The sequence below is a fragment of the Globicephala melas genome, chromosome 8 (assembly GCF_963455315.2).
Source record: "Globicephala melas chromosome 8, mGloMel1.2, whole genome shotgun sequence".
Classification (NCBI taxonomy): Eukaryota; Metazoa; Chordata; class Mammalia; order Artiodactyla; family Delphinidae; genus Globicephala; species Globicephala melas.
In genome coordinates, this window is record NC_083321.1 from 58,720,688 (window position 1) to 58,864,866 (window position 144,179).

At 36.1% G+C, this 144,179-nt stretch overlaps 1 long non-coding RNA gene across 1 annotated transcript; it reads right to left on the minus strand.

The window, feature by feature from the left end:
- Positions 1-18,900: 18,900 nt before the first annotated feature.
- On the minus strand, positions 18,901-115,038 carry LOC132597765 (uncharacterized). The gene is made up of 4 exons (XR_009565048.1): positions 114,972-115,038; positions 27,594-27,685; positions 20,013-20,194; positions 18,901-19,232 (listed from the first exon to the last, which is right to left on the minus strand). It is a non-coding gene; the product is annotated as an uncharacterized lncRNA (long non-coding RNA).
- Between the last annotated feature and the right edge of the window lie 29,141 nt (positions 115,039-144,179).

A 144,179-nucleotide genomic window follows, 5' to 3' on the forward strand; every position in this document is an offset into this window, starting at 1 on the left:
TGGGTAGGTCAAGTTTACTGTTAAATATTGATGAAGATATGTTTGATAGTATTGAGCAGTCCTTTGAAGAATGTAAGGGAGATTATATATATATATATATATATATATACACTTTCTTAAATAAGAATACAAATGCTTATGAAGACCAAACTATTGTGTCTAACCAAATAACAAATCAAGTAAACTGAGAGGCTGTAAGACATAACCTCAGTAGGTTTTCGACATTGCTGGTTTGTAACAAAATTACTTGTGGAGCTTGGGGAAAATGCAGAAACCATACCCCATAGAAGCTGAGAACAACTAATGCATTCAAAAACTTTAGACACTGGATTCAGATGAGTCTGAATTCCAACCTTGCCTGTGATTAAATATATGGCTTTGGACCAATTTCTTAAAATCTCTGAACTTTATTTGTCAAAAGAACAAAGTTCTTGGCTTCCTTTGGAGCTACTGTGAGGGTTAAATAAAATTATATAAATGTATACTATAACACAGTACTTAGCACTTAATACATGTTTAATTTTTTTTTTTTACTTCCCCTTCCATGAACTAGAACCTATTTCCACCTACCTTTAGCCCTATTATTATTTTAGTGAACCCTAGCAGAAGTCTTGAATTGGTCAAGTCCCTGAATTAGCCACACAATTGGAAGCATAATGGAACGTCACAAAATGGATCTCAGATGCTAAAAAGAAAATTTCTGGGTTTGGACTCATCCAGGATGAAAAAAGACTCAGGACACAAGGGTACTCAAATGTACACAAATGTACTCAAAATTAGGGCCAAGACAAGACCAGCACCTTGGTTCATAAGTTCTAAAAGTCTGAATAGCTGCCTGGGGGAACCAGAGTAATTGGAAGTAAATTTGACAGGGAGCTTGTGAAACAAGCTTTTTTTAGACAGCTGTGTTAAAGAATCCCCTGTGAGAAGCAACTACCTCTATACTTACAGATTTCAGAATTTAACCAACACCTCTGACAGGTTCTGTGACTTGCAAAATCTATCCAGACCAAGAAAAGTTGCTGGACTTTTTCCTTTTCTTAATTGTACATTCTCATATTTTTACTCTTAAATGATAGCAATATTTTTATAAAATTCAACCAAATAGCCTATAGCTCTAGGAAAATTATGGAAGACAAAAAAGATCATAAAATAAAATATAAAAATACAATGTATTATTATTTGTGCAGAGAAATAATTCACAAAGCACTTTGCATATTTAGAATCTATCTCTTGGAAAGTATACAATAGACCCATCATTGTCATAATTTATATTTTAAGTAAGGAGACAAACATAGAGAAGTTGAGGAAATTGACAAACTAGTAAGTGACAACTAGAATTCAAATAAAATCTAATTAATTCAGACTTTGGGCTCTTTGTCCATTTAACAATTAATTCAAGAAATTTTTATTGATATTTTACTATGTGCCAGGTTTTATGCTGGGTGCTTGGTATATACAAATAAAAAAGACATAGTCCTGCTTTTCAAAGAATTCATATTTCAATATGGGGATAGAGTTGAAAACAAAGAATTCCAATAATGTATGACAGTTTAAATGAAAGATTAGATAATTGAGAAATGATATAAATTAAATGAAAAAAAGATTAACTTTACTTAGAATATCAGGCAAAAGCAAGAATATTTTTTATAAAGGATGTTTAATATGGTATAGAGTTCTTCATAGGTATTATCGCATGTAATCCTAATTATATCCTACAAATTAGAGACTCTTATCCTATTTTTATAAATGATCAAACTAAGGTTCAGAGCAGTGATAGCAAGCCCATGTTTATACAGCTAGTAAGTAATAGGGACCAAATCTGTTGGTCTCCAAGCTCCATCTCATAACCATTATATACATTATCTCTGAGATAGCCTCCCAGGAAGAGATGTTTCATCTTGGTGCTCAAGACTATAGGTGTTCATCCATTAGACAACTTGGGGAAGGTATTTCTGAAGAAGAGAGTAGCAAAGCCTAAAGAGACAAGATGTTGAGCCTGGAGAACCATGTGTAATTCAGTGTTAGTGATGCAGTGCCAGCTTTGGAGAGGGCTAAGCTGTGAGGCTGGAGAGAGAGCCACTGAGCAGAGCCCAGTCTATCCTAGGTACCCTGCTAGGGAGGATGGGAGTGATTCATAATCACTAAAGAAGGTTCAGCCACAAAACTGCATAGTAAGATTACCATTTTGGAAGAATGAAATTATAACACTGTGATCCATTTTGCCATTCTGTAGCTAACCAGTAATTCATCTAATTAAGTATGCCCTCCTACCTTTCTTAAAACATGTCCTTGGGGAGTACAGAGATGAGCAGAACAGGAATTTAGTGTAAAGAGGAGAAGCCAGGCTTGGATTTCAGATAGGTAAGCCTTTTTACCTCCTCTAATCTGTTTCCTCCAGTGTGCAACCTGGGTAATGAATACAACCTGCACTGCTTACAATCAACTGTGAGGATCGCATACGGCTTCATTTTTTTATGACAACTTTATTGAAATATAGTTCACATACAATATAATTTGCCCATTTAAAGTATACAATTCAGTGGATTTTAGTATATTCACAGAGTAGTGCAACCATCACTATAATCAATTTTAGAATATTTTCATCACCCCAAAAAGAAACTCCACACCCTTTGGCCTTCAGTCCCCATTACCCTCCCCCTCCCTGGGCCCTGGCAACCACTAATCCATTTTCTGTCTCTATGGATTAGCCTATTCTGAACATTTCATGTAAATGGAATCATACTGCACGTAGCCTTTGTGACTTAGCTTGTTTTATTAAATGAAATCAGCCATTATCTGAACTACTACCCTGGCCATTAGGCAATATAGATACTATCACTAATAATAATAGCATAATAAAATAATACAATAAATCCCTCCAATGAAAGTGTATGTGTTCTAATAACCTCTATGTCCTCAGAGTTTAGCCCTATTCTGGGAATATACTAATTAGTCACTCATTTGTTGACTACTGAATGAGTATTAATAAAAAATAATCACACATTTGCACAATACTTTGTTTTCAAAGCTGTTTTATTTGATTCTCACAAAATGCTTGGAAAAATGAGTACTATTATTATAATTACTTTACCAAGCAAGCAGAGTCCAGAGAAGTTAAATGACTTACATAAGAACAGAAGCCATTCAGTAGTAGAGCCAGAATTTAATTATAGATTTTCACGTCTCAAAGCTTTGTCTTGTGGACCACAAATTCTGAATATGATTGATTTGGAGACTCATAAGAGTGATACTATCTTAAAATCTTGCCCAAACTGGTTTTCAAAGGGGTATATCATTCATACCATTTATAGCCACTTATTATGGCCTATCAGTTTTATCATACATGGAGCTCCTGTTGACTGGTGAATCCTTGAGCCCTGGGTTGCAGTGGATTCAGAGGCTCTATCTGGGTATGGCAGAAATGAGTGTCAGAATTAGTGATGTCTGCGGGTGTGAGAGTAAGAAGTGAGTGTAGGCTCTGACATGTACTTGTCACCCCTGTGATAAGACACTGTCCCTGGAAGAAGACATAAAAATATATTGTAGTTTTTAACTTACCTATAGTACATTATCACCCATGCCCATATGACTGTGGCATTTGATGAATGATTAAAAGATCACAGAATAATTGTTGTTGGCTTTTTAGGGAGATATGGAGTACACACTAAAACAATCCACAAAGAGGAATTTTCTGTCCTATAAAACCTTACTCAGAAAAATATTGATTGAGCACAGATGATCCAATAATGTTATTTTTCTAATTTCAATGATTATAAATAATATTTTATTGAACATTTTTGTATATAAAACCTTTTTGGCATTTTAGAATTTTTCCTTTTGGATAAATTATTGTCTAGTAGCAACCTGATGCATAGGAAAATGCTTTCCAAAAGCTTTTATGTTAAACTAGAGACATCATTAGAAGATGATAATATAATTGAAAGAACTAATTTAACAGAAAAAAGTAAAAAGTATAAAGCTTCTTTGTGGCAGAAATATGGAAATGTATCTGTATAGAGAGTGCTGTAAAAAGTAGGAAGCAGTGCTATATGCTCTTTTTAAAAATTTATTTATTGAGGTATAGTCGATGTACAATATTATGTTTCAGGTGTACAACACAGTGATTAACAATTTTTAAGGTTATACTCAATTTATAGTTATTATAAGCTATTGGCTGTATTCCCTGTGTTGTACAACATATCCTGTTAGCTTCTTTTTTTATTGAAGTGTGGTTGATTTACAGTGTTTTAGGTATAATGAAAAGTCATTCAGATATATATATAGATATATATGTATTTTTTTCAGATTGTTTTCCATTATAGGTTATTACAAGATACTGAATATAGTTCCTGCTGCTATACAGTAGGTCCTTGTTGTTTATCTATTTTATGTATAGTAGTGTGTATCTGTTAATCCCAAACCCCTAATTTATCCCTACCCCCTTTTCCTCTTTGGTAATGATAAGTTTCATTTCTAGATGTGTGTCTCTATTTTGTAAATAAGTTCATTTGTCTCATTTTTTTAGATTCCACATATGAGTAATTTCATATGATATTTCTCTTTGACCCATTTCATTTAGTATGATAATCTCTAGGTCCATCCATGTTGCTGCAAATGTCATCGTTTCATTCTTTTTTATGGCTGAGTAGTATTCCATTGTGTATATATAACACATCGTTATCCATTCATCTGTTGATGGACATTTAGCTTGCATCCATGTCTTGGCTATTGTAAATAGTGCTGCTATGAAGACTAGGGTGTATGTACCTTTTCAAATCAGGGTTTTCAACTTTCTGGATATATGCCCAGGAGTGGGATTGCCATATCATATGGTAACTCTATTTTGCTTTTTTTAAGGAAACTTCATACTGTTTTCCATAGTGGCTGCACCAATTTACATTCCCACCAACAGTGTAGGAGGGTTCCCTTTTCTCCACACTTTATTATTTGTAGACTTTTTTTTAGCATCTTCATTGGAATATAATTGTTTACAATGGTGTGTTAGTTTCTGTTGTATAACAAGGTGAATCAGCTATACCTATACATATATCCCCATATCTCCTCCCTCTTGCATCTCCCTCATACCCTCCCTACCCCACTCCTCTAGGTGAACACAAAAACACTGAGCTGATCCCCCTGTGCTTCACAGCTGCTTCCCACTAGCTATCTCTTCTACATTTGGTATTGTATATATGTCCATATCACTCTCTCACTTCTTCCAGCTTACCCTTCCCCCTCCCTGTGTACTCAAGTCCATTCTCTACGTCTGCATTTTTATTCCTGTCCTGCCCCTAGGTTCCTCAGAACCTTTTTCTTTTTTTTAGATCCATATATATGTGTGTGTGTGTGTGTGTGTGTGTGTGTGTGTGTTAGCATATGGTATTTGTTTTTATCGTTCTGACTTACTTCACTCTGTATGACACCCCCTAGGTCCATCCACCTCACTACAAATAACTCAATTTTGTTTCCTTTTATGGTCGAGTAATATTCCATTGTATATATGTGCCACATCTTCTTTATCCATTCATCTGTCGATGGACACTCAGGTTGCTTCCATGTCCTGGCTATTGTAAATAGTGCTGCAATGAATATTGTGGTACATGACTCTTTTTGAATTATGGTTTTCTCAGGGTATATGCTGAGTAGTAGGATTGCTGGATCATATGGTAGTTCTATTTTTAGTTTTTTAAGGAAACTCCATACTGTTCTCCATAGTGGCTGTATCAATTTACATTCCCACCAACAGTGCAAGAAGGTTCCCTTTTCTCCAGACCCTCTCCAGCATTTATTTTTTGTAGATTTTTTGATGATGGCCATTCTGACCAGTGTGGGGTGATACCTCATTGTAGTTTTGATTTGCATTTCTCTAATGATTAGTGATGTTGAGCATCCTTTCATGTGCTTGTTGCCAATCTATATATCTTCTTTGGAGAAATGTCTAATTAGATCTTCTGCCCATTCTTGAATTGGGGTGTTTGTGTTTTTGATATTGAGCTGCATGAGCTGCTTGTATATACTGGCGATTAACCCTTTGCCAGTTGCTTCGCTTGCAAATATTTTCTCTGATTCTGAGGGTTGTCTTTTCATCTTGCTTATGGTTTCCTTTGCTGTGCAAAAGCTTTGAAGTTTCATTAGGTCCCATTTGTTTATTTTTGGTTTTATTTCCATTTGTCTAGGAGGAGGGTCAAAAAGGATCTTGCTGTGATTTATGTCATAAATAAATAAATAGAGTGTTCTGCCTATATTTTCCTCTAAGAGTTATATAGTATGTGGCCTTATATTTAGATCTTTAATCCATTTTGAGTTTATATTTGTGTATGGTGTTAGGGAGTGTTCTAATTTTATTCATTTACATGTAGCTGTCCAGTTTTCCCAGCACCACTTATTGAAGAGGCTGTCTTTTCCCCATTGTATATTCTTGCCTCCTTTATCAAAGATAAGGTGACCATACGTGCATGGGTTTATCTCTGAGCTTTCTATCCTGTTCCATTGATTTATATTTCTGTTTTTGTGCCAGTACCGTACTGTCTTGATGACTGTCGCCTTGTGGTAAAGTCTGAAGTCCGGAAGCCTGATTCTTCCAGCTCTGTTTTTCCTTCTCAAGATTGCTTTGGCTATTCGGGGTCTTCTGTGTTTCCATAAAAATTGTGAAATTTTTTGTTCTAATTCTGTGAAAAATGCCAATAGTAGTTTGATAGGGATTGCATTGAATCTGTAGATTGCTTTGGGGTGTATAGTCACTTTCACAATATTGATTCTTCCAATCCAAGGACATAGTATTTTTATCCATGTTTGTATCATCTTTAATTTTTTTCACCAGTGTCTTATAGTTTTCTGCATATAGGTCTTTTGTCTCCTTAGGTAGGTTTATTCCTAGGTATTTTATTATTTCTGTTGCAATGGTAAATGGGAGTGTTTCCTTAATTTCAGTTTCAGACTTTTCATCATTAGTGTATAGGAATGCATGAGATATCTGTGCATTAATTTTGTATCCTGCTACTTTACCAAATTCATTGATTAGCTCCAAAAGTTTTCTGGTGGCATCTTTAGGATTCTCTATGTATAGTATCATGTCATCTGCAAACAGTGACAGCTTTACTTCTTCTTTTACGATTTGGATTCCTTTTATTTCTTTTTCTTCTCTGATTGCTGTTGCTAAAACTTCCAAAACTATGTTGAATAATAGTGGTGAGCATGGGCAACCTTGTTTTGTTCCTGATCTCAGTGGAAATGCTTTCAGTTTTTCACCATTGAGAACGATGTTGGCTGTGGGTTTGTTATATACGGCCTTTATTATGTTGAGGTAAGTTCCCTCTATGCCTACTTTCTGGAGAGTTTTTATCTTAAATGGGTTTTGAAATATATCAAAAGCTTTTTCTGGGGCTTCCCTGGTGGTGCAGTGGTTGGGGGTCTGCCTGCTGATGCAGGGGACATGGGTTCGTGCCCCGGTCCGGGAAGATCCCACATGCCGCAGAGCAGCTGGGCCCGTGGGCCATGGCCACTGAGCCTGCACGTCCGGAGCCTATGCTCTGCAGCGGGAGAGGGCACGGGCAGTGAGATGCCCGCGTACCACAAAAAAAAAAAAAAAAAAAAGCTTTTTCTGCATGTACTGAGATGATCATATGATTTTTACCCTTTAATTTGTTAATATGGTGTATCAAATTGATTGATTTGCATATATTGAAGAATCCTTGCATTCTTTGGATAAACCCATCTTGATCATGGTGTGTGATCCTTTTAATGTGCCGTTGGATTCTGTTTGCTAGTATTTTGTTGAGGAGTATTGCATCTATGTTCATCAGTGATATTGGCCTGTAGTTTTCTTTTTTTGTGACATCTTAGTCTGGTTTTGGTATCAGAGTGATGGTGGCCTCACAGAATGAGTTTGGGAGTGTTTCTCCCTCTGCTATATTTTGGAAGAGTTTGAGGATAGGTGTTAGCTCTTCTGTAAATGTTTGCTAGAATGCGCCTTTTAAGCCATCTGGTCCTGGGCTTTTGTGTGTTGGAAGATTTTTAATCAGTGTTTCAATTTCAGTCCTTGTGATTGGTCTGTTTATGTTTTCTATTGCTTCCTGATTCAGTCTCGGGAGGTGGTGCTTTTCTAAGAATTTGTCCATTTCTTTCAGGTTGTCCATTTTATTGGCATATAGTTGCTTGTAGAAGTCTCTCATGATCATTTGTATTTCTGCAGTGTCCATTGTTACTTCTCCTTTTTCATTTCTAATTCTGTTGATTTCAGTCATTTCCCTTTTTTTCTTGATGAGTCTGGCTAATAATTTATTAATTTTGTTTATCTCCTCAAAGAAGCAACTTCTTTTTATTGATCTTTGCTATTGTTTCCTTCATTTTTTTCATTTATTTATGATCTGATTTTTATGATTTCTTTCCTTCTGCTAACATTGTTTTTTTTTTTTTTTTTTTTTCCCAGTATGTGGGCCTCTCACTGTTGTGGCCTCTCCTGTTGCGGAGCACAGGCTCCGGAAGCGCAGGCGCAGCAGCCACGGCTCATGGGCCCAGCCGCTCCGCGGCATGTGGGATCCTCCTGGACTGGAGCACGAACCTGTGTGCCCTGCATTGGCAGGCGGACTCTCAACCACTGCGCCACCAGGGAGGCCCAACATTGGTTTTTTATTTGTTCTACTTTCTCTAATTGCTTTAGGTGTAAGGTTAGGTTGTTTATTTGAGATTTTTCTTGTTTCTTGAGATAGGACTGAATTGCTATAAACTTCCCTCTTAGAACTTCTTTTGGTGCATTCCATAGGTTTTGGGTCATCGTGTTTTCATTGTCATTTGTTTCTAGGTATTTTTTGATTTCCCCTTGGATTTCTTCAGTGATCTCTTGGTTATTTAGTAGTGTATTGTTTAGCCTCCATGTGTTTGTATTTTTTACAGTTTTTCTTCCTGTAATTGATACCTAGTCTCATAGTGTTGTGGTCATAAAAGATATATGATCTGATTTCAATTTCCTTAAATTTACTAAGGCTTGATTTCTGACCCAAGATATGATCTATCCTGGAGAATGTTCCATGAGCACTTGAGAAGAAAGTATATTCTGTTGTTTTTGGATGGAATTTCCTATAAATATCAATTAAGTCTATCTTGCTAATGTGTCATTTAAAGCTTGCGTGTCCTTATTTTCATTTTGGATGATCTGTGCATTGGTGAAAGTGGGGTGTTAACGTCCCCTACTATGATTGTGTTACTGTCAATTTCCTCTTTTATGGCTGTTAACATTTGCCTTATATATTGAGGTGCTCCTATGCTGGGTGCATAAATATTTACAATTGTTGTATCTTCTTCTTGGATTGATCCCTTAGTCATTATGTAGTGTCCTTCTGTCTCTTGTAATAGTCTTTCTTTTAAAGTCTACTTTGTCTGCTATGAGAATTGCTACTCCAGCTTTCTTTTGATTCCCATTTGCATGAAATATCTTCTTCAATCCCCTCACTTACAGTCTGTATGTGTCCCTAGGTCTGAAATGGGTCTCTTGTAGCCAGTATATATATGAGTCTTGTTTTTGTATCCATTCAGTCTGTGTTTTTGGTTGGAGCATTTAATCCATTTACATTTAAGGTAATTATTGATATGTACCTGTTACTATTTTCTTAATTGTTTTGTCTTTTTAGAGGTTTTCCTTCTCACGTTTTTCCCGCCTAGAGAAGTTTCTTTTGCATTTGTTGTAAAGCCAGTTTGGTGGTGCTGAATTCTCTTAGCTTTTGCTTGTCTGTAAAGGTTTTAATTTCTCCATCAAATCTGAATGAAATCCTTACTGGGTAGAGTAATCTTGGTTGTAGGTTTTTTCCTTTCATCACTTTAAATATGTCCTGCCACACCCTTCAGGCTTGCAGAGTTTCTGCTGTGAAATCAGGTGTTAACCTTATGGGGATTCCCTTGTATGTTATTTGTTGCTTTTCCCTTGCTGCTTTTAATATTTTTTCTTTGTATTTATTTTTTGATAGTTTAAAATATTTCATGGCGTGTATCTCCTGGATTTATACTGTATGGGACTCTCTGTGCTTCCTGGACTTGATTAACTATTTCCTTTCTCATATTAGGGAAGTTTTCAACTATAATCTCTTCAAATATTTTCTCAGTCCCTTTCTCTCTCTTCTTCTTCTGGAACCCCTGTAATTTGAATATTGGTGTGTTTATTGTTTTCCCAGAGGTCTCTGAGACTGTCCTCAATTCTTTTCATTCTTTTTTCTTTATTCTGCTCTATGGTAGTTATTTCCACTATTTTATCTTCCAGGTCACTTATCCGTTCTTCTGCCTCAGTTATTCTGCTATTGATTCCTTCTAGAGAAATTTTAATTTCATTTATTGTGTTGTTCATCATTGTGTGTTCGCTCTTTAATTCTTCTAGGTCCTTGTTAAGCATTTCTTGTGTTTTCTCCATTCTGCTTCCAAGATTTTGGATCATCTTTACTATCATTACTCTGAATTCTTTTTCAGGAAAACTGCCTATTTCCTCTTCGTTTGGTCTCGTGGGTTTTTACCTTGCGCCTTCATCTGCTGTGTATTTCTCTGTCTTCTCATTTTAGTTAACTTACTGCATTTGAGGTCTCCTGTTCTCAGGCTGCACGTTCATAGTTCCCGTTGCTTTTGGTGTCTGCCCCCAGTGGGTAAGGTTGGTTCAGTGGGTTGTGTAGGCTTCTTGGTGGAGTGGACTGGTGCCTGTGTTCTGGTGGATGAGTTTGGATCTTGTCTTTCTGATGGGCAGGACCACGTCTGGTGGTGTGTTTGGCTTATCTTTGAATATATTATGATTTTTGGCAGCCTCTCTGCTAATGGGTGGGATTGTGTTCCTGTCTTGCTAGTTGTTTGGCATGTGGTGTCCAGCAGTGTAGTTTGCTGGTCGTTGAGTGGAGCTGGGTCTTAGCATTGAGATGGAGATCTCTGGGAGAGTTTTCGCCAATTAATATTACGTGGGGGTGGGAGATCTCTGGTGGACCAATGTCCTGGACTGGCTCTCCCATCTAACAGGCTCAGTCCTGACAACCAGCCAGAGCCCCAAGACCCTATCAGCCACACAGCTCAGAAGAAAAAGGAGAAAAAAGAAAGGAAGAAAAAGAAATAAAGTTATTAAAATAACAAGTTAAAAAATTATTATTAAAAATAAAAAATAATTAAAAAAAGGAAGAAAGAGAGAGCAACAAAACCAATAAACAAATCTACCAATGATAACAAGCACTAAAAACTATACTAAAAAAAAAAAAAAAGGACAGACAGAACCCTAGGATAAAAGGTAAAGCAAAGCTATACAGACAAAAGCACACAAAGAAGCATGCACATCCACACTCACAAAAAGAGATAAAGGGAAAAAATATATATATATATATATATAAAAAGGAAGAGAGCAACCAAATCAATAAACAAATCTACCAATGATAATAAGCTCTAAATAATAAGATAAACATATAACCAGAAACAAAGTAGATGTAGAAAGCAAACCCCAAGTCTATAGTTGCTCCCAAAGTCCACCACCTCAATTTTGGGATGATTTGTTGTCTATTTAGGTATTCCACAGATGCAGGGTACATCAAGTTGATTGTGGAGATTTAATCTGCTGTTCCTGAGGCTGCTGGGAGGAATTTCAATTTCTGTTCTTTGTTCACACAGCTCCTGTGGTTCAGCTTTGGAATTGGCCTCGCCTCTGAGTGTAGGTTGCCTGAGGGCATCTGTTCCCTACCCAGACAGGACGGGGTTAAAGTAGCATCTGATTAGGGGCTATGGCTCACTCACGTAGGCGTATGGAAAACGGGGCGAGCTGAGGGAGCAGAAACGGGGATGACATTGCAACAGCTTGAGGCACGCTCTGTGTTCTCCCAGGGAAGTTGTCCCTGGATCCTGGCACCCTGGCCATGGCGGGCTGCACAGCCTCCCAGGAGGGGAGGTGTGGATAGTGACCTGTGCTTGCACACAGGCTTCTTGGTGGCTGCAGCAGCAGCCTTAGCATTTCATGCCCATCTCTGGTGTCTGCGCTGATAGCTTCACTCACGCCTATCTCTGGAGCTTGTTTAGGCCATGCTCTGAATCCCCTTTCCTCATGCACCCCGAAACAATGGTCTCTTGCCTCTTTGGCAGTTCCAGAATTTTTCCCGGATTCCCTCCTAGCTAGCTGTGGCACACTAGCCCCCTTCAGTCTGTCTCCACGCAGCCAACCCCAATCCTCTCCCTGGGATCTGAACTCCAACGCCTGAGTCTCAGCTCCCAGCCCCCACCTGCCAGGCGTGTGTGCAGACAAGCGTCTCAGGCTGGTGAGTGCTGGTCGACACCGATCTTCTGTGCGGGAATCTCTCTGCTTTGCCCTGTGCACCCCTGTTGCTGCGCTGTCTTCTGTGGCTCCGAAGCTTCCACCCCACCCAACCCCTGTCTCCACCAGTGAAGGGGCTTCCTAGTGTGTGGAAACTTTTCCTACTTCACAGCTCCCTCCCAGAGGTGCAGGTCCCATCTCTATTCTTTTGTCTCTGTTTTTCATTTTTTCTTTTGCCCTACCCAGGTACATGGGGAGTTTCTTGCCTTTTGGGAAGTCTCAGGTCTTCTACCAGCATTCGGTAGGTGTTCTTTAGGAGTTGTTCCACACGTAGATGTATTTTTGATGTATCTGTGGGGAGGAAGGTGATCTCCACGTCTTACTGCTCTGCCATCTTGAAGGTCCTCCTGTAGACTTTTTAAATGATGGCAATTCTGACTGGTGCTGTGAGGTGGTACCTCATTGTAGTTTTGATCTACATTTTTCTAATAATTAGCATTCTTGAGCATCTTTTCATGTGTTTATTAGCCATATTTAAGTCTTCTTTGGAGAAATGTCTGTTTAGGTCTTCTGCCCATTTTTTGATTGGGTTTTTTTTTTTTTTCGCGGTACGCGGGCCTCTTACTGTTGTGGCCTCTCCCGCTGCGGAGCACAGGCTCTGGACACGCAGGCTCAGCGGCCATGGCTCACGGGCCCCGCCGCTCTGCGGCACGTGGGATCTTCCCGGACCGGGGCACGAACCCATGTCCCCTGCATTGGCAGGCGGACTCTCAACCACTGTGCCACCAGGGAAGCCCCTGGGTTGTTGTTTATAATGGTTGTTGTTTTGAGCTGTATAACCTGTTTGTAAATTTTTGGAAACTAATTGCTGTTGGTAGCATTGTTCCCAAGTAGTTTGTCCAATTCCATAGGTTATCTTTTCTTTGTGTTGATTTCCTTTGCTGTGCAAAAACTGTTAAGTTTAATTAGGTCACATTTTTTTATTTTTGCTTTTGTTTCCATTACTCTAGGAGGTAGAATTTTGTATATTAATTTTGTATCCTGCAACTTTACTGAATTCACTGATGAACTCTAGTAGTTTTCTTTTGGCCTCTTTAGGGTTTTCTATGTATAGTATCATGTCATCTGCAAATGGTGACAGTTATACTTCTTCATTTCCAATTCTGATTCCTTTTATATTCTTTTCTTCTCTGATTGCTGTAGCTAGGACTTCCAAAACTGTGATGAATAAAAGCGGCAAGAGTGGGCATCTTTTTGTTCCTGATCTTAGAGGGAATGCTTTCAGCTTTTCACCACTGAGTATGAAGTTAGCTGTCATATATGGCCTTTTATGTTGAGATATGTTCCTTCTTTGCCCATTTTCTGTAGAGTTTTTAATCATAAATCCACATTGAATTTTATCAAATGCTTTTTCTGCATCTATTGAGTTGATCATATGGTTTTTATTCTTCAATTTGTTAATGTGGTGTCTCACATTGATTGGTTTGCAGATATTGAAAAATCCTTGCATCCCTGGGATAAATCCCACTTGATCATGGTGTATGATCCTTTTAATGTATTGTTGGAGTTTGCTAGTATTTTGTTGAGGATTTTTGCATCTATAATCATCAGTGATACTGACCTGTAAGTTTCTTGTTATGTGCTATCTTTGTTTGGTTTTAGTAACAAAGTTACTGTGCCCTCGTAGAATGATTTTAAAAGTATTCCTTTCTCTTGAATTTTTTTGCATATTTTGAGTAGGATAGGTGTTAACTCTTCTCTAAATGTTTGGTAGAATTTAACCTGTGAAGCCATCTGATCCTGGACTTTTGTTTGTAGGGTGTTTTTTAACTACTGATTCAATTTTGGTACTGGTAATGTGTCTGTTCATATTTCCTTCTGGTTCAGTCTTAGTAGATTGTAGCTTTCTAAGAATTTGTCCATTTATTCTTAGCTGTTTGTTATATTGGTGTATATTTGGTGTGTAGTTCTCATAGTAGTCTTTTATTTTCCTTTGTGTTTCTATGGTGTTAATTGTAACTTCTCCTTTTTCATTTCTGATTTTATTGATTTGGGCACTCTCCCTTTTTTTCTTAATGAGTCTGACTAAAGGTTTTTCAATGTTGTTTACCTTTTCAAAGAACCAGCTTTTAGTTTTATCAACCTTTTCTATTTTTTTTCTGTCTCTGTTTCATTTATTTCTGCTCTGATCTTTATGATTACTTTCCTTCTACTAACTTTGGATTTTGTTTGTTCTTCTTTCTCTAGTTGCTTTAGGTGTATGGTTAGTTTGTTTATTTGAGATTTTTCTTGTTTCCTGATGTAGTCTTGTATCATTATAAACTTCCCTGTTGGGACCGCTTTTGCTACATCCCATAGGCTTTGGATCATTGTGTTTTTGTTTTCATTTGTCTCTAGGTATTTTTTTATTTCCCCTTAGATTTCTTCAGTGATCCACTGGTTGTTTAGTAGCATGTTTAGCCTCCATGTGTTTGTGTTTTTTGCATTTTTTTCTTGTAATTGATAGACTCATAGCATTGTGGTCAGAAAAGATGCTTGATATGATTTCAATTTTCTTAAATTTACCAAGGTGTGGTTTTTGGCCTAGCATGTGATCTGTCCTAGAGAATGTTCCATGTGCACTTGGAAAGAATGTGGATTCTGCTGCTTTTGGGTGGAATGCTCTATAAATATCAATGAAGTCCATTTGTTTTAATGTGTTGTTTAAGACCTGTGTTTCCTTATTGGTTTTCTGTCTGGATTATCTGTCCATTGATGTAAGTGGGGTGTTAAAGTCCACTACCATTATTGTGTTACTGTTGACTTCTCCTTTTATGTCTGTTTATATTTGCCTTATATATTGAGTTGCTCTTATGTAGGGTGGATATATATTTACAACTGCTATATATTTTTCTTGGATTGATTCCTTGACCATGACACAGTATCCTTCTTCTCTTGTAACAGTCTTTATTTTAAAGTCTGTTTTGTCTGATATAAGTATTGCTCTTCTGGCTTTCTTTTGATTTCCATTTGGTGAAATATCTTTTTCCATCCCCTCACTTTCAGTCTGTATTTGTCTCTAGATCTGAAGTGAGTCTCTTATAGGCAGCATATATATGGGTCATGTTTTGTATCCATTCAGCTAGTCTGTGTCTTTTGGTTGAAGCATTTAGTCCATAAATATTTAAGGTAGTTGTCAATATGTATGTTCTTATTGGCATTTGTTAATTGTTTTGGATTTGTTTTTGTATGTCTTTTTCTTTTTTCCATTTCTTCTTTTGTTCTCTTGTGATTTGATGACTATCTTTAGTGTTATGTTTGGATTCCTTTTTTGTGTGTGTATATATATTATAGATTTTTGGTTTGTGGTTACCTTGAGGTTTTTGTATAGCAGTCTACATATATATATGATTGTTTTAAGTTGCTGATCCCTTCATTTCAAATACATTTTAAATACCCTGCATTGGTACTCTTCTTACCTCACAATTACTGTTTTTTGATGTCATATTTTACAACTGTTTTCTGTATCCCTTAACTGCTTATTGTGGATACAGACGATTTTACTCCTTTTTTCTTTTAACCTCCCTACCAGCTTTGTGTGTGGATAATTTCCTACCATTTCTGTATGGTTGCCTTTACCAGTGAGCTTTTTCATTCTGTAATTTTCTTGTCTCTAGTTGTGGCCTTTTCTTTTTTATCCAGAGAAGTTCCTTTAATATTTGGTGTTAACGCTGGTTTGGTGGTTTGAAGTCTTTTAGCTTTTGCGTGTCTGTAAAGCTTTTGATTTCGCCATCAAATCTGAATGAGCGACTTGCTGGGTAGAGTATTCTTGGTTGTAGGTTTTTCCCTTTCATTTCTTTAAATATATCATGCCACTCACTTCTGGACTAGAGTTTTTGCTGAAAAATCAACTGATAGTCTTTATAAGGGAGTTCCCTTGTATGCTATTTGTTGATTTTCCCTTGATGCTTTTAGTATCTTTATCTTTAATTTTTGTCATTTTGATTACAGTGTGTCCCTCTTTGGGTTAATCCTGTATGGGACTCTGTACTTCCTGAACCTGGGTGACTCTTTCCTTTTCCAGGTTAGGGAAATTTTCAGCTATGATCTCTTCAAATATTTTCTTAGGCCCTTTTTCTCTTCTCCTTCTGTGCCACCTCTAATGCAAATATTAGTGTGCTTGATGTTGTCCCAGAGGCCTCCAGAGTTGTGAGAAATAAGTTCTGTTGTTTATAAGCTACCCAGTCTATGGTACTGCTATGTTATAGCAGCCTGATGGACTAAGACACCATATGTGCCAAAGTTACCCATTGGGACATAGGTGACATAAATATGGTCTAACTAAATATTCAGCCAAATATGAGACACTCAAATCCACTTTCTCAGTTTCCTTGCTGCTTCCAGCTGTGCCAGCTTAGTCAGAAGGTTTAAGTATCTAAGATGACAAAAAAGACATGTTTTGCAGATTCCTGAGTTACCTGTGAGAAACGATGAAATGAAGCTTACCAAAGGTCCATTTCTAAGCTACACTTGTACTGTTGTAAAGCTATGTCATAGACACACACACGTAAACAATAAACAACTAGTTGTTTGATGAGTTACAGGTAACTCAAATAGACAATAACTGCTGTACATGCAGAAGGGCAAGTCAGAGAGAGGCTTAATCCTGGAATGTTACAACCAGATGGCTGATTGTACTAAAAGAAAATGGGGAGCAATAAGGGTAAAATTCACACCTAAATCAGCAAAATTTAAGCTCTAAAATAAACTTTTTATTATTTTTAAAAAAATTTTATTGGAGTATAGTTGATTCACAATGTTGTGTTAGTTTCAGGTGTACAGCAAAGTGATTCAGTTATACATATATGTATTATTTTTTAGATTCTTTTCCATTATAGGTTACTACAAGATATTGAGTGAAGTTCCCTGTGCTCTACAGTAGGTCCTTGATGGTTATCTATCTTATATATAGTAGTGTGTGTGTGTTAATCCCAAGCTTCTGATTTATCCCTCCTCCCACCCACACATTTCCCCTTTGGTAACCATAAGTTTGTTTTTGATATCTGTAAGTCTGTTTCTGTTTTGTAAATAAGTTCATTTGTCTCATTTTAAAGAAAATTAGATTCCACATATGAGTGCTATCATATGATATTTGTCTTTCTCTGACTTGCTTCATTTAGTATGATAATCTCTAGGTCCATCCATGTTGCTGTAAATGGCATTATTTCATTCTTTTTTATGGCTGAGTGGTATTCCATTGTATGTATGTACCACATCTTTATCCATTCCTCTGTTGATGTACATTTTAGGTTGCTTCCATGTCTTGGCTATTGTAAACAGCGCTGCAATGAACACTGAGGTGCATGCGTCTTTTCAAATTATGTTTTTCTCTTGATATATACCCAGGGGTGGGATTGCTGGATCATATGGTAGCTCTATTTTTAGTTTAAGGAAGCTCCATACTGTTCTCCATAGTGGCTGTATCAATTTACATTCCCACCAGCAGTGTAGCAGGGTTCCCTTTTCTCCACACCCTCTCCAGCATTTATTGTTTGTAGGCTTTTTGATGATGGCTTTTCTGACTGGTGTGAGCTGATTACCTCATTGTGGTTTTGATTTGCCTTTCTCTAATAACTAGCTATGTTGAGCATCTTTTCATGTGCCTATTGGCCAGCTGCATGTTTTCTTTGGAAAAATATCTATTTAGATCTTCTGCCCACTTTTTGATTGGGTTGTTTGTTTGTTTTTGATACAGAGCTGCATGAGCAGTTTGTATATTTTGGAGATTACTCCCTTGTTGGTCACTTCATTTGCAAATATTCTATCCCATTCTGTGGGTTGTAGTTTTTCTTTTTCAGGACTGCTTTGGCTATTTGAGGTCTTTTGTGTTTCCGTACAAATTTTTAAATTTTTAGTTCTAATTCTGTAAAAAATGCCATTGGTAATTTGATAGGGATTGCAAGGCAATCTACAGATTCTGTGCAATCCCTACCAAATTATCAATGGCATTTTTCAAAGAACTAGAACCAAAAATTTAAAAAATTTTATGTTTCCACACAAATTTTAAAATTCTCAAGAGCCTACAGATGGTGGTAGTGGGTATACTAAAGTGGTGGCAGTACTAGGATCTATTGTCAGATGATCTAAACAATTTTCATGGGTCACCCTCTCACCACATGAAGTTGAATACCTCACTTGAATCTGGGCAACAATCGCTTCATCTAACAGATTAAACAATTCTCTACCTTCCCCCAAGTCATGACATTTTATTAGGAACTTAAATTATGTTAAAGCTCTCTGTCAACTATGAGGTGAACATTGTGTAAATATTTAGGATTGTTGTCTTTTCTCTACCTATCTAATCACTGGAAAGTTTAGAAGTTTGGATAATTTTTATTTTAACTGTTGATCATCAGTACACTTTGCTAAGTCTTCAAACCCTTACTTCTGTCTTCCTCTGCAGCTTCCTCTCCCTCTTGTCCTTTCTGTACACAGAACTACCCATTCAAATCACAACTTACATACACTCAACCATGCCATAGTTTGTTTCCATACCTGGAATTCCCCTTGCTTTTTGCTATATTGGCTAACTCCTAATTTTCTTTCAAGTTACAATTCAAATATCCACTATTCCGTGAAACCTGCTCTGACTCATTTTACCAATTTTAGTAATTTCTTCTTTGTGCCTCTCTCCTACCTTGTAAAAACATATACCTATTATCCAACCTATGATGGAGCATTCATCATTGAATAGATTATTCATGCTTCCTAGCTTGTGAGCTCATTAAAGAAATGCCCCATGACTTATTTATACAAGTGAATAAATGCCAACAAACAAATGAAGAAGTGATAATACTTTAGTTAATTATTGAATAAATAAGTAAAAATCATATTCAGCTGGCCTGTCTACTTTCTTGGTCACAGGTTAGCAAGCACCCTTCATACCTTCCAGTTATCCACTATATGTTAATTTTACTGTTGTGATAACCTCATGCATCTGAAATGAAAAAAAAAAAAAAAAACCATTAACAATGGGACGTTGTAACAAATGAGACTTGTCCAGAAAATTCCTGTTTTTATTCTCTCTGGATTTTTAAAGTGGGTTGCATGCTTTCAGCCAAATATGATAAACTCCAAGATCTTTAAGCTTCCATTCACATATATCCCATAACCAGAAGATTTCTTCTTGATCATGCAATCAATATTGCAGACTCATTTAAGGATCCTTTCCCTAAGTGCTAAGATAAGGAAGTTTCTTGTGTTGGGGCCAGGTTGTAGAAGAATTGTTGAATCACATTTTTGTTTTCCTGTCGATCTCTTCCTTTTTCTTAAGTGAAGTATAGGTGAGATTGTGATAGTTTCAGGTGTACAGCAAAGTGATTCAGGTATACAAACATATATATGTATTTTTTGGGTATTCTTTTCCCTTATTGGTTGTTACAAAATATTGAGTATAGTCCCCTGTGCTATATAGTAGGTCCTTGTTGGTTATCTGTCTTTCTTTTTGAGTTATACTATTTTACTTTTTTTTCTTTTTGCACATTTGTCATTATTGACATTATCAAGTATATTATCAGTTCCTCTTGGCTATTGATTCTTGATCCCTCTGCTAATTTTGGCAGTGGCCATTCTAGATATGTCTAAAAGTTTGTAGTCTTTCTTTTATCTATGGTCCTTCTATTGGCAAGAACAACTCTGCTGTGGGCCTAGATTAATGAATATGTCATCCTGAAATATCTAACAGAACTAATTATGCTCATTTTGATTCCATACTCACCAAACAGATTGCTGGTTTTGACCTGGCTTCCGTTCTATGTCTGTCTGCGTGGGCAAGTGCCCATCCATATTGACCTCTTTATATTAGAATTTTTTTATTAGCATTATGAGCTTAGTGACTGGGAATCAGTCCCAGTGAGATGGCTTTGTTCACACTGTGCTGGCAAAAGAAGGGTTCTGAGCCTAGAAGATAATGGAGAGAACACAGTGACTTTTCACCTAGGTATGTTGAAGTGTATATTCATGTTAGAATAAGTTTTTGAAAAATAACACTAATTTTGTGGTTAAACTAGAAAATCAATATGAACTCATGACCTTAATGATCATTATTTTCTAGATCTCTCAATAATGTCTGGCATATGTAGAACAGTATGGTAACTTTTCATAGTATCCTGAAGTTGGTCTTTAAAAATATTTTCCTTTCAAAGGAATTGAGACTTTCTGGAGACGATCTCATGCATTGAAATAGGAAAAAAATCAAGATGAAATAGCTTGCTGCTGCCAGAAATCAAAGATGTTTTTAAAATTTTCTGAGTGGTATCTTAAAAGGCAAAGTTTTTAACTAAATGAGGTTTCCAATATATGTTGTAATAATTTAATTTATGCATCCAAAAGATAATTATAATAATAAAATTGAGTTGAATATGTGAAAAAAACATGAAATTGTACTTATATCAAATATGTAAAATTTTAAATAAAATTTAGTATGAAAATTTTAAAGTAGGGCAAGTACATCAAACCATGGTAAGTAATTAGTTTTAATAATTCAGGAATGCTGATTTCATTTAAATACACGTAATATTTAAAAATTGTAGTATGTATTTTTTATATGTTTTAACAAAAAGGGTGATTTCAGAGAACAGTAAGTCATATAGAATCCAACAACCTGTGACGAAATGATAAGATTATCTGCATAACCTTAATAGAAAATTGTCTATATAAACTCATTCCTTAATCTCCTGAGGCATGAAACTTCTGGATATCCTACTAATTATGCAGTGATAATAGGGCACAGTCAAGTAAACCGTGAACTGAGGTGGATCACTCTGTAACCAATATATCAGTGACTTGGAGGAAAAGCTGGGTCAGCACCACATTCTAACGCATAGTCTTGGAACATACCACTTATTTAACAAAGTTTTGTTTGAGAAGAGTCCCAACCCAATAAACACTGACTCAGGTCTCAATCTACTTAGAAGATGTAACCAAATCCCTTGACAAATGAGGAATGAATAGGTTAATAAAATCTGCAATACCAGCTAGTTTATATTGCTTGACTTTCAGATTGATAAAATTATTGTCCATAAATGAATAAAACCATAACCAGGAATATATCAAGTAAGTTTATATCAAATAAATTTGTATAGAGATAATAATGTGACAAAACCATGGGATTGATGTTTTGAGGTAGGTTCGCTAATTTTTTATTTTTTTAAAAGAAACAGAGCTCAACACAGACTCCAGCCTGTGACTTTTTTTTTTTTTTTTTTTTTTTTTTTTTTGCAGTACACGGGCCTCTCACTGTTGTGGCCTCTCCCGTTGCGGAGCACAGGCTCCAGATGCGCAGGCTCAGTGGCCATGGCTCACGGGCCCAGCCACTCCGCGGCATGTGGGATACTCCCGGACCGGGGCACGAACCCGTGTCCCCTGCATCGGCAGGCGGACTTTCTACCACCGTGCCACCAGGGAAGCCCCTAATAAATTTTAATAACTATAATGTTTTGTGTATATAAGGCATTTGGAGCATTTAAAATAATTTTTTATGCTAGATTTATGACTTTATTGAACTGTTATGAAATGACTAATTTTATATTTACTATCTAAATGTTTAAGGGATTTTGATTTATGCAGTTTATATTTAAATTTATGAATTATATGAGCAATGACAACAATGTTCACTAGATATACTATCTATCTTAAAAAAGGATGTACCAAAGAGTGACCTTCTTAAGCCACAGAGCCCCTTAAGCTTCTAAGATTCTACCCTGAGGTCACTGACCCTGATAAACCAAGCATGAGAGATCTTTATAACACATGGAGCTGCTTTTAGACCATCCAGCCTCTCTGGATGATGAGGTAGCTGGGATGAGGAATTGTAATTTGGTCTGACTATTAAATAATGGAAATTTACCTCTCAAACATAAAGATTTCCCCCATGTAGTCCTTTCAATGAACTTTTTGTTTGGATTTTTATCCAACTCACTCAAAGTGATAATCAATCATTTATTTCCAGGCTTCCCTGGTGGCGCAGTGGTTGAGGATCTGCCTGCTAATGCAGGGGACACGGGTTTGAGCCCTGATCTGGGAGGATCCCACATGCCACGGAGCAGCTAGGCCCATGAGCAACAACTGCTGAGCCTGCACTTTTGGAGCCTGAGCTCCGCAACAAGAGGCCACGATAGTGAGAGGCCCACGCACCGTGATGAAGAGTGGCCCCCACTTGCCATAACTAGAGAAAGCCCTTGCACAGAAACGAAGACCCAACACAGCAAAAATAAATTAATAAACTCCTACCCCCAACATCTTCTAAAAAAATAAATAAAATAAAAATTAAATCATTTATTTCCTAGCCAAAAGGAGACTACTAAATTATGAAACTTTATACTTGTGTCCTCAGTGACTCAGATAAAAGATAAAGCAAAATTTGAAATCCCCTAAACCTGAATTTCTTGTGACACACTACAGGTGCTTCCCAGAGAATGGCAAATCTAGTCTTTTGTACAGCTCATCAAAACAATTTCCTGTGACCCTGTGTCCACTTGAACCAAACTGATTAGTTAAGTCCATAAATCCAGTAAAAATAGGCCATGTAAGTTATCTAGAACAAGCATATTCCCGCTTTGATATCTCCTGTAGTCCATGGACCCCAGGATGTGAAAGATATTGGGGTTTCCAAACCTTCCCTAGTTTGTTTCCGCTCAGTTAACTCAATCTCATTTCAGTCATCTCCATTTCTTCTACTTCCATCTCCGTCACATCATGCTCACTCTGAGTCCCATGGTTTTGCTGTCATTTGTCCTTTCACTTGTCCACCCTTGTTTCTTTCTTTATGTTTCCCCACTTGAAGTTCTTCCTCCTTTGTGAAATTTTCCATGCCTGCCCCAACTCTTGCTCTTGTTTAACTTTCTAAAAAGTAACACAGGAGTTTTCACAAAATAATTCTATCGAGGGTAAGCAGGCTATTTTCAAATCCTTAAAGACCAATGACTAGGAAGCACTGCCTCCTCAGAAATATGTGTCATAAGCTTTTAAGTCCCAATAATCCTAAACTTTTCCCATTGTTTCACAAGCCTTAGAGCTGGTAGTTGCCTCATTCAGTGATTACCTCTATGTTATCTCTATGAAAAGGCATTTAGAAAAAGAGAAAAGTGGAAGCTGATTCAAAAAGGTAATGGATATAGGCTGAGATTTATGACCTGTACAAAGTAAGAGGTATTCATGTGTGGACTCCCCTGAACATAAATAAAGGTTTCAGAGACTTAATACACAGGGGGCCAATGAGCAGCCTTCCAGCCTGGCAGCCCTCCAATGGGCACACAGTAGCTGTTACTATTTTCTTTTCAAAGATGAGAAAACTGGGGCTTGGAGAGACCTCAGTTTTCCCTAGTCAGTGTTTCATTTTTGCCTTTTCAGTTTTCCATACTTGTTTATCCAATTGTCTATGTTAAATTCTCTCTGCTAAAATAACCTGTATGGTTTCTATAACCTGCCTGGACCCTAACTAATATACACAGTATTTGGAATATTGGATGAAACCAATATACATGTTGTCCCTATCTTGTAACTTCAAGGGCTTCATGTTTGTGGAATCAACTTTCAACTTAATTCTGGAGACTTTAACCATACAAAGTCCTGAGGAAGAATAAAAGCTTACCAGGAATTGTTTTCATCAGGAATTTACGTGCATCTAAGGAAGATGTTTTTAAAGTTTCAAAATTCAAGCTTAACTCTTCAGTACAAGACTGAAATAACACATGTCAAATGCATGCTCAGTAGTATAAATGACCAGGACATAGCCATGATCATCTTGTCCATGAGCCAAGCAGCAGTCTTACGTGTAGCCATCCAAAGTTCTTGCAGGACCAAGTGACTCAATTGTGGGAGCAAATAATTCAAATCCCACAATTTTTTTATGCTTAAACAAGGGCATGTTCTCACACCTCGGTGTGTTCCCATTTGGGCACATTTCCACCATCACTAATATGTATTTTTATATATATGTGCAGGCTAGACAATTTATGTACATTAACTCATTTAATATTGGTGAAAACTCTTGCAAGCTAAATACTGTCAGAAGTTTATAGAAAAGAAAACTGCCTATCAGATTGATTGAGCCAGGTGACCCCAAAATTCACAATTAGTAAGTACCAGAACCAGAAGTCCAACTGAGGTCTGTCTTATTGCTAGTATTTTACACTATATCATTCTGATGAACCACAGGCTTGGGAGTAGGAATAAAGAAGGAATGGTTCATTCGGATCTAGAGAAGAGACTAGCAGTCTAGTTGATTATACCCTGAGGAATAAAAGAGTATAAAGCCATAAGCAGTAAAGGTTATAATTACAAAAGATCATGAAATTGCCATTCCCACTGGGCAAAATGGTATAATATAATACACACGGTCTTTGTCTTCAGAAAAACTTGAATTCAGATTCCATCTTTCCACTGTATATGTCTTACTTTAGACAAGTCACCTAACTCTTAGTCCTCTGTTTTTCCAAAACCATCTCATAGAATTACTGTAAAGAGTAAAAGGAGGTACAAATACAGTAGACGCTCAATAAATATCAAATCTCTTCTGACTTTATAAACTCTTTCATATTTACTATTTCCTTCATTTATCACCCCTTGTACCTCTGTCATAACTAATAACAGAATATCTTTAAAATTAAATGAACCTATCTAAACTAAGACTAAAGAGACAGGCTTCGAGCATTCTTTGGAACACTTTCTGAACAATTATGGATAAAGAAACACTCAAAAGGATAGAAAGTTAAAAGCAGATTCAAAATTATAATAAATATAGGCTACGTACTTAGTCCTATCCAAAGGAAGAAGTATTCTTAGGCTTCCTTGAGCCTAAAGACTGTTTTCAGAGTCTTGATACAAAAGAATCAATGAGCAGTGATGTAGCAATTCTTCCATTGGGTAAAAGGTGACTCTTACTTTTTTTTTTCCCCATAGGTGAGAAAACAGGCTCAGGCAGGCCAGAATTTCCCATAGCTAATAAAGGTTAGAAAGCTAATCTGAACCCAGTTTTTCTAATTCCAAGCCAATACTGTTTCCCATATGGTGCAACATTATAAATCAATCTAATTCCCTATATTTCTATTCCTGCTTGTGGAGTTGTAAGTTTTCCCATTTTAATAAAAGAAAAATAGCCATCTTTTATTAGGGAAATTAAGAAGCAGTAAGGAGACATGTACACTACCTCTATATCTCTTCCACATAATCTCTTCTAGAGGTTTGCCAGTTAGAAAAAAAAGAAAAAAGAAATCAAATGGTCAGAGCATCATTGCTTGCCTAGAGTACAAGTGATCTCCAAATGCAAACGCCATCTAATAGGCATTTTAGATGCTCTTTGTCAAGCAGTCTTATTTTCCGGAACATAATTGCTTTATTCAATCAAAGTGTCTCCAACTGCTGTGGACTAGAGACCTCATGATTTAGTTCTATCAAAATAATCCTGCCCCAAGTGGAGAAACTTGCCTGATTTAAATGAATATCAACAAAAATGATGATTTTACACTTTTCAGAGAAACAACAGTCCCTAAAGTTCTTGTGTATTTCCAGGGACCTTAACGGAGGCTAACAGATTTATGGTTTCATTATTGCCTGAAGCAATGTCTCCCAATAGGTAATTTTTATGCTGTGGGACAGCAGAACATATAAGAATAAATGTTCTTGAATAAAGGAACTGGCTGTCAGGGTTTTCAAATACAGCCGTTACTAAAACAATAGATTTTTCACAAAGAAATGAGCTTCTTTTCTCCTTAGCGTCTCACCTGTGTTTCACCATTAATCCCATCAGAAACACTTGTCTCTTTAAATAGTGGAAAATATCATTTAAAGAATTGGGAAACAATAATAAAAACCTGTAATACTATATCCAATTAGTATTTTAATAACATTATATAATATTTTGTATTCATAATATAGTATAAATTCTAATAATGTGTATTAATAATCTATCCTACTTCAATTAATGATTCTAATCCATATTATGCCTATCCTATTCCCATTCTCAAACAAGACACAATGGACTGAATAGAAGTTATAAGAAATGTGTTTTCTCTTATCAGTGAATATATTAAAACAGAGATTGAATGGCCATGAGTAAGCATGGCTTTGGAATTGAAATAAATGGAAGATTTTAGAATGGATTCGTGTATTAGATAGGAGATGGCACTATATATCATAGAATGTTAGGGACCCGTGAAAACTAAGGAATAAAAAAATTTAGGGACCCATGAAATTTAAGGACATAAAATGAAGGAAACAAACCTTTGTCAAATATTGGTTTCATGCTAGGCATTTTGCAAGTTAAAGTTTTCCCAAATGTATAAATAAAAAATCTGAGAGTTTGAATAGGAATAGAACAGAACTGGGAATGAGACTACCTAATTTTAAAGAATTTTTTAAAGTGCACTTTCCTAATCCTGCATAAGAAATATCAAAAAACAACCAAATTAAAAAGAAAATTACACTATGCCTACATTCAATTTTAATAAATGAAAGGGAATAAAAGTTTTAGTTTACAACAACGAAAACTTATCCAAAAATTAACTTCAGGTTACACTACACGGTTATCAATATCTCAGGGTAGTATTCTAACTCTTCTTCCTTCTAGGCCCTCTCTGTCACATCACCCTGTTGCAATGACCTCATAGCACTTATCACTACATGAAATTATCTTTTTCTTTATTTTGCTACACATTCAGTGTTGTTTCTTCACCTCTACTTTGTTGCTTCAAGTGTTAAAGATAACTGGCCCAATATGGAGTTACTTATGCTAAAACCCATGTCACCAAACCAAGACTTGACTTAATTAGTTTCAGCTATCCCGCAAATGGAATCTTAAACTAGTCAGCCAGGAATCTCTTGATTAGCATTAGTTAGGTAATCTGCCTGATAAATCTGCCCCATTCCCTATAAGGAAAGTTACTGTACAATAACCAATCTGCTTTTCACCCTAGTACTCTTCCTTGTTCCTGCTCCCTTCTGCCTGTAAAATGTCTTGCCTTGTACAGCTCTTTTGGGCTCCTTTCTATCAGCTAGATTGTATGCTGCCTAATTCATGAATCACTGAATAAAGCCAATATGATCTTTAAAATTTACTCAGTTGAAATTTGTTTTTTAACAGAAGCAAAGCAAACTTTTCTGTTTGTTCACTACTATATCCCCAACACCTAAATTAGCACCTGGCACAGAACAGGGCCCCAGTGAATATTTGCTGAATCAAAGGTAGTTTTACCACAATAGCGTTAATACAGGCTTCCCACATAAAAATGTGATAATCTATGAAAGAGGCAGGACTGCACAGTGGAAGGAAGGCATGTTTGAAGTCACACAGTTCACTCACCAACACCAGTCCATTGCCTGATTTAATCTTCACAACTTCAGTGTGAGGTGGACAGAGTTGTCATTCTGAATGTATGGACGATGATAAGACACCTAGAGAATCAGAGTGAATTTTACAAAAATAGGTAAAAAGCAGAAATGAAACTAAGACACCTATCCTAAGTTTGAGGGTCAGGACATTTTCTTTTACTGTTTTCCTGTATTAAACCAAACAAAATTGCATAGGAAGGGGATTAAAAATATAACAAGCAAACACAAAAATTAGAAAGGAAATCATGAGAGTGGTCAGGCTATAGTGGAGAGGAGGTTTCAAGAAACATTAAAAAGTGAGGATAAGTGGAAAAGCAGTGGTGGCTACTGGAGAACTACATATGTTATGTATATAGGGATAAAATAATTACATTTGATATTATACAAATATATAAATAGCCATGTTTACATATGGCTAATAAGAGTTTTCGAGTTGGAAATCTTGGCCTCTGTCTTACCTTGAACCTTTATAGGGCAAATTTAATCTGCTAAAAAATGGGAACTGAGACAATCAACTTTTTTTCTGCTTTATTAAACTTGGTATGGTGTGGTATATTGTGTGTGTGTTGTACATGTGTGTGTGCACGTGCATATGTTGAAAAGCACTGACTGATTTTGTACCTTCTGCTCAAGCTTCAAATTCCCAAATATAGGACATACTTCTGAAAGTCCTCCCTACAGTACTTAGCAAAAAAAGAGCTTATGATCAAATAAAATATGAAGGAAAGAAATGGAGAAGAAAAATAACGAATACAAGAAGGAAATTGGGCAAAATGAAAAAAATGGGAAAATATAGAGAATTATTTGCAATCAAGAAGGAAATACTGTCTTTCTTTAGTGTATATATATATATATATATATATATATATATATATATAAAATGTGGACATAAAGTGTGCTATGGTTAAACATAATGTGATAAACATGAGCTAAACCACCATAAAGGATGTGGCAGACTCCTAATGGGAAACTGGCATGTAAAATTAGAAATGAAATAAAGTGTTGAAGTTTCCATAACAAAAGACTGTACAAACACAGTAGGGGCACAAAAGCAAGAGTGATTTATTTTGTCTATTTTGTCAATATGTAAATTGCCAGTTAGAACTATCATTATATCAGCTTTGAGGAGGACAATTATACTTTTAAAAAAATGTTATAGTGGTCCAATGCACATAACAAAAAATTCACTGATTCTAAGTATATAATTCAGTGAGTTTTGACAAACGTATAGAGTGTATAGTGTTATAACCACCAATACAATCATGATAGAGAATATTTCTATTGCCCCATAACATACCCTCATGCTCTCCCATTTTTTATTGCGATATAATTGATATATATTAGTTTCAGGTGTACGACATAATAATTCAATAGGACAATTATACTTTGATATTGGATGTTTAAAATATACGTTTGAATGTGGTCCAGATCAGAGTTTATCAGCTCTCTGACAGTACAGAATGTGGTGTTCTCCATCAAACAGAGCAATTCAAGCAACAGAGCTTGCAAACCTGTGTTATTAGTAACTTTCTGGAAGCAAAATTCAAATTACAATGCTGATAGAATCTATGAGGAAGCCAATTGCTAAAAATTAATTCCAAAACACACACACACACACACACACACACACACACACACACACACACATTCAAAATTGCATCACTGTAATCTAATTATTTTAATAGAAGCTAAACCAATTACACATACTTACAACCTTGAGGTTAACAATATTGATGAAAAAGCTCTGCAGTTATGTAAATGTACTAATATAATGTTTTAATTATATCCACATCTATTTAAATCAGCTAATTCCATTTTATACACAAAGCAGTTAGTTATCTTTGTATTTGAGCCCCCCAAGTCACATGGCCTCGTTTATTGAAAAATTTTTAAATAAGAGCATCTATTGACAAAATAAGGTTGTGAATGAAAACCACTCCAATGTATTCAAATTTATTTAAATTCAACTTATTCAATTCAATGGGGGAAAAAAGTCCAGCTGGTTATTTGATATAATAGAGAAAAACAAAAACAAACCTTTAGATTGACAGAATTTTTTTGAGATAAAAATAGCTATATTCTGGTGAAAATTTGTAAAGATTCTGACTTTTACATCTAATGCCTACCTTAGTATAGAGGAAGAGCATTGATTATATTAGGTATCTAGGTTCAAAGTCAACAATTATACTAGACTTTTCTGAAAATACGAATATTTATCTAATTCCAGCATTTGACAACTTATTGAAAAATAGTAGTTACTAGATGGTAGGCATGGGTCTAGGTAGAAGACATGTCCATTAATTTTCCAGATTCATAGGATTATAAACAGATCCCGCTCTGTATATTGTAAAGCACTTCAAACAATGTATTATTGCAATATTTTGCTACTGCCATGTGTCAGTCTCTGGAGTGACACATACCATCTCCAAATTTTTCCCCCTTCAATGTGCTGAGCCTTGATTTCCTCACCTAAATGATCAGGCATTCCAGAGACTTTTCCACAAATCTCCCAAGGACTTAGCACCTGTTAGATTCACCAAGGAGATTGTGTTAGGAGAGTACCGGGGATTCCAGGATGTACCCTCAGCCTTCCAATTTCATGATCTTTCCTTGTCAGGGTCTCAAAAATCCTTCCACCCGCTCACCCCAAATTAGGAATGACTCCAAACATTTGAAAACAGGATTGACCCAAGGACAGGAGCCAGTTGCCAAAAACAATATATCCAAATCTCATTCCTGTGCAATAGCATATTACAGTACTGGGTGTGTTATTGTTTGAAATAGAATGCCATCTTCTCCCTGTCCCTTTGATTTCTATCAACAAGTCCTATAATAAGATTAGAGGACATATAAACAAGGTCCTACTTTATAGCACAGGGAACTATTGATATATTCAATATCTTATAATAACCTATAATGGAAAAGAGTCTGAACAAGAATATATATATATATATAACTGAATCACTTTGCTGTATACCTGAAACTAACACAACATTGTAAAATCAACTATACTTCAATGTAAAAAAAAGATTAGAGGACAGATTCCATATGAGATAATTGTAGGTTTATTGAAAAATTGTTCCAACCTCGACTATCTAAATTGTGAGAACAACAAATGTTTAGTGAGAAATGAGGAAGATTTCTATAAATATAAGTGAAATATTTTTAAAAAACATATTTTAGCCTCAGTGAAAAAATCCCCAAATTTTCAGAAAGTGTGAAATTTTCACTTCAAATTACATGAAGCTATCATAAAATATCCCAGAATATGCTGAAATCTTTGCCTCAATTCCTAAGCACATTCTGTTTCCTACATGTAGCATAACCCTGTAATCTACCTCCCAAACCAAGATATTTTTTAAGAGGTGTGATACAATTTCATATTCGATTTATAACCTATTTTCATAACTAACTTTTTCTAAAAAATAAATAATAAATTCATATAAATTAAAGCAAATATATATTTTAAACACCTATATACTGCTTATCTAAATAATAGTAATAGCAGAGGAATAATTATTTTGGTATATATTCATATACTTTAATCATTTTCATAATCATATCTATTTCTAATACTCTGCAGTAGATATGCTTCTGGGGTAAAATAGAACACTTTTTAATAAGACAGTCTTATTAATTGATCATCTGTCATAAGCTTTCCTACAATCTTCTTTAACACTGCATTTTATAGTTATAATCTTTCCACTTATTTATATTAAGATTTTTGTTTAAACATTAATATAACATGTTTATTTATCATTTATATAGTTATATAATATGAATATAACAATTTTCATTGAAAAATATTTTCTGTGGGTGCTGAGTTACACAGTCAACTGAAAGAAAATTCTGCTAAACAGATGTTCTAGTTTTAAAATTTTGCTAATTGGAAGGTATTAATATATTTGCTCAAATATATTAACAGCTATTGTCTTTTTGCCTTCACTTAAAAACTCTTTGTACTATCATATTTACAAGAAAAACATCATCATATAAGTATTTGTTTATAATTGTTTTTAATGTTTTGTCAAATTTAAAGCATTAATATTGTAGGCTTTTTTATCTTTCTTACATTCTGGCCAAAGTATAAGCATACACAATTAAAATATAATATCCAATTAAAAAAAAAACTTCCTCTCAAGTTCATATATTCCCAACTTAATATAAAATTATCATTGTTGATTTATAATTGTTCAACAACTAGTTCAAATTTTCAGTCCCTCTCTTGTTTTTGTACAGATCAACTTCATGTTTTCCCCTTTTCAAATTTTGTCTTCAATAAATGCAATTCCACAAAAGGTTAAAAAGTGGAAAACTTAGAATCTCTACTCACTGAATATTTTGATTAAAGATCCCCAACCGATTTTGTTCAAAATACAAGCAAAATTAAGACCTCTAATTTATTTTATTTATTTATTTATTAAACATCTTTATTGGAGTATAATTCCTTTACAATATTTTGTTAGTTTCTGCTGTACAACAAAGTGAATCAGCCGTATACATACATATATCCCCAATTCCTCTCTCTCTTGTGTCTCCCTCCCACCCTCCCTATCCCACCCCTCTAGGCAGTCACAAAGCACCGAGCTGATCTCCCTGTGCTATACAGCTGCTTCCCACTAGCTATCTATTTTACATTTGGTAGTGTACATATGTCAGTGCTACTCTCTCACTTCGTCCCAGCTTACCCGTCCCCCTCCCCACATCCTTAAGTCTGTGTGTCTTTATTCCTGTCCTGCCCCTAGGTTCATCAGAACCATATAATTTTTTTTTTTAGATTCTATATATATGTGTTAGCATACGGTATTTGTTTTTCACTTTCTGACTTACTTCACTCTGTATGACAGACTCTAGGTCCATCCGCCTCACTACAAGTAACTCAATTTTGTTTCCTTTTATGGTTGAGTAATATTCCATTGCATATATGTGCTACATCTCCTTTATCCATTCATCTGTTGATGGACACTTAGGTTGCTTCCATGTCCTGGCTATTGTAAATAGTGCTGCAATGAATATTGTGGTACATGACTCTTTTTGAATTATGGTTTTCTCAGGGTATATGCCCACTAGTGGGATTGCTGGGTTGTATGGTAGTTCTATTTTTAGTTTTTTAAGGAACCTCCATACTGTTCTCCATAGTGGCTATATCAATTTACATTCCCACCAACAGTGCAAGAGGGTTCCCTTTTCTCCTCACCCTCTTTAGCACTTATTTTTTGTAGAATTTTGATGATGGCCATTCTGACTGGTGTGAGGTGATACCTCATTGTAGTTTTGATTTGCATTTCTCTAATGATTAGTGATGTTGAGCATCCTTTCACGTGTTTGTTGCCAATCTGTATGTCTTATTTGGAGAAATGTGTATTTAGGTCTTCTGCCCATTTTTGGATTGGGTTGTTTGTTTTTTTGATATTGAGCTGCATGAACTACTTGTATATTTTTGAGATTAATCCTTTGTCAGTTGCTTCGTTTGCAAATATTTTCTCCCATTCTGAGGGTTGTTTTTTTGTCTTGTTTATGGTTTCCTGTGCTGTGCAAAAGCTTTGAAGTTTCATTAGGTCCCATTTGTTTGTTTTTGTTTTTATTTCCATTTCTCTAGGAGGTGGGTCAAAAAGGATCTTCCTGTGATTTATGTCATAGAGTGGTGTTCTGCCTATGTTTTCCTCTAAGAGTTTCATAGTGTCTGGCCTTACATTTAGAACACCTCTAATTTAAAAAATACTTTGTATTTGTTGATAAATATCAGGAAAGAGAAATTATGTACATCACAATCAACGTTGAAGCTTTTTTTAGTCAATATAAGTTTGTCATTAAAATTTTGAAGTTACTGTTTATATGTAAACATATTTTAAGTTTTGACATCCCCAGTTTATGCTTTTGTAAATATGGCAGCTTGATTGGATAAATTAATAAATTATTTGTGCACCAACACCAGTGATAAGTACATATCTCTTCCTTAAGTTTTTAAATTTAATAGTTTAGTGACCTATGGAATCTAGTGCCCAGGTTTTCAAACTTAGTAGTTTAGTGATGTTCAAAGGAATTTTTATACGAAATATCAATGCAGAAACAATTTTATCTTCATGTTTAACTTTTTAACCGAATTTACAGAAGAATTCAAAATAGTATCAGTTACTTCCCTTTTAACAGAATGAATTTCCAAAACTTTGTGTTAATTCTATAACTGGATAAAAACCATGATTGGAAACAAATTCATTGATTTTCTATTTGAAGCTTTGGACACAAGTGATATAAAACTGACATCACATTTAATTATGTATGAGGTTCTTCTGCACGTAGAACCAATGGATTACTAGCTCTTACTACACTTTATATAAATCTACAAGAATACTGAAAAGTGAGCAAAATTTAGAAAAACAATTGTCTGAGGTCATCGATAGTTATGCTTCATATTGTGATGTATAAAGGCACCTTCTGCCATTGTGTGTATTAAACTGATGTTATCAAGCTTAATCTTCTAAAATAAAAACAAACTGCTAAAGTAAATGCTGATGCTTCTTCAGCAGTGCTATTGTCTTCTGGCTTTTATGTGGCCATTGGTATTATTACAACCCCCATGACAGTTATTTAGGGCCTCAAAATATTTTGTCCTAATTATATTTCATTATCAGCTTTTTTGAGAAATTATAAATTCTTACACAAATTATTTTGCCTTCTTAAGCTCATTACTGCTGAAAAGATTTATTTAAAATTGTGATGTTATCAAGTAATAAAATGGTTATAAATGTATGTCATTCAGTGAACAACAAAATCACTGTGATAGGAACATCTAGACAAATCTCTACTTTCTCTATGGCAGCAATGACTCAGCCTCAATTTCCTGTGCATACTTAACATTTATTACCCAGTATTTCCTCATATTTCTCACTTAAGCTACTAACTGACAGCCTGGCAGCCTTGACACTTTCACAATCCATGGTCCAGGCCACTATGTGCCCATCAAAGGCAGTACCATCAAATATCACTAACTGAGACCAGAAGGAGCTAGCAGTCTACTGAACAAATTTGAATAAGCATGGGCTACTTCTTTCATAGCACTTAACCTATTGTGTTATAGCTGATTTGTTTAACTTTTGTACCCCACTACGTGGTGAATACCATGATGAAAGTGTTCTTGTTCGTCTTTCTTATACACCTATTGGTCTGTATATATCAGGGGCTCAATTAACATTTAGTGACGATGAAAGAGTTCTAGCTTCCTGTCTTCCAGCTGAATAATGTTTGGAACATCATTTCTATTTTTGCATCTCATTTTCAAAACATTACTTCTGTGGGGGATGGTTTGGAATGGGAGGAGAAAAAAAAAAACACTGGAGTCTATTTTAATAGAGTCGGACAGCAGGTTCCTAAGTGTGTACCACAGAATGGTGACTTTTCCTGTGTGAAGCCAAGAGCTTTCTAGAATGATGAAAAGCTAATGGTAGAGACAGTGTTCAAAGACACCTGTCCCTGACATTGCTTTATTCCCCTGGAGGAGGATGTGATCTTGCTGATACCTGGATTTCTTATGAACTAGGACAGTCTGAGGTTTGTACACATTCCTATACACTGAAGTTTGTAAATTAATGGGTTAAGTTCTTCAAGAACAGTAACACTGATTTAGAGAATTAAAAATTGCGGCCCAGCAAGGAGTAAGCTTTCTGACCTGAGAAGGCCCTGCCTTGCTTGGGTGGTGTCACACCCAAGCCTCCCATGGGAGGCTACAGCTCTCCCACCCCAGGCCTGCCCTTTCCTTCTCCCCTCTACCTTCTTAAGGACCAAGAGAAGTTATGCTGAGGTACGCAAACTGGCTGATGTTATGTGTGCACATCAAGTTTCTGATAAATGTCTGTATTATTGGTAAAATTCAGGAAGTTAAGAGTGCAGAATGTTCATACCTAATATATATATTTTTAAGTTTCCATAGTCAAATACAGTTTGGAAACCCAGGCTTTGGCAAGGGTAAAGGTGCATGTGTATGTTTAACTGCAGGAAAATGCAAAACCTTTATTATGCTAATATGTTCTGTGAATCTCCAATAAGGAAACAGAATTTGCAGGATTTGCCAAATTTATCTGATCACAGAAAATTCCGTAGGCCTAGTATAATGTGAAATGCACTCTGGGAAAAACTGAACTAATCAAGAGATACTCAGAGCCTGAACCATAGTGTTTGCAGCATTTAAGTTAAAATTTAGAGCTAAATTTTCTCCCCTTATTGTGAGACTTCATTTTGTCAAAGACAGATTCAGATCTTTTAAAATTCATTTAAAAACTTCATTTGTAGTTTCTTTTTGGACAGTTACCGACAGAAACATACATATACATATGCATACATATATATAAATGATACATATATATAAATAAATAAGAAATTTGGAAAAATAATAGAGTTAACTGGTGAAAAATTATTTCATATTCACCTGTTTAAATATAATTCCTGTTACACATCTTTGAACCTCATTTTAGTGCTTTAATTTTTTTTACATATTGGAGAATTTAAATATTTGATTTTAGTGGTTATATAATATCCCGATCCTGCAATTAACATGTTTGAGCAAGATGCTTTTAGATGTGTCAGATTATTTCCTTGGGAGATGTTACAGCAATGGAATTGTTGGGACAAAAAATTTGAAAATATTATGGCTTTTGTTATATATAATTTATATAGAGAGGGATGGGGAGAGGTTAGAAGGGTGCAAGTACTTCTCAGTACTTGTTAAGGAAATCAACTTGCAGCATTCATAGCTGCAAAGCCTGTCATGGATGAAGAATGGCTTATTATGTAAAATAATAATTAATGTGTTATTATCATTAATTAGCAACACTTACTGTATTCTTAACATGTACTGGAAACTATTCTAAGTACTTTACATTTATTATCTCTTAATCTTCAAGAAACTCTGAGGTACTTACTCTCATTATTCTCATTTTAAAGATTAGGATTTGAGGCACAGAGCTATTAAGTAATTTACCCAAAGTCACTCAGCTAGCCAGGAGCAGAGCTCACATACAAATTCAGGCAGTCAAACTTCAGAGCTCCCTTTCTTAATCATTGCTCTTTAGCAATTAACAAAAAATATATACATATACACAGCCCAACCAAATGCGAGTACCTACATTACAGCTCTGAATTTAACCATCCACATTGCATTACCAGAGTATGAAAGAGCCTCAGAACTGTTGGGAATGGTTATATGCCTTTTTCTGTTTCTTCTTCAGTTGTATTTATTCTGATCATTCATTTTCCAATCTACATTAATTACTTCAGCATTAAATCCTTGGCTAGATAGACATTTTCTTTCCTGGGATCTCTGTTAATATTGGCAAATTAAAAGCCAACGTTATTTCTATAAATATGAGATCTCAGGGTAGATATCTTAGGTCAAATATGAGTTACAGGGGAAATATACTTTCAATGGACATATTAATCGGAAAACACACAGAGTCACATACACAGATGTACATACCTTCCTGTGTACGGCTCTCATGATCCAATCAAAGTGGCAACACTCACAGGCAAACAGAAGCTTTCATGGTTGTTCGAATGGAAAATCTCTCAAAAGTTCCAATTCTGTGTCTCTTTTATCCAGCATTCTAGCAGCCTGCCTAGCTGACAGTTATATTTCCTAGACCTACATAATCCATTTTCCCAATCGGTGTTTGGCTAGAACCTGTGTATATTTCATCTTAGTGAGAAGAAGCCACTTTGAAATTGTAATTTGGACTTCCTTAAATATCCTGTCTTGTTCCCATCAGATTCATTTTCTAGTAAACATATATAAATTCAGATTTGCCTATAATGTCCTTGTAAAACATTTATTCTTTTCTTTAGTTTTCTTTCCATCTTGAAATATTAGAATGGGTTCAGCATTCCATTAAGTACCAAATATATACTGCTAATTTTTTTCCTGGCAATATTTAGGAATATAGTTATTCTTAATTTACTTTAAGAACTGGTCAGTGTAGGATAGGATCTGGCACATTGTAGTATTCTTATTTATAAATATATAAATTATTTATAAATATATAAATTATAAATATATAATTATATTTATATATATTATAATTGTAAAACAAATTATAAATATTACTTTTGTACCCATAATGCCTTCATAACTTCATAATTCAAGGAGAGCTCTCACTTCCTGAAATAGATCCTGTAAATTCCTGTCTCAGCTATGCAAAACTTCCCTTTTTTTTACTTTGAGTTTTTAATTTTGCCTAAATCTTCAGAATTAAAGAACTTAAAACATAAGCTTTATTGTCACTTATTTTATAATTCCTTGTAGCATTTAGTATAATAACACAGTGTCTGGCACATAGTAGTGCTTCAATAATTTTGCCCTGGAATACAGTATCAGTGAAGGAAGGAATTACATATTATTCCATAAGAAATTACATATGGGCCTGAAAAACCACATCAACTGTTGCCTTTTTTGTGTGTCATACTTGATACTTTCCCAAATTCATTCCTCCCCAGTTTTTTTGGTCACTCACTGGAGTCACAATTCAAAGATTAATATAACACTTTCACTTTTGTTCACTTACTTATTCAAAGGGCTAGCAGTGCAAAGCTCATTTAGAGTGAGATAACTTGTCTTGACGTTTAGAACATTCTAGTTTTGGTCCCAGTTTACCAACTACTTTAGAGAATTTGTTTAACCTCTTAGAGTCTGGTTTCCTCATCTATTCAATCTATTCAATTGGAAGAATAGTGTAATCTATTTTTGAGATACCTAATGAAATAAGTTAAAGGAAAGTTTTAAAATTTGTAAGGTGCTAGGAAAATGTATAATTATTATGGCAAAAAGCTGAAACAAAAGCTCAACATTTTGCCTGGATCTTTCCTAAATCACCCTGCTTTCCAGCTGTGTTTTTTTATTTGTTTGTTTTTGCTTTTAGAACTAATAATCCAAATTTCTAACAGCCATATATGACAGTAGTAGTGGCTAGCACAGTAGTGGCTAGCATACCATTTAATGGGCATTGGTTTAGGTACTTTACTGACATTTAATTCTTACAATTATGTGAGGTAAATACTATTACTATCTACATAAAAGAGAGGGGGAAACTGAAGCTTAGAAAGGCTCAGCAACTCCAAAGACAAATAAATATTACGCGTGGGAATCCATATTCAAAGCTAGGAATGACTGACCCTGAAGTTCATTTGATTAACCACTTTGCTACCACGCCCCCTTCCTTCCCCTCTAAATGCACATCTTTCTTTACTCCTTTCTCTGCATCTGCCAATATGAAAGTGCCAGGTGTGAAAGCTTCTGAGACCTCTTCATCTGAGAAATTGAGAAGTCAGAGAGAAATGAAAATTAGGCCACAAATTCAATGTAAAACAGAGGTCAGACTTGAGAGGCCTTATCTACTGAATAGCAGCAGCAGTTTAAATAGCTTGAAAGTCCCTTCTCACACAGAATAATCTCTGCAAATTCAATTCAGTTACATCAATATGATTATGAACTATGTAATGGCTTATGGAAATTTAAATTTAGGAGCAAACAGATTGATTTGTGCTTTGCTGACCAGAGCCTATTCAGTAGAGATGGGCACAAATTTTATTTTTATGTAAATCACCTCAAATGCAGTTCTTTCTTCTAAATTCTATGAAACTGGCATTTGCCCATGTGCATTATTTCGCGGGCAGCAGGAACCTTGTCTGGCATCGAAAAGCTCAATGTAAATCCAAATGTGGATGTGAGGAAAAGTATCAGGGATAGAAGCAGTTTTCATTGTCAATATCAGAAATTGACAAATGCATTGAGGTTTGATGTCCATTTAGTGTGATTTAGTAGAAAAGTCTGGAATTAGAAAGAGCTGGGTTCTCATTTGATAAGGATGATTTTTGCCCTCCATGAAGCTGGCCTCTCTTACTTCCTGTGTCTATATCTTTTTCATTCTTTCAGCAGACATTTACTGAGAACTTCCTACATGTCAGTCACCTGGATAAGACTCTGGAGATGAACTATATAGAATTCCTTCCTAGCATAGTTCCCAGTCTAAAGACAGGATAATATAAACCTAAGTAAGGGTCATAAGCTCTGCAATACTGGAGTAAGATGGTGTGGAGGTGCAGGGAGAGGAACCATTAGAAAGAGAGTTATCGGGGCTTCCCTGGTGGCGCGGTGGTTGAGAGTGGTTGGCGCAGCCTGCCGACGCAGGGGACACGGGTTAGTGCCGCGGTCCGGAAAGATCCCACATGCCGCGGAGCGGCTGGGCCCGTGAGCCATGGCCGCTGAGCCTGCGCGTCCGGAGCCTGGGCTCCCCAACAGGAGAGGCCACAACAGTGCGAGGCCCTCGTACCGCAAAAAAAAAAAGTTATCAATTTTATTTCAATAGGATAGGCTTCCAAGGAAAGATAATGCTTGAGAAATACATCTTTATAGATGGTAAATAAAGATAATTATATGAATTTAGCAGGGCCATTATTAGGAATAAATACAACAATATATGGGAGGACTGGTCCTAATGGTCTACATCTAAATGCTAGTTTTTTATATTACTGCACAAGTGTACAACCAGGAATTAGCTCATACTTTTCAAAACCTCTTCTTCTGCTGTGTTTAAACAAACAAATGTGTTAATATCAGAGTCAGTCTTATTTTGTGCCCATAACTAATTCTCACCAGCCTGGAACTCCCATAAAAGGCACGGGAGCATTCAGGACACTATATCCCAATCCAAAATGTGCTTTCTATCTCTAGCAACATACAAACAGTTGAGCCAGTCATTTCTACCTGCCACACACACAAAAAAGCAAGGACCGGAGTTAGATCAGGGCACAAGAAATTGCCCATATACTCTTGGATCAATTATACTCATCCTCCTCTCCCCCTGCCCCCTAATCTCCCCAAGCCCCAATCCACAGGCTCTTGCCTCTGTGCTCAGTTTGAGTTTTGTTTTTGTCTCTTTGTTTTGCATAATATCTGAATCATTGCATCTAAAGCCGTTTGCTCTGAACTCCACAGAACATAAAGGATTTACCAGACATATTTTCAATTTAAATGACTCTGAATATTACTAAAGCTTGAGAGAAATAGCTTCCAGACTGTGCTTCTGACTTTAGATGTTGTCTTCCCACCCATTTCCCAGGGATGTATGCACTTCAACCTTTTAAGACTATAATTAATACAAAAAAAAACAAGGAAAAACAATCATAAATGTAGAACTTGATGAATTCTCACAAAATGAACACATCCATGTAAACTTTATACACATCAAAAATAGAATGTCGAAAGCACCTCAAGAGCACCTCTCCCTCCTTTTCAAAAGTAATCACTATTCTAATATCTAACACCACAGATAAATTGTGCTGGTATTTAAATTTATAAAAATGAGATTATATAACATATATACTCTCATTTCTGGTCTCTAATACTCAATATTATGAGATTCACCCCTTTTGTTAAATTAGGCAGTTTATTCATTCCCATCACTGCACATCACGCATTGTAAGAATGCACCAATGTTTTATTTATGAGTTCCACTGTTAGTAGATACGTTATTTCCAGATTTTGTCTGTTACAAATAATGCCACCATGAATATTTTGTACATATATTTGGTGCACATATGTGCAGTATGGGAAATGTAACTAGAATTTGAATTGGTGGACTCTTGGATAGACATATGTTCACCTTAAATAAATACAGACAAATAGTGTTCCAAAATGGTTCTACAATTTTACATACAAAGAGTGGATCAGAGCTTCAGTTGTTCCTTATTCTCAGCAACATGATACTTTTGGTCTTTTTAATATTAGTCATTCTGATGAGTGTACAGTAGCATTGATTTATGGTTTTAATTTGCATTTTCCTTATCACTAATGAGAACGATTCATTTTTCATACATTAAATAGCTATTGGGATATCCTCATTTGTGATGTTCCTGTTCAACTCACTGGCTCATTTTTCAAACTAGGTTGACTGTTGTGATAGGCAGAAATAAGGGACCCCAAAATGTCCACACCTTAAGCTCCAGAACTTGTAAATATGTTAACTTACATGGAAAAAATAGCTTTATAGATGTGCATATGGTGAAGGACCTTGAAATGGGAAAATAATCCTGGTTATCTAGGTGGGTCCAGTTTAAGTTCTCAAATGAAATCTTAAAAGTGGAAGTGGAAGGTAGATAAGTAAGGTCAGAGTGATGACAGTGTGAGAATGATTTGACACACCCTGTTGCCACTTCTGAGATGTGCACCTAAAAGAACTGGAGAGATCCCTCTAGGAGCTGAGAGTAGTGTCCAGTTGACAGCAATGATATGGAGACCTCAGCCCTACAACTGCACAGAACTGAATTCCAAATCTGAATGAACGAGGAAATGGATTGGTCACCTAGGGCCCGTGGAAAGGAACACAACACTGCCAACACTTTGATTTTAGCCCCCTCACAGCTATAACAGATTTCTGACCTGCAGTACTGGAGGATATTATGTTAATATTGTTTTAAGCCCTTAAGTTTGTCGTAAGTTTTTAGGCTCATGAAATAAAATTAACACAGCTGTCTTCTTATTGATTTGCATAACTTTTTATATATTTTGAATACAAATTAAACATTGCAAAGAACATGTCCCAATCTGTATTTTTTTCTTTACTTTTCTTAGTGGAATATTTTGATAAAAAGTTCTTAATTCTAATATAGTTCAATTTATCAATCTTTCCTATATAGTTCATTAATTGTGTGTCTTTTATGACATTTATCTGGCTACCCCAAGCTAATTAAGATATTCTCTCAATCCACTTAGATATATTTTTGCATATGGCATGACACGAGTCCAGTTTCATTTATTTTCATATGGATATCCAAATGGGCACTTCACCAGTTATTTAAAAGATTACTTCCCCCACCCCACTCTCTTCCAGTTCACCTTTGTCATATATCAAATATTTCTATATATGTGTCTCTTTTTGAACTCTTTTTAATTTTTTCTTTCCTTGTGCCATTCCTATACAATTTAAATCAACAGTACTTTTTAAAGTCTTGATAATAAAATTCACCCAAATTTGTTCATTTCCAAGACTGTGGGTATTTCTTCTTTGGCCCTCTGCATTTTCATATACATGTTAGAATTATCCTCTATACCCCTACACACACACACACACACACACACACACACACAGACTCCTACTGGAATTTTAACTAGGATTTCATCAAATACATAAATAAATTTGGACAGATTGGCATTTTTATGGTATTACCTGCCAATCCATCAACATGGAATACCATTCCTTTTAGGTCTTCTCTGTTTTCTTTCAATTATATGATGTAGTTCTCTATGAAACTATTTTACACATCATTCACTAGATTTATTACTGTACGTATGATATATTATTAAAACTTGTATCTTTACATTTTATTTTCTAATTGTTCATTGCATACAGAAATTGAATGATATTTTATAAGAAGACAGAAATCTTTCTAAATCACTTAGATGTCTACAAACTATATTGTATTTTCTACATATACAATAGTGGCATTTTTGATTGATAGGAATTTTATTTATTTCTCCCTTTGCAATTATTTTGCCTTTTAGTTATTTTTTTATCTTACTTCTGGATAGAATATCCTGTATCATATTGAATAGAAATGGCAATAGTGGGCTTCCACGCCTTATTACTGACTCAAAGGAGAAAATGTCAGTATTTTATTATTAAGTGTGACATTTACTGTTATATTTTTTCTATAGATACCTGATATAACAATAAGAAAGTTTCTGCTTATTTCTAGTTTCCTAATAATTTCTATTATGACTGTGAGTTAAATTTTAGCAACTGCTTTTCCTCTATCTATTGAGGTACACTAATCATAGCCTCTTCTCCTTTATTCTGGTAATGTGGTAAACTGCATTGATTGACTTTCAACTGTTAAACTAATGTTGTATTCCTGGGAAAAGAACAAACTTTGTCATAATTTTGGGGCATTATTCTTTTACTTATTGATGAATTTGGCTAATACTAATATATTTAGAATTTTTGTATATATGTTAATGGGCTAGATTAGGCAACTAATAACACAGCTTTGAAATACATGAAAAACACCTGACAGAACTGCAAGGAGAAACAATATGATCTCAATAGATGCAGAAAAGTATTTGCAAAATCAGTCATCCACTCCTGATAAAACCTCATTGAACTATGAATAGAACGGAGCTTCCTTAACTTTATAAAAGGGATCTATAAAAAAATCTATAGTCAAAGATTGAGTTAACCCCCTCCCCAAAGTCAATGATGTTTGTCCTCACCACTTTTATTCATTCAACTTTGAACTAAAGGTTAGCCAATGCTAATATGCAAGGAAATAAATACAAATAGTATTCAGATTGCAAAGAAAGACGGCATAATCATCTGGTAGAAAAGCCTATGAAATTTACAGAAAAACCTGATAGATTTTACAGAGTTGCAAGATACAAGAACAATATATAGCAATTATATTTCTGTATACTAGCAGCAAACAATCAAAATTACAATTTAAAAACAATGCCAGCTATAATATCACATTATGAAATATTTTGGGATAATTCTATCAAAAGATATATAAAGTATATAAGACTCTGTACTCTGGGTGGTAATGTGTCTTATCTGTTATCTATTAAGCATTGGAAAATATTTGTTATGAGCTTACGTTTCCACATCAGTAAACATGGAGTGAATTTTTCACACTCTCAGTGATAATGTAAAGATTGAGGTATTGTATGTGAGAGTCAATAGCATGATACCACAGAGAAGGAATTCAATAAATGACAATTGTTATTTGAGACTTAGTCTCAAACTTAATTTCACTTAAATTTTCTCCAAAGAAATTATTTTAATGGAGAAACAATTTATAGAGGAGTGTTCAGGGTTTAGAGAGCCTAATCTTGTGAAAAGGGGTACGATGTTGAATGGGCAAGGGAAGGAAGCAGTGTTTCTGGAGCTCAGTGAATGCTGAGCAGTAGTTGGCCAACAAGAGCAGCAGTCATGGAGTGACTTAGCCACTGCTTGCCACAATTGTGGAGATGATTCGGGCAAGGAATGGGGGAAGAAATGCTGTGACCTCTGTTTTCTCTTACCCTGTGCTGACCTGCTGATAAGTCCCACTGAGTGAATCCAATCAGAAGCCAGAAGACAGGGAGATATGGGTGACACACTTCTAGAGGTCAGCTCCTCCACACACACAGCAGAGAAGACAAGGACAGAGAGGACAAAGAATGAATCTAGGGGTATTGAGTGGAGATTAATCTGTATCATTCCTTTCTTCTCTTTCCAGAAAATATATATTTTAAAAAGAAATACTAACGGTGCCAAAGGTTTTCATCTGCATTTGTCTTTAAGCCACCTGGCCGTGTGGAAGTCCAATACCCTTCAATAATTTGGCCATGACTGTTAAACAAGAGAGGCTGCAGCCTGACTTAATGATACTAGTAGTAAGTTATCATCTAAATGGGTACTCATTTTTCAACATTTGACACAAAGTAATTAAAATACAATGGAGTAACAGGATCTGTCCTAATTGTCTCATTTATTGTGGAGTATTATGAGACAAAAGCAAGTATATCACAGTAACTCATCAATACAGGCAAGTGTTTTAATAGAAAAATTCCTGATGAATAAAACATAACCCATTTTGCATGATGATACCTGATTGGAACATGTGGCTGAACCGACCAAACAGTGATCCAAATAACTCTTTCCTACATGTGCCCCTTCAAATGGGTGCTTTTGCACATACAGGGTTCCTCTACTTAAAGCACTGTTTGCTCCCATTATTGCCTATTAAAACCTTTCCCATCCATCCATCCATCCTTCACAGGCTGGCTCAAATGAGACCTAGGTGTAGACATCTCTGATTTCCCACCAAATGACACCTTGTCCCTTAGGGGTGCCCTTTATACTGTTCCTCTTTTACATCCTTTTCCATCTTATCAGTAACCCCATCCTATCCACCATACTTCTTTATTTCATATATTCTTTCATATTCCTTCCCACAGTCTATACTTTAAATCTGCCCACACAATCTCTACCCTGGACTTTGCAATATCAGACAGTCCTCAACTTAACATGATTTGACTTACGATTTTTCGATTTTATGATGGTGTGAAAACCAGTAGATTCAGTAGAAACCATACTTCAAATTTTGAATTTTGACCTTTTTCCAGGCTAGCGATATGCAGTATGATACTCTCTCAGGAGGCTGGGCCACAGTAGCAGCCACAGCTCCCAGTCAGCCACACAATCACGCCAGTAAACAGCAGATACACCTATAACCATTCTGTACCCATATTATGATTCTGTTTTTCACTTTCAGTACAGTAGTCAATAAATTACATGACATATGCAACCCTTTCTTATAACATAGGCTTTGTGTTAGATAATTTTGCCCAACTGCAGGTTATTGTGTTCTGAGCATGTTTACTGCAGGCCAGGCTAAGTTATGATATTTGGCTGGTTAGGTGTATTAAATGAATTTTCGACTTACTATGTTTTCAACTTGTGGTGGGTTTATTAGGACATGACCCCATCTTAAGTTGAGGAAGATCTGTGTTCCTAACTGGTCCTGCTCTCCTCATTCACACCTATTTTCAACAGCAGACTGACTCTCCTAAAAAACAACAACAATAAAACAAAATCCAAAATTTCCCTACTGCAAATCCTTTATTTATTTGTCATTGTCATAAAGGCCTATTTCATTAGAAAGAGACTCAAAGCCTTTCAAGAGTCATCCCTAACGTCCCAGCCTTATCGCCTGCCACTTCCCAGAAGCTCTTGAGCTCCACTACTGAAGCTACAGTATTTAGTTTCCTCAGTTGGTCAGGTTGTCTCATAGCCCCAGGCCTTTGCCTATGGTGTCTTCCTGACCTGGAAATCTGCACCCACAACCACTCTAACACCTGGCTTGTTATCTTCCCCAATCCCTTTGCATTCTTCTAACTCAGTTCAAATGTTATCTGCTCCATGAATCTTCCTCCTCCACATTTTCCAGATCTATGTATACCTTCAGAATTTCCCATTCTAAATTGCAGAAAGCTGCTAGACATTGAGACCGTCCAAGGTCAGAATTGTTTTCTACTCTTTGTATCTGCAGCATTTATCACATTGCCTGGCATATATAGATGTTCAAAAATGCTTACTGGGGAAAAAAAATGAAATAAAATTCTAACTGAATTTTTATTTGCCCTGTTAAGTTTGTGATTTACAGTGTTAATTCTCTAAAAATGATATTATTTGGTTATATAAGCATATCTTCAATTTGGCTTAATTCACTGTTATAATCTGCTATAAGCATTAAAAAAATTAAGATTGTAAAAATTATTCTGGTCAGTCAGTATATCTCTATAACAAATATTCTACTTTTATAACAAAACAATGCCTTTATTAGTGATGTTGTCTCTTGCTAAATCATCAAATCATTTATTTTGGCTCATCAGTTTAGTCTAAAAACCAGTATGTCATGGCAGTAGGGAGAGCCTAAGTTGCCTGAGACTTACTCATGCAAATGATATTTATTGGTTGGTTCTTGACCTCCTGTGTGCCCACAGTGCTCCTAGTTAAATTAGGATATAATATTAAATAAGGCAGACAAAGCTCGTAGCCTCAAGGGTACAGATGAGGAAATAGATAATATTGTAAGGAAACAAACAATAATAATAATTTCAGATTGCAGTATGTTTATGGATAAATACTAAATTAAGGTGGTATTATAGAAAATAATGGGCAGGACTACTTTAGGGGCTTATCAAAATAGTTAGTGAATGTATTCAACTAACAATAAAAAAGGACTAATGATTGTCCTGAAATTAAGGTGCATTCAGTTGAACTGTTTTCTTGTTAAACTCGCATTGCCTTGTACAGTGTCCTAAAATGATTAAATCAATTTTAAGATGGAATTCAAAGTGGAATTTCTTGATTCATTCAAAACATGTTAACATTTACTAAGTAATTTAGGCATGGTTCTCCCCTCATGGAACTTAACTACTGGAAGAGATAAGATAAAAATAATTGCATAAATAATCATTATTTGCAATTGAAACTTTATTATACACCTATGTTTAAAATTGATGAGATCTTTACTACTATCTCTGATTTGAGAATTATAATAAACCTAATGGTCTAAACCACAGCCATACTAAAACAAGGAGAAGAAAAACACAAGGTAGATAAAAATAGTGCTGTATCTGTTAAAATAGTATGTATCTGATAATATAGAATGTATCTATATGTAGTCACTATACCACATGCTAACTCATTTGTTTTCACAATAGTCCCCTGTGTTTGGCAGTTATTCAAACAACTTTTCTTTAAAGGAACCATTACTCAGAGAGGATAAGCAACCTGCCCGCCCTGGATCACAGCTGCATAGCAGAGGCAGGATTCAAACTCAGCTGTTTAATTCAAGACCCTTCTTATTCACCTAATATGTTCTACTGCAAATAATAAAAAAAGAAACAATTTTTTAAAAGCCATAATGTATTTGTTTGAATAAAAGAGACATTTGGAATTCAAAATTTTCATTTTAGTTTCATCTAGCTTCCACTGAGAGATTCAAATATAATAGAATTTACAATTCCTTATATATTGAAAAAACCCTACAAACTAAACATGATTTAGATATAACCTAAACTGTTCCTATCACAATCAAGAAAAGTAGATATTATTGTCATCATCCCCATTTAATTGTAAGGGAAACAAACAAGAGAAAATGAAATGACTTTCCCAGGATCACACAGCCAGTATATGACACAAGCATCTAGACTCTAAAGGCACTCTTCTTTCTCCAATATGTTCTATAATAGTTCCTTTTTTTATTGTAATATATAAATGTCTATCCTTTTCAATTCATATTTAGCAAAAAACATTTTAAAAAACACATTTTTCAGCTATATAGTTAGGTATAAAATAATTTTTGCTTTATCTTTCTACTGGAAAGCAAAAGATCTTCAAGCTCATATAACAGTTGTTAGCCTTAAAATATGAAATGACTTCCAAATTATCCAGCCAAATGAGTTCAGCAACAAACGCCCTGATGGTCATAACATTAATATAATCATAAAAGTACCATTACATTAATTAGAACTTTGTAAACGCTGTAATTAAGATATTCCGTGACAGCTGTCTTTCCTGTCCCTGAGCGTTCCCAAGAACTCTCCCAACACCACTTATTTCTGAACCATCATCTGCCTAGAGTTGGGAGAAGCCATCTGTTAGTATATTTGAAATGTTAAGTGACAAAGGGGTTTCAAACCATTATATCCCTTAGAATCCTTTTGGGGGGAGAAAAAAAAGAAGAACCACTCAGCAAGCATTTCTAAGTGATTTTTAGCTAGACCTGGAAGGGAGGCTAACTGAATCTATTTATTTTTAATCTTGCATCAGGATTAAATAATAGAAACAGTCTGGAGTTCTGAGTCAGGTAGATCTGACCTGATTGCTAAGGCAAGTTACTTAAACACTCTGAGCCTCAGTTTCCTCATATTTATGATGGGGAAACATCACAAATGAGGGCAGTCATGCCTATTTTTTTATTACTGTTGAGAAAATAAAAGGACAAATGTCATGTCTAGTGCCTTATAAAATTGTCACTGAAGGCTAATTTTATTTCAAAATATCATTAGAATGACTTTAACGATGTTACACTGCTAGTCTTTTTCCAGCTATTTTATGCAGTTTTGGAAAATGGGATTATTTTAGTCCTGAAACTATTTCTCAGGTCAGTTATATTTATTTGTATTAAATCTAAGAGGTAGCATAGTCTTAAAATGTGATTAAGAAGAATTCAATTTCTGCTATAATCCATTACTCATTTGATTTTAAGCAAATCACTTCACTGGACCACTGTGTAGAAAATGATGGAAAAATTAGGGATAACATATATTTTTACCGTTAAGAAAATAAATTAGGAATAATAATAGATGACATTTTTCCCTTTTTAAATCTCATTCTTGATAGTGTTTTTATTATTATTCTCATTATTATGAGTTTCAACAGGTCAGCACTGCCCACACCAGGTTAACTTCGTTGTATACTTTAATCTTCACAGCAGTTCTATGGAGTGAGTACTGTCATTTTTGGAAACAAGGAGACTGAGTCTGAGGTTAAGCAACGTGCTCAAAATGTCATACAGTTAGTTAATGACAGAACCTAGACAATATTCCAAAACTAACTCACACCAAAGTGCATGCTTTTCATCTTTTCTGCTAGTGATTGGCAATTTGCAAAACGCTACCTAAGTGGAAAATATTAGTTTTACAGGATAAGAAACCAATGATCTGATTGGTACTTTTTATCTCTGCCTGGTACAGAAAGGCATTTCTCACTGTTAGGAAAAATAGTAAAAATTTAAGTAAGACTTACTACGTGTTTTACAGAAAATTACTCCATCTTCCCGATGCAATGAGGTAGTTATTGTGATTTGCCTCATTTTTATAGAAGAGAAAACTGAGGCAGAAAGTTGAGTATCTTGTCCAAGGTCACACTATTAAGTGGGAAAGTAAGATTCAGATTCAAGTGGTCTGAATTGCTCCATTATGTTGCCTTAAGAATCATAGAGAAAGACGTGGCTTATTTGTCCTTCTTTGAAATACTAGAAGTTGCTTTAATAAAATAAGAGCCTACTATGTGCCAATCTCTTTACACATACAATTTCCAGTGATCACTATCCTGAAATTTGAATTATTTCTCTTTCTCTTTCCCTCCTACCTCCTCCTTCCTCCTCTTTCTCACTTTCTTTCTCCTTTTTCTCTCCCTCTTTTTCCTTCTCCTTGTCCTCCTTCTTATATGAGACAAAGTAACTGAGTCTCAGAGATGTTCCATCATTTGACCAAGACATCAGAGCTAATAAATAGCAGAAGTGTTATATGAACCTATTTTAACATAGTCTGATTGGTTCGAAAGTCTGAGATCTTTCTACTATATCACACTGCATATAATTCAGAGATTTCCTAGATTTTTAAAGTAGCTAGGAAAAAAATGGCCATTTCTCAAGACTGTGACTGATTAAGCTCTAACTGACAAAAAGATGAATGTTTTGTGATAAGACTTAGGTAATAAAGACTGTTGAAATCTACATCTAGGAGGATTTAAAAAAAAACTTATCTCTGCTTCCTCTTTTGCACAAGAGAGCATAAGAGATTGGAACTATAGGATATAAATATAGATTTGATATCAAAGGATTCTTGCCAAGTATCTCTCTTAAGGATCTTAAGGGAATAGGCACTATAGTTTAAGGTGGACTAATTATATGAGTTTAGGCATTACTGAGAGCTATGTCTCATCTGTGTGTCTGCAACTTAGCCATGAGGACAAAGGCCATAGTCAATTAACTTGTGTACATTTCAATTGCTATTATCTCTGAAACATATGGTACAGTGTTCTGCTTGAGGGAAAACAACTTTAGATAAGTCTTGTCAACACTATTTACATTATTTTTGAAGGGTAATCTACTTATTCATAATAATCATAAAGGAAGACAATTATAATTGAAAAAGCAACAAAGATAGCAATGAAAGTCTAAATTTTTACTGTTTACATATTCATAGAAGAGTTATCTTCCAGAACTAACTTTCAAAGAGATAACTGATTGTTAAATCTTTTCCACACCTCTGCCCTCAACTTAGTAGAGAAATCTCAGATTGAGAGTTAATGCTAGAGGCATCACACTAGAGGTTATTGTTAATTATTTCTTTCAACTCACACTACTTGACAACTTAAAGCTCTTCCATATAGAAGGCATTAAACTTGTGCTAGAAGCCCTATGTCTTAACCTATCATTCATCTTTATACTTGAGAATGGGATGTGATCAAGACAAACATGGGGGCAAGGGCAACTTAAAAGGTTCATGATTTGCCAAATCTAGATCTATAGGGGTATCTACTTGGGACTGTACGTATTTGCTTGCTCTTGAGTTACATGTAACTAATGGGGGAAAAAAGGAAATAAAGAGAAAGCAAATATCCCACAAGTGCAGATGAAAAACAAATCATTGAAAGTTATTTATTACAACAACTAGAACATGTACAAATTCATAAGCAAATAAAAGGCTGAATAAAAAAAAGTCAGCAGCTTGAAGTGAAAGGGAAGATGAAGAGATTAAAAGGATGAATAGGAAATTTTTAAAAGTCAAATTCAAATATCAAAATGAAAATCTGCATTAAAGGTAGTAAATATCAAAGGTAATTGGGTTGGAAATTAAATCAGAATGTGGAGGACAGATTTAATCAGTTTCTGAGTTTATTATAAATATTAAGAGTATGAAAATAAAAAGAACAATGTAGCTGTCCAGTTTTCCCAGCACCACTTATTGAAGAGACTGTCCTTCCTCCATTGTATATTCTTACCTCCTTTATTATAGTTTACGTGACCATAGGTGTGTGGGTTTATCTCTGGACTTTCTATCCTATTCCTTTGATCTATATTTCTGTTTTTGTGCCAGTACCATACTGTTTTGATTAGAACACTCCCTAACACCATACACAAAAATAAACTCAAAATGGATTAAAGGCCTAAATGTAAGGCCAGATTGAATTACAGAAATTAGACTTCTTAAGTCAGAGAAAATCAAATATCATATGATATCACTTATATGTGGAATCTAAAAAAATGGTACAAATGAACTTATTTACAAAACAGAAATAGTCACAGATGTAGAAAACAAACTTATGGTTACTGGGGGTAAAGGGGGGGATAAATTGGAAGATTGGGATTGACATATACACACTACTATATATAAAATAGATAACTAATAAGGACCTACTGTATAGCACAGGGAACTCTACTCAATACTATGTAACAGCCTATATGGGAAAAGAATCTAAAAAAGAGTGGATATATGTATATGTATAACTGATTCCCTTTGCTCTACAGCAGAAACTAACACAACACTGTACATCAACTATACTCCAATAAAAATTTTTAAAAAAGAACAATGAAAAATTTGAAAACGAAAATCCCACATAAGATTTATTTTTTTTTCTCAAGTAGAAACCAGAATAATTATAACAGAAACAAAAGTTAAAAACATAATAAAATAAAACTTGTCTTAACAAAGATCCATGCACATAAAATGAAAGGGCTCTCCAAAATCCAGATAAATCTAATTGCTCTTTTTATTAAATACAGACATAGGTGGCGGCTATATTGGCCAAATTCAAGAGAGTATAAATACCTCAGGACTATATTGGAACAATCTCTAATCTAAAATGAGTGAATGTAGGAAAAGGAAGAGAAAAGGTATGATCCAGAAAATTAGACCACTGCTCATTTCTAACCAGAGTTGTAATGATAATTATTTGTTTAGCTTAAAAAATATAACTATCCTGAATACACTCCACAGAGATTCTGAGTCTGTCAATCAGGTATCATCTGGGCAAGTGCCCAGTCACTACAGGTGATTTTTTCATACACACCCCTGGTTGGGGACTGACAATTGAGAATATGACAATAATATCATAATTGGAGGCCTCTTATGTATTAGGTGTTGTATATTAATTATCACTTTAAACCTTTACAGTTGCCTATTATACAGTAATCACTCTTATTTTATGGATGAGAGAGCTGATCCTCAGTGAAGTTAAAAATTTTAGATAGTATATCCAAAGACTTGAATTACTGAATGTACCCAATACCTGTTTTGATATATTTCCCCCCTCACTTCACAGATAAGAGGTTAAGCAATACCTCCCAGATCATCAAGTAGGTATTGGAGCCAGTATGCAGAGATTTTTGATATTTAATTACATCTGTAGAGTCAAGACAGGAATTAAGCTGTAGTTCATCTAACTAAAGAACTTTACCCTTTTCAAGAAACTATTTAGGAAGTAAGAAGGAGATCTTGGGAAGTTTGGCCAAGCATGGATAGCCCAAAAGACTGTGGTTAACATTGCCATATGACAAAGAATGAGGTTACAAACTGATTTTTTATGAGATTCAGATTTCTTTTTGTGTTTATAGATAGAGGAACCATATACTGTCCCTTATTCCTCAAAATGCAAGTCAGTTTTTATAATTTTCTCTCATTTATTTATTACCTCCTCAATGACCATCAGAGAAATAGATGTGGGAAATATTTTTTTAAGCTTCTCTTTAGATTATAAAGTAACTATAAGGAATGACTTTATCAGTATACTTCAGTGAACTAATAAGTATTTTAATTCTGAAGTGGTTAGAATATGCCAGGAAGCTCTTTAAATATTTAAAAGATAATAGAAATAGTAGATAAAGGTACAGTATAGCATATTAGAAAAAGGTACTGGAATTGGTTTCAGAAGACTAAGTCTTTGTCTCAAGAGTTACAAGCTGCCAAAATATAACTGAATCTCTGACCATTGGGGTCTTTATTTATAAAGTGGAGTAATAAAAATCTACCGTGCATCGTTGGTGTGCAATATGGAACCGTCCAATTGTTTCTCTCTTTCAATGGATTGTTCTGGGAATACCCAGAATGTGATATAATTAACTGACTTCATTCGCTATTCATTTATTCAGTTCAATTTGCATTCATTATGTCTCTCCTGTCATAAAGGGGATCTCCCATTATGTACAATATGTTTGGCTAAACAATTTAAGCTTTCAAAGTGTTCCTCATAGTAGACTAATTTAAGGTCTACTTAACATTGAGCCCAGTTCTACCCTGGACATCATAGGATGTACTTTTCTGGAAACAAGAGATGAAAGTTCGTTTCCAACATTCCTACCAGAGTTGAAAGAATTTCAGACTTTGCTACAGATAAAGGATCCTGAATATCCAGACAATAACCTCACTCTTCAGAAAGGACTAGTATCTAGAAAAGCAAATTAACTTGCCCAAAGTCACGGACATATAGGTAGGTCATAAAATTAAACCAATATCTCCTCTCTTTTAGACTAGTGCTCATGTGTTTATCCATGCCCCAAGAGTTGAATTCAATCAGTAAAAAATGACAAGCCATGATTTAACTTGTTTGAAAGTCCTGCTCTACTTGGGTTTCACAATTGATTTGAGAGTTTCTGAGTTACTCAAGTGCAAAAAATGCAAACTCCTTGAATAAATTCTGGAATATTTCTGAGATCCCTCAAACTCACATGTTTGTAAACCTTTATAGGCTTACCCTAATCCTTAACACGTCCTTTAACACTCCTCCCAAGAACTTAAGGAATTACTTCAAGTCAATGCAATTGCATTTATAATTCAGATATCTTAAGTGTAAATTGTATTTGCCCTTGCTGCCACCAGTCATTGCTCAATTTTTAATAACTCATTGGACATTGATCAATTTCAATGTCATCCACCTTGACTAATCAGTCAGGTGTCATCAGAAATCTGAATTCTGTAAACAAAAACAGCTTATGTTTCAGCATGTAAAATGTGGTTGAAAAGAAGGACAAATGATTCTATGCCTCAAAACATCCAGACATGAATATTCCCAAACCGATGGACTAGATATTTCAATGCAAGGTGTTTTCTACCTGAGATTTTGGGCTTTGAGTCACTAGACTCACTAAGAATTCAGGCATTTTTGGTAGAGTCAGCCAAAACCTCTGTAACCTCTGATTTCACTCCAGTATCTTTATAATGACATCATTCTTCATCCATGCATCTCACCAATTGATGAAAAAAGTTCATATGAGATAGTGGATTTTTTACTAAAAAGACATAAGTAGTGGCTATGGCTAAAGGGAAGGCCAGATAGTGCCTGTTTCATTTTCAGCAGCTATAAATGTATAATAATAACACTGGGCATCATTTTTTGATAGTCTACAATGTAGTTTATCCACATGACATGTTGGTCAGAGCTACCAATTATGAAGCCACACAGCCCTAAGCTCTCATCCTGACTCCGCCACGTACTTGCAGTTCACATCTGGGTAAGTCACTTAACCATTCTAAATCTCTTTATTTATCTTTAAAATGTGAATAATACCAAATTCATGAGATTGTTGTGAAGATTAAAATCATGTAAGAAATGTTGCCCAGTCTCTGACAAATTATAAGAGCATAAAAATGCTAGATATTATTTTCTTAATTGTTCTTTATTTTTATTTGCAAATTGGCCTGAAGATTATCATTCTCATCCCCTCAGAGAGACTCATTTATTGTCTCCAGATTGCACAGCTAGTGAGTAGCCGAATCATGATTTGAAACCAGACATCTCATTTTACAAGCTACAGTTTAGAGCTGTGAGACTACAGCCTATGCTCTTTCTAATATGATTGTTTTTACCTACTTTCTATATTAAATTATTATATTGAAATGTCTTCTAACTTCAGCTCTACCCTTTAATTCAGTTTACAGAAAAATCCAGTCATATTGTAGGAACTTCCTATTTATTTTTTTAAAAACAACTTTGTGTTTTTGTCTATTGATATTGACACAAAAGCAATATGACATAAAATGTAACTTCTTCAAAAGATAAGCATCAACTTGGAAAGATGATTAAGTCTGGATTGAGTCTATTTTAATAATCAATGTATCATTTATCTGTCAAATAATGTTGGCAGGAAGTAGACAATTAGATGTGTTTTGTTTAGATTTTGTAGGGTCCCTCGAATGATACTCTGCTTCTGTATCACTCTCCATGCCCCAAATCTTGAGACTTTCACTGAGCAAACATCATTTATTATTCATAAATAAACTGAATAAAGATACACTGTCTACCCTCAAGGAACTAACGTTCTAGTGATAAAGAGTGGCAGCTAAATAAATAATTCCACAAATGCAGCAAGCCTTATGGTAACAAAGTGCACAGGGTAAATGAAAGGACAGAGAAAGACTCTTAAATCAGTCTTAGGTAGAAAGTTTACAAGAGGAAGGGAGTTACTAAGAAAGGATCCTAAGAACAGGTATTGGCTTTAAAAAGTAAAAAAAAAAAAAAAAAAAGGGAAGGAAAACACTAAAGCTTCCCTCACCTGTATTGCCCTGTTAGCAAAAGAAATGCTTAAACATTTAGAATGGTTTACAAATGACTGAATGCCAAACAGTTCTGGACATTGAAAATAGCTGCAGTTCATTTAATGCCAGCACAATAACAGTGTAGTAATATTGTCCTTGTATATTTCAGCAGTTTAATCATTCTCCTCAATTTTCTTAACTTGATCTTTATTGGCGTAGGGCAGCTGGCTTAGCATGTGGTGGTAGGTGCTATTAATTTGTAAAATACATTACACAGCAACAGCTTAAAAGAATCAATAAAGTTATTGTATGTCCTGACTCATCATGTCCTTGTTTAGATTAGCAGTGTATATTTTTACATATATTACATATATTAGAGGAATATTGGGGAAATTAAAACCATCAGAATGAAGAGACAGTATGGATATGGATGAAAACAGCAGTTTAAAATCAACAGTGATGACTACATGAACAAATTCTGTGGGTCACATTTTAGTCATATTTCTAACATATCATATGAGTAATCATAATTAACAATAATTTTAATAACGCCTTAATACTTTAGAGCCCTTGAATGTTAACGTACTTTCACTAATTAACCTTCTCTAAGCTCCCCACTGTCATATGAGGTAAATAAAACATGTCTAATCTCCTGTTGGTATGATAGCAACACACAGATTATGCACCTGAAAGTATCAGTGATTTAAAATAACATGTAATTGAGCCCTGTTATTCTTTCCATGGGTTAAATTCCATTCCAATCACCAACAGAGATATAATAGGGTGGTGGCAGCCTAGGAAATCACTCTAATTCAACACACCTTTGGAGAAGTTCTACCCCCCCCCCTCAAAAACAAGGGAGGGAAACCCATTGTTGCAATAAGGACTTATTGAGTACCTACTACAGGACAAAAACAGGCTAGCTGTCAGAAATATAACAATAAAAATACAACCATGATCCCTCAGAGAGTCTACATACTATTTGGGGGATGAAACAGTAAAAATAGATGAGGAAATACAGGGTACTCTAACAGCAGATAGAAAAGACATGAAAACGATTTTAATTCCTATAAAGGAGCTTAGATTTTATTCTAAAGACAAAATACAACTCTTTGAAGGATTTTTGCAGGAAAGTGATAAAAACTTGTTTCTAGAAAGGCCATCGGGCTTCCCTGGTGGCGCAGTGGTTGAGAGTCCGCCTGCCGATGCAGGGAACACGGGTTTGTGCCCCGGTCCGGGAAGATCCCACATGCCGCGGAGCGGCTGGGCCCGTGAGCCCTGGGCGCTGGGCCTGCGCGTCCGGAGCCTGTGCTCCGCAACGGGAGAGGCCATAGCGGTGAGAGGCCTGCGTACCAAAAAAAAAAAAAAAAAAAAAGAAAGGCCATCAAGGCTCCACAAGAAAAATGGAGTAGTGGGAATAGACAGAAAGCAGACAGGTCAGTAAAGAGAATTTTGTGGTAATCCAGGTGAGAGGGAGCACCTGTAGTGTAGACACGGGGTGGAGATAAACTGATATATTTTAAATGATTAAGGAGGAAGACTCAACAGGACTCCTTATTTGACGGTGTGAAAGGTGACAAGGAAGAGGGGATAGTAAGATGACCCTCAAGTTTTCCATCTTTTAGGACAGAATGAATGGTGATGTTATTCCTTAAGAAAGGAGGGACCACTTCTATTTCTTTGTCAGTAAAATTTAAAAAGTGCTTATGCACAGAGAATTGTCTAAACAGTTATTACATTACTGTTACTTGTATTTTTCTCCCCCACTTTGAGATCAGGGGCCTTTGATGAATTTTAGTAGCCCTAGAATTTAGCAAATATTCAATAAATGTGTATAAGATAAATGAAAGAATGAATAAGTGAATGAATGATAAATTGCTGGATATTACTTCATTTGATATTTACATAATTTCTCAGGGGAAGGAAAAGTAGAGGTTTTTATATCTATTTTGCAGGTAAGAAATATTATATAGGATGGGTTGTAGCAGCTGGTCAAGGTTACCTAGCAGGTAAGCACAAAAACATAGGCTGAAATACAGTTCCTTTCACCACATTCCAGTGCTCTTTTCACTGCATTAACATATTTCTTGCTTATTACCTCCTTTTTCATTGTCTCAGTCCTAATGAAGTCCACATGAATTATGTGGTCTCCATTTCCAAATTAACCAAGAAGATGTGCACAGAATTTCCCCTTAATAAATTACTAGGTATCATGGGGCATCTCATAATCTACAAAATTATCATAATTAATGAGGGCATGTAGTTGGTGAGTGGATCCATCAAGCTGTTCCTAAGTTTTGCACAGCAGGTAAAAGATCAGATGCAAAGACTAACTATTAGCATCCCATGGTCAGTTTGAGAGAAAACACACACACACACACACACACACGCACACGCACAGGTACACATATTAGAGGGCAAAATAAAATGCTCTCCTTCAATCTAAAAAGAAAAAACCACTTATGGTCAGTCTGCTGGGTGAATGTGATTGACAGAATAAAGGTGTTGCACCCACATAATCAAACCCAGGAGGCAAATGCAGAGTTGTGAGAATTTTGTACTGAGTTCCTGCAATCTCTGTAAATAGTTTTTACTTGGCCATTGGAGAAATTAACAAAAGAAAAACAAGCATTCCGATTTTAGAAAACATAATAGGAAAGCAATGGTTTCTAAAATGTTGTAAAGCTAACCACTGTCAGTAGTTTCACCCTCTCATACACCTTAGCCTTCCAGGAGCTTCAGAAACACTGCTCAGTTTGAAACGTTATTAAACACAAACAAGGTTTTGACTATCTAGGAGCTTATAGAATAATACAGAAGATGGAAGGGAAATCGCATAATTGAAATGCAATGTGATCCATGCAGTAATAGAGATGTCCTGATTGGTGTGAAGCCGAATCAGAAAAGAGAAATCAGAAAGGTGACGGTGTGAATCTTGGCCAAGCCATTATAAAGTTTTGTAGACCAAAGAGGTCATAAACTTTTCTGAGTCATACTGCCCACATGTGCTAATAGAAAACAGTAATAGATTTTATCTCACATGTTATTAAAGAAGGACTTATTTACTGCTATGAAGGAATCTGCCACAGTTTGAGACTGTAGATGAGGTCTTAGCAAGTTTTGGGGAGATACATCACAATTTGTCAGGCAGCTGCAAGAAGGGAGCTCTCTGGATAAAGGGAACAGTGATGTACAAATTAGTGACAGTGTAAAACAGCACAGAGTCAAGTAATTCAGCAGACGCTCTGTCAGTACTCACCCTCAACTCCATTCTAGCTCCTTCTTTCCTGCCCTAGGAAACTGAACTAAATGACCTAGGAGGAAATCTATCTGCCCTCTTCCCTGCCTCTTATTTTATACCCCATGTTCATGTCATTCATGCCATCCAAGGATAACGGCAACTGGCAAACAAAGACAAACATCTCAGAAGAAATATCCCTCCTCTCTGAGGCTCAGTTTACTCATTTTAAAAGTCCACACAAGCTTAAAAACATTCTTGGGAAACAAATTCCCGACAAAAAGCCTAAAGCTCTGTCAGTTATCAGTTTATTCTCCCTCCATTCGAATCTTCCTCAAAGTAGTAGGCATTTTGCAGAAGGCAATCAAAGACATCGAGGACATTTGCGAAGAGTAGCCATTCCTAAATTGGGTACATTTTCTGGATTAGTACAATTCCAAATGAGAACAGAAAAAAGTACAATAGAAATACCAGTTTCTGTGATTGAGGCAGATATCTTCTAAACTTTAAAATAGCATTAAAAATTGTAATGAGTCAGTAATTCTGAAAGCACTCTGCAATTAATATACACAAGCTCTAATGCCAATCACAGGGAAGTAAAAGCAAACAAAGCAGCTTAGAAAATGAGGCAGAAATAATACAATAAATGAGAGACAAAGCATACAGATAAGCAAGAATAATCATGACCCCAGCATATATATAATATACACACACATATATATAAAGTGTGCTGATTTGTGAATTAATTATATATTAAGAGCTTATAGCTCAAGAAGAGGTTATGTAAATCACAGTGAATTCACACATGAGCAAAATGCTATACTAATTCTACAGAATCATATGTCCTTAGAGAAGAAAGACCTGGAAATAACAGTGTCAAATGTGCAGTCAAAATGACTTCGACATGTATCTGCTCATTTATACAAAATAAATACAGAAAAGATAAGCCAGAAACTAATGAGATTGGTTACTTACAGGAGGTATGTTAGGAACAGGATGAAAAGGGTAAGGGATATAGGGCAGAACAGTGACACAGCTCTGAGTATACCTCAATGTATACTTCTGACTTTTGGAACTATGCTAAGATTTCCCATAGTCCAATCAATTATTCAATCAATTAATTAAATCAAAGATGGGACAAATATTAGAATATCTTACAAACATAAGCCTTATATACTTTAAATCAATAACCACATTGAAAAAGGTAAAAAAAGATAAAGAAAAGTAAAGAAAGAAGAAAAGTGATTACTTTTCTGTACCCGGTATTTTGACATTATATCCTCAGGCTGAAGGCAAAAAGAACTGTAAATAAAATTTGAACTCTTCTTAGTGGAATTGGTTTTCTCAGTGGTATGTGTAAGCAATTCCGAAACTACTTTCTGTGTATTCAGGACTCATAAAATAAGTAATTTTCTTGGAGTAATTATAGTTGTAGGTTTCTTACTGCTGGGGAAAGGAGTTACACTGTGAAAGGGGGAAGAGTAGAATGAATTCTGTGGTGTTGGATTGGAATTGGAGGTACCAGTATAGGCATTTTTTTAAAATGCAGATAGAAAGGTAAATAGATATATAGATAGATGCATAGAAATATGTGTGTGTGTGTGTGTGTGTGTGTGTGTACTTATATGCCTATCTCTGTTTGTTGAGAGAGACGGGGAGCAGTGACAACATAACAATGAGACCACCAGGTCCAAAATTATGATTTCTAATCCAAAATCTCTACTAAAAAATTAATTAAAATCAAGGCTTCTGGGCTTCCCTGGTGGCGCAGTGGTTGGGAGCCCACCTGCCGATGCAGGGGACACGGGTTCGTGCCCCGGTCTGGGAGGATCCCACATGCTGCCGAGCATCTGGGCCCGTGAGCCATGGCCGCTGAGCCTGCGCGTCCGGAGCCTGTGCTCCGCAACGGGAGAGGCCACAACATTGAGAGGCCCACGTACCGCAAAAAAGAAAAAAAAAACAAGGCTTCTGGAGAAATAGCTAATTCCAGAACTGAGGTTGAAAAAGGATAAGTCTGGATCATCTTGTAGGAAAAAAAAAAGTCTTCAAACAATTACAGAGACATATCTAAAAGAAATGTTCTGGCTCTAAAAGAGCCAGAACAGAGAAGCCTCACCCTGGCCAAATCTGTGACAGTCTGAGCATCCCAAATCTGAGATTATCGTCTTCGGAATAAAATAAGAATGTAAGAGCACAAACTGATGTAAATAATTGAATAAATATAGATGAGAGAGAAGGAAAATGCCAAATGCTAATTGAGGTAAGAATGATGGAATTAGAAAATGACCAATTAGCAGCATCATAGTAATAACTGATTCCACTATAAATCATCTCTGGATGCTAACACTAGTGAATTAGAGTTTGAGGAATAACAAGATATTGATAGTCTCAAAGGGTCTCCTTATAAGATAACCATTGTCAAAAAGAAGAAAATACAAAATTAAAATTGAGAAATATAACAGACACCACATAAATAGGTGATCAATGTTAATTTCAACAGCAATCATACTAATCAACACAATGTAACTGCTATTATAATGCTAGTAGAAGAGGAAGGAGGAGGAGGAGAAGAAAGAGGGGGAGGAGGGAGGGAAAAACTTCTGTGGTATTCCTGCCAGATAATGTAAAATTAACAGTTAATCACAGGAAACATCAGATAAACACAAACTGAAGGCTACTCTACAAAATAAGTGTCTTGTACTCTTCAAAAATGTCAAGGTCAAAAAGGACAAAGATAAAAAAACGATTCCAGGTTAAAGGAAACTAAAAAATTGTGACAAATAATTGCAATGTGTAATCCCAAACTAGATCTTAAACTAGGGAAAAAAATGTACACACACACACACACACATATATAGAGGATATTACTGGAGTAATTTTTGACATCTGAATAAAGTCTATGGCATTAATTTTAATTTCTTGATTAGATGATTGTCCTATGGTTATGTAGGAAAATATTCTTGTTTTTAAGAAATACTGAAGAATTCAGGGATAAAGGGGCATCATGTATCTAAGTTGCTCTCAAACAGTCCAGAAAAATATTATATATATATATATATATATATATATATATATATATGTGTGTGTGTGTGTTATTTGAGAGCATAAATACACAAGATGAGGCAACACTCCTGTGATCTGCAGTGCATGGAGCCCAAGGGGGCCAAATCGAGAGAGTATATTGGCACACACAAACAAAATGACTACTTAGGCAGATTATTCAAACACATTATCATCCCAAAGGAGACAGATCAAGATCAAGTTAGTTAGACCAAGTACAAAACAGTAAGTCAGTGCCTGAGAGACAGCTCCTGAACAAATTTCCTGGAAGAGGGTTTAGACTGCATTCGGTTTCTATGTAGTTCATTTGGCTTCTTTTCTTGACTAGGAAGAAGCCATTTAAAGTACCTCTCCCTGAAAGTTGGACAGCCGCATGTAAATCAGTGAAGTTAGAACAAACCCTCATACCATACACAAAAATAAACTCAAAATGGCTTAAAGACATGACACCATAAAACTCTTAGAGAGAACACAGGCAAAACATTCTCTGACACAAATTGTACCAATGTTTTCTTAGGTCAGGCTCCCGAGCCAATAGAAATAAAAGCAAAAATAAACAAATGGGACCTTATCAAACGTACAAGCTTTTGTATAGCAAAGGAAACCATAAACAACACGATAAGACAACCACAGAATGGGAGTAAATATTTGCAAATGATGCGATGAACAAGGGCTTAATTTCCAAAATATACAAACAGCTCATACAGCTCAATTAAAAAAAAACCAAAAACAAACAACCCAATTGAAAAATGGGCAGAAGACCTAAATAAACATTTCTCCAAAGAAGACATACAGATGGCCAACAGGTACATGAAACGATGCTCAACATCATTAATTATTAGAGAAATGCAAATCAAAACTACAATGAGATACCACCTCACACTGGTCAGAATGGCCATAATTTAAAAGTCTACAGACAATAAATGCTGGAGAGGGTGTGGAGAAAAGGGAATCCTCCTACACTGTTGGTAGGAATGTAAATTGGTGCAGGCACTGTGAAAAACAGTATGGAGGTTTCTCAAAAAACTAGAAATAGAATTGACATATGATACTGCAATCCCACTCCTGGGCATATATCCAGACAAACTATAATTTGAAAAAATACATCCACCCCATGTTCACTGCAGCACTATTTACAATGGCCAAGACATGGAAACAACCTAAATGTCCATCAGCAGATGAATGGATAAAGATGTGGTATGTATATACAATGGAATACTACTCAGGCACACACACACACACAAAACATGAATAACGCCAATTGCAGGAACATGGATGGACCTAGAGATTATCATATAGAGTGAAGTAAGTCAGAAAGAGAAAGACAAACATCATTTGATATCACTTATATGTGGAATCTAAAAAATCGTACAAATGAACTTATTTATAAAACAGAAATAGACCCACAGACATAGAGAACAGACTTGTGGTTGCCAAGGGGGAGGGGAGGTTGGGGAGGGATGGACTGGGAGTTTTGGATTATCAGATGCAAACTATTATATACAGAATGGATAAACAACAAGGTCCTACTGTATAGTACAGGGAACTATATTCAATATCCTGTGATAAACTATAATGGAAAAGAATATGAAAAATAATGTATATGTATGTTGAACTGAATCACTTTTCTGTATAGTAGAAATTAACACAAAATTGTAAGTCAATTATACTTCAATAAAATAAATTTTTAAAACAAATAAATAAATAAAGCACCTCTCCCTGGCCAAAATTTGTAGACTTTTTTTTCCTTTACTGTTTTTTATTTTTAATTTTTTTTACAATAGGTCCTTGTTGGTTATCTATTTTAAATATAGCAGTATGTACATGTCAATCCCAAATTCTCAATCTACCCCTCTCCCCCAGCCTTCCCCCTGGTAACCATAAGTTCATTTTCTAAGCCTGTGAGTCTGTTTCTGTTTTGTAAATAAGTTCATTTGTATCTTCTGTTTTTTAGATTCCACATATAAGTGATATCATATAATATTTGTCCATCTCTGTCTGACTTACTTCACTTAGTATAATAATTTCCAGGTCCATCCATGTTGCTGCAAATGGCATTATTTCATTCTTTTTCATGGCTGAGTAATATTCCATTGTATATACATACCACATCTTCTTTATCCATTCATTTGTTGATGGACATTTAGGTTGCTTCCATGTCTTGGCTATTACAAACAGTGCTGCAATGAACACTGGAGTGTATGTATCCTTTTCAACCATGTTTTTCTCCAGATATATGCCCAGGATGGAGACTGCTGGATCATATGGTAATTCTATTTTGAGTTTTTTTAAGGAACCTCCACACTGTTCTCCACAGTGGAGAACAATTTACATTCCCAACAATGGTGTAGGAGGGTTCCTTTTTTTTCCACACCCTCTCCATAATTTATTGTTTGTAGATTTTTTGATTATGGCCATTCTGACTGGTGTGAGGTGATATGTCATTGTCATTTGGATTTGCATTTTTCTAATAATTAGTGATATTGAGTATCTTTTCATATGTTTGTTGGCCATCTGCATGTCTTCTTTGGAGAAATGTCTATTTAGATCTTCTGCCTATTTTGTTTTTAATTTATTTATTTTATTTTTTATTTATTTTGGGCTGCATTGGGTCTTCATTGCTGTGCGCGGGCTTTCTCTAGTTGTGGTGAGCAGGGACTACTCTTTGTTGCAGTGCGCGGGCTTCTCATTGAGGTTGCTTTTCTCATTGCGGAAAATGGGCTCTAGGTGTGCAGTCTTCAGTAGTTGCAGCATGCGGGCTCAGGAGTTGTGGTTCATGGGCTCTGGAGCACAGGCTCAGTAGTTGTGGCACATGGGCTTAGTTGCTCTGCAGCATGTGGGATCTTCCCAGACCAGGGATCACACCCGTGTCCCCTGCATTGGCAGGAAGATTCTTAACCAATGCACCGCCAGGGAAGTCTCTGCCCATTTTTTGATTTGTTTTGTTTGTTTTGTTTTGTTTTTTGTTTATTTTGTTTTTGGATATTGAGCTGCATGAGCTGTTTGTAAATTTTGGAGACTAATGCCTTGTCAGTCGCAATATTTATGAATATTTTCTCCCATTCTGTGAGCTGTCTTTTCATTTTGTTTGTGGTTTCCTTTGCTGTGATACTATATCTAGAAAATCCTAAGGATGCTACCAGAAAGCTACTAGAGCTCAACAATGAATTTGGTAAAGTTGCAGGATACAAAATTAATACACAGAAATCTGTTGCATTTCTATACACTAATAACTAAAGATTGGAAAGAGAAATTAAAGAAACAATCTCATTTATCATTGCATCAAAAAGAATAAAATACCTAGGAATAAACCTACCTAAGAGACAGAAGACCTGTACTCTGAAAACCATAAGATGCTGATGAAAGAACTCAAAGATGACACAAACAGATGGAAAGATATACCATGTTCTTGGATTGGAAGAATCAATATTGTTAAAATGACTACACTACTCAAGGCAATGTACAGATTCAGTGCAATCCCTATCAAATTACCAATGGCATTTTTCACAGAACTAGATCAAAAAATCTTAAAATTTGAATGGAGACACAAAAGACCCCAAATAGCCAAAGCAATCTTGAGAAAGAAAAGCAGAGCTGGAGGAATCAGGCTCCCTGACTTCAGACTATACTACAAAGCTACAGTTATCAAAACAGTATGGTACTGGCACAAAAACAGAAATATAGCTCAATGGAGCAGGATAGAAAGCCCAGAAATAAACGCATACCCTTTTGGTCAATTAATCTATGACAAAGGAGGGAACACTATAAAATGGATCTCTTCAATAAGTGGTACTAGGAAACTAGGACATTCTTTAACACTATACACAAAAATAAACTCAAAATGGATTAAAGACCTAAATGTAAGACCAGATACTATAAAACTCTTAGAGGAAAATATGGGCAGAACACTCTTTGACATAAATCACAGCAATCTTTTTCAATCCATCTCCCAGAGTAGTAGAAATAAAAACAAAAATCAACAAATGTAGACTTTTTGATGATAGCTATTCTGATAGGTTGTCAGGTGATATCTCATTATTGTTTTGATTTGCATTTCTCTAATACTTAGTGATGTTGAGCATCTTTTCATGTGCCTGTTAGCTTTTCATGTGCCTGTTAGCCATCTGTGTGTGTATATATATATATTTTTTTTCTTTTTTATGGAAAAATGTCTATTCCAGTCTTCTGCTCATTTTTTAATTGGGTTATTTGGGGTTTTTTTTTATATTGAGTTATATGAGCTGTTTAGATATTTTGGATATTAACCCCTTGTTTGCCACATTATTTGCAAACATATTCTCCCATTCCATAGGTTGTCTTTTCGTTTTGTCAATGTTTGTCTTTGCTGTGCAAAAGCTTTTTTCCATTTGTTAATTTTTGCTTTTATTTCTTTTGCCTTAGGAAACAGATGCAAAAAAAATGTTGTGGAGAAAAGGGACCCCTTGTACACTGTTGTTTGGAATGTAAATTGGTTCAGCCACTACAGAAAACAGTATGGAGGTTCCTCAAAAAACTAAAAATAGAACTACCATATGATCCAACAATTCCACTTCTAGGTATATATCCAGAAAAAACGAAAACACTAATTCAAAAAAATACATAGCAGCACTATTTACAGTAGCCAAGATATGGAAGCAACTCATGTGTCTATCAACAGATGAATGGATAAAGAAGATGTGGTGTGTATGTGTATATGTATATACACACACACATACACATACATACACAATGGAATATTACTCAGCCATAAAAAAGAATGAAATTCTGCCATTTGCTGCAATGTGGATGGACCTAGAGAATATTATAGTGAAATAAGTCAAAGATTAATACTGTGTGCTATCACTTAAATGTGGAATCTAAAAAATGTTGATAATACAAACAAATCTATATAGTAGGACAGAAACAGACTCACAGGCATAGAAAACAAACCAGTGGTTACTAGTGGGGAAAAGGAAGGGAGGAGGGGCATGATAGGGGTATGGGATTAAGAGATACTACTACTACTTTTATACTACTATGTATAAAATAGATAAGCAACAAGGATATATTGTGTAGCATGGGGAATTACAGCCATTATCATGTACTAACTTTTAATGAAGTATAAACTGTAAAACACTGAATCAGTATGCTATACACCTGAAACTAATATAATATTGTAAATCAACTATACTTCAATAAATAAATAATAATTTTTTTAAAAAACAAAACAAAAATTATCTCTCCCCAAAATAAATAGGATCTTCTCTGTGAAACATACTAATCTCATTCTGATATGTTCTGAGGTAGATGGCAGGTTTCCACGCCTGTTTCACTAGTTTTTACTTTTCCGGTCCTAGATCAGGTACTAGAGCTGCCCAAGGAACTATGTTAAATATAGCACCAATTTCCCATCTAGAATTGCCAAAGAAGATCACAAAGACACAGGATGGAAAAAGGATTCCCCTGGAGTTTGATGAAGCCGAAAATGATGGAAAGAAAACTGGCATAAAATAGGAGAGACAGTTGTTTTTTGGAGATGATGCCTTGACCATTTCAATTATCCTGAAGGAATGCAAGCAGTAGCCCTCAGGCAGCCACATTCTCAGTAGTGGTAGCTAGAAGATCCATGGCTGGAACAAAACATCTGCTTATAATGACAGTGCTTCCACATGGGATGGAGTTAGAATTATAGCTATCTACCCAAGAGGAAAAGAAAGGAACGTCTCTGAGAAACTTAGGGGTAGAAAAACCTTTTTTCCTATTTTCTTTCCCAGATACGCAGAGGTGGGCTGTGAAAACTGATTATTTAGAACTTGGCCTTGTGAGAGAACACTTGTTGTGGATTATATGTAGAATTGTGAGTCTCTGGAAGCTCTTTTGTGGGGCAGGCAAGGAGACATGGCATAGAATAGTATTATCAACATTTGACATTTGTTTTTTGGCCTTACCTTTTGATCAGCCTGTCTGGTGTTCTATCAAGTTCTGATCCTTCTTTCCATGTTGACTTTTTTTTTTTTTTTTACACCATTGTGCCTTTATATTAAATGGGACCAAATAAGGGGTCAGTCACCTTGCCAACAAGAAGATTGTAGAGCAATGCAACTTCCTGAAATTTAGGAATTCTGATGTGGCATTTATTCATTGTTTCTTTTTGTCAGTAAAATAGTTAATACATGTTATTATTAGGCCATTAGTGGCCATGAAAGGGTGTTGTAAAAATTTTTTAACCAAGAGATAGAAATTTAGGATGGATATTTATTGAAAATATATAATTCTTAAAAATTTCTAGAAAGCAATGTAAATTACTTTCCTCTGAGATATGTCCTCATTGCTGAAATAGAAGTATAGTGCACTAAAATGAACACTTAAATATGTCTTCCAATTCTCAGCTTCCTTACTAGAATTAAAAAGAGGGAAGAGAAAGAGAAAGACAGAGAAAGAAAGGGAATAAAAATTTCTTGATGTGCATAACAATACCTTATAGAACCAGAAAGGTGAAGCAGCTTACAGCTTGCTTATGATCATAGAACAAGTTAGCAATGTGACTAGGCAGAAAATATGCTCTCCTGGCCCTGATTTGAATAGTCTAAAATATACTCTATTAATAAAACAAGTAATAAAATGTTACTAAAAGTAATTGCTTTGAATCCAATTAGAAGCAGTCTTTGTCACTTAGTAATTTCTGCAAACAAGAAAATCCATAAAACAAAAAAGAATCCTACCCATTTTCAAAGAGACTGAGAAATCCTTATAAAAGGATTCTTCTGTGAAAGTCTTCTGATGGACATGTTTTTAAGAGTCTCAGAAGGAGGATGAAATCAGTGAAATAAATGTTTACAAAGGATTAAGTTCTGCAAATCATGTCCCTTCCTTAGACCAGCTTTCCTGGCAGACTTGGTATCATGGATTGGTGCATGTCTTTACTTCTTTGGATTTATGAGTCTCCTCACACAGAATCAAAGCCATAAAGAGCTTAAGAACTTTACATTCCATATCAACTCCCATTTATTTATTTATTTTTTTTGCGGTACGCGGGCCTCTCACTGTTGTGGCCTCTCCCGTTGCGGAGCACAGGCTCTGGACGCACAGGCTCAGCGGCCATGGCTCACAGGCCCAGCCACTCCGCGGCATGGGGGATCTTCCTGGACCGGGGCACGAACCCGTGTCCCCTGCATCGGCAGGCGGACTCTCAACCACTGCGCCACCAGGGAAGCCCTCAACTCCCATTTATTGACTACAGTCATTGAGCTACCATTCTGGGTACTTTTATATGTATTGCCTGATTAAAAATCTGCATAATGCCTCTGTGTGGAACTCATTCATTCATTTATTCAGCAATAGTTGATTAAGCACTACCATGGGCACTGTCCAAGGTACTGGATACAGAGATTACGTTCTCTCAGCCCTCAGGAAATCTACTCTGGAGGAGGAGGCAGACAAGTAAAAGGCCATTTCAAAACAGCAAAGTAAGACTTTCCAGAAGAAAGCCCAGAAGAATTCTACAAAGGCAAATAGGAGTAGCACTACTTAAGCCAGGTGCGGGAAGATCAGGGGCTGCCAAGGAAGGCTTGCAGAGCTGAATGATAAGATTAATAAAGTAAAAGAGTCCAAGAAGACTTTTTTTTTTTTTTTTTTTTTTTTTGCTGTACGCCGGCCTCTCACTGTTGTGGCTTCTCCCATTGCGGAGAACAGGCTCCGGACGCGCAGGCTCAGCGGCCATGGCTCACGGGCATAGCCGCTCCGCAGCATGTGGGATCTTCCCAGACTGGGACACGAACCCATATCCCCTGCATCAGCAGGCAGACTCTCAACCACTGCGCCACCAGGGAAGCCCCAAGAAGACATTTTTATATTCATTTTCATTTGATAACCTGAAACTTGGAGGAGTGAATAAATTTCTCAAGGTCATACAGTGGTTATATACATATATGTTAACTGCTAATAAATTTATATGTTTATACAATATCCAAAGTATGGGTTTGCCCCATATTAACTAGGACTAATCCTTCAGCGGTCTTTAATCTTTAATTGAAGCTGTTTTTATATAAGTATGCTATTTTACATTTACTCAATTTTTGAGGGGAGAAATTCTTCAACATTCTTCTGATAATGTGCTTCTACTGCATTAGTCAAGGTTCTCTGGAGAGACAGAATCAATAGGAGTTACATGTGGAATTTATTATAGGAATTTCTCACTCATTAGTGGAGAATGTGAAGTCCCACAGTCTGTCCTCTGCAAGCTGGAGAACCAGGTAAGTCAACGGTATAATTCAGTATGTGTCAGAAAGCCTAAGAACCAGGGGAGGGCTCCCCTGGTGGCACAGTGGTTGAGAGTCCGCCTGCCGATGCAGGGGACACGGGTTCGTGCCCCGGTCCGGGAGGATCCCACATGCTGCGGAGCGGCTGGGCCCGTGAGCCATGGCCGCTAAGCCTGTGCGTCTGGAGCCTGTGCTCTGCAGTGGGAGAGGCCACAACAGTGAGAGGCCCAAAAAAAACCAGGGGAGACAATGGTGTAACTCCCAATCTGAGGCCAAAGACCTGAAAACCAGGAGCTCCAATGTCCAAGGGCAGGAAAACCTAGATGGCTCAGTTCAAGAAAGAGAGAGGGAATCTGCCCTTTCTTTGCCTTTTTGTTCTGTACGGACTCTCAACAGATTTGATGATACCTGCCCACATTGGTGATGGAGATCCTTTACTCAGTCTACTGAATCAAACACTGAATCTCTTCGAAAAACACCCTCAAAGACACACCCAGAAATAATTTTTTTTACCAGCTATATAGGCATCCCTTAACGTAGTCAAGTTGACATTAAATTAGCTATCACAGCTATCTTATTCCTTTCTGTATTCTATGGGAACTGGGAGAAATAAAGATTAAACTAGTGCATTATTCCAGTGGCTGTATTAAAAATAAAGGGGTAGAACATCACTCTCCTCACAGTGGCAATACATATACCAAGAACAAGAGCTGTGTTTAAGATTCCAGGAGTAAATTAAAACACACATGCTTTTAGGAGTAAATATTCAAAAAAGTTGGGTCAAATGCTTCATTTCGAAGAAGAAATCTCATGCTGTTTTCCCAAACAACTCCTCTACTTTTCTGAATTCTCTTTTACAGAGAACATCAACAACTTCCCATACTCAGAATAGCATTAGGGAGTCACTGAGAGTCATAGCAGTGACGTCACACACACACACACACACACACACCCCTTTCTCTAGTCTCTCAACTCTCTGTGGCATAAAACATTAAATCTGTGCTTTGGACTACAAACCTCTATGTGATCTGGCCCCTACCTCCTTCTCCAAACTCATCTCAGACTCACTTCTTAGTTTCCTGCAAGTGTCAAGCTTTTATCTACCTCAGGGGCTTTTAAACATGCTGGGTTTTTGGTTGTTGTTTGTTTGTTTGTTTTAGCAGCTAATATAACTGACTCCTACTCATTCTTCAAGTGTCAGCTCACATCCTGAGAGAGGCCTTCCTAATTGCCTGGGTCTTAATTAGTTTTGCCCTCTTATTCTATTTCAAATACTACTACTTCCTTTTTAGAATTATGTCTTGCTGGTCTATTATTTTAAATGTATGTGTATCTTATAAGTTTCTTAAAGACAAGATGTGTGTTTTTTTTAGGTTCACCACTCAGGACTCACAACATAATTTGTGGTGTCTGGTGCAAAATGAAAATGTGGTCCCTTATTCAAAACCAATCTCAAGCATTCAACATTGGACCAAGCACAGCACCCTTTTGAGAGCGGAACCCTGTGTAATGGCACAGACCACACACAACATGAAGCTGGCCCTGTGGTCACTTTACATCTAGGGTCTACCACGATAACTGGTAAAAAAGAACTGAACAAACACATTTAATGTAATGAATAAATTACTGGTTGATGAAATATAGTGACACATCTTTATACTAGTATGTGAATAACTTATTCAGAATCTTCCCAAGGAACACATTTTGAGGAGAAAAATGGAGAGAATGTAAGGCACAGTGAATCAATGAGAAAAGGGAATGAAATAGAGGAAGCCAGAGGCACAAAAGTTCACCTTCAGAATTTTCCTTGGAGTCATCTTTCCTCTATGAAAAAACCTAGAAAAAGATTCTCAAAAAGTGAAATAAGAATTTGACTTTTTAGGGAAAAAAATGACATTTTGAATACATGAAATGTTCTAGGCACATGGTTCTTTCACATGTAATATTTCATTTTACCTTTCTCAATAACTATTAGAGATATATTTTTTCCTTCCTTACCTCTACTGAAGAAAGCTATAGTTCAGAGAGGTTAGATACTTTACCTAATTTCACAAAGTGGATTATTTTGAGGGCTGGAATAAATTTTTATACCTAAGATAATATTGCCATTCTATGCCTCAGGTGACCCCACGATGTGGGGTGCCTTCCTTGAAATTCTCTAGATCCTACTATTGCACGTGAGACTGGGTGGGGCTGGCAGTGCCATCAGGGTAGAATGCCATGAGCCTGGGACCACCTGGTCCCAAGTTTTTCCCTCTGACCTTCTATGGCCACCTTTGAGCACAGGGTCAACCAACTCTGAAAAGTCAAAAATTGAAAAAGAGGTTCAATATAGTCCCCAAGTCTTCTGATCCAGCAATCCCTTCCCTTGGGATATAGCCAAAGGAGATGACTCAACAGTGGAAAATGAGTCCAGATTTCCTATTCATTGTAATATTTTCTATAAATGTAAGAGAAAATGTTTTATCTATTTCATTGCCACTGATTTAGTGAGAAATTCGGGCAAATGGAAATTACAGAAAGGAAATAAATAAATTCTAATACAATAAGTGCTAAAAGACAGTATTTCCCAAAGTGTGGTCTAAAGACCACCTATTTCAGAAACACCTGTTTATTCATCATGCAGATTCCTGGGCCCCACCTCATGGTCCACACTTGGCCCTTGACCTTGATTGAGCCCCCTGTGTCATACAGGACTCTCACTAGTCTGAATTCTGATCACAGTGCTGCCTCTGGTCTATAGCCAAGGGTGGCAGGAATAGAGGCCAGGATTTCTGTACCCTGTGCATGCCCTGACACAGGCACCCAGTGTGGTCACCTTACTCCCTCTGTAGGATCCAGGCCACATGTCTATCAGGATTCTGGGGGTAGCTCCCCCTATCTTCTCTGCAAAGTCAGTTGGTTCTCCTGATTAATGTTGTCTATTCCTTCTACTTTATTCTGTGGGTACTGCTCTCCAAATTTGATCTTATGCTTTATCAAGTGAGGAGCAAACATTTCTTAATTTGATTAGGACCACTTTTCTCATTCTCCTGTTCCTGTTTCCTCATTCTCTCTTGCCTATCTGCCCCGCTTGTGTCAGTATGCAGAAAGTAGCATCCTGGTCAACACTGCATGAGAGAAACCACATTCTATATAAGAACCCAGTAAATACGAGTTCAACTGGAGACATGATTGAAAGAATTTTCTCTGTACTTACACTATAAAGTACTGAATGATACGCTTAACACGATCAGAAAATTAATTATTAATCATATGCACTGCATACTCTGGGTATGACTTGCATTTGTGGTCACCATCAATGAGCCACAGTAGCAATTTTTGAGAGAGTCACTGGAAGCCAGTATTCACAGGTGGCACTGTGCATAATTAATGTACTACATGATGAAGCATCATGAATAATGGTGTAACCAGCATCAAATAAGAGGAATTAGGGAACTGAAAAGGCAGGTAAATCTATGTTGTTTTAAGCAAATAAGTCCTGAAGAGCCATGGCATTTTGACTAATGAGACCACTGCTACATTTTTTTCATGGTAGGAGATGAAATTAGCCAGGAATAGCATATTTGACAATAAATATTTGACCTGAACAGGAAGAAACAGTGCCTGAACACTATGAAGAATCTTCAAATGCATTGAATGGACAATAAACAAATGAGTACCTCTTCTCTACACATTCATTGTATAATCTTCATTGATAAATCACTATATTCTACATGGACCCATGAATTGCGTATTTTTATATATATATATATATATATATATATATATATATATACACACATACTTTTTTTTTTTTTTTTACGGTATGCAGGCCTCTCACTGTTGTGGCCTCTCCCATTGCAGAGCACAGGCTCCGGACGCGCAGGCTCAGTGGCCATGGCTCACGGGCCCAGCCGCTCCACAGCATGTGGGATCTTCCTGGACCAGGGCATGAACCCGTGTCCCCTGCATCGGCAGGCGGACTCTCAACCACTGTGCCACCAGGGAAGCCCTGCGTATTATATTTTTAAAACAAATTGTTGATATTAACAAAATGAGGCCTCATAAAAATATTTTTGGGGCCATGCATACCCTGGTCCAAGAGGTATAAACCCAGCTCTTTTAGAGAAGCAGCCATACTCCTTACAGTCTATTAAGTAACCAACACAGCAAAGAAGATAATGCATTTGACTTCTGAATGCCTGGGGAAACATGTGTTCTCCAGTGTGAAAGGAGAAAAATAAGCACAATATTTATTGAGCAATAAAAGTTAACTTTTTGTGAGGGAAACTGAATTACCTTTAACCAGCAAACTGTGTTTACTATTACAGAAGATAAATCTTAGGCTTAAGAATAGGAGGCAGGCTGTATAGATGCACCCAACTGTGTAGATAATTACAACAGAGAGTTATAGCTGTTAACCTGGTAGTTTGGACCAGTGCTCCACAGCATCGAAGTTAAAAGGAGGCACAATTCCTGTTCGGAGTTTTGTTCCCTGGGTCAAGTGCTGTTTGATTATTAGGCCCCACTAGTTTTGAGGAGCATTTTCAGAAGCCATTATGCAGTGACTTGGCAGTAAATGTCCTCTCCCACCACCAGCATGTGGCCATGCATAAAGTCATCCAACACCTTGAGCCTCACTTGGCTCATTTGCCAAATGCAGAGAACAGTGGAGATAGCAGAGCTGAATCATTGCCTATGGCCTTGAGCTGGTACCTAGTGGGCACTAACATTCTTTATATCTGGCCTTTCAATACCTATAGTCCAAACTGTTTAAGGTCCTCTTTAACTTTTTTTAAACTTCAGGGCCATATTTCTTAAATACTCTGAAAAATCTGGATATTGGAAAGGTTAGGTGGTAAAATGTCTTGTTAGAGATAGTGTTTTAGATTCTTCTCCCACCCTAGAATCCAAGAGGAATCAAGAAGCTTATATAATGCCTGCCTGAAAAAAATGGTTCACCATGTATCAACATCCCTTGTGAACGTTTTGGTTTCTATTCCAACAGTATCTGTTTGTTGCTCTGTGCTGGATTTAGCCTGGATATCTTTCAGAGAGACATCCAAGTTATCTATAGCTCTCTCCATCTAAGTTCCTATGGGACTGGAAACTGATCAAATAATACTCCAATCCATTCAACACCTACCCTTTTTCACCTTGAAGAGAAAGATATTTTCCGGCTCAGGAAATATAGGCCTACCTATTATCCAAGTTTCAGAACTACTCCCCTGACACCTCTACTCTTTTCAGAAGATATTGTGAAATGATTGTCAAGATTCAAAGCTTTGCTTGCCCTCAGAAGTGGAAGGTAGAGAAACAGGAAGAAAGAGTGGCTTTACTTTGCTTGTCTTTCTGAAATGGCAAAAATAAGCACAAATTAATACCTTCCTTTAAAGAACTGGAAGCCCAGGATGTAATTTGCAACTCCATCTTCCTCACTTCCAACATTCATTCAAACACCAAATCCTACAGATTCCACTCCTCCAATAAGTCCCAACTCCTCCCACTTCTCCCCAGCCTCCTTGGCAATATCCAAGGTCAGGCAGCCATCAGTCCTCACCTGGGCGACTGCCACAACCTGGTGAATGGTCTCCTACTCCACTGCTGATCTGTTCAGATCCCATCTCCACAGAACAATGAAAAGGATTTCTCCAAAATGTGAATCTGTATATGTTGACAGCCCTTTTAAAAAAATCTTTGCTTCTTGTCCTTCAGATGAAATGCAAGCCCCTTACCATGGCCTTTCTTGATCAGACACTACTATTCCATTCAGTGTTTCCTCTTACTACTCAAGTACCTTGAACCAAATAGAAATGATTCCATTCCTTCAGTTACAGTGGACCCTTTCTTCTCTTAGACTCTGTTAAAGTTGTTCTCCAGGCCAACTCACTCTCTGTGTGGATAATTTCTCCCTAGTTCTTCAGGCATTAGCTCATATGTCACTTCATCTGAAAGAACGTTTTGGACTGTGTAGTGGGATGCATGCCATGTCAGTTCTTCTGTAGTGCCATATATTCTCTTCACACTTTAGAATTACTTGTTTAGTGCTAATCTTCATTAGATTATCAATCAATGTTACGAAAAAAAGGTACCATTCAGTCTTATTCGTCTAGTCTAGTAGCTAACGTTGTGAGTGTTGCATAAATATCCATTTGATGAATGCATAACGAAACAAGGAGTAGAATTCTTGATATCCTAATTATGGCCTTGGAGGTGTTATAAACAATATTCAACTTGAAGTCTATTGTAATTTGTCCATTTATTTTAATAGTGTTTCAATTCCAGAATTAAACTACCAAAACCAATTCCAGAATTAAACTACCAAAACCAGATGAAAAATCTTTTTCTTAATGTACAACTCATTTTTCTTAACTTGTAATTTTTATGGAAAATATTTGAAACAACTATTTTAGAATAATATGAACAAAGTACTATAGAAACTAAAATAAAGACTGTTGATTCTGGTCTTCACAGATGTATGAATGGAATTAATAAACTGTATCCCTTTTGAATCTTATCTGGAGCAAACCTACAGTGAAATATTCTGAAATTTGGAACCAAAAGACATGAGTTTTAATCAACTCTAAATCACTTAACTTTAAATGTAACCTTAAAGCTTTTACTTCATCTCTGAGCTGCAGAAGCCACAAGTGCAAAATAAAGGAAATAAATTCACTTCACCTTTCATGAGATAATGTAGAAGAAATATGTAGGTAGTGATTGGATGGCAGAATCCATCCAAGGCTCTGCTTGAGTACTAGATCTCATTTAATAGTTATGCTACTTCAACATTTTTCAGTCTACTTAGCTATAAAATAGGTCCAATAATATCTAATTTATAAGCCTACCTGATTAATTACCTGAGATGACATTAGTAAAGCTGCTTGGTAAATATTAGTTATTATCTCTCTGAAAACAGAAGGAATTTCTTTATCCTTAGCCTTGCACACAGAGAATTCAAGGATAGGAAACCAGAGGCTCAGATTCAGTTGACACTAAGGATGCAAGCCTTTCTAATTACATCATATTGGGCATTCATTCTAATGCTTTAGTCTCCAAATATTTACATCGCAAAAGAACAAAATGATCTCCGTTTATTCTCTGATGCCACTTATATTCAAATGCTTTTTTACAGTACTTTGCCCTTTGAAAAGCCTGCATCATGCCTTTCTTTACAACAAAGTATGCCATAAAAAAAAAAAAAACACCTTTTGTAAGATTTTCTTAAGTTGAACTGCTTTAAACTTGTCTAGCTAGAGGTAAGTTGTGCTTTAATTTGTAAATTAGATGATACAAATCATGGATGAGCACCTGTGGGCAAATCTGCCAAAGAATAATTGTGAACCCTAATTGGTCTGAGTCAAAGTAACATAGGATGTAGACATAATACCACCTGGTTACGCTGACCTTCCTTCAAGCAAAAGCTCTTGGTTTACAAACTTATATTTAGAATGGATAAACAACAAGGTCCTATTGTATGGCACAGGAAAGTATATTCAATATCCTGTAATAAACCATACTGGAAAAGAATTTTTTTAAAAATCTCTTGGTTTTTTCACCGTTCATGGGCAGCTTCAGTAAAACCCAAATCATACAATTAATAAGAGGTTCACTGTAGAGCTTCTCAGTAGGCTGTTACTTATACCCATGATTCTTAAATAAACCATATAAGAAAAGGCCCTACTTGCTCAAAGTGATCCCTGAGAACCTACAAAGAGCAGAACTCCACCTTATATTTAGAAGGAGTCTGATATGTCACCTAAAAATTGAGAATGTCCAGAGAGAGGACAAAATTTGCACAAGATCAAACAAATTTTTTCTATAATGTATGTACACTTCTGGCTATGGGTTTCTATTCCTTCAATGAATTCACTTAAAATATATATTCAGTGCCCATATATCTATCATTGAGCAAGACAGACAGAATCCTTATCAGAGAACTTACATTCTAGTGGACTCTATTTTTACACTTTGATAAGCCCTTCAAAGAAAATGTACAGGGTGACATAGAAAATAAAAGTCACATGAAAGGTAGTATCTCAGGAAGATTGGTCAGGAAAAGCCTCTTGGAAAAGACTGTGTTTGAGCTAACACCTAAATTTGCGAAGAAACTAGCTATGTAAAGATCTAGGGAAAAGAACATCCCAGGCAGCAATGAACTCAAGAGAAAGGAGTCTGAGGCAGGAACACAATGGAGACTAATGTGGAAGGGAAGAGAAATACCAGTGAGGTCAGAAAAATATCACTGATTTTAAAAAATAAATAAATAAAACTCCCATTCATTATTGGTGGGAAGGCAAAATGTTACAATTGCTTTGGAAACCAAACTAAACAACCTTACCATACAGTCCATCAATCACACTTCTTGGTATTAACGCAGAAGAGTTGAAAATTTGTCTGTACAAAAACCTGCACATGGATATTTATAGCAGCTTTATTCATAATTGCTAAAACTTGTAAGCAATCAATATATCCTTCAGTAGATGAATGGATCAGCAAACTGGTGGATGGAACATTATTCAGCACTAAAAAGAAATCAGCTATCAAACCATGAAAAGACATGGGGGAAATTTAAAGCATACTCCAAAGTGAAAGAAGTCGACATGAAAAGGCTATGTATTGCATGAGTACCATTATATGGCATTCTGGAAAAGGCAAAATTATGGACAGCATAAGATCAGGAAGGAGTTAGAGGGGTAATCATTCTGGTGGGAGATGTTGATAGTGGGAGAGATTGTGTGTGTGTGTAGAGGGAGTGTCAGGGGATATAGAAGAACTCATTTTACTTTCTTCCTAATCTTTTTGTGAACCTAAAAATACTCTTAAAGTCTATTAAAAGTGAAAAAAATTATTAAACCATCTGGTTGATAAATCTGGTATTATCCCCACTTGGGGTGATGTGAGCTAACTGAATCATACAGCTAAAGGTGGTTTAGCTGAAATTAGAGCTGAAGTCCTGTAACTTCTGAGCAACTCCTCTTTCTACACACAAATCCATGCCAAAAAAATTAACAGATGTCCTTTCCTATGTAGAGGAAGATCCTCATTCCCTGTTGAACTATTCAAAATATCATGAATAGTAATAGAGTATTAACACTCTGTTGTCACAGAAACATGGAAAACATGGGAGCTAGTTATTTTCTTAAGTGGACAAAGGGATTATGGCAGAGTCATAACCTTCTTTCCATCAAACTTTCTTCCTCATCAAATGAAAAGCCTTCATTTCCCATCCTACTTTGTAGTTCAGTGGGACCATGTGACCAAATACTAGCCAATGGAATGTGGAAGGAAGTGAGGTATTTTACTAATACACCATGACTGTTAAGACCTTTTCTGTGACTCTCCCATTCACTAGCTGCCATTATGTGTAATCAACATTTAATCCAGTGGAGGACTCTGAACACTTGTAGATTAGCAAATCTGCTATATTGAAGATACCTGGGCCTGCAAGTCACTGTGAGGAAAACCACCACCAAACCCCTCACTGAACTGAGACATGAATGAGTATTAAACCTTAATGGGTTAAACTGCAGAGATCAGGGTTTTCTTACAACGTTAGCCTACCATACAGGGATTGTGGGGTAACCATATACGTTGCTGCCTTCAAATTCAAGGATATTGATATTGTCTGTTGGATGGTTAACCATCTGTTTTGTTTTCCACTTTAATCTTCAGAATACTTAAGGTGGCAAAGGAATTTCTTTATATGGATCATCGTACAGTACTTACTACTGTGCTTTCACATAAATGCTCAGTACGTAAAGTGGAATAAAATGGAATTTGTTGAATTAAATATCTGAGAAATTTGCACAAGCAAACGAACCATTTGGAAAATGAAAGCACAAACTTGGTATCTAGTTTGAACATGCCCTCTTTGACTTAGGCTCAATTAGAAATTTCACTGGTTGGGGTTGGACTAATACATCTATGAAGGCACTTCTAGCTCTAGAATATAGGATGGCAATCCAAGGCTGTTTTGTTCTGTTGTGAAAACCTTAATCTCCTTCAGTTTGTCAATACTTCTAAAAATATTTTGTGTTAGAATTTTAAAGCACTCTGAGCACCTGTCATTTCCATCCTGTGTGTGAGCCAAATCATATGCATCATTTTGCCTCTTCAGGTCACGATTAATTCATTATCATGGTGAATGCAGAAGGCTCTTGCTTTCTCACACTAGCTTCTTCTGAGATTTATTATGAGAGATATTTTTTAAAATAAATCCCTTAACATCTGCCTAAATTTAGTACATACCATCGTTAGCAGTCATTATATCTAATCAACATCTAATCCTTATTAAAATAATACATTAATGAGATGAAATGGGAGTAAAAATCCAGGAATGTTAAATGTTCATTTCCTTTGAATAAACCTTAAGCAGCAGAAAATTTGCAGCCTTTTGAAACATGTCTCTAAAAGAATGTGGTCTGCCTGTCAATTTTAAGCCCTGCCTTGAGCTTTTCATTAGTAGCCATTAACTTCCACAATAAATGGGCACATTGAGTCCCAACTACAGCACAATTATATGGTATTCACCTAAGTATTAATGTGTAGAATGAATCTGTCCTAGGTCAAGCAAATTAGTATTATTATTATTATTTTTTGCGGTACGCGGGCCTCTCACTGTTCTGGCCTCTCCCGTTGTGGAGCACAGGCTCCAGACGCACAGGCTCAGCAGCCATGGCTCAAGGGCCTAGCTGCTCCGTGGCATGTGGGATCTTCCCAGACCAGGGCACGAACCCGTGTCCCCTGCATTGGCAGGCGGACTCTCAACCACTGTGCCACCAGGGAAACCCCAAATTAGTATTTTATAAACAATAATATTTAAATATTTCAGCCTTTAAAAGCAGTATTTATACATTATTCTTGATGACTCATATGTGGAGATTAGGTAATTCGTTTCTGTTTAGTCACGATTTTAAAGGATGTAATTTACACCAGTACCTGGGATCTCTATGTTGCTGGGATTGAATGATGCTTTGTTATTTCATGAATAGAAACTCCCAATACCTAAACAACTTCAATACCCTGAAATTTTCAAAAGACACAGAGACTATCTTAACTATGTTTCTAGCATTTATTTAAGTTCTGTCTCATCAATGATCTGGGTAGAATGAATGACATAAAAACATGCAGAAATAATTACAGCCTCCAATTTCTTCTCAATGTTGTATAACGGGTCCCCAACCCCCGGGCCACAGACCGGTACCAGTCCGCGGCCTGTTAGGAACCGGATCGCAGAGCAGGAGGTGAGTGGCAGGCCAGCAAATGAAACTTCATCTGCTCTTCCCCATCACTCACATCACTGCCTGAACCATTCCCCCCACAGCCTACCCCTCAAACCTGGTCCATGGAAAAATTGTCCTCCACAGAACCAGTCCCTGAGGCCAAAAAGTTTGGGGGCCACTCTTACATAACATCTGGGCTTTTGGTTCAAAAGAGGTAGCTCTATCCCTCACCACCAGTTTATGTGTTTGCCCCTTGTCCCAGTTTTCTTTCTCAGGATTTTTCTACAGGCTTCCTGCTACACAACCCTCACTCTGGTTACATCATTTTTTTTTTTAACTTTGAACTAAACTTTATTATAATGTTAAGCTAGTATACTATATTTTAAATAACTTTTTTTGTGAAAACATTTTTTTAAACATCTTTATTGGAGTATAATTGCTTTACATTGTTGTGTTAGTTGCTGCTGTATAACAAGGGGAATCAGCTATACGTATACATATATCCCAATATCTCCTCCCTCTTCTATCTCCCTCCCACCTTCCCTGTCCCACCCATCTAGGAAGTCACAAAGCACTGAGCTGATCTCCCTGTGCTATGCGGCTGCTTCCCACTAGCTATCTACTTTACATTTGGTAGTATATATAAGTCCATGCTACTCTCTCACTTCGTCCCAGCTTAACCTCCCCCCTGCCCCGTGTCCTCAAGTCAATTCTCTACATCTGCGTATTTATCCCTGTCCTGCCCCTAGGTTCTTCAGAACCATATTCTTTTGTCTTTTAGATTCCATATATATGTGTTAGAATTCAGTATTTGTTTTTCACTTTCTGACTTACTTCACTCTGTGTGACAGATTCTAGGTCCATCCACCTCACTACAAATAACTCAATTTCGTTTCTTTTTATGGCTGAGTAATATTCCATTGGATGTATGTACCACATCTTCTTTATCCATTCATCTGTCGATGTGCATTTAGGTTGCTTCCATGTCCTGGCTATTGTAAATAGTGCTGCAATGAACATTGGGGTGCATATCTGTTTTTGAATTATGGTCTTCTCTGGGTATATGCCCAGTAGTGAGATTGCTGGGTCATATGGTAGTTCTGTTTATAGTATTTTAAGGAACCTCCTTACTGTTCTCCATAGTGGCTGTATCAATTGACATTCCCACCAACAGTGCAAGAGGGTTCCCTTTGCTCTACACCCTCTCCAGCATTTGTTTTTTGTAGATTTTTTTGCTGATGGCCTTTCTGACCAGTGTGAGGTGATATCTCATCATAGTTTTGATTTGCATTTCTCTAATGATTAGTGATGTTGAGCACCGTTTCTTGGAAATCTGTATGTTGTCTTTGGAGAAATGTCTATTTAGGTCTTCTGCCCATTTTTGGACTGGGTTGTTTGTTTTTTTGATATTGAGCTGCATGAGCTGCTTGAATATTTTGGAGATTAATCCTTTGTCAGTTGCTTTGTTTGCAAATATTTTCCCCCATCCTGAGGGTTGTTTTTCCATCTTGTTTATGGATTCCTTTGCTGTGCAAACACTTTTTAAGTTTCAATAGGTCCCATTTGTTTATTTTTGTTTTTATTTCCATTTCTCTAGGAGGTGGGTCAAAAAGGATCTTGCTGTGATTTATGTCATAGAGTGTTCTGCTAATGTTTTCCTCTATGAGTTTTATAGTGTCTGGCCTTACATTTAGGTCTGTAATCCATTTTGAGTTTATTTTTGTGTATGGTGTTAAGGAGTACTCTAATTTCATTCTCTTACATGTAGCTGTCCAGTTTTCCCAGCACCACTTACTGAAGAGGCTGTCTTTTCCCACTGTATATTCTTCCCTCCTTTATCAAAGGTAAGGTGACCATAAGTGCGAGGGTTTATCATTGGGCTTTCTGTCATGTTCCATTGATCTATATTTCTGTCTTTGTGCCCGTACCATACTGTCCTGATTACTGTAGCTTTGCAGTATAGACTGCAGTCAGGGAGCCTGAGTTCTTCAGCTCCGTTTTTCTTTCTCAAGATTGCTTTGGCTATTCAGGGTCCTTTGTGTTTCCATATAAATTGTGCACGTTTTTGTTCTAGTTCTGTGAAAAATGCCGTTGGTAGTTTGATAGGGATTGCACTAAATCTGTAGATTGCTTTGGATAATATCGTCATTTTCACAATGTTGATTCTTCCAATCCAGAAACATGGTATATCTCTCCATCTGTTTGTAGCATCTTTAATTTCTTTCATCAGTATCTCATAGTTTTCTGCATACAGGTCTTTTGTCTCCTTGGGTAGCTTTACTCTGGTGGGTGGAGCTGAGTCTTTTCCCTCTGATGGGCAGGGCTGCATTAGGTAGCATATTTTGGGGTGTCTGTGAGCTTAATATGACTTTAGGCAGCCTGTCTGCTAATGGATGGGGCTGTGTTCCTGTCTTACTGGTTGTTTGGAATGAGATGTCCAGCACTGGAGCCTGCCGGCAGTTGGGTGGAGCCAGGTCTTGGTTTCACATGGATACCTCCAGGAGAGCACATGCTGATTAATATTCCCTGGACCTAGGAACTGCCTCATGCTCCACCATTCTGCACTCAACGCTTCCACTCCAGAGACCCAGGGCCAAGCCTTGTCTGGGGAACCAAGAGCCCACAAGCTGTGCTGCACTGCCAGTGAAAAAACAAAATTTTAAAAAGGAAGAGAAAACAGATAAAACCTAAGACAAATAGCAAAAACAAACAAAAAGCAACAACACAATACATATACACATAAAAAGAAAAAAACAAAAGAAGAAAGAAAACAGACACACCAAATGCAAGACAAATGATAAAAACAAAACCAAAGACTCATGCTGGGATTCACAGAGCTGTGGCGCAGATCACACATGCAGTTCTTACTTTGTCATGCCTTCCACAGACCATCTGCTGTGTTCTCCTTTGATCCCCTGAAGGTCCATTTTTGTCCCAGCTGATTTCCCTACCCTAAGGGAGTTTTTCTGAGTGTGGGGACCTCCCCTCCCCTTCAGCTTCCTGCCAGGATTGTTGGTCCCTTTTTTGATTCCTCTTTTCTTTTTTTCTTTCTTTTGTCCTACCCGGTTGCAAGGGTATTTTTTGCGACCCTCTGGGTGTCCATAGTCTTCAGCTAATGTTCAGCACGTCCTCTGAGAAAATTGTTCCATTTGTAGGTGTATTCTTTTTTTTTTTTTTTTGCGGTACGTGGGCCTCTCACTGTTGTGGCCTCTCCCATTGCGGAGCACAGGCTCCAGATGCGCAGGCTCAGCAGCCATGGCTCACGGGCCTAGCCACTCTGCGGCATGTGGGATCTTCCCGGACTGGGGCACGAACCTGTGTCCCCTGCATCGGCAGGCGGACTCTCAAGCACTGCGCCACCAGGGAAGCCCTGTAGATGTATTCTTGATATACCTGTGAGGAGTGACGAATTCCACATCCTCCTATTCCACCACCTTGACTCCTCCCTCCTCTTAAAACTTTAAATTCCCAAATGTTGACCATGAGTTTACCTTTCGTTGTTGTTATAGAGATGTCATAAACACAAATTATTGTAATCATACTTGCTTCATTTTAAGCATCCTCTACGTGTGAGATACTACAGAAATAATATATTCAATAATCCTATAAGGTAGCATCATTGTTCTTGATTGTAAGCCAAAGGATTGTTCTGTATACTGCACTGCCACAAGTTATTCACATTCCTCCTACATGTAAAACATATTCACTCCTACTCCAGGACCTCAAAATGTCATTTCCCATTATTGCATCAGAATTGAAATCTAGGATCAATCCTCTAAGTCCAGATGTATAAAGGACTCCAATATCTCAGCCCTGTGATTATAGTTTCTCTGATCCAGAGACCTTGAACTTATAAAGGCAAGTTATATGATATGCAAACAATCAGCAAACTATGGTGAGACAGTGGCAGATAACAATAATGGATGTGCTTATTTAAATGGAGAGGAATAATAAGCATATGGCAATCACTGGTCAACAGAATTTCTGAAATCCACCTGGACACATATTACTGGATCACCCTTTTCCACTAGCAGAAAATATTACTTGATTAGGGCCCAGTTCTGCTGCTTGCCAGTATCCCCCTGTCCATTGTTCTCCAATATTCTTGATTCCACCCTCTAACATATTCTTTATTGACTGTAAGAAATGGCCCATGATTGCCACTAAGTAGCTTTCTCAGCATGTTGCATTCCACAGAAAATTGAGAGTCCAGAGACCCCCATTTAATTTGAGCTATCCCAGTACCTTTTAGTCCAGGCCAATAAAACACCCTTAAATCTTTGTGGGTTTTCTATCTATCAGATTATATACCTCTTCATTAAATAAAATCCAAGCCTATATTATTTTATGAGACAAGCCTCTTTATGCCTAGACTTACTCATAGTTATTTTAGGGATTAGATTTCTAGGATGATGCCCTTAAAATTTTTAAAAGCCCTTTTCCACTGAGAGGATGTTCTAAGTACCATCTGAAAGGCCTCCAAGAGTCTTATAGCCACCCTTGATTTACCTTTACCCTGAGATTATATCATACTTAAAAGTTGAGGAAACCATAGAAGGCACAGAGAAATAAGAAGCTATGTCTCTGATGGGCTTAGGTATAAGAGAAGCTGAGATATCATGCTTACTGAGAAAAGTAATGAACACAGAACTGAGAAATCCTCTATAAGAGAGGATTAATTATGCAAATTATGCAGAATATGCAAAGTTTCCTCAATTTATATGAACAAAATTTTGTGTCATTAATGTTAAGTAGCCTTCGTTTGGGTAAGAAAATTTGTAGAAATAACTAAGTTTGTCATTCATAAAAAAAAATGACCCTGGAAAAGAGTAGTAAGTCTTTTCCTTCTAGAAAGACTCCTTTAAACACAATAGACTAAGAATGTTATATTTTGTGATTTAAGGACAAGGAGGAGACAGAGCTGTACTTACCTCCTCTGCACACACCCCAATACATATTTACTAATTCTCATTAAATATTTAATCAAGGATCCAAGTGTTCCGTTTAAGCGACACATCCTAAAATATAATAGTGAGGGGCTTCCCTGGTGGCGCAGTGGTTGGGAGTCCGCCTGCCGATGCAGGGGACATGGGATCGTGCCCCGGTCTGGGAGGATCCCACATGCCGTGGAGCAGCTGGGCCCATGAGCCATGGCTGCTGAGCCTGCGCGTCCGGAGCCTGTGCTCCGCAACGGGAGAGGCCGCAACAGTGAGAGGCCCGTGTACCGCAAAAAATATATATAAATAATAGTGAGATTAGTGATAATCTGACAGGCAAAAGAACCAGATTTCTTTATAGTTATTTGCGAAACGCAGCTCGATCCTATATCTCACATTGTGGTTTGTGAACCAGAAGCATCAGTATTACCTGGATGCTTATAAGAAAGACAGAACCTCAGGCCCAAATCCCAACCTACTGAATCCATTTCTACATTTTAACAACACCCCAGGTTATTCTATGCACATGAAAATTTGAGAGGCATTATCCTGGACAATGAAAATGATTTTACAAGATAATTAATACATAACACCTCTGGAAAAGTAGTTCATTGTTCAGAGGAGGTAATAAACAAGTAAGCCAATAGTTACTTTACTGCATGATTGGTGAAGGATCAATATTAATTCCTTACCTGAACCCAGGTTTTGATGGAAGTAAAGTGAGGGAGAGGAAAAAGGAAAACTATTACTTAAAATGTCATTCATAGGGATTTAGACCAAGATGGCAGAGTAGAAGGACATGCTCTCACTCCCTCTTGCAAGAACACCAGAATCACAACAAACTGCTGAACAATCACTGACAGGAAGACACTGGAACTCACCAAAAAAGATACCCCACATCCAAACACAAAGGAGAAGCCACAATGAGACAGTAGAAGGGGTGCAATCACAATAAAATCAAATCCCATAACTGCTGGATGGGTGACTCACAAACTGGAGAACACTTATACCACAGAAGTCCACCCACTGCAGTGAAGGTTCTGAGCCCCACATCAGGCTTCCCAACCTGGGGGTCCGGCAAAGGGAGGAGGAATTCCTAGAGAATCAGACTTTGAAGGCTAGTGGGATTTGATTGCAGGACTCTGACAGGATTGGGGGAAACAGAGACTCCACTCTTGGAGGGCACACACAAAGTAGTGTCCGCATCAGGACCCAGGGGAAGGAGCAGTGACGCCAGGGGAGATTGAACCAGGCATACCTGATAGTATTGGAGGGTCTCCTGCAGAGGCGGGGGGCAGCTGTGTCTCACTGTGAGGACAAGGACACTGGCAGCAGAAGTTCTGGGAAGTACTCCTTGGTGTGAGCCTTCCCAGAGTCCGCCATTATCCCCACCAAAGAGCCAGCGTAGGCTCCAGTGTTGGGTGGCCTCGGGCCAAACAACCAACAGGGAGGAAACCCAACCCCACCCATCAGCAGTCAAGTGGATGAAGGTTTTACTGAGCTCTGCCAACAAGAGCAACACCCAGCTATACCCACCACTAGTCCCTCCCATCAGGAAACTTGCAAAAGCCTCATAGATAGCCTCATCCATCAGAGGGCAGACAGGAAAAGCAAGAAGAACTACAATCCTGCTGCCTGTGGAACAAAAATCACATTCACAGAAAGATAGACAAGATGAAAAGGCAGAGGGTTATGTACCAGATGAAGGAACAAGATAAAACCCCAGAGAAACAACTAAATGAAGTGGAGATAGGCAACCTTCCAGAAAAAGAATTCAGAATAATGATAGTGAAGATGATCCAGGACCTCGGAAAAAGAATGGAGGCAAAGATCGAGAAGATGCAAGAAATGTTTAACAAAGACCTAGAAGAATTAAAGAACAAACAAAGAGAGATGAACAATACAATAACTGAAATGAAAACTACACTAGAAGGAATCAATAGCAGAATAACTGAGGCAGAAGAACATATAAATGACCTGGAACACAGAATGGTGGAATTCACTGCCGTGGAACAGAATACAGAAAAAACAATGAAAAGAAATGAAGACACCCTAAGAGACCTCTGGGACAACATTAAACACAAGAACATTCGCATTATAGGGGTCCCAGAAGGAGAAAAGAGAGAGAAAGGATGTAAGAAAATATTTGAAGAGATTATAGTCGAAAATTTCCATAATATGGGAAAAGAAATAGCCACCTAAGTCCAGGAAGCGCAGAGAGTCCCATACAGGATAAACCCAAGGAGAAACATGTTGAGACACATAGTAATCAAATTAGCAAAAATTAAAGACAAAGAAAAATTATTGAAAGCAGCAAGGGAAAAACAACAAATAACATACAAGGGAACTCCCATAAGGTTAACAGATGATTTCTCAGCAGAAAATCTACAAGCCAGAAGGGAGTGGCATGATATACTTAAAGTGATGAAAGGGAAGAAACTACAACCAAGATTACTCTACCTGGTAAGAATCTCATTCACACTCGATGGAGAAATCAAAAGCTTTACATACAAGGAAAAGCTAAGAGAATTCAGCACCACCAAACCACCTCTACAACAAATGCTAAAGGAACTTCTCTAAGTAGGAAACATAAGAAAAGGACCTACAAAAGCAAACCCAAAACAATTAAGAAAATGGTAATAGGAACATACATATTGATAATTACCTTAAACATGAATAGATTAAATCCTCCTACCAAAAGACACAGACTTGCTGAATGGATACAAAAACAAGACCCATATATATGGTATCTACAAGAGACCCATTTCAGACATAGGGACACATACACACTGAAAGTGAGGGGATGGAAAAAGATATTCCATGCAAATGGAAATCAAAACAAAGCTGGAGTAGGAATGCTCATATGAGATACAATAGACTTTAAAATAAAGAATGTTACAAGACACAAGGAAGGACACTACAAAATGACCAAGGGATCAATCCGACAAGAAGATATAACAATTACAAATATATATGCACCCAACAGAGGAGCACTTCAATACATAAGGCAACTGCTAACAACTATAAAAGAGGAAATCGACAGTAACACAATAATAGTGGGGGACTTTAACACCTTGCTTACATCAATGGACAGATCATCCAAACAAAAAATTAATAAGGAAACACAAGCTTTAAATGACACAATACACTCGATAGATTTAATTGATATACATAGGACATTCCATCCAAAAAGAGCACATTGCAGTTTCTCCTCAAGTGCACACGGAACATTCTCCAGGATAGATCACATCTTGGGTCACAAATCAAGCCTTGGTAAATTTAAGAAAACTGAAATCATATCAAGCATGTTTTCTGACCACAACATGATGAGATTAGAAATGAATTACAGTGGAAAAAATGTAAAAAACGCAAACACATGGAGGCTAAAGAATACGTTACGAAATAACCAAGAGATCACTGGAGAAATCAAAGAGGAAATCAAAAAATACCTAGAGACAAAGGACAATGAAAACACGGTAACCCAAAACGTATGGGATGCAGCAAAAGCAGTTCTAAGAGGGAAGTTTATAGCTATACAAGCCTACCTCAAGAAACAAGAAAAATCTCAAGTAAACAATCTAACGCTACACCTAAAGGAGTTAGAGAAAGAAGAACAAACAAAACCCAAAGATAGCAGAAGGAATGAAATCATAAAGATCAGAACAGAAATAAATGAAATAGAAGCAAAGAAAACAATAGCAAAGATCAATAAAACTAAAAGCTGTTTCTTTGAGAAGATAAACAAAATTGATAAACCATTAGCCAGACTCATCAAGAAAAAGAGGGAGAGGACTCATATCAATAAAATTAGAAATGAAAAAGGAGAAGTTACAACAGACACTGCAGAAATACAAAGCATCCTAAGAGACTACTACAAGCAACTCTATACCAATAAAATGGACAACCTGGAAGAAATGGACAAATTCTTAGAAAGGTGTAACCTTCCAAGACTGAACTAAGAAGAAATAGAAAATATGAATAGACCACTCACAAGTAATGAAATTGAAACTGTGACTAAAAATATTCCAACAAAAGTCCAGGACCAGATGGCTTCACAGGTGAATTCTATCAAACATTTAGAGAAGAGCTAACACCCATCCTTCTCAAACTCTTCCAAAAAATTACAGATGAAGGAACACTCCCAAACTCATTCTATGAGGCCACCATCACCCTGATACCAAAACCAGACTAAGATACTACAAAAAAAGAAAATTACAGACCAATATCACTGATGAATATAGATGCAAAAATCCTCAACAAAATACTAGCAAACAGAATTCTACAACACATTAAAAGGATCATAAACCATGATCAAATGGGATTTATCCCAGGGATGCAAGGATTCTTCAATATACGCAAATCAATCAATGTGATACACCACATTAACAAACTGAAGAAGAAAAACCATATGATCATCTCAAAATATGCAGAAAAAGCTTTTGACAAAATTCAACACCCATTTATGATAAAAACTCTCCAGAAAGTGGGCATACAGGGGACCTACCTTAACATAATACAGGCTATATATGACAAACCCACAGCAAACATCATTCTCAATGGTGAAAAACTGAAAGCATTTCCTCTAAGATCAGGAACAAGACAAGGATGTCCACTCTCACCACTGTTATTCAATGTAATTCTGGAAGTCCTAGCCATGGCAATCAGAGAAGAAAAAGAAAGAAAAGGAATCCAAATTGGGAAAGAAGAAGTTAAACTGTCACTGTTTGCAGATGGCATGATACTATACATAGAGAATCCTAAAGATGCCATCAGAAAACTACTAGAGCCAATCAATGAATTTGGTCAAGTTGCAGGATACAAAATTAACGCAGAGAAATCTCTTGCCTTCCTAAATACTAATGATGAAAAATCTGAAAGAGAAAGTAAGGAAACACTCCCATTTACCATATCAACGAAAAGAATAAAATACCAAGGAATAAACCTACCTAGGAAGACAAAAGGCCTGTATGCAGAAAACTATAAGACACTGATGAAAGAAATTAAAGGTGAAACAAACTGATGGAGAGACATACCATGTTCTTGTATTGGAAGAAGCAATATTGTGAAAATGACTATACTACCCAAAGCAATCTACAGATTCAATGCAATCCCTATCAAATTACCAATGGCATTTTTTACAGAACTAGAACAAAAAAGCTTAAAATTTGTATGAAGACACAAAAGACCCTGAATAACCAAAGCAGTCCTGAGGGAAAAAAACAGAGCTGGAGGAATCAGACTCCCTGACTTCAGACTATACTACAAAGCTACAGTAATCAAGACAATATGGTACTGGCACAAAAACAGAAACATAGATCAATGGAACAGGATAGAAAGCCCAGAGATAAACCCACACACCTATGGTCAACTAATCTATGACAAAGGAGGCAAGGATATACAATGGAGAAAGGACAGTCTCTTCAAGAAGTGGTGCTGGGAAAACTGGACAGCTACATGTAAAAGAATGAAATTAGAACACTCCCTAACACCATACACATTAATAAACTCAAAATGGATTTGAGACCTTAATGTAAGACCAGACACTATAAAACTCTTAGAGGAAAACATAGGAAGAGCACTGTTTAACATAAATCATGGCAAGATCTTTTTTGATCCACCTCCTAGAGCAATGGAAATAAAAACAAAAATAAACAAATGATACCTAATGAAACTTCAAAGCTTTTGCACAGCAAAGAAACCATAAACAAGATGAAAAGACAACCCTCAGAATGGGAGAAGATATTTGGAAACGAATCAACAGACAAAGGATTAATCTCCAAAATATATAAACAGCTCATGCAGCTCAGTAATTAAAAAAACAAACATCCCAGTCCAAAAATGGGCAGAAGACCTAAATAGACATTTCTCCAAAGAAGACATACAGATGGCCAAGAAGCACATGAAAAGCTGCTCAACATCACTAATTATTAGAGAAATGCAAATAAAAATACAATGAGGTAACACCTCACACCAGTTAGAATGGGTATCATCAGAAAATCTACAAACTACAAATGCTGGAGAGGGTGTGGAGAAAAGGGAACCCTCTTGCACTGTTGGTGGGAATGTCAATTGATACAGCCACTATGGAGAACAGTATGGAGGTTCCTTAAAAACTAAAAATAAAATTACCATAAGACCCAGCAATCCCACTACTGGACATATACCCAGAGAAAACCATAATTCAAAAAGACACATGCACCCCAATGTTCATTGCAGCACTATTTACAATAGCCAGGTCATTGAAGCAACCTAAATGCCCGTTGACAGATGAATGGATGAAGAAGGTGTGGAACATACATACAATGGAATATTACTCAGCCATAAAAAGGAACGAAATTGGGTTATTTGTTGAGACATGGATGGATCTAGACACTGTCATACAGAGTGAAGTAAGTCAGAAAGAGAAAAACAAATATCATATATTAATGCATATATGTGGAACCTAGAAAAATGGTATAGATGGACCAGTTTGCAGGGCAGAAATTGAGACACATATGTAGAGAACAAACATATGGACACCAAGGTGGGAAAGCGGCAGGCGGTGGGAGTGGTGGTGTGATGATTTGGGCAATTGGGATTGACATGTATACACTGATGTGTATAAAACTGATGATTAATAAGAACCTGCTGTAGAAAAAAATAAACTTCAAAAAAACCCACAAACAACCAAAAAATAAATGTCATTCATGCTGTCACAATGCTTATTACCTAGTGACAGAGAGAGTAACAAAAAGAAAGAATATATACATGAGTACATAGAGAAGAGTGAGACAGAGATCTGCAGAATCATCCAGCTATTTCCATTAACATGTGGAGATGGAAGTTTGCCTTTTGAGGGCATACTTATGGATGAAAAATCCTAACAGAACAGTGATAAAAGTTTACGGAGCTCTCCCAACTGACTCTGAGATGCATGGAAAGGAATACTTATTTTTGAAATCCACTGAGATTTATAACTTTCTTATGTGCTGACTGCTGACCGATCAAACACACAAATGGAGACAGAATACTAAGGACCATGAAACAAAAGACATTCCAGAGAATAGTTCACAGAACAAGAAGAACATAAAGTGACCAGAAAAAGGTACAGAATGCATCCTCACCCACACTATATGTTCATCAATAGTTAAGAATTCTTAGCTCTTCACAGAGAAGAACATGGGGATTCATTTCAGAACCCACAATTTATGTTATATTTCATTGTATGAACATATGTATAATAAATTGTACTCATTTCTTCAGTCACAGGGAGGGTTCTTTAGTCTATCCTTGTTATCTTCATAAACCCCTAACTTAGGAACTTCTCCAAATTTTATTTATACAACTATACAATGAATGAGCACTTCCTAAATATTAGAGGTAAGATTCTGGTATACAGAGACATCAGGTATACAAGCCCCTCTGAAAGATAGGACCTTCACTGGGATTATCTCATGTTACACCAGACCTTTCTGAATTTTGGGGGAAATCTTCTCTCTATTGTGTCTGAACTCAATGCTACACTTATGGGTATTATAATCACAGTTCCAAAACAGTTGTTTATCATTTACAAAAATTATTTTCCTTATGATTCCCAGGTCATTTTTGCCAACATTACATATCTCTCTTCCTGAAACTTCTTGTTTTATTTTTCCCTATATCTCTCTCCACATCAGCAGGTGTAGGAAATACAAGCATATGCTTGGAACACATAATTCAGTATGCTACCTACCAACACTGATTCTCTAGAGAGGCAAACTCAGTATATTAAAATATAGGTTGGTCTGCTGCCCAAGACGTGTTTTTCTTGCCGTAAAATTATTTTAAGGGCTAGCTATATGTCAGAACCTGTTTCTATAGCTGATACATCTGAGTTTGAAACATAGTTTGTGTATTGTGTGTGTGTGTGTTTGTATGCATTAATTTTATTTCCCTGTTTGCCCTAGCATGGATTCTGGTATAAGAGGACTCATCTTGTTTCTTACATAAGATTCTCCATTTCATGTGAGAATCACAGCATCAGCATTCCTCTCCTTTTTAAAATAATAGACACTGAAAATAATCTGTGACAATTATGTATTAGTGAATCCCATGGAAAAATACATATGGTAATGGAGAGCTACTATTTTGTCCATCTTGTATTTCTGGGGTACAGTTCTTCATCTTTATAATAGAAACTACAGTATTGATCTTGCATGATCATTCTGAAAATAAATGAAATTATGTATATAACAAGTGAAGCACATTGTTTTTCTCAGATCATGCATGGAAAAAATATTGGCTCCTTCTGCTTTCCCTTCTTTGACCAAGCAAGGAGGCATTGAAGAGGTAAAAGGAAGCTGAAGGAGGATTTGGAATTCTTTCTGCTGTCACAGACATGGTGACCCATGGAACTCAGGAGATCCAAGTTCCATCTGCTCATTTATTTAAGGTAAAGATTCTATGTGCCACCTATCACTCTAGGTACTAAAAATATAACAGTTTGAACAAGTGTGAATCAATTTATCCTCCCTTAGGATATAGAGAAGTAATTCTATATCTCTCACTATGTTCATCTAGTTAGTGTAAAGCACATCCCTACACACAATCCCCCAAGCATGCCAGACATGAATTTCCTTCTAGAACTGAACTCTTTCCCACTCCTCAGTGTGTTTAGTAGGGATTGTGATACTGTGACCTGACTTTTGCAAGTTACTTCCATTGACATCTGCACATTGCTTACTATTGCATTACAGTTTCTATGATGATGATGATGATAGTGGTGGTGGTGGTGATGATGATAAAGTTGAAAATGGGTACAACAGAATTTGAAACAATCTCATCTCAGGAAGATTATTTTAAATGTGTGTCTGTTTCTCTCATTTCCTCATTGATATATTCAAGGAAAAGTGGTTTTGAGTGGCTAGACAAAATGATTTTTCTCTGATACTTACTTCTTAGCTGATTGAGTTAAAACATCTCTGTTAAATAGGCAAATCTTCAGACCTGGAATTTACAGTAGTCAACAAAACTATCAATATGAAAATTAGGATGTATATTTTCTCCTATCTGAAATATCTATGTTTAGGATTTTTGAGGTTTGGCATTCAGAACCAAACTTATAAATTCCCATTGTGTGCATTCGAGGAAAAAAATGTGTACCTCAGGAAACGTAACAAAGGATGCATGCTACACTCACCTCAAACAACATATAACCATGAAGGATTACAGCTGTAATTGAAAGGAAATTGTTATGGTAGAAAGAGATGAGAATTTATTATAATTTTGAAGCTACCTCAATTAGGATGCCTCTGGCCATGTACCAGATACTATTTTTGGTGTCTCATGCTATTTACATATCTGCAACTGGAAAAATTGCAGCTCATATCTGCAGGCTCTCCAGAACAATACCTTTGAGCTGCAGGTGATGTCTTGCTTGGAGGTACCTGGAAGGTTATGCCTCACAACCTTCCTTAACCAATAATCAATGATCAGTCTAATTGAGGATACTAAAAGAGACCCCCAAATCTTTTTTCTTTCCTCTAAGCAAAACAATATACAACAAAAACAAACACAAAGAAACCTCTGTGGTACAATATATGTTGCAGACCTCACAGCTTCATTTCTTTACTTTCCCTAACTGGTCTCCCTTGCTTCCTTCACAATTTCTATTGAGACATTCCCTGATAAATTCCTGGTACAAGAAAATCCTCTGATTCAACTACTAGAGACCAAATCTAGGAGTCTTCAATCCCAGGAAGCCAACTCGGAGGAAGAGAACATGGAATTGGATCACTCACTGGCTGAACGGCAATAAAGCCCATTGTTGGGAGTAGGGAAAATATGGGTAAGTCCTGGCATGTTCTAGAAGTGCTATCTTTGAGATTTTCACCTCAGGTGAACTGGAATGGAATACTGTTGGAGGAGATGCTATGATTTATGAAATATAAATGACATTTAAAGGTCATTTAAATGAAAAGAACATTTATAGCAGTATTAATGCATTAGAAGGAGAATATCACAGGCTAAGGAGGAATATTTATGATTTTTAATCAAATATCCCACAGGGTAGAGTAAAAAACCGTACAGTATAATGCTGAGGCCTTGGGACATAGTCAAGGATCTTCCAACATTTTCATGGCTGGATTTTAAAATTGTTTTGAATCAGTGACTCCTTTGTGTTTTCCCTTTTTAAGCAGGAATATTCATAATGATTACTCTAGGCCTCCTCTATCATTCCATGTTGAGGAGAGATAGATAACTGGTCTCTTTACTTTCACATCTTCCCTAAAACCAACTCCTAATCCTACATTTTTGATCTCAGTACTACACAGGATATTCTATTCTACAAACCTTAAGTAATCATAGACTTCCGAAACTTTGCCATGGCTCACTTCTAACTGAATACCATACCATCTTGAGCCTCAAATATGTTTCTCAAAACTATTCTGTTCATTAAGTTTAACATCTCATCACAACCATGTTACCTATGAAGTTGAATTGAGCAGAGTTATCCTCACAGATAGAGAAAGTGTACTCCTGGTAGGGCATACATGGAAAACTGTGGTCACCTGCTTGATGAGACCAACATGCTCCTGGAGGCTTTTCATCTTTCTAATTCTAAATTTTTTAAGTTCAGAGTTTTATGAAAACATTTTTATTTTAAGTAAGTTGTTCTCAAGTTGTAATAGGGAAGAGAAAATCTGACTGCACGTCGGATCTGTTTCTTTTCCTTTAACCTTTGTGCTCTGTTACCTGTGCTTAGTCATGCTGGCTCTGCACCTTTTGTAAAAGAATGTTGCCTACAGCCTGAAATACACAGGACAGCTGATTCTTAGGGCTCTGATCTTTAAGAGTCCATTCATAGGGAGATAAAAAGTTGCAGAACAGAGAATAACACTTGTCTTGTTGGAGGTTTATAGGAACATGTGACCTATCCTATGTGGACAGCTACAAGAACAAAGGATTCCTGCCCAAGAACTTTGCAACAACTAATCACCCCCGTTCCCCTTTTTAGTATACAAGAAGCCTGAACTCTAACTGAGGTAAGATGGTTCTTTGGGACACTAGTCTGCCATCTTCTCGGTCTGTTGGCTTTCCAAATAAAGTCATTATTCCTTGCCCCAGAAACTTGTCTCCCAATTTATTGGCCTGTCGTGAGATGAGCAGAATGAGCAACAAAGGCAGTACCAAAAGTCTGTTCTGCATTTATTTTTTTTTTGTATTCTTTCACAGTACTCAATTTTTTCCCTAGGTAAATCAATCTTTTGTCTTGTTTATCTAAGTCACCCATGAAGGAGGCCATCTTAATGACAAAAGTGCATTCATTTGTAACACTGTTCCCAAGGATTTCTCAACAATCAACTTGCAAAATCAATCTAATCTGATGTTCAAACGCATACTACATTTGTCTGTGAATATCCTTTTCAGGTAAGTTTTCTTGTTAAACTTGGTAAACTTAATGCATTCATTGTATGAATTCTCCAGGTGATTTCATGAAATGCCAAATCACAACATCCAAATCTTCCTTCACTAGCACTTCTGGGAATATCTGAAGTTTAGGATAAGCAACCTCTCTGTGGTAACATTTTAAAATGTTAGTTAACTTCAATAAACCCATATGGACACAAACATACCAAACACTAGTTTAGTTGTCTAAATTTCACAAAGAAATTTAAAAGCCTTGAGTAAACTTTATTCATATACCCATTCATAAACCCACCTGTAAATCCTAATGCTTTATTGTTTTCCTGCACAGAACGAAACTGTATGTTTAACATATAGCCCCTATCACACAATGATTTCAGATTTATCCCATATAATTATAATCTGTTAGCCACCTTCTAACATCTATGGACAGGGTAAGCCTCAGCTGCCCACTCTAGTCACTTGACTTGATTTCAGATCCCTGCATTTCTACTAATTTTAGTAGGTTGGAGTGGAACACAATTCATTTTATTGATAATTGCCTTATCTTTCTTCTTATTCCTTATCTTCTCAAGATTTCTATGTGCTCCCTTTCTTTTTGCTCCTCAGAGAGGCACTTTTACTTTTTCTCCTGCCAGACTTCCAAGGTATTTCTACTAGTAGCTTCTCTTATTGTAACAAAAACATATTACAGAGTTGTTTGGTCAGTCAAGGTGGACAAGGCTGTGTAGAAATAACAAACAACTTCACAATTTCAGAGACTTATTGCAACAAAATTTAATCTTTCATCCCTGTTACCTGCCCAACATAAGCCATTACAGTCACTCAAGGAACAAAGTTGACAGAAGCTTAATTTTAACCTTAATCCAAGATCACTATTAAAATAGGAAGAGTGTGCCCCAAGTAACTGCACAACTTTAAGTTTCTACTGTGAAGTTACACACGCCCCAGCTGCTTGCATTACCTTGGCTAAAGTCACATGTCTGGGCCTAATTTAAATGGGTCACAGCAATTCTGGGCTCCAGAACTGTTTGTGACTGGCTAATGATGATCACTGGGATTAGGTGGTAGACTGATCTCTAACAATGTGGTTTCAAAACTCAGCTGCAGTACTTTTTATTTTTGTGATCTTAAATATATTACCTAAAACTTCCATGCCTCAATTTCTTAATCTAAAAAAAAAAAAGCTAAATAAGAACATCTACCTAACAGGTCATTTAAAACAAAATTCAACTGAGTAAATTTGAGGATCAAATTGGCTTTTTCAACAATTCATGAATCTGGAAGCCTCCCATCTAGCAAATAGAAAGGAGTTCTGAGGAGCCATACAAAATAGAAAGTTTTTATAGACGGAAGGAGACAGGGACAAGGAAAAAGTGTATTACCTCATCCTTCTTTGGAGGATAGAAGGGGTCTATCAGGCAGGTTACCTCACTACTGCTGACCAGGAAATTCCAGACTGACTGTTTAAGCTTACATTCCTGGAAGAAGTTGAAACTGCAGTTAGGTTAGGTATTAAATTTTGCTTCGCTGATGTGGGGTTTAGCACAAGTAACTTCATTTTGGGCCTGTTATTTCTTTGTAAACAGAGCAATTATGAGAATTCAGTGATGAAACACAGTGTCTCACTTAAAATATGCATTTCTGGACATTAATATAACATAGAGTCCCTTTTCATTTTCCCCATTCCAAAATTTCTCCACCCCATTTCCTACTACTCTTTACCTGGAGCTCCTTGCTCACACTATATATTGTACACTGGCATATTTATCACAGAGTTTGTCCTCAATGATGAGAAAAAGAAGCAGATTTTCAATGAACACAGATGAAATGCTGAGCCTGGCTGGCAGATGTGTAAGTAGATAGAGTACAAAGTCTGAGAATTTCTCTTTTACAAGATTTAAAGATCGTTTTGATGGTGGGGCACAACACAGTGACACTCAGATAGATGAAAGGCAGAACTCTTTGTTACTTAGAGCTCCAAACAAGAGAAGGCTTCCAGGCAGGGCCACACAGGGAGTAGTCTCTGAAGCCAGGGTAACAGCATGCTGAGCTGTAGGGCACAGCTTATATATGGCAAATGGGGTGGGGCTAGCGGGGTTTCACAGGCTCCCTGTAGACTGGCCAATTTGAATAATTTCAGGCTCAGGGACATAGGAAACTGTCCTTAGTTATCTGGCCCCTGGTCCTGGGGCAATTAGGGTTAGTACATAGCATTCCTTGATTCTGAGAGCCCCAGCCCTGACAAGAGAGGTGTTGGAGTGTGTACTTAATCCACTACTGCTCAAGAACAGGAACTCTAGCTAGGGCCTCAAAACTGGGGAAAGCAGCATTAAAAAAAATAACAATTTTTACAATTGCCTTAGCCACACTTAGATAATTTCACCCATTCCTTAGTGAGGAATGAGTTGAATTAAAACTAGAACCATGCTATGTTTACATCTTTGTATACAATACATAATCTGATGTTCACTTCACATGCACATGTTTACAATCAAGTAAGTCTGGCTTTGCTTCTTTATTCCACCCCCTAACTCTTTTGCAAAATTATTCCTAAAACTATAGTAATTAATTGCTTTTTATGTATCCAGTCAAACTCCATTTTTTTTTTTTTTAGGCCTGAAAAAGAATTCTTCTGGATTTGATTAATGGTGTACTTCTAAAAAAGGTTAACTTCAAGTGAAACCGCTGTTAGAATTTTGTTGCCAGGGTGGCATGTCAGTACTCCAATCTTGTTATTTATCAAAAGAAAACAATAATAACTAATAATATGTACATGTAAGAATTTTCATGCTTTTTCAAGTTAATGTTATTTAACTGGAATTATTTTATATTTTTTCCTTTAATGAAGCCTATGACAGGAAAAATAAAGAAATGAATCCCTGTTGTAGATTTTATTGACAGGACTAGACAGGTCACAAACAACTAGGCATCATATGTAAGTTTTTAAAGTTTAAAATGGAAAATCAAGAGAAAAATTGTGAGTCCCTGGATATGTGGGTATTCATTAATCATGGCAAATAGAACACATTTGTCCACTTCTTAAAATGAAATGATGGTTATTGGTTTCTGGTTTTGAATGAAAGGAGGTTTGAAGTCACCACTCCACCCTAGCAACAAGCTAAACAGATTGAAAAAAGTCAGCAATTCTTCTTAGATCTATAAGAGAGGGGAAGACACAGGGCAGCTGACTGCTCCCAAGATAAGAGAGACAGAAAGGTGAATAAAGGGAATTGTCACTCACCAGAGCAGAGATGCATGAGCAGAAAGTGCCTTAGGAAGCAGTAAAGGGTAGGAAAACCTGAAATGTAGCTGACAAATTGCTGGAGGCTCAGTGCAAACAACTCTGAGAGGGTAAACCTTCAGGGGGACCTCATCAGAGGGGGATTCCCCGCATACTATGACATTTACCTCCGTGAATTTAGCCAGTTGCCCACGCTATAAAACAGAGAAAAATCTCCTCAGTCTTCTGGCAGGAGGAGGGGAAAAGGAATCATTTTGAAATACACCAGAGAACTCTCATCTTCTTAATAAAGTCTGCCTCCAGGAGAAACTAATTAGCTAAACCGAACCTACTTGGGTATTATCAGAGCCTATCTGAGGAGGACAAGGAAATAGCCAAATATAGAACCCTGGCCTACTCTAGCCACTCTGTCCCATCAAAGAGAGGAAGAAAAAAAAACTGAGAAACACTTGTGATTTTAAAATTCCAGAGGTGTAGGCTCACTAAAACTGAGACCTAATCAAAGTACTATAGACTGCTTCCCCTCCCCACCCCCGCACCTCACCACCACATTATTTAAGGACTACTTACAGCAGTTCCTTTTACCCAGAACAAATATCTGGCTTTCAAGGAAAAAAAAAAAAAAAATCACAAGGCATAACAAAAGGCAAAAAAGGAAAAAAAAAAAGGAATTTGAGAAGACAGAACATGAGAACCAGACATGGCAGGGATCTTGGAATCATTAGACAAGAATTTAAAACAACAGTGATTAATATACTAGAGACTCTAAAGGATAATGTAGACAGCATGCAAGAACAGATGGGCAATGTAAGCAGAGAGATGGAAGTCCTAAGGAAAAAAACAAAAAGAAATGTTAGAGATAAAAAAACACTGTAACAGAAATGAGGAATGTTTTTGATGGGCTTATCAGTAAACTGGACATGGCTGAAGAAAGGATCTCTAAGCTAGAGGATATATCAGTAGAATCCTTGAAAACCAAAAAGCAAATAGAATAAAGACTGAAAGAAAAAAAGAACAGAATATCCAAGGACTGTGGTAACATACATGCAATGGGAAGGAGTACAATAGAGAGAAAGGAACAGAAGAAATATTTGAAATATAATGACAGAGAATTCCCTAAATTAATGTCAAACACCAAACCACAATCAAGGAAAGTTTCTCCTCTGTCAGAGTTTCAGCTCCTGCAGTCTGCCATTGCCACAAGTTGCAATCACTACCATGGAACAATAAGAGAACAGAGATAAGAAAGAGAAAAATGGGATAGATTCCAAACTGCCTCTGAGCATGAGGTATTCCCTTGTTCATTCATTAAACCAGAAATAGAGTAAATCTCTTGGAGCATTTTCTGTGCTCTGGTACTTGCAGATCACAGAAAAGTGTCCAATGCATTGAATATCTAGGTTTCCAATGCATTGAGCTCTGACCAGGGGAAGTGGAAGAGGAAAAAGTGGTAAACTCACTGCTGGTTTGGTAGTATTATAAATTCATGTCTTCCCTTATCTGCTTGCTACACTTTACTTTTCAGTTTTCTCAAATAGTTACTCAATGTATGTTTTCAGGATTTATAATCACATTTAATGGGAGAGACAGGGTAGAGTGTCCTTAAAACGTCTTACTAGGAATTTGAAACCTAGACCATTTCCACTTAATGTATTCAATAATAATTAATATGTTCAGATTTAGGTTGACCATTTTTTAATTTATTTTCTGCTTTTCTAGTCAGTTTCTTATTTCTCTGCTCCCCCTTTGCTTTTTGGATTAAGTGAATAATATTTTAGAATTTCATTTTATCTGTTGACTTTTTTGGCTATATCTTTTTGTGTTATTTATAGTACCCGCTCCTGGGATTAAAATATACATATCTAATCTTTCACAGTCTACTTAGAGTTAATATTCTACCATTCCAAGTAAAATAGAGAAGTTTTACAAATATACAGGTCTGTATTCCTTCCAACTTTAGGTTGCAATTGTCATAAATATTACATTTACATTTATTAAAAGCCCCACAAGACAATATTACATGTTTTTTGCTTTAAACAGTGATACTTATTTTTAAAAATATAAATGGAGGGGGAAAAAATCTCTTATATTTACTTAGATATTTACCATTTGTTGTTCTTTCTCCAACTCCAAGTTTCTTTTTGATATTTTTCTCTAGTCTAAAGAACATAAGTTACCATTTCTTTCTATATTAGTCTATTGGTGATGAAATCTATTATTTTTTTCTTAATCTGAGAATATCTTTATTTTTCCACCACTTCTGAAGAATATTTTTTCTTGATATAGAATTGTGTGTTGATAGTTCTTCTCTTTGGGCACATGAAAAATAATGTTCCAATGTTTTATGGCCTTTATGGATTCTTAGAAATCTGCAGTCATTCAATTTGTTTTTCTATATGTAATGATCACTTTTCTCTGGTTGCTTTCAAGAGTTTGTTTCTTTTCTTTGGTTTTCAGCAGTTTGATTATAATTGTTTGTCCTTGCATGATTTTCCTTGATTTTACCTGTTTTAGTTTTGACGAAATTTTTAAGCCTGTAAATTCATGTACTTCAACACATTTGAAACAACTTTAGCAACTATTTCTTCAAATATTTGTTTCTTCACTATATTTTTCTCTTCTCCTTCTGGAATTTCAATAACAAATTTTAGATACTTTGATATTGTCTCATAGGCTGTGGAGGCTCTTCAAATTCTATCTTTTTACTCTTTGTTTTTCAAATTGGATAATTTCTATTGACCTCTCTTCAAGCTCTTTCCTTTTCATCTCCATTCTGTTATTGAGTTGAGAAGTAAATGCTTCATTTCAGATATTTTATTTTTCAGTTCTAAAATTTCTATTTGATTTATTTTATAGTTTCTGGGTTTTTGCTGATAACATCTATGTTTGCATTCATTTCAATAGTGCTTTCCTTTACCTCATAAGGATGCTAAAAATATCTGCTTTAACATCTTTGCTTGATAAGTCCATCACTTGTATACTTTCTTGATTGGCATTTGTTGATTCCCTTTCCCCCTGAGAATTGGTTAGATTTTCCTGGTTCTTTCTATGTGGAGGAATTCTTAATTGTAACCTGAACATTTTGAATAGTATGCTATGAAACTTTGAGCCCTATTAAAATTCTATGTTAAGTGTTGAATTTTTGGGTGTATCAGGCAATCAACTCAGTTAGGTTCATACAAGTTCCATCAACTTTCTGTGGTAGTGATTCCAATGGCAGTTTGGCCTTCCAAGCTTTTGCTATGCTGCTTTGGGTCTATCCCACTTATATCCCTTTCAAGGTATAATCTGGGGCTTGAGCAGTGGTTTATACCATATTTCAGTTCTCAAAGTTGTTGCTATGCTTCTTTGGGCCTGCTTCATGTGTGAGCCTGAGCTTGTGTTGGTTCATGCAAAAGATTAGGGGATCCATTTCTTAAGCCTTCTCACCTCCAGTATTTCCCCCTCATTCTCTCTGAACCAAGGACCCCACTTTCTCAACTGATGAATAAAAAATAGAGTTTCTCCATGATTTGTACCACAGGGTACCTTTTTCCCCTTTTTCATGGACAGAGCTGAAGACGACCCAAAAAAAGGCAGAAAGAAAGAAAATTAAACAGTAATAATGGGATTTTCTTTACAATCTGGCTTAGGGTCCCCTTTTCCTAGATACCCTAGCCAGAAAGGCAGAATTTCTCTAGGGGTATTTGCTGACCTTCTTGCTGCAATGCATTTCTATGCTTGGGCCACCCTCTTGCCAAAGACAGGAGACAAGCAATTTTTTTTAAATAAGGAAACTTACTCCTATAATATGCCATTCTTCAAGATTTAGCATCCCTTCTCAATCTGGCTGATATTGTTAATTTCTCACAGTCTTCGGGCTTTTATGTTTTGTGCAGAGTTTTAGTCATGATCTGTGTGACAGATAAGCTGTTGCAGACTTATTCTACTTAGTTATTTGCCCAACACCAGAAGCTAAGAGTACTACATTTCAATGGATAAATTATTGCATGAACTTTGGAAGAAAGCTTTTTGTCTGTTCGTTTTGTTTTTACCTTTACCTATATCAATCTCGTGTCAATGATTTTTTAAAAAATCACCTAAAATATAATGGGAAAATTGGCCTTTCTCCCTATGCATGTTATATATCTGATTGAAAGAATACAGAATTGTTTCAGAAGAGTCTCTTTAGAGAAAGAAAGCAAACTTTTATGAGTGGGGGATTTTGCTTCCAAGATATTAGATATTTAATCGCACATATCACAACTTTCTTTGATGGGACAAATTTCTGGATAAATGTAAAGGTCTCAGATAGTGGACCCCAGCCTTGATAGTTGGAATGGCTGGGTTAGTAACCAAATTAAGACAAAATTTTAAAGATTTCCTATGTTTTCTCTGAGTATGCTTCTCTGTGAGAATTGGAGGAGAAAATTAACTTTTTCAAAGCAATATTTTCTCTGTAGGTATGTTTTCTTTGGAGAAAGTTCTACTCAAGTTCATTGTCCATTTTTTAACTGGGTTATTTGTGTTTTTATGCTATTGAGTTGTAGAAGCTCTTTATATATTTTGGATATTAACCCCTTTAGCCTGTAGTGTCCTTTATTCACAGGAACTTGGTAGAAATAGGCATTTGGCTGGGATGTATAGATTTCTAGGTATTGACATTTTTGCTTTTGGATTAGACTTATATTTTTCTGCCAAATAATGCTTCTTTCTCCTTTCTTCATTCTCCTTCTTTCCCTTCTTTTTTTTGGTCTCTCCTTTCTCCTTCCAACCTTTCTTAATTTTTCTCCTTTTTCTGAACCCTTCTATCTTCTGTTCCTGTATATTTGGGGTTTTTTCTTCCTTCCTTCATCCCCTCATCCCTCCCAGCCTTCCTTCTTCTAGTATTTACATAATTTCCCAGGTGATGATCCAATGCCGTGTCTGTTAAGTGCCAGATTATAAGGGACAAGTCTTATTACAATCATTTGCCACAAAAAAGCCCTTAACTATGTAAGATATCTAAAAACAGTGAAAATAAGTAAACCACACTAAGGTGAGGACTCAACTTAGTTGAGACTAAATGATATTATGCTACATATGAAAGAACTAAGTTTTGCTAGTCTTTCCTCCTTTTTAATTAATTAGGAACACAGCTGTTTTCATGACAAGTTAGTCAAAGTGTACACACATACACACACACATTGGAAAGTGTAAGTGTAACTCTAACAGAGCAGGACCCCATGGTGCCTTCCCAGGACAGATCACCCACCTACATGGCCTCTACCTGACTCTTGTTTTAGAAAAACTTTAGCCTTCTAGGCCTTCCCTGAGTTCCAAAGAATAAATGTAACCAAAGAAGTGAGAAAATGCGGAAACAAAAGAAAACAATCAAGACAAAATAATAATAGTTTGGCCATTAAACAAAGTCAAGAACCTTTAATTCCTCCTCAAGGGCTACAGATAATATTCTGAGCCATGTCCTTTGAGCTGTTTGCAGATACTAAAATCCCCACCAGGTGTAAGAAGTTAACTGTATGCTGACCACAGGAATGTAGACCACAGACTGGTTGGAGTCAGAAGGTTGATGATGTTGACTCTGGATTACCTCACCACCAACCAATCAGAAGAATGTCTGTGAGCTGCTCACACCCCCCACAACCCTCTGCCTCACCTGTCTTTATAAACCCTTTCCTGAAAGCCACTGGGGAGTTTGCGTCTTTTAAGCGCTAGCTGCCTAGACTCCTTGCTTGGCACCCTGCAATAAACACTGCACTTTCCTTCACCACAACCTGCTGTTGGTAGGTTAGCTTTCCTGCCTGTGGGTAAGCAGACCCAAGTTTGGTTTGGTAACATAACTAGCTATTAATATAGACATAACAATATTTGCATACTTGCAACCCTTGGTCTAATTATACATTATAAAGTCCTCCAATCTACCCTGAATTCTAAATCTGATCGGTTTAGAAGATTTTGTTTTTACTGTTGCTCTGTTTTGTTCTTGTTTTATATCATGTATCTCATTTTTTAATATGTCTAAGCATGCCATAGGAAAAAGCTTAGTTTGGGCATGAATTTACCCACCTTACTATCTTCACAGAAGTTTTGTGGGTTTTTATTTTTGTTTGTTTTTTGTTACTCTTAAGATATCAGAGCCAAAAAACACTTCAGAAATAATGGCATCTTGGTCCCTCAGTTTTCATATGAGGACAGTGAGGTTCAGAAAGAGGAAAAAAAACCTCTTTTTTTTTGCAAGAAAAATGGAAGTGACAGAGCTGCACCTAGCACCTGGAATTCTGATTCTGAGTTTAATGATTTTTCTTATATCAAAGCTTTTTTATGAATGGGTGAGAATCCTGAGATTGGCTAGAAAGATGTGTCCTACTGTAAGTCCAGATATTTGTATTGATGTCATGAATTGGTCTCTTCATAAAGCCACAGTATATAGAATGAAGGCTGGTAGAATTCCTTGACTTTTCTAGAAATCAAGGGAAATTTTTTTATCATGAGAAAATATTTTGTTATTTTAATAAAAATAATATATTGAAGTTCTTAAAATGTCTCATTTATCTCTGAAAGATCATCTTGTCTATATCAGTTAGAATACTGCTTTTCATAAAAATGTTAGTTGTATTAAATTGTGTTAGCTGAAAAATAATAACACTTGCCAAGAAGTGACCAAGCTCTTCATTGGAAAGAACATAGTCATCCTTGGAAATACTGATCTTAATCATAAACACCACCAATTATAGCACTAATTAAATGAAACATCTATTCTTACAACTAGGTTTATCATATTGTTTATCATAAGGAAAGTAATGTGGGTAGTAGAAGACTCTAGCTTTGGATAAATTTGAATTTGAATCCCAGAGCTACTTAGAAGCAATGTGACCACGAGCAACTATCTAAAATCCCTCTAAGGCTTAGTTTTCTCGTCTGTAAACTGAGATGGTAATTCCTATTTTCTAAACTCAGATGAGATAGTCTATGGAAATCCTTGGATGAAACAGATGCTTGCTCTTGCCCTTCTGAATGAAAGTTCTTGCTCCATAACACATCTGCAGATCATATTTGAGAACAATGAGCCTATTATTATATAATATAGCTGTATAATGGGCACAAAATAAAAGCCATTACTGTAAATCATGACATACTCTGAAGTAAACACATTGTTTCCTTAACTATTCCCTGTATCTGTCCCATGGTCTCTTTTTTCCTCTTACACTTTGATAGGCTCCTATTTTGCTATATTTCATAATTTCCTGAAGTCAATTTACAACAGAACCTCTCTTGTCACCATGGGTACATCTAAATCCTGCCTTGGAGAGATTATGTAGATTTATTAGGCTGCCACATGATTTGATACATTCACTTATCCTTAAAAGAATTTTTATTATTAAAAAACTACTAATTGTTAAAAATCATTCTTTAGAAAGCACACAGAAATATGATGAGATTTAATTAATATGAGCATGAAAGGCTGATTTTTCAATAAAGGAGAATTAGCTATTTCTCTGTTAATTTATTTAACAAGAAAGAAGAAATTTTGCAGAAGATCCCTTTTAACTGTGATTGAATTTTATCAATTAATCTTCTAATAGAACCATCCAAAGAAAAATATGAAAATTGTGTAGCATCACTTTTTATATCTACCTGCTCCTACATTCGGTAGGACCCAGATTAAGCAGTATAGTTATGATTGTGTGTTTGCAGTTTGATTAATAAGTACAAGAATAGAAATAATAATCATTTACATTTTATTAAACTTTTCAGTTTTTAAAGAACTTTTAACTGAATTACTGCATTGAGTAGCATAACAAATCTAAGATGAGTAATACTACCCTCATTTAACAGACAAGAAAATTAGTATCAGAGGCTAAGTGACTTGCCACGATCATACAGTGGCAGAGCTAATAAGTAGAATTAAGCTTCTAATTTGTCTTTCTGTCTCTATGATTTTAAAGTATACATCACATAGTGCATTGTAAACATCTATTTATATTTTTCCTCCCCCAAGAACTTGAGCTTCAAGGGACAAACCTCAGTTTCGTACTCAATTCTGTAAACCCTAGTGCCTAGTTCAATGCCCAATACCCAGAAAATATTTGATCATTTATCCAGGAGATTTAATTGTTGCTCTAGTTCTCATCTTTAGTTACGCCAGTCACTTAGCCTCTTTAAACCTCAGTTTCCTTATTTATAAAATGACGAGATTTAGACAGTATAATCTGAGACGCTTGCCAGCTTAAATACCACACTACTGTCTATCTTGGAGGTAAAGCAACAGTTTCCTTAGTCTCAGAGCAGGGGATAAAATTCCTGCAGTAGAATCATCAGGGCCCATCATCGGTCCAACAAGCACTGTTTTCAGGATTCACTGGAAGGTCTTTCTGTTGGTTCTTAATATTCTGGAGGCTTCTCCTCTCATCAAGGTTCTCCTAACACCTAACTCCCGTATAAGTAATGGAAGCATGTTTTATAAATTAGAGAAGAACGATAATGGGAGAGACAAAATGAAGCCAAATGATTCCTTTATGTAAATAAATGTTTAATCCAAATAGGAGAGGTTTTGGTAGAGGGGCATTACAGGTGAGACTGTCAGCTGTCTAGATACAAAATTATTTATTTAAAATGAATTTGTTTGGTAATGAAAAAGTTTGTCCTTTAACATCATATATCAAAATATTTCCATCTCCTTGTCCCTAGTGTTATATCACATTGTTTTCCCTAGAAAGACAGCCTCATCAGAAGGTATGTCTTTGTTTCAAAAAAGATAGATTGGAAATTCAGGAGCTAGGGAAGGTGTTAGGGGGAAGGGAAAAAGCTGAACCACTGCAGGAATGATAGAAACCCTTGTGAAAGCCAAGACTCCAAGACACAGGTCCATTAAAAACTTAAGAGTTAATCACAACATTGCAGAATGTTCTCCCCTCCCTCCATCCCTACCAATACACCAACAAGCCCTTCAAAAATAATGGGTTACAGCTTAAAGAGGTGAAAGACACAGCTTTCTGGGGAGCAGCATGTAAAAAAAGTCCCAAAGCCAAGAGGGGAAACAAAAATAGACACTAAAGGAATTTGAAGACTCTGGTACTTTAGGTGCAACAAACACAGTCCAACTCCTAACCAGATTAACAAAATCCTCACAGTGAAGCCTATTTACCTCAATTCCTATTAGACAATTCAACATGTCTGCCTGTCAACAAAAATTTCAAGGCAAGTGAAAAGGACAGAAAAAACAAAGTCAGAAAAGACAAAACATGTATTGGAAGATGACTTAGATATGAGACAGACGTTGGAATTATCAAAGAATTTTTAAATAACTATGATTGAATAAGTTAAGGACTCTAATGGAAAAATTAAACTATATGTATGAAAGAACAGATGGATAATATAAGCAAAGAGATGTAATTTCTAAGGGGAAAAAAACAGCTGGCAAAAGTGAAGAATGTTTTTGACAGGTTCACCAGTAGACTGGACATGGCCAAGGAAAAAAATCAGTGAGCTTGAAGACAGGTCAACAGAAACTTCTCAAACTAATATGCAAATAGAAAAGAGAACTTTTATAAATTAACATCCAAGAACTATGGGACAATATCAATTATATTTCATCCATAAAAAACTCACTTTAAATATAAAATTTCTGATAGGTTAAAGTAAAGGCATGAAGAAATGCTAACACTAATCAAAAGAAAGCTGGAGTAGCAATATTAATTTAGCACAAAGCAGAATTCAGAACAAAGAAAATTATCAGGAATAAAAAGGGACATTACACAGTGATAAAGGAGTCAATTTTCCAAAAAGACCAAATTATCCTAAATGTGTTGTATGCATCTAATAATAGAGTGTCAAAATACCTGAGGCAAAATCTGATAGGACTGAAAAGAGAAATAGAAAAATAGGAGTTGTCTTAAACCTGTGAAGACAGAGATTTTTGCCTATTTTACTATCATACCTCCATGTCTATAAAAGCACTTTATACATTCTAGATTTATAATAAACACTTTCAGTTAATAAATATTGTAAATATCCCCTCTTACACTGTCCCCTCAGAATAAGTACGAGTAATACATGAGATTTGAGTGAGAAGGCATTAAAACCTTGGAAAAAGTAATATTTAGCAGTGCTGCACTGGGGGTAGGGTGAGAATTAACTCTTACACCAAGGAGTTTATTAGAGAGAGAAGATTAAAGAATGCATAATTCTGGTTTTACCATCTAAGCTTTGAGCTCAGATGGCTGACAATGCTGTCTTTTCTACCATTAGCAGTAATAATGCATAGAAGACCTCAGTAAGAAAGCTGGCTATGCCGAGTTGGCTCCTGTGACAAAATCTCATAGTACTATCATATGGCCTGAGAGGCACCACAGTTGGCCCTTGTATCCAGATATATTTCATAGGATTTTTTTTGTAATAAATGACAACTTTTACAGCTATGTAAAAAGCCTAACAACCTATAAATTTTACCATGGCAGGTTTTGATTTTTCCTAAGCCTTCTGAATAAAAATTTTCTATTGCTCATGGCAGTCATTTGTAATTCAGTAAAGGGCTATTTTGGATCAGGAAGAACTTTTGAAAACTAATGATAAAGAGGAAACAAATTGAAACAAAATTCCACATTCTTCAGAGATGTCTGTCTAACAAATGGCACTAATGCAAGAAGAATTAATTATCTCATTTTTTTCTGTATCTATCATAACCTCTTAAAGGAAAGCAAGCTTTTTATTGAATTAGCAAGTTTGATTCAGTGTTTCCTCTCAAAAGACTGTCATTCACAAAATAGATGTGGTTTTAATGATACACTTGATGAAGTTGGAGCCAATATCTGCAACTTATTTTCAAAAGTATTCTAAATTCCAGTTCCATATGAAGAAAAACAAGAACATATAAGCTTATTAAATCTTGCATTACAATGTGCATTTGGAGACTCTCAGAATATTAATAGGTTAATTATATAAACCATCTTAGTCTTTAGGTGAAAAAATAATATTTTGTATTCAACATAAACATAAAAATATGATCCTTTATTATTCAACTTAATAGTTCCATAAGGCAATTCCAAAATGTCGAAAGATTTTTATTAAATATATATTTTATTAAATATATATATTTCCTAGGCACATACCTTTCAAAAGTCCTGAAAACGTGCATAGTCTGTGACAGAGATCTAAAATAAGCCTTTATGAATACACGTATTTTGGAAATAGGATTAAACAACACAAAATAGCTACTTTAATAAATTATTAAACAAGTCAAGGAGATATCCAATAGGTTGAATTGTTCCCCTGAGAACTGACAGATGGTAGTTATTTTTAAAATATATAAAGCCATTCTTTTTTCCTTCAGTATGCATGACAGTATAATTTTTCTTATTTCTCTAAAATATGGCCTTTTCTTATCTTACAAAGACATATGCCTTTTAAGTGCCTAGACATCATTAATTGTATAAAGATGGCTACAAGATATCTGTCACCAAGTGGGAGGCAGACTGTCAGTATATATAATGCAAAATATGTAAAATACAAAAATGAAACAAAAATGAAACTCATATTTACTTTAAGAAAAGCAAATATGAGTTTGTTGGACACTCAGAGGAGATAATGACTCTTTCCAATTGTCCATGTTGTGAAGGTTACAGGAAGAAGAAAGAGCAGGGTCCTGTCAGGTGAAGGGGAAAATATCTGCAGCAAATACTTCAGTCTGATTGTTGAAGTTGTTAGCATAGCATAAAATGTGGGACAAGGATACAAAGTTAGGCTTTGGTCAAATACGGAGAATGAAAACAGTTACGCTTAGGAATTTGGTCTTCAAATTTCCCAGTGCATAAAGTAAAGGTTAGAGATGGAGAATTTTGAAGACCAATTAGAAAACCATTGCAGTAATCAAGGGGAGAGATGGAAGTCTAAATTAATGGAGCAATAGTGAGAATGTAGAGAAAAAAGCGTTATGTATATAAGAGAAACAATGGCAGAAGAATTAACAGAATTTGGCAACAAATTTAATATGAAAAATGTGAGGAAAAAGTCAAAATTAATTCACAAGTTTTGATCTTGGATGAGTATTTTGACAATGATATCATTAACTAAGTATAAACTACAACAGGACACTGTAAATAAATCAAAGGCAGAAAAAGATTGAAAAGCATTTATTCTTGATAAATTACTAGAGCTACAGGTGAGTGGAAGTTAATGATAATTTTGCCTGGAGCTACTCCTATCCTTATTCTTTCTCCCCACTCCCTAACTCTCCAACCCTGCACTGGATTCAGTTGATGAGAATTGCATTTTTACCACATGAGTCTGGACACAAAAACCAGTAACTTTGTTGCTGGTGGGAGCAGACTTGATTTGGGGAAGCAAGAGGGGGTGAAACCCTTGCTTTGCTCTAAAACCAATTAATTCCATAGAAAACAAACAAACCCCAAGCATTGCTATCCTGATGTTGCAGGTTTTGTTGGGACAAGCAACAGATAAACCAGAAATTTAAGAGAGATTCAGGAAATTAAAGAGCCAGAAAAGGGTTGCTGAAGCTCTCCATAAATACTGGCTGACTGGGAAACAAAGTGTATTTCAGAGACACCCAGAAAGAGTTCATTGAGAAGTAAAAGCTAAGGGAGAAACTTAGAAACTGACTGCAACTTTTAATATGTTTTCCAATCAACACAGATCATTTGGCAGAGGGCAGAAGCCTTAAAATCTTTGAATTTTTGAGATGTTTGAAAGCACCTTACTTGGCTTACTGTTAAGTTATATAGACACCAGGGTGATCCCTTGGAAGTAAGGCTAAAAAATAACAACAATTCTGTATAAACATCAGCAGCCACAGTCGATTCTTCAGTATAAGTACAGAGAGGACTGAATAACAAAACAACAACAAAAAAAACAACTTATAAAAATAAAACAGAATCTAGATTTACTACAATACATCTTATCGGTGTCCAATATTTAATTTAAAAAATTATGAAACATACAAAAAACAAAACTGAAGTTAAAAAGAAAAAGGAAAATGTAATCTATACCCAGGGAAAAATGTAGCCAATAAATCTGTCAGTGGGCCAAGAGGTTGGATTCAGCAGACAATGATTTCAAAATAGCTATTCTAATAGGTTCAAAGAACTAAAGGAAATATGACAAGGACTCGATAAAATATTAATGTCAATGGAGAAATTATAAAAAAGTATCAAATAAAAATTTTATGTTAAAAAGTATAAACACCAATATAAAAACTCACCGAATGAGCTCAAAAGAAGATTTCATATAGCAGGAGAAAATATCAATCAACTTGAAGACAGTCCAGTATATTATCCAGTCTAAAGAACAGGAAGAAAAATATATTGAATAAAAATGAACATAGCCTCAGGGATCTGGGAGGCAATGTCAAGTATACCAATAAATATGTAATCACATATCAATAGAAAAGGAAGAAGAAAAAAGTTCAAAGTAAACATCTGAAGTATTGTGGCCAAAACATTCCCAAACGTGATTTAAAATATTAATCTATACATCCAAAAAAGCTCAACAAATGCCAAACTAAGATAATTACAAACAGATTTACACTTAAAATTATCATAATCAAAAGGCTGGAAAAAGAAAGATGAAGAGAAAAATCTTGAAAATAGCAAAAAGAAAATGATTTATCGTATAAAACATGAATAACAATATAATTAATGGCAGAATTCTCATCAAAATAATGGAAGCCAGAGACAGCAGAATGGCATACAAAATGCTGGGTGGGAAACACTGTCAACCAATGCACTAACAATACTATAATAATTAGAACAGAGAACAGTGGAAATGATAAATATAAAATACATGTAGATACTTTTCTCATTTCTTAAATTCCTTTAAAAATATAATTATAAAATTCTATACTTAGGTTTATAACATATAGATGAAATATATGTGAAGCAGTACACAGGGAAAAAAGCCAATAGAGCTTATGTGAGCAATGTAGCTATATTTTTATCAGAATCAAGCCAGTATTGAAGTAGAATGTGAAAAGTTATAATATGCATATTTTAATACCTATATCAATGATTATATATTTCATAAGATAGTTAAAAATTCAACAGAAAAATTAAAATGCCATATTAAAAATACTGATTTAAGACAAAAAAGGCAAAAAGAAGACCAAGAAACCCACCTCTTCAAAAAATATATATATATATGAGATATATGGAAAACAGAGCAAAAGGAAGGTGTAAGTCCAAACATAACAGTTATTATGTTATATATGGGTAAAAGGTAGACATTTTTAGATAGAACAAGGAAGTCACAACACTCTAAACAAAACACACTTGACTATGAGACAACCTTCAGGATTAAAGACACAGTAGATTGAAAATATGATGATAAAAAAGATACATCACAAAAGCAGCAATCAAAAGAGAGCTGGAGTAGCTATATAAATATAAAAGATTTTAAGACAGGAAATTTTACTAAAGACAAGAATGTTTCATAATGATGAAAGGTAAATATACCAGGAAGATACAACAAATATAAATAAGTATGCACCCAACAACAGGGCTCAAAATACACAAAACAAAAACTAACTGAATTTAAAGGAAAAATAGACAATTTGCTCATTATAACTGGAGATTTAATACTCCTTTCTTACTAACTGATAGAAAAAGAATATACAGATCAGAAAGAACAGAGAAGATTGGAAATAAAACAAACAGGAAAAAAATAAAAACAGCTAACTTTACCTGAAAAATGTTTATATATAACACTATACCCAACAATAGCAGAATACACATTATTTCTAAGCACACATGCACTATTCTCCAGAATAAACCATATGTTAAGTTATATTCTCAGTACCCTTTAAAAAGATTAAAATCAGAAAAGAATAAAAACGTTCTCAAACTACAATAGAATTGACATAGAAATCAATGACAGAAAGAAATGCAGGAAATTCCCAAATATTTGGAAATTGAACAACATGCTTCTAAATAATGCAAGAGTTCAAGAAGATATCACAAGGAAAGTTTTTAAAAAATAAAACTGAACTAAATTAAAAAAAACCACAACAGGGCTTCCCTGGTGGTGCAGTGGTTGAGAGTCCGCCTGCCGATGCAGGGGACGTGGGTTCGTGCCCGGGTCTGGGAAGATCCCACATGCCGCGGAGCGGCTGGGCCCGTGAGCCATGGCCGCTGAGCCTGCGCGTCCGGAGCCTGTGCTCCGCAACGGGAGAAGCCACAACAGGGAGAGGCCCGCGTACCGCAAAAAAAAAAAAAAAAACCACAACATTCAGAATGTGTAGGATGCAGCTAAAGCTTTAAGCAAGGCTTAGAGGGAAATGTATAGATTTAAACCAATATTAGAAAAGAATAAAGATCTAAATCAGTATTCTAGACTTTTACTTCAAGAAGCTAGAAAAATAGAGCAAATCAATCTCAAAGTAAGTTGAAGGAAAGAAATAATAAGGGTGGAAATATCATGAGTGGAAATTACTATTAAAAATAATTTAGAAATTATTATTAGACATAATAATAACAACAGGGGATATTAATAAAATATAAACCAGGAAAACATTAGAGAAAATTAATGAAAGCAAAAACTGAGTTTTTGAAAAGGTCAAGAACCTACAGCTACTTTCATACTTGATAGTAATTGACTGATTGTTTTCTCTCTAAGATCAGGAACAGGGCAAGGATGTCTGTTTTTACCATTTCAATTAAACATTTTTCCAGAGGGTCTAGTCACTGCAAAAAGCCAATCAAAAACACTAAGATTGGAAAGGGATAAGTAAAATGCCTTCATTCACTGCTGAAATAATCTCATATGCAAAAAATCCTAGGGGATCTACCAAAATTCAAAATCCTACTAAAACAAATAAGCAAGCTTAGTAAGGTCACAGAATATACAATCAATACCCAAGAAAATTGATTTCATTCTAAATGCTACAATGAAAAATCCAAAAGTCAAATTATCATTGATATAGAATAAAAATACCTGATATATCTAACAAAGGAAGTGAAATACCTGCACATTTAATAATTCAAAATATGGATTACAAAATTAAAGGGGCATTAAAAACTGGAGCAAAATACTATATGTGGAGTACAAATTTTCATATGTACTTGTCTCCAAATATATATGTAGATTCAATGTAATCTCTATCTAAATTCCAGTGGCATTTCATTGAAAGTGATAACCTCTTCCTACAATATGAATGCTGAAGAGATTCAAAGAGCTAAAACCTTTGTGAAAAAGAAGACTATAATTATAGGAATCACACTATTATTAGATCTAAATGTAAAATGTAAAAGTATTAATCTTTTTGAAGAAAACATAGAAGAAAATCTCCATTACCTAGAGTTAGATGAAGAGTTTTTAAACATGACACCAAAACCAAAATACATAAAAGAAAATATCAATAAATAGGAATTCATCAAAATTAAAATATATACTAGATAAAAATAGCTTAAGAGAAAGAAAGAACTAGCCACACTTAAAGATCACATGGCCAACAAAGGAATTGTATCCAGATTATATAAAGAAATCTGTAATTGCAACAGTAAGAAAATACACAGTTCAATTAGAAAATGAGCAAAATACTTGAACAGACATTTCACCAAAAAAGGACACATGAATCACAGATAAATACATGAAAATATGATCAACATCATTAAGCACTAAAGACATGCAGATTGAAAGCTTAATGAGATACCACTACATCCCTGTTATTAGAATTGCTGCAATAACAATTCTTACTAAGTGCTGATGAGAATGTGGAGCAACTGGATCTCTGATACACTGCTGAGGAGGATGTAAAATTTAATAGCCACTCTGGAAAACAGTTTGGTTCTTTCTTATAAAATCAAATATGCATATATCACATAATCCAGCAACCCACTCTCAGATGTTTACTCCAGAGCAGAGGTTGGCAAACTTTCTGTAAAGCACCAGACAGTAAATACTTTTAGTTTTATAAGCCAAATTCCATCTCTATCACACATTCTTCATTTTATTTTTTCAACCCTTTAAAAATGTTAAAAGCATTTTTACAATTGTATGAGCATATATTTTCATTTAATGTGGATGAATATCTGGAAGTGGAATTGGTAAATCACATGGTAAATGTATATTTATTTAAGAAACTGTCAGATGGATTCCAAACTAGTTCCACCTGACATTCCCATCAGTAAGTAACACATGGAAAGTATGAGAGTTCTGTTTCTCTTAAACATCTTCAATACTTGGCATTATTGTTGTTTTTCATTACAGATATTCTACTGAGTGTCACTATCACAAACCTTATAGGTTTTACAAAAACAGGTCATGGGTCAGATTTTTCCTGCAGGCCACAGTTTGGTGACTCATGCCCTAGAGAAATAAAAACTTACATTCACATGAAATTTTGTACATAAATATTTATACCAGTTTTATTTATAAGAGCCAAAATCTGAAAGCAGCTCAAAAGCTCTGCAATGTTTTCATGGTTTATTGTGATATATTCATATAATGGACTCAGCAAAAAAAAGAAAAATGTAGAACCACTGATACATGTAACAACCTACATAGGTCTCGAGAGCATCATGTTGAGTGAAAAAGACTGATTAAAAAGGGTACATAGCATATGATTCTATTTACATAACACTTATGGAGTGGCAAAATTATAGTGATGGAGAGCAGATCAATGGTTTCCAAGGGTTAGAGTTATCTGGAAATATAAGAAGGTAACAGGGTAACATGATAGAGCATCTTTGAGGTGATAGAAGAGTTCTGTCTTCTGATTATAATGATGGTTATACTAGTTTCCAGTTGTGATAAAATTTTATAGAACTACATTCCTTCCCAAAGAAGAGTGCATATAAACCTGGTGATATCCAAATAACATGAGTAGATTAGTTAATAGTATTGAACCAATGTCAATTTCATGGCCTTCCTAGCTGAGCCATAGTTACGTATGGTGCTTTATTTGAGGAGGATGAGTGCACATTTTTTACAACATCTACGTTTTCCTAAAATTATTTCAAAATAAAAAACAAATTTAAAGTGAAAAATAAATGAGATACCATTGTACATTCAATGGAATATCTACAATAAAAAAAAATGACAATGCCATTCTAGAGTTATAGCTTGGCATAATTAGAGTTCTACTTAGGAGAAACTAGAACCTTCATATGTTACGTATATTACTCATGAGAATGTAAAATGAGACAACTACTTTGGAATCAATTTGGAATTTTCTTAAGTAAACATACATTTACCATGTGACCTACTAATTCCATTTCTGCATATTTACCCAAATTAAAAGAAAACATGTTTACAGAAAGAATATACGTAAATATTCACAAATATATATATCACCAAAACCTGAAAACAGTAACAATCCAAATGTGAAACAATTGATGAATGAATAAACAATATGACATATCTATATAATGGAATACTATTCTGCAATATAAAGAAACAAACTCCACATGCATGAAGTAATGTAACTGAATACCAAATCATTATGCACAGCGAAAGAAACCAGATACACATATTTTATGATTCCTTTTAAATAAAATATCTGAAAAAGAAAAATCTATAGAACAGAAACTAGATAGTTATTTTGCTGGAAAGAGAGAATTAGCTACAGCTAGAAATGAAGACAAATTTGTAAAAACAGAAGTGTTCTAAAACTGGATTGTGGTAATGGTTACACAGATGTATACATTTACAAAACCACATTAAACTGTACACTGTTAATAGGCATGTTTTATGGTATGTAAATTACATAACAATAATGCCGTAAAAAAATAAAAGCCAGAGGAGCTTCAAGATGGTGGAAGAGCAAGACGTGGAGATCACCTTCCTTCCCACAAATACATCAGAAATACAACTACATGTGGAACAACTCCTACAGAACACCTACGGAACGCTGGCAGAAGACCTCAGACCTCCCCAAAGGCAAGGAATTCCCCACGTACCTGGGTAGGGCAATAGAGAAAAGAAAAAACAGAGACAAAAGAATAGGGACTGGATCTGCACCAGTGGGAGGGAGCTGTGAAGGAGGAAAAGTTTCCACATGTGAGGAAGCCCCTTCGTGGGCGGAGACTGTGGGTGGCGGAAGGGGGAAGCTGCAGAGCCATGGAGGAGAGCGCAGCCACCGGGGTGCGGAGGGCAAAGCGGAGAGATTCCCGCGGAGAGGATCGGTGCCGACCAGCACTCACCAGCCCGAGAGGCTTGTCTGCTCACCCGCCAGGGCGGGTGAGGGCTGGGAGCTGAGGCTGCAGCTTCGAAGTCAGATCCCAGGGAGAGGACTGGGGTTGGCAGCGTAAACACAGCCTGAAGGGGGCTAGTGCGCCACAGCTAGCCAGGAGGGAGTCTGGCAAAAAGTCTGGAGAGATTCTTGGATGCGAAGAATAACATTGTGAAAATGACTATACTACCCAAAGCAATCTACAGATTCAGTGCAATCCCTATCAAATTACCAATGCCATTTTTCACATAAGTAGAACAAAAAATTTTACAATTTGTATGGAAACACAAAAGACGTCGAATAGCAAAAGCAATCTTGAGAAAGAAAAATGTAACTGGAGGAATCAGGTTCCCTGACTTCACACTATATTACAAAGCTACAGTCATCCAGACAGTACAAAAACAGAAATATAGATCAATGGAACAGTATAGAAAGCCCAGAGATAAAGCCATGCACCTATTGTCACCTAGTCAATGACAAAGGAGGCCAGAATATACAATCGAGCAAAGGTAGCCTCTTTAATAAGTGGTACTGGGAAAACTGGACAGCTACATGGAAAAGAATGAAATTAGAAGACTCCCTAACACCTTACACAAAAATAAACTCAAAATGATTAAAGACATAAATGTAAGGCCAGACACTATAAAACTCTTAGAGGAAAACATAGGCAGAGCACTCTTTGACATAAATTGCAGCAAGATCTTTTTTTGACCCACCTCCTTAAGTAATGAGAGTAAAAACAGAAATAAACAAATGGGACCTAATGAAACTTAAAAGCTTTTGCACAGCAAAGGAAACCATAAACAAGATGAAAAGACAAAGCTCAGAATGGGAGACAATAATTGCAAATGAAGCAACTGACAAAGGATTAATCTCCAATATATACAAACAGCTCATGCAGCTCAGTATCAAAAAAAAACAAAACAAAACCCCAATCTAAAGATGGGCAGAAGACCTAAACAGACATTTCTCCAAAGAAGACATACAGATGGCCATCAAATACATGAAAAGATGCTCAACATCACTAATTATTAGAGAAATGCAAATCAGAACTACAGTGAGGTATCATCTCACACAGGTCAGAATAGCCATCCTCAAAAAATCTACAAACAACAAATGCTGGAGAGGGTGTGGAGAAAAGGGAACCCTCTTGCATTGTTGGTGGGAATGTAAATTGATACAGCCACCATGGAGAACAGTATGGAGATTCCCTAAAAACTAAAAACAGAACTACCATATGACCCAGCAATCCCACTAAAGGGCACATACCCAGAGAAAACCATAATGCAAAAAGACACATGCACCCCAATGTTCATTGTAGCACTATTTACAATAGCCAGGACATGGAAGCAGCCTAAATGTCCATCAACAGGGGAATGGATAAAGAAAATATAGTACATATATACAACGGAATATAAATCAGCCATGAAAAGGAATGAAACTGGGTCATTCATAGAGACATGGATGGACCTAGAAACTGTCATACAGAGTGAAGTCAGAAGGAGAAAAACAAATATCATATAGTAACACATATATGTGGAATCTGAAAAAATTGGTATAGACCATCTTACTTACAAAGCAGAAATAGAGACAGACATGGAGAACAAATATATGGATACCAAGAGGGAAAGGAGGGGTGGGATGAATTGGGAGATTGGGATTGACATATATACACTATTGATACTATGTATAAAATACAGAGATAACTAATGAGAACCTACTGTATAGCACAGGGAACTCTACTCAGTGCTCTGTGGTGACCTAAATGAGAAGGAAACCCAAGATAGAGGGGATAGATATATACATATAGTTCATACTGTACAGCAAACTGAATCAGCTAACACAATATTGTAAAGCAACTATACCCCAATAAAAAAATAAATAGGCAAATAATCTCAATATAATTTTTCATTTTGACAAAAGAAAAAAATTGTATCATAGATACAGAGAAAATAATTAATGCCATTCCATACTATTCGTGATTTTAAAAGGTAGTTTTAATAAACCAGGAATAGAAGAAAGTTTCCTTGATATATTTTTCTGTATCTACAAGCTCTTATGAAAACTATTAGAGGCATTCTCTTTAAAATAAAGACACACTACCACCTCTATAAACATCATGCTGAAGGTCTTAGGAAAATACGTATGAGTAAGACAGCAGTAGAGCTCTTTTTTAGTCCATAAACTCAGTTTTCTAAGCAGTAGTCATCCTGTCACCTTTTCTTCCTCAGTTTCTTCTCTTTTTCCTAGTTGTCAAATTTCTGTCTATATTAGGATCTTTGGTTGCAAGTGACAAAAAAAAATCCAACTTTAATTAAATTAGGCCAAAATACTTATATATGTGTGTGTGTATATACATATTTTTATATATAACATATATGTACGTATACACACACATAGATAGAGAAGCGGTCCCCAATCTTTTTGGCACCACGGACCGGTTTCATGGGAGACAATTTTTCCACAGAGGGGGGATGGGAGAGGGGGAAGGGATGGTTCAGGTGATAATGCGATCGATGGGGAGCTCTGGGGAGTGGCAGATGAAGCTTCGCTTGTTCCCCTGCCACTCACCTCCTGCTGTGCGGTCCAGTTCCTAACAGGCCCCAGGTACTGGTCCACAGCCTGAGGGTTGGGGACCCCTGATATAGAGTACATATTATATATAGTGCTTTATTTCTAATATGTGAATATGTGAATTTTACATGTTTGAAATTCAATTCTATGAACCAGTCAGGTCTCTGATATTTACCTCTTCATTATTAATTATTCAGCAAGAAGCTTTTGCAGCAACCTCAAACGAAAAATGTCAGTCCAAAATGCAGAGTGTCTTAACTGACTGTTTTCACCCCATTTTACATCTAACAAAACTCAGGCTAGAAATGGATATTAAATAATTTGCCAAGACCACTTGTTGCATTTCCAAGGTCACCCAGGCAGAAACCATGGCCAGGATGAGGCCCAGGATGGCCTACCTTCAACAGCTTTGTTCTGCCCAGTAGAACCAGGCAGGTGCTGCAAGTACCCAACTAGAATCAAAGCTCGTTTTAAACCATCCATATAGATCTGACCTATCTACACTAATACTAGACATAGAAAGATTAATCAACTTTATTTTCATGAACTTTGCTGCCTGTTGGGACATTATATAACTACCCATGGAAGGAGTAAGCCGTCAAACAACCTTTCTATTACCTAGAAGTCAGTATAAATCAGGACAGTATGAAATGTCAGAATTTAAATTTACAAAGAGGAAATAGCCTAATTTGCAGTTTCTTCATCTCAGATATCATGATGCATCAGTACACCCATAATTGGTTTGACACTGAATTTCATAACAGAAAGCATCTGGGCTCACTCCCATGGTGACCAGTGAGAGCAATTTCTGAAGCTGGGACAAATTATCCCCTTTAAAAACAACAACAGCTGTCTCAGTGATCTATAAATGTGTCTTCCCCTTTATCCTGGGATAATATTCATGTTGCAGGAAAGCAGGGACAAGGGCATTATGGGAGGTATGGCTCTGGTGGAAAACCAACTGTTCCCTATTTATCTCTTTGGTGGCCAATGAGCCTTTATTCACTATACAGCTGTTTCTTCCCATCCTTCTTATTAGACACACCTGCTTGCTGTATACATGCCTGATCATTAGATATATTTATCAGTATGCAAGAAGTTCCCTTTTCACATTATATCTCTGTAACCTCAAAGGTAAACCCTTTTCAGAGACTCAGTATATGGCCAAACACATCGGTAAATGAACTGAGAGTCAGCAAGAAAAATCCCTGCACCTGGACCTCCTTTTAATATGTAATATACTCTAAGACTAAAAGCTTAAAATGAGAGGGATTATCTGGATGATTTTACCACTAAATTCTCTCCTTTTTTTGTTCCTCTTAACTTTATACTGATAAAAGCAAAGACCATAATAAACTACAATTATTAGAAACATCCCATTATATTTAATAAAAAATTAGAAAAATGTAAATGTCTCTGAGGTGACTCTGGCTCAGATCTCTCATGGAAAATGTAGAACAATTCTCCACATTGCCTATAAGAGCTATGACACTATGCCCTATAACCCCACAAATATACCATAAAATATCTTTCCCCACAAATATTGAGCTTTCAAGTCAGTGTACTTTCACATGTTTTTTGCTAAATTTAACAAATCACCGAATTAAACCACTGCTAATTTTCCGGCACCAAGATGGTTATTTTGGAATAATAATTGGTAATCACCCTCTGCCCTCTTCTTGAATTTACCTTTGAATATCTGAGCTCTTGATAACAAACAAAAATTTCTCCTCCTTCAAATCCCTCCACAACACTATGGCTCTTGTCAACTCGAGTGGATAAGCATAAAATTCACGGTTTTTCTCACCTCTGTGTCCAATAAATTGCTGGGGAATTCAAGATATATTTCAAAAGTCAAAATTTAATCTAAAAGATTATACAGAGTAGGCAGTAGACATATGACCCTCAAGAGATTACTTTATAATCGACTTATTGAGGTAAATTTACATACAACATTCTCACGAATTGGTACAATTTTGTATATGATTTGATAAATTTGGACAAATATATATAGTAATGTAACTACCACCACGATGAAGATACAGAACATTTCCATCACCCCAACAAGTTTTCTTGTGACCCCTTCTAGTCAATTCCCTACCTCTACCTCCCACCCTTCGAAATTGCTGATCCCCTTCTTTATCTATGGTTCTGACTTTTCTAGAACTTCATATGAATGCATTTTTTGATGTCTGGCATTAAACTTTTAAGATTTATTTATGTTCTTGCCTATGTCAGTAATTCATTCAACTTTATTTCTAAGTAATATTCTATTTATGGATATACCACACTTAGTTTATCCATTCACCGTTTGATGGACATTTGGATTGTTTGGTGATATTACAAATAAAGTTTCTATGAATAACTGAATGCAAGTCTTTGTGTTAAGATATATTTTGATTTATCTTCAGTAAATAACTAGCAGTGGAATTGCCGGGTCATATTATAAGTACATGTTTAACTATAAGGGACTGCCAAACTATTTCCCAAAGAGGCCATACACTTTTGCATTCTTACCAGCAAGTATGAGATCCAATTGCTTTATGAACATGCCAACATTTGGAGTTGTCTTTTTTTTAGCTGTTCTTATGGTATTAAAATATCATATTTTAATTAATATTTTATTTGCCATTCCTATGTCTCCTGTGATGAAATATCTCTTCAAAATACTTGCCAATTTTTTAAAGCAGATATTTGTTTTCCCCTCAATGTCTGAAAAAAATTTCTGCAGTCATATATAAAAAAGTGCTATTATTGGATGATAGGTACAAGTTCTTCACTTTATAAGATACTGCCAAATTGTCTTATTCACTTGTTTTAATAATAGATGCATAACTGACAATATTAATATCACATATTAAAAATATAGTCTGATAAGTTTTAAAATATGTATATACCCTTAAATTATAACCACAATCCAGTTAATGAACATATCCAAACACATGAAAAGATACCTTGTATACATTTGTAATCTCCTCTCCAATTTCTCCCCAACTATCCACACTCCCCATCCTGAGACAGCCATTGGTTTTCTTTCTGTCACTTAGTTTGCATATACCAGAATTTTATATAAATAGAATAATATATATGCATATATGTGTATATATACACACACACACACGCACACACATACAAACATACATATGGCTGTTAGCATAACTGATACTATCTTTGGCTCTTACAGTTTCTCCTATCCTTCTGCTGACCCTACCCACTACTGTACTGTGCAGTAAATCACTTCTCTGTATTCAAGGGCATTGTCATTAATAGATATTATTAGACAAATTACTTTGTCTTAAAACTAATAAGCAGTCTGAGGGGAGATATTTTAAGACAATGTAAATGACTTTCCCTTCATCAAAATTTCCCCCTACATTTACCAGTAGGAACTCTGCATTCTAATGTAAACAAGAGACATCCCATCTTTTTCTAATGTATATACTGATGTCTTTATTATTCGTATGAGCTCAAAAATTCCTATTTTCTAATGGTTTATGTTTCATTATGATAATTATTTTGGTACACAAATTGTCTGAGATTTGATCAATGGAAGACATTCAAATTGATTTGTGTTCTTTTGACTCATCTCCATTCATTTTTAAGCACTTTCTTCTTAGACTAACAATACATTCCCAAATTATCTTTTACCAACCCCGCCACAGCATTAGAAGCAGTCATTTATCCAAGGAGGCTTGGTTCGTTTTAGTGGATATGACTTGAACATCAAGTGCTTATTGCTATTTTGGCTGTCATTATTTCATGGACCTTTCATAGAGAAAAGCTAGGAAATATATGTATGCATATACACAGATACAAATGTATATATATACACACACATATACATATATAATATTTATCTACATGTATATGTGGCTATATGTTTGTGTATATATATACAGACAGACATACATGTACAAGCATTCATACTTATACATGTGTACATATAAATTTACATAGGAATGCATATATTTTAGAAATGCTGACTTCACATCTATACCTCCATTTTGAGTCTACCCTTATAGGCTTCGTTATTGCTTTTCTTTATTCCATATTCCTCTCTCTCTATTTCCTAAATGAAACCTTAGGTCTGAATTAACACACTGACTCAAGAGTTCAATCCTCCTCTGCTCATTAAGACCAGCAGGTTCTGTTTGGGTTCTTTCTCACATCACTGCAGTCTGAAAATTCATCTTCTGAAATAAGGAAAGACAATCTTAGGGCTCACTTCATATTTATTCCTTCTCTTCTTCTGCAGCCTTTTCTGTTGTTTCATACATTTATTTAAGGTGGTAGAGTAAATTTCACCCCAGTTACCACATAATGAATAAAAGTGTGTCCTGCAGAAATTAACACTATACTTCAATAAAAAATAAAATAAAATAAAGCTTGTCATTTACACTTGAACAAAAGTGAACGTGTCCATTTGCTTTTTTTAAAGCAAATGCCTATGGGATGGACAAATCTGTGTCTTTATTAATAAACTCATAAACCATGGATCCAAGTTGAAATCTGATCATTATCCTTCCTCATAAGGATATTAACAAGTTCTGTTTGGTTTATTTTGGTCACATTCCTGAATCCAACCTCTTCATCCCTTTTCTTATTGCTAAACTCTTAATCATTGTCCCATAACCCCAACCCTCAGGTTGTAAAAGAGCCTGTTAGCCAGTTTCCCAGCCTCTTATTTATTTTATCCCAAATCAATCTACTACAGTGAACCTGAGACTCAGTTTTGATCATGGTACTTTCACGAGGCAAACATCTTTGGTGGTTTCATCCTGCTAATACAGTGAACTTTACTTTTCTATCAAACTATACATGGGGCACAGAATTTTGTCCTTTCTTTTCCCCTTTCATCCATTCACCCATTACTCAAGCAATACAAAATTAGGAATGTTTACTCATACCTAAGTGTGTAAAATATATTCACAAGTATTCAACAGGACAAAAGTTCACATCAAATAAGCTTTCCTAGTTGATTAAATCTAGACAAGTTTCCAGCATCCCTAGGAGTCAACTTCCTTCTCTGTAACACAAATGTAATCACTGTAATTATCTCACAGTTCTTCCTTGAGAATCAAATAATGTGTTTCTATCTGTAAGTAAACAGTAAAAGTTAGCTGCGATAATGTTGATGATAATGATGATAATGTATATGTTTTTCTAATCACTTTGAATGTTTAACTCTTCTCCAAGCCTAGAAGTCCAATGTATTCTCTAAGACACTTTTCTTCTTCGCTTTAACTTACATATATAATCTAATCATTTTCACCACTTCCAGAATGTGATCTTGCTTGAACAATGGAGATATTATTGGATTTGCTCTTTGTTAACTAGTCAAGGCTTGAGGGAAAGTCTACATTGCACAATATATGGCGGCAATAGTCTGCAGAGCGTCTGAACCACCATTAGTCCATGTTTGCAGAAATATTTGAAGCATTATCACTATTATCTGTATATTCTGGAGTAAAAAAGCTTCCTTTTCTATTTGGATTTGGCTTGTCTCCAAATTAAGTGACTCTTTATCAGGTATTTAGGTTGATAAGATCTATGTTTTAGGATTACTCCATCAACAAGTATAGAAGTTAAACTAGAAGCTAGAATAGAGGACTGCAAGAACAACACTGGTCAGAGCTAATGGGTACCTGAACAAAAGCAGAACAAAAAACTTAAATTCTCTGGGGCTACTAATATGAGCCAAGCATTCTATCAGGCAGACATCAGGAAGAATCTCATTTCACAGATGAGAAAACTGGAGACCAGTCAAAATTTTTTTCCCCAGTATCACAGAGCTTGCTTGTGTTAAGAGGTAGGATCTCTGCTTCCACATCTTGCACTTTTTATCTGTGGGTCCTCAGGGATCCTGATATCAGCCCCCAACCACCCCAAACACATTCACAAAAACAAACACAGATACTTATTCCAATGATCCTCTGAAGTTCTACCCTCTTTGGGTGAAATATTTCACTCAAAAAGAGGAGTAAAATATTGGGAAGAACAGAAACTGACCTGAAATAGACCTGAGTTTTGCCTCAGGTCCTCCACCTTCTGTTAGGGACAATTTACTGAACATCTCTAAGCCTCAATTTAATCACCTGGAAAAATCATAACCCTTACAGTCTTATGTCAAAGGCTAAGTAAGATCATAAATACATAATCATCGGGTCCTATGTCTCACAAAAAGTTCTGACCTGCCATGCCATATTCAAATGCTTTATCAGGATATTGTGAAGTAGCATCCCCACTGAAAAAGAACTTGGTTATTGGTAAGAGTGAGGTCTATTCTAGATGTCCATGCCCCCCCGCGTAAGAAAGCAAGCAATGTGTTGCTTCCTCACCAAGAGGAGGTCATCATGTCTTTGGGGAGAAGCTAGCAACCAAACCCTGTCTGTTGCTGGGTCCTCCTCAGGAGAGCAGGTCTAAGTCTCTAGAACTTAGATGGCCCCTAGTATAGCGCAGGCAGCAGAGATGCATGGGAGATAGAAGTGCATTATTCAGAAAGGCAAGAATTGTTTATAAATTTGGGAGGGACTGAAGCTGCAGCAGAGGATGCTTAGAACGATGCAGAGATACAGTGAGAGAACAAGACAACTTTCCTCTTTTATTGGCATAGTTTGTCTTAGCATAGAGAGGGAAGGGGAACTAAAATTTGGGGACCACATATATACGTGCAAAGTGGTAGATACCTGACACATGTTTTCGTACTTAACTCTTTCAACAACTCAATGAGAAATGATAATCCCCATTTCTGAGAGGAAAAATTGAGTCTCTTAAGTAACTTTGCTGTGCTATTTAGCAAGGAAATAGCAAAACTCATATTTGAACCAATATGGTTTGCTCTAAAGCCTGTGCTCTTTATATTCCATGTTAGTCCACGGGGAGCTTCTGCCTCTTATTTTCTGTGAGATGAAGGCATATATCCATAGACCTGAAAATTAAAATGAAAAGGAGGTATACTGGCAAAGGTCCCAGTAGGAAGCAGATGGCCTACTTAAATGGTGTAATTTTAGGAGAGTTTAATAAAGGATTATGTACAAGGTATGGATAGGATTACGGGAAACCAATAAGAAATGTAAAGGCAGCATCAAACTAGCAGCAAAGGGGCAACTAGTATCCTACATCTGAAGGGATAAAGGGAGGGAGCAGAAACCTGAACCCATAGAGAGAAGTAGAGCTGGAGAAGAGGAAATACCTAGAGGAGCTAAGGCTTCAGCGAAAGAATACAGCCACTGCCAACCCATCGTCCAGCAGGACAGAGGTCAGGGGAATAAAATACACCGAACTCACTCTACTCCCATCTTTTAGTGCTTCTCACTAGTCAAACCACCTGTAACCCAGAACTCAAGCAAGCTTTTTGATGCAGCCTCAAATTACCTACAATTGGGGATATAGCTTTAGTGGTAGATCACATGCTTTGCATGTATGAGAACCCAGGTTTTATCTCAGGGTACCTCCAATTTAGCTAAACTTTGATAATAGGAGTTCAAATTTATATCTCGTTTATCCTTAGCAGGTCTTTCCTCAAATATTAAAATAAATATATAGGTTGTTGGTACAAAATTGTCTACTTCCTGGAACAAACAGAATGATGGAGAGTAATGGACCCAAATGCGCAAAAAGAAAATATCCATGAGTTTGTTTTCTATGCCTGTGAGTCTCTTTCTGTTATGGTTACTAAAGGGGAAAGGAGTGGAGGGATAAATTAGGAGGTTGGGATTAATATATACACACTACTATATATAAAATAGATAACCAACAAGGACCTACTGTATAGCACAGGGAACTATACTTAATATTTTGTAATAACCTATAAGGGAAAAGAATGTGAAAAAGTATATAAAACTGAATCACGGTGCTATACTCCTAAAACTAACACAACCTTGTAAATCAACTATATTTCCATTTTAAAAAAAAGAAAGCAAATAAATATATATGAAACAAAAAGAAAAGAAAGAAAGAAAATATCCAACAGTTGAACTTAAATTATACTCAGGCTGAACATGGGAAATTGAAGCACCTTCACATACCCAGGCCAAAGGTGTGTTAAAAAAGCAGCAACCTGAGTCCTGTTCTCAAGGAAGTTTTAACCATCAAGAACAAAAAGAATAACCAAATAAAATATGGGCTGAACTGTTATCAGCATCTGTGTGGTCTGCTTTAGAAGAGCAAAGAAAAGTTTCTAGAAGACAATGACTTCAGGTGTCAGATGAAGAATCAATTTAGTATCAGGGAGTTCTAGCAGAAGTAATTAAGTAATACCAAAGGCAAGCACATACTACTCACTTAAACTAGCCCCTTAACTCCAGATTTCATGATCATCTCTTTAGAGAAAATTAGTATCTCCCTTTATAGTGTATTCATTGTATTTTGTTTTGCTTTTGTACTTAAATTTTAACTGCTTGGCCTTTTTTTATTTTCCATTTGAAACTAGTAGTTGACCACAAAGAAAATTTGGAAAACAAAGAAAAGTAGAAAGAAGAGATCTATAAGCCATGTTTCTATTTCTCAAAGACAATCACTATTAATACTATATTCTGAACACCTTTTCTTGGCATACTTTTATTTGCTCAATGCTTTTTCCAGATATCATTTTATTTGCTTATTGTACATAATTGTTACCATCCTTTAGATCAGTAGTTCTCAAAATATGGCCTTGGGGCCAGCAGCACAGGCATCACCTAGAAACTTGCTAGAAATGCAAATTATTGGGCACCATTCCAGACCCACTGAATTAGAAACTGGTGTTGAGACTCAAAAATCTATGTTTAACAAGCCCTCCAGGTAACATGATACATGCTGAAGTCTAAGAACCATTTTATATTCTAGAGCTATTTTATATTCTATATTTTTTCACTCAATATTATCACATTAACATTTTCAATATCATGATTAACACAATCATTTCAGTAACTGCTTAGGATTTACAATCCTGGAATTATAATTTATATTTATAATTTATAATCCTAGGATTTATAATCCTGGAGTAGATAATTCATTTTAATCAGCTGTTCATTTATTCATTATTTTGTAATATACACTGTGTACTTCTATGTAACAGATAGTGTTCTAGGTGATATAGATATAATATCAGAATGAAGAATATTCTACTTAATCATTACTAACTTTGATTATTTCCAATTTTTACCATTGTAATTAATGCTGAAACTAAATACCTTTTTTGGTGTAAAGGCTTCCCCCCTCCCCATTTATTTTAGAAGGAAGAAAGGAAAGAATATCTAAATTAGTATGACTTTGAGTTCCCCATATATCCATCAAAAGAATGTCTTTTATTTTCCATGATTCCCTTCTCTTTATTAAGATAAAAAATATTCCATCATCTCAGGTAGCACAATAGTCCAATCCTGTCCTTCCCTGCTTCTCAGAGAGAAACATTAGAAACTCTACCTAATTCTGAGAAAGAATCCATTCTCTGCTATTATTACTGAAAATATGTGGTCCCAACTGTTTGATGCAATTCTTGTCCAGTTCAGTCATGGTTAAAGCATTTCCAAAACTGCTGGTTAGCAATAATCTTTTATTTCTGATTAATAGGGAGAAATATACCATTTCTTTCTCTAGTACTATTCTCTGCTGTGATCCCCAGTGTGTGCCTGGGCTCCCCACATGCCCATTAATTTGTATGTCTTCACACACTGGCCTCATGGCCCAGAGTGGCTGGATATGAAGACATTTTATAAGCCACAGATGGTGCCAGGAGAAAAACGTTCCTCTCAGACCCTTTAGAATGGGGTTGAACATGTCTGACTCTCCCCTCCCTTTTTGTGAATTTCTATCCCTTCTCATCCAGCCGGCTGACCTAAGACAGGACTAACTTGGCCCATCAAAGATATTTAACAATGTTGAATCCTTAAATGGAAGAGATCTGATCTAGTTTACTCTCTTTCTGAAGGTTTGTTGGGCCTTTTGCCATAAATAGAGAAAGGACACAATCTATTAAGCAAAATCAAGTAAATATATGTCTATCTGCTCAAATACTGAGGGTTAATACAGCTACATAACTGAAAAGGGACATCCTAAAACTAACAGCCTGTTATCCAGGATTATTGGATACTTGCTTCAATAAATATAATAGAGACTGAAAACTTTTAACTATTTTCAATGTATTAACATATATTTATTGAGCATCTAGCCACTACAGGATGCATCAAACCAAAGCAGGCAAAAATCCCTGCCCTTAAGGAGCTTACATGTTGATGGAAAACATGGACATAAAACAAACTTCAAATAATTGAAGTAAATTACTGAGGTCTCAAAAAGTAGAGTGATTTAGAGAAAAAGAAGGTAGGGAAGATGAGGGAGCCAGTTGTAACTTTAAATATTATCCTCTGGAAAGGATTTCCTAAGAGGTGACATCTGACCTAAGTCTTAAGGGAGTTGAGGTAGTGAGCCCTGTAGTTATTGGGAGAATATTCTAAGATCACCTTCCACACATACCTGGAACTCTACTGGGGAAATCACTGAGGCTGAAGCAGGAGTGGGAGTGGGCAGACATAAGGAAGGACTTCCTGTGAGGAACTGTGGGGATCTGAGTTTGTGTATCACATGACCTGCTCTCCCATGTGTGCTTGGAGCTTCATGAAGTCCTTGAGATTGGGGGAGAGGGAGGGCCTGGTATGTGAAGGAAGTCTGGGAGAGGAGGGAGGAAGCTGAGGTGGGGTCCCACCCCCAACTCTGTCTCTGTGATCATTCTCTACTGCATCCAGAGTTTGAGGTTTAAGTGATTTCGATGTGTTTAGTAAATCCTAGGATCCTTGGATCTGAGGCAAAGTTGCGCATGGCAAAGTATTAAATTAAGGAATTTCTAACACCCTGGAGGCTCAAAACAATAATTTCAAGTATAAAAATATAAAAAAATAAATGTCTCATCCATAATGTTTTTATTGAATACATGCTGAAATTATATATTTGGAATAAAATATTCAATAAATAAAATTAAAATATTAATAAAAATGTTCATTTAATGTTATTAAAATTAATAAAATTTATTAGTTAGATAAAATATTACAATTATATTGCCCACTATTTTTTACTGTTTTTAATGTGGCTATTAGAAAATTTTAAATTACATCTGTGGATAGAGTTGTTAGCTAATGCCAAGGTGGCAACTATATTGCAATATATAAATGTATGAAATCAACACATACATCTCAAACGTATACATATGTCAAATATATCTCAAAAAATAAATTTTAAATGTTTTGTGGTTCAAATTATACTTCTATTGGATAGTTCTATTTTAAAAGCTTCATAATAGGCCTCTCTCACTTGAGACCATCCCCATTCTGTCTATGGAATCTGTATCTCTCTGAATAAACTTGCTTTCACTTAAAAAGGAAAGTTTAATAATATTTTTTAATATTTACTACTTTTAATATTTTTATTTCAAAATAATTATAGACTTACAGGAAGTTGCAAAAATAGAACAGAGGGGTTCAGTGTACCCTTCACCCAAATCTTCCTTATGTAGCTATAGTAAAATATCAAAACCAGAAAATTGACATTGGTACAATGTTTGTGTGTTTTAGTTCTATGCCGTTTTAGCACATGTGTACACAGATTCATGCAGAGAAGTCACGGTACAAAACCATTCCATAACCACAAAGGTCTCTCTCATGTTATACTTTTTATGGTCATATCGATCCCCTCATCCCATCCCTGTCCCCTGGCAATCACTCATCTGTTCTCCATCTCCATAACTGTGTCATTCTGAAAACATGATATAGATGGAAACACAGAGCATGTGGCCTTTTTAGATTGCTGTACTTCACTCAGCATACCATCATTTTTTATTTCTCTTTTATTTTTGGTTATGTGTTTGCTTGAAATTTTTTCTTTGTTGATATAAAGTAGCTTTGAATTTTTATTTAGTCAACCATATTGATTTTTTCCTTTGAGGGTTCTGCTGCTTTAAAGATTAGAAAGCTCTTGTACCTCCAGAGTTTTGGTAAAAGTACTCTTTTATTTTCTTCAAGCTATATTATGGTTATTTATTTGTTGTTTCATATAACTCTTAGACAATTTGGGACTTATTTTAGTTATTGTACGTTTTTTTTTTTCAATAAGGAAACTAATTGTCCCAAAACTTTGCTTAAAAAAAAGTTTTCTGTCACTCGTTTGTTTTTGATGCTTTCTGAAATACTAAAGGTGCTCAGTAAATGCCTGCACCATAACCTGGGCTTAGTTTTGGAAACAGAAAGTTGACCACATGGAGGTTGAAATTACAGACCATTGGAAGGAATTTAACAGCACCTTTCATGCACATCAAGTTCTATCACTGTTTGCCTCATTTTGTAATCTTACTAGTCAAGAATCTAGGGCACTGAATGTAACACAGAGCAACCTTGGGTCATAGTCCAGGACAGCAACAGAAACCAAGACACAATATACCTGAGGGCTGAGTCAGAGATATTAACAAATAGTCTTGCAAATTCAGGAGGAATCTTCTTGATGATCACTGCCGGGAAAAATGGAGCAGTAGTCCATGATCACTGGTATTGAGAGGAAAAGTCTATACCTACTGAAACGAGATTATCTTCCCATCTGAAGCATTTCAGATTTGTTACTGAAATAAAATTAAATATTTATAGAAAAATAAAGAAGAAAATAAACTATCCATCTTGTAAGATGTGTGAATTGTCAGGTCAGTCCTATCTCTTAAAATCTTTGATGGGCTGCCTAGGTCAGCAGACAAGAGAAGATACCGGTGGCTGAGGTAGGGAAACTTACTATGAGACAGGGGTAAGTTCAGACACACCAAGACCTAGGATGTAGGAGGAAAGAGTTAACTCTTGGCATAGTTTGTGACTTATGCAGAAACTTCTCTGATCCTGCAAATTATACAAATGCTTTGGCCCAAGGGAAAGAAAGAAAGGATGTGTGAATAAAGGTGAGCATAGTACTGCAGACTTATAAACGAATGGGACTTAGGTGTGGACCAAATGATCCCTGAGTTCATTCCCAATGTCTAGTTCCATACGTACTATTGATTTTTCTCTGGTGAGTGTCCTGACCATGTGAAAACTATGGACATTCTATATTTGAGTCTTTAGAACAAGAACCAGTAAGTTACTCTATCAGTGAAATGAAAAGGTGAAAGTTTCTCGCACACAACCGCCTTACTTGCCTGGTTGAGCAATGATGAGACAGACATACTTCATGGGGGGTGCAGCAGAACTGACCCACTAAGACAGCAAGAACTAAAGAGTCCATCTCCTCCAGTAAGCCATGAAGAACAACTCTGTTAACAACCCACTGGAATCTCTCTCTTTCACTCTCATATTTTAAGGTAATTTGTTGATATTTCTATAGTAATATTTATCAAATTGTTTTTCCTAAAATTTTATTCATATATCCCTACTTCTCCTCTAGAACTAGACTATGCTCCTAAGCATATGAGCAATAACTTAACTATTTTTGCATCTTCAATGTCTACTGCAGTATCTAAGCCTTAGACAATGCTTAAGGGATCTTAAACTGTATTCAAGCAATCATAAATATAAAAGATTACTAGGAAACATGTATACTGTTACCTCAATACTATCAAATGCAGTAAGAACTTAAGAACAAGGGCTTTGGAATTGTAAAAACCTGGGTCGAGGCTTTGATATACTACTGCTTATCTCTGCAGACGTAAAAATTTTTCTAAGCCTTAATTTCCTCACTTGAACAAAAGGATATAATAATAGTACTTATGCAATAGGGATGTTGGAATTATTTGTCAAGTAATTCATTACATATATTTAAACATAGTGTCTAGCATATAGTATGTATTCGATAAATATTAGTAATTCTTTCGGTAAATGAGATAGAAACACCTATTAGTAAGTACAATTCTTAAGTGGAGATTCAATTTAATTAGAGGAAGTAGACAATTATCATTATAACCTTAAACTCAGGAAACAACTGAGTAATTTATTCACTTGGAGTTGGAAGAGCAGTATTTAAGTGAATTCTAAAATCGACCTCTGGAGAATTGATTGTGAACTTCACTCTTGATGTGATGGCTAAATAAACAATTACTTATTAACTGCTGCCTGGAGGTTCACATTTTAATCTCCTGAACTAGCAATAAAGTGAAGATTTGATTTGGGGATTTAAAATCAGGCTATAGATAATTTGCAGCTAAGGTGAGAAGGTAACTGGAAACAGGGAGGCTTGGGTCAAATGGCAAAAACACAGTTTAGTTGTTGACCAAGAAGAGGGGCTGAGGAGACATTTTTGAGGCTAAGAACACTTGGGACAATTTACGGATGGATGACTGGGACACTCCTCAATAGCATGTAATGATTTTTCCCTTGAAGGCACTGTCCTTCAGTGAACTGCCTTCCCCTGACTTGTTCTTTCTTTCCACTGTGAGAGCAGCACCTCAATTACTTGTGCTTTTAATGTTGACAACGTGCTACTTACACAATGGATATGTTTCTGAGGGTTGTGGAAAAGGAATGTTTTGAGACCACAACCACTGCACATGTTGATGAAAAGAAAATGCTGGGAATAAAAAAAGAAACTCTCAAATATCACATCAGAGCTGGATATTGGTCACACAGTAAAGCCAGACAGTCTGAGGTCTATATTCTGGGCTTGCAACCAGCTACAGTTGACCCTTGAACAACGTGTGTTTGAATTGCACGTGTATTTTTCAAACCTTTTTCAAAACTAAATGCTATAGTACTACACAGTCTGTGGTTGCTTGAATATCCAGCTGCAGAGGAACCATGGATACAGAGGATCGACTATAAATTATATTTGGATAAACGCCACCTTGTTTACGGGTCAATAGCGGTAGTATGACCTTGGACAACTTCCTTCACCTCTGTGACACCCAACTTCTTTATTTGTAAATTGGGAATAAGAGTATCAACCTCAAGAGGCAGGCAGTTCTCCTATTAAGAACTGGTGGAAATCCCAGAGACATCCTAAAGCACTCTGTCACTGTCTTTGCCTCACCTTCCTCAGCTATGAGTTTCTGATCATTCCTTTCCATGAAATCTAAATCTGACAGTCACTGTTTTTGTACACTGCTGCCACCAGGGGGCACTGACCCATAGAGGATCCATGATGACTGTCCAATAAAATATTACTTAACTTTAAAACAACGAAAAGTGTTTTAGAACCTATTCTGAAAACAAATGTCTTTCTGCCAGATAGCCCAGAACATTGTGAATCTTTGTTCATTTGTTCAATGTCAGACAAGGAACATTCATCCTGCCACAATCAGTGATACTTGGGGAATATAAGATTTAAATCTTATACAATAATATTAATTAAGATTTCTGAAGTATCCCTTAATTTTTCTATTTCCAGCAAAGTGGTCCTCCTAGGATGCTCATGAAAAGTCACTGTGCAAGTGGAGAAGGCTCCATACATTTTTTTCAGTGCCGCTTCACTTTTACACGGCCAAAGGCACCACCATGGAGGAATCACACCTTCCTACATATCATACTAAATAGATTAGCTTTCCTTTCCAGTTCTACTCCCCTTGTCTGGGGCTAGGAAATTACTATGGTAAACACAAATGTTTAAGGTCAGCTCCATGCCCATCTGCGTGTGCAATAGAAAGCACTTCCCTATAGGATATTAATGTGCAGACCCCATACTGGTGAGTACCTAAAAGCTGTTCTCCAACCTGTCAGGGCCAGTAAATAAATGACTCAGGGGAAGGACTGGATTTGGTCCCAAATAAAGCATCTATGTCAATTAGCAGCATGCATTTTGCGTCTCATGAAGCTGACTGCAGTACCTAGGACATACCCTTTCTTTCTTACCTCTGGGAACCCCAATATCAACATCAGAGTCCCTTATTATCTTGAGTCACTGAACCCAGGTTTTTGAGGACTAAGGCAGATCACAGCATGAATAAACAATGATTAATGTGAGTTTATATTGGAATTATTCTAATATAATCAAAAAGTTAGAATCATTTCTCTCTTCTCTGTCAATCAAAAAGTTAACTTACTGGTTTTCAGCGTTTTGTAACCTCACGTTATTCAGATTAAAACAAACCTCTAGTAAAACACCAGGACTTCCTCATTCTGTTATTTCAATCAATGTAAGAACTTCAAAACTTGCCCTACATTCCACTTTTGTTTTTTTCTTAATATTTTTGAATTTTACTTTTTTATACAGCAGGTTCTTATTAGTTATCCATTTTATACACATCAGTGTATACATGTCAATCCCAATTGCCCAATTCATCACACCCCCACCCCCACCCCCACTTCCCCCCTTGGTATCCATACGTTTGTTCTCTGCATCTGTGTCTCAATTTCTGCCCTGAAAACCGGTTCAAATGTACCATTTTTCTAGGTTCCACATATATGCGTTAATATACAATATTTGTTCTTCTCTTTCGGACTTACTTCACTCCATATGACAGTCTCTAGATCCATCCACGTCTCAACAAAAGACCCAGTTTCATTCCTTTTTATGGCTGAGTAATATTGCATTGTATACATGTACCACATCTTCTTTATCCATTCGTCTGCTGATGGGCATTTAGGTTGCTTCAATGACCTGGCTATTGTAAATAGTGCTGCAATGAACATTGGGGTGCATGTGTTTTTTGAATTATGGTTTTCTCTGGGTATATGCCCAGTAGTGGGATTGCTGGGTCATATGGAATTTTATTTTTAGTTTTTAAGGACCTCCATACTGTTCTCCATAGTGGCTATATCAATTTACATTCCCACCAACAGTGCAAGAGTGTTCCCTTTTCTCCACACCCTCTCCATTTGTTGTTTGTAGATTTTCTGATGACGCCCATTCTAACTGGTGTGAGATGGTACCTCACTGTAGTTTTGATTTGCATTTCTCTAATAACTAGTGATGTTGAGCAGTTTTTCATGTGCTTCTTGGCCGTCTGTATGTCTTCTTTGGAGAAATGTCTATTTAGGTCTCATGCCCATTTTTGGATTGGGTTGTTTGTTTTTTTAATATTGAGCTGCATGAGCTGTTTATATATTTTGAAGATTAATCCTTTGTTGATTCGTTTGCAAATATTTTCTCCCATTCTGAGAGCTGTCTTTTCATCTTGTTTATGGTTTCCTTTGCTGTGCAAAAGCTTTGAAGTTTCATTAGGTCCCGTTTATTTTTGTTTTTATTTCCATTACTCTAGGAGGTGGATCAAAAAGGATACTGCTGTGATTTATGTCAAACAGTGCTCTTCCTATTTTTTCCTCTAAGAATTTTATAGTGTCTCGTCTTACATTTAGGTCTCAAATCCATTTTGAGTTTGTTTTTGTGTATGGTGTTAAGGAGTACTCTAATTTCATTCGTTCACATGTAGCTGTCCAGTTTTCCCAGCACAACTAATTGAAGTGACTGTCTTTTCTCCATTGTATATCTTTGCCTCCTTTGTCATAGATTAGTTGACCATAGGTGCATGGGTTTATCTCTGGGCTTTCTATCTTGTTCCATTGATCTATGTTTCTGTTTTTGTGCCAGTACCATATTGTCTTGATTACTGCAGCTTTGTAGTATAGTCTGAAGTCAGGGAGTCTGATTCCTCCAGCTCCGTTTTTTCCCCTCAAGACTGCTTTGGCTATTTGGGGTCTTTTGTGTCTCCGTACAAATTTTAAGATTTTTTGCTCTAGTTCTGTAAAAAATTGCATTGGTAATTTGATAGGGATTGCATTCAATCTGTAGATTGTTTTGGGTAGTATAGTCATTTTCACAATACTGATTCTTCCAATCCAAGAACATGGTATATCTCTCCGTCTGTTGGTATCATCATTAATTTCTTTCATCAGTGTCTTATAGTTTTCTGCATACAGGTCTTTTGTCTCCCTAGGTAGCTTTATTCCTGGGTATTTTATTCCTTTTTGTTGCAAAGGTAAATGGGAGTATTTCCTTAATTTCTCTTTCAGATTTTTCATCATTAGTGCATAGGAATGCAAGAGATTTCTGTACATTAATTTTGTATCCTGCAACTTTACCAAATTCATTGATTAGCTCTAGTAGATTTCTGGTAGCATCTTTAAGATTCTCTATGTATAGTATCATGTCATCTGCAAACAGTGACAGTTTAACTTCTTCTTTTCCAATTTGGATTCCTTTTCTTTCTTTTTCTTCTCTGATTGCCATGGCTAGGACTTCCAAATATATGTTGAATAACAATGGTGAGAGTAGACATCCTTGTCTTATTCCTGATCTTAGAGGAAGTGCTTTCAGTTTTTCACCATTGAGAATGATGTTTGCTGTGGGTTTGTTGTATAAGGCCTTTATTATATTGAGGTAGGTTCCCTCTATACCCACTTTCTGGAGGGTTTTTATCATAAATGGTGTTGAATTTTGTCAAAAGCTTTTTCTGCATCTATTGAGATGATCATATGGTTTTTCTTCTTCAATTTGTTAATATGGGGTATCACATTGATTGATTTGCGTATATTGAAGAAGCCTTGCATCCCTAGGCTAAATCCCACTTGATCATGGTGTATGATCCTTTTAATGTGTTGTTGGGTTCTGTTTGCTAGTACTTTGCTGAGGATTTTTGCATCTATATTCATCAGTGATATTGGTCTGTAATTTTCTTTTTTTGTACTATCTTTGTCTGGTTTTGGTATCAGGGTGATGGTGGCCTCATAGAATGAGTTTGGGAGAGTTCCTTCCTCCACAATTTTTTGGAAGAGTTTGAGAAGGATGGGTGTTAGCTCTTCTCCAAATGTTTGATAGAATTCACCTGTGAAGCCATCTGGGCCTGGACTTGTGTTTGTTGGAAGATTTTTCATCACAGGTTCAATTTCATTACTTGTGATTGGTTTGTTCATATTTTCTATTTCTTCCTGGTTCAGTCTTGGAAGGTTATACCTTTCTAAGAATTTGTCCATTTCTTCCAGGTTGTCTATTTTATTGGCATAGAGTTACTTGTAGTAGTCTCTTAGGATGCTTTGTATTTCTACGGTGTGTGTTGTAACTTCTCCTTTTTCATTTCTAATTTTATTGATTTGAGTCCTCTCCCTCTTTTTCTTGATGAGTTTGGCTAATGGTTTATCAATTTTGTTTATCTTCTCAAAGAACCAGCTTTTAGTTTTATTGATCTTTGCTTTGTTTTCCTTGTTTCTATTTCATTTATTTCTGCTCTGATCTTTATGATTTCATTCCTTCTGCTATCTTTGGGTTTTGTTTGTTCTTCTTTCTCTAGTTCCTTCAGGTGTAATGTTAGACTCTTTATTTGAGATTTTTCTTGTTTCTTGAGGTAGGCTTGTATAGCTATAAACTTCCCTCTTAGAACTGCTTTTGCTGCATCCCATAGATTTTGGATCATCGTGTTTTCATTGTCATTTGTCTCTAGGTATTTTTTGATTTCCTCTTTGATTTCTTCAGTGATCTCTTGGCTATTTAGTAATGTACTGTTCAGCCTCTATGTGTTTGTATTTTTATATGTTTTTTTCCCTGTAATTCATTTCTAATCTCATAGTGTTGTGGTCAGAAAACATGCTTGATATGATTTCAATTTTCTTAAATTTACTGAGGCTTGATTTGTGACCCAACATGTGATCTATCCTGGAGAATGTTCCATGCACACTTGAGAAGAAATTGTAATCTGCTGTTTTTGGATGGAATGTCCTATAAATATCAATTAAATCTATCTGTTCTATTGTGTCATTTAAAGTTTCTGTTTCCTTATTTATTTTCATTCTGGATAATCTGTCCATTGGTGTAAGTGAGATCTTAAAGTCCCCCACTGTTATTGTGTTACTGTTGATTTCCTCTTTTATAGCTGTTACCAATTGCCTTATGTATTGAGGTGCTCCTATGTTGGGTGCATATACATTTATAATTGTTGTATCTTCTCCTTGGATTGATCCCTTGATCATTATGTAGTGTCCTTCCGTGTCTCTTGTAACATTCTTTATTTTAAAGTCTATTTTATCTGATATGAGTATTGCTACTCCAGCTTTCTTTTGATTTCCATTTGCATGGAATATCTTTTTCCATCCCCTCACTTCCAGTCTGTATATGTCCCTAGGTCTGAAGTGGGTCTCTCGTAGACAGCATGTATATGGGTCTTGTTTTTGTATCCATTCAGCAAGCCTGTGTCTTTTGGTTAGAGCATTTAATCCATTCATGTTTAAGGTAATGATCAATATGTATGTTCCTATGACCATTTTCTTAATTGTTTTGTGTTTGTAGGTCCTTTTCTTCTCTTGTGTTTCCCACTTAGAGAAGTTCCTTTCGCATTCGTTGTAGAGCTGGTCTGGTGGTGCTGAATTCTCTTAGCTTTTGCTTGTCTGTAAAGCTTTTGATTTCTCCATCGAATCTGAATGAGATCCTTGCCAGGTAGAGTAATCTTGGTTATAGGTTCTTACCTTCCATCACTTTAAGTATATCATGCCAGTCCCTTCTGGCTTGTAGAGTTTCTGCTGAGAAATCAGCTGTTAACCTTATGGGAGTCCCCTTGTATGTTATTTGTTGTTTTTCCCTTGCTGCTTTCAATAATTTTTCTTTGTCTTTAATTTTTGCCAATTTGATTACTATGTGTCTCGGTGTGTTTCTCCTTGGGTTTATCCTGTATGGGACTCTCTGCGCTTCCTGGACTTGGGTGGCTATTTCGTTTCCCACATTCGGGAAGTTTTCGACTATAATCTCTTCAAATATTTTCTCTGGTTGTTTCTCTCTGTCTCTCCTTCTGGGACCCCTATAACGCGAATG